The sequence below is a fragment of the Canis aureus genome, chromosome 19 (assembly GCF_053574225.1).
Source record: "Canis aureus isolate CA01 chromosome 19, VMU_Caureus_v.1.0, whole genome shotgun sequence".
NCBI lineage: Eukaryota > Metazoa > Chordata > Mammalia > Carnivora > Canidae > Canis > Canis aureus.
The window spans coordinates 5074204-5216834 of record NC_135629.1 but is presented as its reverse complement, the minus strand read 5'-3'; the positions used below and the strand labels follow the sequence as shown (position 1 = coordinate 5216834).

The following is a 142631-nucleotide window of genomic DNA, read 5'->3' as shown; positions in this document are numbered from 1 at the left end:
TACCTGGCAAGGTTGTCATCCAGAATATAAAGAGAGATAAAGGTTTTCCAGACAAGCAAAAGCTAAAAAAAAAAAAAAAAAAAAGCTGATCACTACTAAACCAGCCTTATAAGAAATGTGTTGAAATGTGTTCAAATTTAAGCTGCTATCAACTTAAAATAGACAGTAATATATATAGGATGATATATGTGAACCTCACAGTAACCACAAAACAAAAACTTATAGCAAATACACAAAAGAAAATGAGAATGTAATCTAAACATAACATTAAAGAAAGTGATCAAAACACAAGAGAGGAGGAACAAAAGCAGAATGGAGAGGAACTGCAAAAACTTTTAGCCAGAAAACAACGAAGTGGCAATAAATACCTCTCAGTAATTACTTTACATATACATGGATTAAATTCTGCAATCAAAGGACAAAGGATGGCAAAATGGATCAGAAAACAAGACATATACATATACTGCCTGTACGAGACTCACTTCAGAAGTAAGGACACAAGACTGAAAGTAAAGGAATGGAAGGCAATATTCCATGCAAACAGAAATGAAAAAAAAAAAAAGTTGGAGTAGCTATACTCATATGAGGCAAAATAGGCTTTAAAACAAAGACATTGGGACACCTGCACCCCAATGTTTATAGCAGCAATGTCCACAGTAGCCAAACTGTGGAAGAAGCCCTGGTGTCCATCGAAAGATGAATGGATAAAGAAGATGTGGTCTATGTATACAATGGCATAGTCTTCAGCCATTAGAAATGACAAATACCTACCATTTGCGTCAATGTGGATGGAACTGGAGGGTATTATGCTGAGTGAAGTAAGTCAATGGAGAAGGACAAACATTATATGGTTTCACTCACAGGGGGATATAAAAAATAGTGAAAGGGAATAAAGGGGAAAGGAGAGAAATTAGTAGGAAATATCAGTGAGGGAGACAGAGCATGAGAGACTCCTGACTCTGGGAAACGAACAAGGGGTGGTGGAAGGGGAGGTGGATGGGGGTTGGGGTGACTGGATGATGGGCACTGAGGGGGGCACTTGACAGGATGAGCACTGGGGGTTATGCCATATGGTGGCAAATTGAACTACAATAAAAAATTAAAAAAAATAAATGAAAAACAAAGAAGAGCACTACATAGTGATAAAGGGGTCAATCCATCAAAAAAAATAGAAGATTTATAAATATACATGAAACCAACATAGGAGCACCAAAATATATAAAGCAGACCTAATATTAACAGGCCAAAATATTATCAGACCTAAAGAGAGAAATGGACAGCAACACAATAGTAGGGGACCTTAGTGTTCCACTTACATCAATGGATAGATCATCCAGACAGAAAATCAGTAGGGAAACATTGGCCTTAAAATACACATTAGATCAGATGAACTTAACATATATATATACAGAACATTCCATCTAAAAACAGCAGGATACTTCTAAAGTGCACATGGAACATTCTCCAGGATAGATCATGCTAGGCTAGAAAACAAGTCTCAATAAATTCAGGAAGATTGAAATTCTATCAAGCATCTTTTCTGATCACAATGGTATGAAACTAGAAATCAATTACAAGAAGAAAACCGGAAAAACTATAAATATGTGAAGATTACACAGCATGTTACTAAACAACTACTAGGTCATAAAAAAAATCAAATCAGAAATAAAAAAACAGAGACAAATGAAAACAGAAATACAACATACCAAAATCTATGGGATATAGTAAAAGCAATTCTAAGAGGGAAATTCATAGCAATCCAGGCTTATTCCAAGAAACAAAATAAATCTCAAACAATTTAACTTACACCTAAAGAAATTAGAAAAATAAGAACAAACAAAAATTACAGGCCAATATTCCTGATAAAAATAGATGCAAAAATCCTCAACAAAATATTGGTAAACAAAATTCAACAATATATTAAAAGGATTATACACAATGATCAAGTGAGATTTATTCCAGGGAGGCAAGGATGGTACAATATCTGCAAATCAATCAATGTGATACACTACATTAACAAAGTGAAAGATAAAAATCAGATGATCATCTCAGTAGATGCAGAAAAGGCATTTGACAAAATTCAGTATCTATTTATGATAAAAACTCTCAGTGAAGTGAGTATAGAAGGAATATATCTCAACATAATAAAGGCCATAAATGACAAGCCCAAAGCTAACATCATATTCAACAGTGAAAAACTGAAAGTTTTCTCTTATGATCAAGGAACAAGAAAAGCATGCCAACACTAATCACTTTTATTCAACATATTACCAGAAGTCCTGGACAACCAATTAAGCAAGAAAAAGAAATAAAGGCATGAAAATTGGAAAGGAAGAAGCAAAATTCTCACCATTTGCACTATACACTAATAATGAAATATTGGAGAAATCAAGAAAAACAATTCTGTTTACAGTTACATCAAAAAGAATAAATGCTGGGGATCCCTGCTCAGTGGTTTAGCGCCTGCCTTTGGCCTAGGGCATGATCCTGGAGTCCCGGGATCGAGTCCCACCTCGGGCTCCTGGCATGGAGCCTGCATCTCCCTCCTCCTGTGTCTCTGCCTCTCTCTCTCTCTGTCTATCATAAATAGATAAATAAATCTTTTTTAAAAAAGAATAAATTCCAACATCTGCTGTTTCTTATAAAGGGGAACCCTTTATAACCCATTCCATCATTCCATTGGGAATGCAAACTGGTAGGCCACTCTGGAAAACAGTATGGAGGCTCCTCAAAAGTTAAATGAACTACCTTATGATCCAGCAATTACACTACTAGGTATTTACCCAAAGAATACAAAAATACCAATTCAAAGGGATATGTGCACTCTGATGTTCACAGCAGCATTATCTACAATAGCCAAGTTATGGAAACAGCCCAAATATCCAGCAAACGATGAATGGATAAGGAATATGTGGTGTGTATATATATATATATATCTATATATACACAATATATGCAATGTAATATTACTCAGCCCTTAAAAAGAATGAAACCTTGCTATTTGCAATGATGTGGATGGAGCTAGAGAGTATTATGTTAAGCAAAATAAGTCCATCAGGGAAAGACAAATACCATATGATTTCACTCACATGTGGAATTTAAGAAACAAAACAAATGAGCAAAGGAGAAAAAAGAGGCAAACTAAGAAACTGCCTCTTAACTATAGAAAACACACTGATAGTTACCAGGGGGAGGTGGGTGGAACAATGTGTTAAATAGGTGATGGGGATTAAGGAGTGTACTGGTTGTGATGAGCACCAGGTGTTATATGAAAGTGCTGAATCACTATATTGTACACCTGAAACTAATATAACACTGTATGTTAACTAAAGGGAATTTAAATAAAAACTTAAGAAAAGGAAAAAGTGCCTGGGAATAAATTTAAGCAAGGAAAACTGAATGAGAAAAGGTATTTGAAGATGATATATATGATAAGGAGTTAATATCTAAAATAAATTAAAAAACTCATACAACTCAACAGCAACAAACAAATAATCCAATTAAAAATGGGCAAAGGACTTGAATGGACATTTTTCCTAAAGTAGACATACAGATGGCCAACAGATGCATGAAAAGATGCTCAAAACCACTAATATAAGGAAAATTCAAATCAAAACCACAATGAAATATTACCTCCACCAGTCAGAATGGCTACCATCTAAAAGACAAGAAATAGAGATGCCTGGGTGGCTCAGTGGTTGAGCATCTGCCTTCAGCTCAGGGCATGATCCTGGAATCCAGGATCGAGTCCCAAGTTGGGCTCCTTGTGGGGAACCTGTTTCTCTCTCTCTCTCTCTCTGTGTCTCTAATAAATAAATAAAATCTTAAAAAAAAAAGAAATTGTGGTGTGTATATATACACAATGGAATATTATTCAGCCATAAAAAGAATGAAACCTTGCCATTTGTGACAGCATGGATGGACCTTGAGGATATTATGGTAAGTGAAAATAAGTTAGAAAGACAAATATCCTATGATCTCACTTATGGAATCTAAGAAACAACACAACAAAACCAAAACAAAAGCCAAGCTCATAGATACAGAAAATATATTGATGGTTGCCACAGGTAGGGTGTGGGGGTGGGAGAAATGGGGGAAGAGAGTCAAAAAGTACAAACCTCCAGTTATAAAACCAGTAGGCCATGGGGATGTAATGTACAGATGGAAACTATAGTTAATAATCCTGTATTACATACTTGAAAATTGCTAAATTACAGAAAGAAATTCTGTAACTATGTATGGTAACAAATGTTAGGTAAACTTATTGTGGTGATAATTTTGCAATATGTACAAGTATCAAATCATTATGTTGTGTATACCTGAAACGAATACAGTGTGTATGTCAATTATGCCTCCGTAGAAAAATATGGCATCATATTGGTTGAAGGTGAACTGTGCTGAGTTAAAGATGTATTTTACTAATCCTGGATCAATCAATAGTGTATAAAACCAAAAAGGACTACCAAAAGCCAATTATGAAGATAAAATTGAGTCATTAGATATATAATCAAAGCCCCCCAAAAAGGCAAAAGAGAGGGCGAACCAAAGAAAATCCGAATATGAAAAACATGTGACATACATAAGACAAATACCAAGATGACAGATTGAAGCCTATATTAATGATCTCACTACATGTAGTGTTGAAACACTCCAATTAAAAGGCAGACGCTGAAAAATTAGATTTACAAAACCAAAGCTAATTCTACACTGTCTGTGAGAAATCCCTTTTGAACAGAAAGGTAAGTTTAAAGTAGAAGGATGAAAATAACACTCAAAAGAAGGCTACAGGGATTATACTGATATGAAACAAATTAGATTTCTGTACAACAGCTATTCTCAGGAGTAAAGCAGGGCATTTCATAATGATAATAGAAATCCTAAATGCTTATGCAGGTATTAACAAATCTTCAAAATACCGAGGCAAAAAATGGTAAGGACAGAAAGAAGAAATAGACAAATTCACAGCTATTATCAAAGATTCAAAACTCTTCTCTCAATGATAGAGAAAGCTAATCCTATGGGAAAAGGAAGTTTTTTCAAAAAATCTTTTTCTTTCTTTCTTTCTTTCTTTCTTTCTTTCTTTCTTTCTTTCTTTCTTTCTTTCTTTCTTCCTTCCTTCCTTCCTTCCTTCCTTCCTTCCTTTCTTTTCTTTCTTTCTTTCTTTCTTTCTTTCTTTCTTTCTTTCTTTCTTTCTTTCTTTCTTTTCTTTTCTTCTCTTTCCTTTTTCAGAGGTAGAATTTAATGATTCATCAGTTGCATATAACATCCAGTGCTCATTACATCAAGTGCCCTCCTTAATGCTCATCACCCAGTTATCCCTACCCCCACCTACCTCCCCTCCAGCAACCGTCAGTTTGTATCCTGGAATTCAGCATCTCTTATGGTTTGTATCCCTCTCTGTGTTTGTCTTATTTTTCCTTCCCTTCACCTATGTTCACCTTTTTTGTTTCTTAAATTCCACATATGAATGGAACCATATGGTATTTGTCTTTCTCTGACTGACTTATTTAGCTTAGCATAATATCCTCTAGTTCCATCCATGTCATTGCAAATGGCAAGATTTCACTCCTTTTGATGGTTGAGTAATATTCCATTGTACATATATACCACATCTTCTTATCCATTCAACTGTTGATGGACATCTGGGCTCTTTCTGTATTTTGGGTATCGTGGACATGGCTGCTACAAACATTGGGGTGCATGTACACCTTAGAATCACTATGCTTGTATCCTTTGGATAACTACCTAGTAGTGCAGTTGCTGGGTTGTAGGGTAGCTCTATTTTTAACTTTTTGAGGGACCTCCACACTGTTTTCCTAAGTGGCTGCACCAGTTTGCATTCTCACCAACAGTGTAAGAGGGTTCCACTTTCTCCAAGTGGATATACATATGAGAAAAATGAACATTGGCTATTACCTTACAGAATAGATGAAAATTAATTCAAGACAGTCTATAGTCTTCATCACTAAAACTAAAAAGACTTTTGGAGAAGACATCAGACACCATATTCATGATGTTGTATAGGCAAAGATTTATGAGGACACAGAAAGCAATTATCATAACAGGAAAAATGATAATTAGGCTTTGTGTTGACTAATTTTATTAATCATAAGTCAAAATTTCAAATATCTTTTTAAAAAATATTTATTTATTCATGAGAGAGAGAGAGAGAGAGAGAGAGGCAGAGACACAGGCAGAGGGAGAAGCAGGCTTCATGCAGGGAGCCCGATGTGGGACTTGATCACGGGACCACAGGATCAGACCCTGGGCCGAAGGCAGGCACTAAACCACTGAGCCACCCAGGATGCCCCAAAATTTCCAATATTAACAAGGAAAGCCATACACTGAGAGAAAATAGGCAAACAGTATTTATCAACCAAATACTTGTATTGAGATTATTAAAAAAAAAAACAACTCAAAAACAAAAAGACAAACAAATCATTAACATTGGCAAAAGATTTTTAAGTCTTTTGTCAATGTTAATTTCACAAAGCAGGATATGCAGACAATACACAGTAAACACATGAACAATTGTTCACTTGCTCTTTAGAGATTGTAGTAAGTACTCCAGTGATATTCCACTACACATTCACTGGAATATTTAAAATCAAGAACCAAAAAACAAAAATGTGACAAGGATATTCATCAACTAGAAATCTCACATATTGCTGAGAAGAACCCAAAATGGTACAATGACATTTGAAAAGTTTTCACAGTTTCTTATTGAGTCAGAACAACACTCTTTTAACTCAGTGATTCCACACATGTATTTATCCAAGAAAATTGAAAACGTGTCCACAAAAAAGCCAAACTTAGCTGGCTGATGTGTTTGCTAGATGGTGCCCAACTGACACGACAGGAGGAGAGAATTTTGTCATTGACATGTGTGATTACCACTCACACACAGTTTCCCACTCTTGCTCAGAATGTCTGATTGGCAGCCACAGATAAAGTTTCCTGGTCAAAACCAGGGGCAGAAAGTGCAGACCTGGGTGGTGGATCCCACATATCATGACCTGGGTTAGCCCTCACCACTGAAAAACACGTTAAAGTTTATGCACTTTTAAAATAAAACCTTGATTTATTAAATATCAGTGGTATGTAGTCTGGGTAGGTATGTTATAATCCCCCCCGCAGAGCATCTTATTTTTCTCTCTTTAAACTTCTTTGAATGTGGGGCCCCTAGGTGGCTCAGTGATTGAGCATCTATCTGCTTTGGCTCAGGTGGGGCCTGGGATCGAGTCCCGCATCAGGAGCCTGCTTCTCTCTCTGCCTATGTCTCTGCCCCTCTCTCCATTTCTCATGAATAAATACATAAAATCTTTAGAAAAAAATTAATTTCTTTGAATGTGCAGAAATTATTGTCTTCTTTCTGGTTCCCCTTTTAATGAATTTAATTAAAAAAGAAAGTTGGGAATCACTCAAGATCCTACTGTGTAAGAACTTTGCTTCTACAGAATGTTCTTATTAAAGCATGTGATACCTCTCCTGCCAGAAAACCCTCTGGTCAGCACCACACTGACCCATCATGATGTGTTTCTCATTGGTTACCTCAGAGGGATCAGAAACTGGATTTCTTAGGGGCACCTGGCTGGATTAGTTGGTAGAGCATGTGACTCTCAGTCTCAGGATCATGAGTTCAAGCCCCACACTGGACATGGAGCCTAGTTGAAAAGAAAAAAGAAAAGAAAGGGAGAGAGGAGGAGAAAAGAAAGAAAAGAAACTTGTATCTCAGTACCTCAGTCAAGGAACACAGAAGGTTGTCAGCTCTTTGCAGATGTTTGTTCCATCACAGAAAGAGCCTGGAGTCACCAGTATGCAGAGGACGCATGTTTATAGCCTATTGTGTGGCCACTGCAGGTGTTCCTGGAAAAATGAAAAGAAATCAGCTCCAAAGGGGTTTTGCTGCCTTCATCTATGGTCACAAGGGATATTTTTATACCTTATTTGAGTTGAGAGCTTGAAATTTGAAACTGATGAAATGGAAATCATGGGACACATGGGCGATAATATCTAGAAACCATGAGTTTCATCTGAGAATCAACCCAGGGAAGAATGGGAGCCCACATCTTGAGACAAGACACTCAGAGCCACACTGCACTCACATGAGGTGCCAGGAACCTCTCACTCCAGTGGAGTGGCTTTACAAAGTCTGAAATGGGATTGTACTCCTCCGATTCTAGGATTGAAATAAGAGAACTTAGTAACTTCTACCATGATTTTCACCCTTCTGATCCCTTTATGCAGATTGTGGCAAGGGAACTCGGAAAGTTTTGAGCTCAGCTCTTCCCAGATTGTTATTTTCCAGGAGAGAATCAATTAAAGTTAAGAGACAAGTAAAATGTTCCCACTGGGAACTCCATGGTTCTGCCCTCCCAGCCTGTCCCTGTTACCTTTCGACAGACACTAAAATTACAGGCCTGCAGAGAGATGAGCTAATGACATCCTTGCCTTTAAACTGTGTGGGTTCTTCTGGCGAGCACGGATCGCCCTACACGTCCATCCACGTAAGTGCCTCTTTGTTACCCAGACTAAGAATCAGTGAGTGGGCAGGGCCCTAGGCAGGTGGTGGAAGCAGGCAAATTGGGTCTAATGGTGAAGTTTTGGGTAGCTTCCGGTGAGCCATCCAGCTCTAACCATCTTCCACAGCTCAGAGGATTGTTTTCTCTGCTATGCAATGGGAAATCTTCTTAATGTATTTATATTTTAATTTGTTGACTCATGAAAATCAGTTGATTTTCACATGATAGTCCACTAATTTTAGATAACCATTCATTTCTCTGAATATAATGGCTTTCACTTATTTATTTTATTTGTTCTGAAGGTATGTATTGTTATATTATCAACTCATATTTTTTACAATTTAAACGGTTAACATATAGTGTATTATTAGTTTCAAGGGTAGAATTTAGTGATTCATCAGTTGCATATAACACCCAGTGCCCATTCCATCAAGTGCCCTCCTTAATGCCCATCACCCAATTACCGCGTCCCTCCACCTGCCTCCCCTCCAGCAACCTTCATTGGTTTCCTATAGTTAAGAGTCTCATGGTTTGCCTCTCTCTGTTTTTATCTTATTTTTCCTTCCCTTCCCTTATTTCATCAGTTTTGTTTCTTAAATTTCACATATGAGTGAAATCATGTGGTATTTGTTTCTCTCATGGACTTATTTTGCTTAGCACAATACCCTCTAGTTTTATCCACTCATTTTAAACCCAAACCTTACTAATTCATATTCATAACTTATTTTGAAAGGGTAAGTTTCAGCTCTGGTTTTTAATTAAGTATACTCAGTTTACTTCTCTCCACGAGTCAACTAGAACTATTATTTAATAAGTGCTGCTGTAATTGTGTAATTAAGAAAAGTCAGATTCCTTATTAGGAAATAAGGTTCTTTGTTCAAAAAATTGCTTTATATAGCAACATTAACCACAGTACTATAAAAAATCTACCAGTATTTTCTCATGAAAGCCTTGCTTGCCCAGTTTTAATTTCACAGATTTCAAATCAATGGCATTAGCACTTAAGCCTGTGCCTTAGCAGGTAGAAATTTCAAATCACAGAATAGAGAAAGTGAGGCTGCAATTAATTAAAAAATAAAGAAAACAAAGTGATGATGACAGAGATTTCTTCTGCTTGTTTAAGGATCTGATCCCCCAGAAACTGGTGAGAAAAGACTATTTGGATCAATTTATCTTTTCTTTGTTAATTAGCTCATATTCATTTAAAAAATTTCCTTCCCCTTCCATTTATGACGTACATGCTGAAACACATTTGACCAGGAAGAAAATTTATGACCCTGATCTCTATGCTTGGGTTTTAAATATTTTTTCCAAACTTCATCTTATCATGCATTCATTATGAACAGGTAAAAGTGAACAGATCTCCTTCCTTGTGACTAAAATACAAACGTTTTGGTGATAAATGAAAGTGAGAGCAGTTCAACAAAAAAGCCATCCTGCTCTGATTTCACCATTGGTTGGTTGATTGAAGAAACCAATTCTTACGCAGGACCATTTGGGTTCCTGATTTTTGACAATTTCATATTTGTGATGTAGTGCCTCTGGGATTTTAATGTTTCTTTAATTTAGAAAAAGAATTCCTCTTCTCATGATTGTTCTCAAAGTAGATGAAAATATATTGATACTTTAAATACTGGAGTTCAAGTGAGCACCCTGAGATGTACCTTACGATCTTTTCAATTTGTAAAAATCAATACATAATTCTCATCCATTATTTTTGAAAAATAGCTGCCATCCATGTACTTATATATTCCTTAAATTTTTCTTCCTCATCCTTCCGGAGTTCATACAGGTCACAAATGCCCTCTACACAGCACTGACACGGAGTTGGTGAAGACTTGACTTTCCTGACTGTGCCAGCTGTTCCTCCCTACAGGTATAGCTTACAGGTATCACTGGTTTGGTGCCAGACCACCACAATAAAGTGAATATCACAGTAGAGTGAGTCAAATGAATTTTTGGCTACTCAGTGCATATAAGAATTATGTTTATACCATACTGTAGATTATTAAGTGTTCAAAAGCATTATGTCTAAAAAAACCAATGTACATACCTTACTTTAAAAATACATTAGTGCTAAAAAAATGCTAATGACTGTCTGAGCAAGTTGTGATCTTTGTGTGGGTGGAGGGTCTTGCCTCGATGTTGATGGCTGCTGACTGATCAAGTTGATGATTGTGGCCATTTCTTAAAATAAGACAAAAGTGAAGTTTGTCATATCAACTGACTCTTAATTTTCACAAACAATTTTTCTGTAGCATGCGATGCTGCTTGATAGCATTTTACCCCCAGTAGAACGTCTTTCAAAATTGGAGTCCATCCTCTCAAACTCCACCACTGCTTTATCAACTAAGTTTATGTCGATTCTAAGTCCTCTGTTATCCTTTCAACAATCTTCACAGCACCTTCACCAGGAGTAGTTTCCATTTCAAGAAGCCACTTTCTTTGCTCATCTATATGAAGCCACTCCTCATCTGTTCAAATTTGATCACGAGATCACAGCAATTCAGTCACGTCTTCATGCTCTACTTCTGATTCTGGTTCTCTCGTTATTTTGGCATCTGTAGTTACTTCCTCCCCTGAAGCCTTGAACCATCAATTTGTAAAAACACAGTATCTGTGAAGCGCAATAAAACAAGGTATGCCAGTAGTTCTCCTCATAGTTCTCCAACTAAAATTGTGCCTCAGGTAGAGAATATTACTTAATATGCCCACAGCCCCAAACGCATAGCGTATGATCAATTGTGCCTTATAAATGTCTTTTGTATGTTCAATTTAATTCATAGATGACAAATGTAATGACAACGGTGGAAAATTTGACACATATAATAGTGATAAACCAAAGTCTGCTCTTTCATATATCTAAGGCACATTCCTAAGTGCTGACACTAATCATGCTACTTCTACATCACCTCTATGTGCATTATTATTTTCACGGTACACATGAGCAAGTGCATGTGCCCTTCTTTCTTTCCCTTCACCATGTAATCTGTTCCACCCAAAAGAACAAGAGACCAAACTTGTATTGGGGTCTAGCAAGGGAATTCTTCTCTCCATTATACCTTCCACGTCCTTTGTGACCACTGGATCCAGTGAAATGACCTTACTATTCTTCACTAGTTGATGACCCTCTTGATTATCCATGATTTGGATAAATGCAGAATGTCTACAGTGATTGCTTTTTTTGATCAGGGTATCACAGGGTCTTAACTGCCATATCTTTCTGATAGCTTCACTATCAGGTCTAAGAGCTCTTGGTGGTAACTTTTCAAAATAAATGTTCAAATCTCTCTCTCTCTTTAAAAGATTTTATTTATTTATTTGAGAGAGAGCGAGAGCACAAGAAGGGGCAGAGGGAGAGAGAATCTGAACAAGACTCCCCACTGAGTGTGAAGCCTGATTGAGGACTCGATCTCATGACCCTGAGATTATGATCTGGGCCAAAACCAAGAGTCAGATCCTTACCTGACTGAGTACATAGGTGCCCCTGAATGCTCAGATTTCTATTTGGCATTTCTTACTCAATTGTGTTTTGTTTTCCCTAATCTGTTATTTGCTTCTCCTTCATCTTTCACAAAGTGACCTCTCCAGATGTGGCCTATTTTAGAATTTTCTTCCATTTTATTTTCTCTGTGGTATTATGTCATTTTAAATATCTCTGAGGGCAGCTATTTTTCTCCACTATATAAAATGAGATTTTTTTGTGTGTGCCTGGTATATAGGTAAGTCAGGGACCATCTCAACATTAACTATTCCTAAGAGCTTTATTTGAGGAAGGTCTCCTAGATCATTCTGCTAACGGGAAATGATTCTTTTCTGGCACCCTAATCTCCTAAAACAGTGGTTTATTCAGGTAATGACTGTGAAAGGACACACTAAATTTCTTTTAGTTTCTTTTAGTTTGTTTTTATGAAATGTTCGTACCTACTACTTTACATAAAAATAATATAGTGACACATCTTTATAATGTTTACAATCTACACATATTTATAATATTTACAAACAAATATAAAATGTGTATTTGTGGAGTGTGTGCTTCATCAATATAATTTTGTGTAATCCACCAAGTTTAGAGACAGCTAGATGAGTGAGATAATATTTTCTGTTGTCTCTCCTCTACTCCATGGAGGAGATATAAGTGGATGCTCATGAATGCATCAAATTGTGTCATGATACTGGGCAAAAGGAGATTAACTTTTCTTGGGCTTCCTATGGGATTTCTCCTATAGAAAAACAAGAATTTCTAGTGGCCTTTTTTTTTTTTTTCTTTTTTAAGAAATCATGTCCTTTACTCATGGGAAAAGGATCTCTTTCAATGTATCAAATAGAGGGATGCCTGGGTGGCTCAGTGGTTGAGCATCTGCCTTTGGCTCAGGTCATGATCCCGGGATCCTGGGATCATATCCCATGTCAGGCTCCCCCCGGAGCCTACTTCTCCCTCTGCCTATATCTCTGCCCCCCCCCCCCCGTCTCTCATTAATAAATGATATCTTTTAAAAATGTATAAAGTAATAAATGAAAAGATATGGGTAAACTGGAGATGTCATTAAGGATGGAGACAAATCTGGAAACCTGTCTTACTATGGAACAGTAGGGAAAACTGGACTCTTTTGCTTGGAAAAAAAAAACTTTAGTAGGCACATTATAGTAATCCTCTGCTAATTTAGGATGTTATAAGAAGAAGGAATAGATTTGCTCTGTTTGGTTTCAATGAGCAGATATTAAGACTAGAGGTTACTAGGAGATCATTGTGTTTCAGAATAAGAAACTTCTAATAGGTGCAACTGCCCACATACAGAATCAGGCTGATTCATGAGGAGGAATGAAAACTAGGAGTTTATCTTTAGAGCCCCTTCTTACAGGTTGGCTTCCTGAGAGGCAGGCTCAGAGAAAGGGATTAGCTGTAGGATCCAGTGGTTCTAAAGCAATGACCACCTAAAGCGTGATTTCCTAAATACCAGGGCAAGTTCAAGGCAACTATACACCCCTGCCTTACCTTAATAATTTCTATTTGTAGGACTGCAGTCCCCTTAGTAATATTGAAAGTAATGGGAGTTCTACACCCTAATATAGAGGATTGAAATATGCTACTTGACCACTTTTACAATGTTACATACTTATAAAACTGTATTTTCAAACTAAATTAAAGCGAAGTTTGTATTCACAGAAATTACACATAAAAATTTTACAATTTTCATTGTAATTTATTTTATACCATTCTTTAAAATGTTGTCCTTTAAGATATTGTTTATTTATGTGAGACACAGAGAGAGAGATAACACGAGCAGGGGGAGAGGAGCAGAGGGAGAGCGAGAAGCAGACTCTCCACTGATCAGGGAGCCTGATGCAGGACTCGATTCCAGGACCCTGAGATGATGACCTGAGTGAAAGGCAGACACTTAACTGACTGAGCCACTCAGGTGACCCAAAATGTTATCCTTTAAATAGTATATCTAATTAGTGTTATTCTTTTAAAATGTTATCAGTATATATTTCAATGCCTATAGGAAATAATTTATAGGAATATATATATATTTCCTAAGCACATAACAGACAACGAATACCACTTAGGACTGTATACGTGATGATATCATCGTGACCCAGAAAACACAGAAAATTAATATTTTTCTGTTATTTCTTCTGGGCATATCACAGGAGTAAACCCTAACTTGCTGAATGTGTGACTAGAAAAAATTATATCACTTTACTTGCTCAATATTTTGGAGAGGGACTGGTATATATACACAATGGAATATTAGCCATCAAAATGATGAAATCTTACCATTTGTAACAACATGGATGGAATTAGAGGGTATTATGCTAAGTGAAATAAGTCAATCAGAGAAAGACAATTATCATATGATTTCACTCATATGTGGAATTTAAGAAACAAAACAGAGGATCATAGAGGAAGATAAAAATAAAATAAGATGAAGTCAGAGAGGGAGACAAACCACAAGAGACTCTTAACTATAGGAAACAAACTGAGAGTGGCTGGAGGGGAGATAGGCAGGGGGATGGGGTACCTTGGTGATGAACATTAAGGAGGGCACATGGTGTAATGAGCAGTGGGTGTTACATATAACTGATGAATCATAAATTCTACTTTTGAAACTAATTATACACTATATATTAATTAATTGAATTTAAAAAGTAGACAGATATGGAGGGGATAGAAGAAAAAAGATATTATTTTTCTAATGCTATTAAGGAATTTCTGTTTAATAAAATAAAAATTCCCCAAAGGCTTTAGAACAAGTGCCCATCTAAATGCTATATTATGTTGATGGTAACTAAACATAATAGAAGTACCTGTTAAATACCTGTGAAAATATTTGAGCCTTACATTCTTGATTTATAGACGACAAATCTGAAAATATGTGTCCGGACCCATTTTACAATGTTATGTACTCCCATATTTTTAAGGCTTGAATTAAAGTAAATACCTGCATTGTATAGGGAAGATATTCCTTGTGTAGGGCCATCACCAAGCTCCCTAGTGTAAATTTTACATTTGGTCCTTATGGGATATCAGTGATTAATTGAAGGAGACTTGGATGCTTGAACTTCCGTGGAGAAACATCTTTCAGGTTGGGGTGATCATCAGTCTTCTGGTTAAAACCTTTCTAGAAAATAACCCAGAATCTATTTAAATTGCTGTTATCTTTACTACCCTGGTACCATTTGCAAAGAATAGAGAGAAAAGAAATTTGGGGAGAAAATTGGGAAATTTGGGAATTTGTTCCTGCTAATGATTAGTTATTTGATTTTGCTCACTTAAAATTGCTTTTTTTTTTTTTGCCCCCTTCTTGCCTGATAATAAAAAATACATAAAATGTGAAATTTCTTGGAGGAATCTGAGAAAAGAGTAAAATTTCACCAGCGTCCTATGAACATAGCTCATTAAAATGTTCTACTATTTTAATAATTGTTTCTCCTCTCTCTCTCAGAAAGGACAGAGCTAGGGAATTATTAGATAATTGCATCAACTCTCTTAAGTCACAGGTATGAGGAACTAAATAATAATAAAAATAATAGCTAACATTTCTGTGGCAATCCCTATGCATCAGGCACTCATCCATGTTCAGTATATTGACTTAATCTGTTTATCCTTATATCTTTAGGATATAGGTACTATAGTTATCCTTTACATGTGAGCTCAGTTTAATGCTAAACTGGTTGCTCAAGTTCATGCTTGTATCAAATGTCAGCTCATATATTTAAATTCCGGCTGCCTGACTTAAGAACCACACATCAATATTTTAGTCTTATTTGGTCTAGAAATAAACCAGAATCAGAATAAAGACTGTAGTGAACTAATACATCTGTATGCATGGCTATCTCATTGACTCCTTTTGCTTGAGAGGGCCTTATTCCCACTTTTAGGCAATTTCCTTCACTGTAATTCAGCAAAAATTATAGAGCTCTTACTATATATCCAGAATTTTATCAGGTTTCTGTAAGTACAAAGGCAAATTGGCTATTTTTACTATATAGGTAAACTTCGGTACTGTATGAGCCCAACAATGGAAACACAATCCAGAGAAGACTGGGAAGTTGCAAAATGAGGGGAATTTGGAGATGGCTTTCAGGAGGGTGGTAGAGTGGTCTTCTGCACTAAAAGGTAAGAAGCAGGACATTGGGATTACTCCACCTATTTTCAGGATGGCAATTGTGATGGTTAAGTTGATAACTTTGTTCATATTTGTGATAAAGAGTTTTTCTTGAGCTTCTCCTTAGGCATTTACTACATGTTTATTTTCCACCATCATAAAGATGAATAAAAATAACAAACCTTCCAGTTTTATTGATGTAAAGAATGCCTCTTTCTCCGAAATTGGAATTGGGATCACAGCCAATGCCATCCTTCTTATCTTCCACTTCAACACCCTATTTCTCAAGCACAGGCCTAAGCCAACTGACCTGATCATTGTTCACTTGGCCCTAATCCACATAGTCATGCTACTAACCATGGGGTTCATGACTGCAGACATCTTTGGGTCCCAGAAACTTTGGGATGACATAAAATGTAAATCAGTTATCTATTTTTACAGATTGATGAGGGGCCTATCTTTTTGTACCACCTGCCTCCTAAGTGTCACCCAGGCCATCACTCTGAGTCCCCGAAGCTCCTACTTGGCAAAGTTCAAACATAAATCATCACACCAAAACATGTATAGCATTTTCTTCCTCTGGGTCTTCAATACGGCCATTAATAGTAATTTCTTAATATCTACTATTGCCACCCCCAATGTGACCTCAGCCTGTCTTCTATTTGTCACTGAATCCTGCTCACTTTGTCCTGTGAGCTACTTCTTTAGGTACATATATTTTGCACTGGTGGCATTCCAGGAAGTCTCCATGATGGGGCTTATGGCCCTCTCAAGTGGGTACATGGTGATTCTTTTGTACCAACATAAGAGGCAGACCCAGCATCTTCACAGCACCAATCTTTCTTCAAAGACATCTCCAGAAAAAAAGGCCACTGCGACCATTCTCTTACTCATGAGTTTCTTTGTGGTCATGTACTTTTTGGACTTCATTGTCTCCTCTTCTTCAAGAATGTTGTGGAACAATGACCCTGTGCGTCTGTGTGTCCAAATGATTGTGGGAAATGGCTACGCCACCATCAGTCCTTTGTTGCTCATCAGCACCAAAAGACAAAAATCAAAGAACGACAATAAATGTGTAATTTTTCTGTGACAGTTTATGCCTTTAAAGGATGATCCAAGGCACTGACTTCAAACCAATTCATCATAGTGTAAAGGGTGTGCTCTCTGGGTTAACTGAAACATAAAGACTTAGGCTTTTTCTGTTAAGCCTGTTTATTTTGGTACACATGGCTCACAACTACATAGTAGATCATTTAAGAGTATACCTATATGAGATAATTCAGGGATTTCATTCAAATCTCATTCATAGGAATTGGACCCCTAACCCAGTAACAAACTTTTAAGTGATAAGGAAATCAGTGACTATCTGCAGGTGGCCAAGGGGAACAAGAAAAGCAGAAGGCAAGATTTACAAAGGGACGCGAGGAAAGTCTGGGGGGGGGTGGTGATGTGATATTTTCATGATGTGTATATATGTTGAAAGAATCCATTTGTATGTTTCAAGTATGTATAGTTTATTACAGATCAGCTAACTCAAGTAAGTTGTTAAATGACAAAGTGAAAAACAAGGAAGACAAAACCTAGATAACCAATTTGAAGACTTTAATCACTTATTAAAATAATACGTACATATGTGTGTGTCTGTATGTGCGCACAGAATATATTTGTAAGACAGAATTTTAAATATTGAGCATGTACAAGGTCAGAGAAAATCTACATAGTCCATAAGTAAGTAATTTATAACATCAGCGAATAACAGCAAAATGTTTACATGTAAGAATTATTTATCCCCTTGCAAAATGTATAAATCTTTGTACATTAGTACATTATGTACTAAATCTTCATATGTTAGTAGAAACTATAGACTATATATATATAGTTTAAATGAAGTTAGATACAAGGAGGCAGAACAGAACATGAATTCAAATCTTTAATTGTATATGTCAGATTCAGAAACCAGAGGTCAATAATTTTAACCACTGTTATATCCCTTTAGTAACATGAAGATTATAATATCAAATTCTGGTGGGTTTTTAAAAAGATTTTTAAATTTAATTTAATTTAAGTTTTATTTATTTTATTTATTTGAGAGGGAGTGAGAACCACAGCAGGAGCAGGGGAAGGGGCAGAGGGAGAAGGAGAAGCAGGCTCCCTGCTGAGCAAGGAGCCTGATGCAGGGCTCCATCCTAAGACCCTGGGATCATGGTCTGAGCCAAAGGCACACACTTAACTGACTGAGCCACTCAGGTGCCCCATGGTGTTATTTCATTTTTTAAAATGCAATCAAAACATTAAAATTATTATTCTTCCTATAACATAATATTAGAAGCAACACAGAATGAATATGTCACAAAGTCAAGATTATTGACAACATACTTTTTTTCCTCCAACACAGTCTGTGTGAAGAGTCTGAAAATCACATTCCTGACACATACAATGTGACTATTGTTCCTGCAGGTGATAAGATAGTCTAGTCAGTATGAACACCTCTTTTTATAAACTGTGGATAAATTACAGTAAACATTCCTTTAAATACCTAAAATAACATAAACATAAAATAAAAATAAACATAAATAAATAAAATAAACATAATGCCAGGGTTCAAATATGAAGAATGATCTAAGACCAGAATATTAAGCAAGCTGAAAGCCTGTGCTGCTCTTGAGACATCGAGTGATAACCTGGATAATGAGTTTTTGCCTGCTGGGCCAGGGCAGGGCCCAGGTCTCCATGCAGGTCACAGCTGCAGAACATTCCAGTTTACAGAAGCGTCTGAATTTATATAATCAGTCCCCACGGGTGGATCTTTTGATTCTCTGAGCCTCTTGATATTTCGATTAATGCCTCTGTGAGGCATTTGGTCACTTGGCACATGTGTGAGCCTCCCGGAGGGTCTGTATGTCTGGTGGTAGACTTGTTGGGTTGAGCCCCAGGATGGTAGTAAAGGTCAGCGGGATAAGGGGCAGGGGGCAGAGCCAAGGGGTGGACAAGGACAGGCGTGGGAGTCCAGGGGAAGGGGCTCCCTCTCAGCTCGCCCCAGAGGGGTGGCGGGCGGCCGCCAGGGTTGCCCTCAGACTAGGAAATTAGGGAGAGTTTAGAGAGGGACTGCTGTCCAGCAACCCGAGGAATGGGACAGAGTGTGGGGTAGCCACACGATGGAATATTATTCAGCTATGAGAAGGAAGGACGCATTGGTTACATGCTACACCATGGAAGGACCTTGCAAACATTATGCTCAGGGAGGGAAACTAGACACACCAAAGGCCGCATGTTGTATGATGCCATTTATGGGAAGTGTCTAGAATGGGCAAATCATGAAGACAGAATATTGTTTATCTTTTTTAAAAAAGATTTTATGTATTTATTCATGAAAGACACACAGAGAGAGGCAGAGACACAGGCAGAGGGAGAAGCAGGCTCCATGCAGGGAGCCTGATGCAGGACTTGATTCCAGGACCCCTGGATCACACCCTGAGCGAAAGGCAGACCCTCAACCATGGAGCCACCCAGGTGCCCCTGGACCAAATATTTTTTTAAAAAACCTGTCAGGACCCCAAAATAACAGAAACAGGTCAATCATAGAGGGAGCCAAAAGCTGGAGATCCATCCTACAAAGAGGATAGTTTCCCATTTCTTTTTTAGAATACCTTTTTTCTTTCTCACGAAGCAGCATGGAAGAGGTAAGAGAAGTCATGTCCTCTGACCAAGAGAAAGAAGGAAAGGAGCCCTTGAGGGATAGACGGTGTGAGAGGGAAAGCCAGAGATGAGACAATCAGAGAAGGGGTTCTCCAACTCTGCACCTGTTCCTGCAAGGGTTTCATCCTACCCCCTGAGCATGTCTGGAGAAGGCCCAAAAAAACAGAGCAGAGATTTAGCCAATGGGGCAAGAAGACAAAGCAACACGTATACACTAAACGGACCGGGTTGGCTGTCTTCTAAACATCAGCATTCTCCACAGCAGGACTGAGAACACAGCAGAGTATTCAGACAGTTCAAGATATAATGCAAAATTACCTGCTGTAGAAAAAATGGGGAATATGTGAGTAACTCTAAGGGATAGATACTTTCAACAGAGGCCAAACCCACGTTCACGTGATGTTGAAATTACCAGAGACTTTTAGGAAGCTTTGATGACTAGGTTCTATAAAGTAAAGGAAAGTAACTAAGAAGGAACAGAAAGATAAGATTTCTCAGTAGAGTAAGCAAAATTACAAAAATAAGCACATGGACATTTTAGAATAGAAAGTACTATATACCTGAAATAAGATCTCCCTCTCTGCTCAATAGCAAAATGGAGATGATAGGAGACAGTAATACAATAAATGAGAATGAGTAACATGGACAGAGTTTCAGTGACCTGTCACACGATATCAAAATATTTAAAATATATGTAATTGGTTATTATGATAAGAAAGGGGAAAGGGATGGGGGAATAATTTTTTAAATAACAGTCATAAAACTACCCAATTGTGATTTAAAAACACAGAATTTCAGCAAACCTAAAGCAGGAATAATTTGAATAAAACCATGCCTAGACAGATCATAATAAAACTGCTGAAACCTGGGGCACCTCGGTGGCTTTTGCCTTAGGCTCAGGTCATTATCCTGGGGTCCTGAAATCGAGCCCCATGTCGGGCTTCCTGTTCAGCAAGGAGCCTGCTTCTCCTTCTCCTTTTGCTGCTCCCCCTGCCTGTGCTCACTCTCTCTCTCTCTCTCGCTCACTTTCTCAAATAAATAAATAAAATCTTAAAAAAAAAATAACTCAAGAGAAAGCAGCAGAAGAGAAGAATAAAAAAAACAAGAGATAAATAGAAAATACATCAGGAAATGATAGATCTCAATCCAACTGTATCAATAATTATATGAGATGTTAATAATCTCAATAATCCGAATAAAGACAAATATTAAGAGTGATTTAAGAAAAACAAGTTCCATACTAGATAAGATATGTTTTCTAAATACGAATACTTTAAACAGGGAGTGAGAGATACACCACATTAAAACGTGAGCAGAGGAAGTCACAGGTGGCTGTTTTAAGGTAAAACAGACATAAAGACAAAGCAATTTTTTCCCTTTTAAAACTTGGTATAAAATACCTCACACATCAAATTTAACATCTTAACTATGTTTAAATATGTAGTTCAGTGGCTTTGGCACATGCACGTTGTTGGGTAACCATCCCTGGCATCCATCTCCAGAACTCTTTTCATCGTGTGTCGTTGAAACTCTGTCCCCATGAAACTTGTCCCTCCCCCAGTCCCTGGCGACCTCCAGCCTACTTTCTGTCCCTGGAGTCATCAGATTCAGATGCAGGCCTACTTTCCATCTCTGAATCTGATGACTCCAGGGACCTCATATAAGTGAAATCATTCCATATTTGTCCTCATTTCACTGAGCACCTCAAGATTCGCCCAAGTTGTAGCATGTCACAGTTTGCTGTGACCCTCAAAGTCCCCTTCCCCTCTTACCTCTGGCTAAAATAATGTGGTAGCTATTATTATTTCATGAGAGAAAAGAAATGGGAACTCACCCACAAGCAGGATGCATCTCCAAATTTTGGCTTGCTCCACCATTGGCCTGCTTTTGTTCACTTTTCAGAGTCCTCAGGTAGCCATTTTTCATGTTCTTCCCAAAGATTATAGCTGTAATTAGCAAGAGCAAGTTTTCACTAGAAAAGAACTGGAGCCCTCCCACCAAATTTCTTTTTTTTTTTCCTCCCACCAAATTTCAATTTAAAATGTTTTCACTTTACTTTTGTAATTTTCAGATGGATCTGATAGTAATGGAGGTCTTCCTTCATATTAGTTTGGACTTCAAATTTTACAAGTGTGTATGATTCAGAATAGACATTCTCTAGTTATTCCTCAAGAACAAGAGGGAAACAAATAGTAATTCATTCATAAAATAGTTCCAAGAGTAAGATCAGCTATATATGAGTGAAAAAAAATCTAAACTTTTAAGACATACATAAGCCTAATTTCTGTTGAAATTAAGAATCTAGATGCTGTAATAACCAAGAGTGCAGATATTGTAATAACCACATATGTAATATAAGCATGAAAATATTAGACATGAATATAAGACTTCAACGTGAGCAAAGATCAAAAATACTTGAAAAATAAACCAGATGTATATGAACGAGGCTGAGCTACCCAATTCTTGGCTTTCATGGATTTTTTTTCTCCTGGATTGGCCTGGCAAGAGTAATAGAAACCATATCCCTCAGGCCAGTGAATACAGGAAAAGAGCCCTTGAGGACCAGAGAGTGTGGGAGGGAATTCCAGAGGACAGAACCAGAAACGGCTCCTAATTCTGTGTGGGTCTCTGCAGGTGTCCCAGCCTAATCCCTGAGCACATATGGCACACATACGAAACAACGGAGCTACGTGGTCTAATACACAATCTCAACCAGACACAAAGGCTGACTGACCCAAACCAGGTCGATTGCTTTCTACAGCAAAGTAACATCTCACGAGGCATATACCAAGACTGAGAACACAACATAATACTCACAATGTCTAAATTTAATTCAAAATGACTCAATATACAAAGTATCAGGAAAATGTGACCAATTCTAAGGGATGAACACAATCAATGGATGCCAAACTTATATTGTACAGATGTTGAAAATATATTGCTGGGTAGTCATTTGGTTTGTGGTCATTTGTTATGGCAACCCTAGAAATCTACTAGGGTTTTCTTCTGATGTGTAATAAAGTATGACTCACTGAAGAAAGCTTTACCACACTCATTGCATTTATAAGGATTATCATCGCTGCAGAATTTTGGTGGCTAAGGAGTTTTAACTCCTGGCATTATAGCTTCTCACTTACAGTAAAATCAGAGGAATTCTTTACAGTATGACTTGTCTGCTCTCTTCCCTAGTGAAAACCCTCCTACATTTATTATACTTATGGGAATCTCTCCACTATTAATCCCTACAGATCTTATGAGGTTTGTTATGACTGAAGTTTTTCCCATACTGATTACATTTTAAAAGTTTTACTCCTGCCTGGGTTGTGCTCTTACAGAATAATTTCCCACATTTGTTATGTACATAAGAATTCATGCTAGCAGCTTCTCTCATCTTTGTCTACACTACAATTGAAATGCCCTCAAGTGATTATGGGATATTTTTCTTCGAGGAATAAGCTCTGAGCTCCAATGAAATTGGTTTTTCACTTTTACCACATTCATGTTCCTCCTCCAGAGTCAATGCTTTATTGAAAATGAATTCATCTGGCTTGAAATCTCCTTTTCCATAAAGTGTATAAATAACTATTCTTTGTGAATATTCTTACAATCTACTTAGGCATATCTTTGGTCAGAAGTGTCCTGTTGTGTGTCTGATATCCTGGTTTCAGGTCTACTCTTCTCAAGTGCGAATAGTCCCTCTCCTGTCTGAAAAAGTACCTGTCATAAACCAATTGGTAGAAAAATGGACAATTTGGGGAAGAGAACATTTGAATTATTTCAGATATGCTCCTATATAATGCAGAAAATCCATAAAGCACACACAAGAAATAAGTAGAGGAGAATTAAAGTACACAGACAGGTGAGTTACCAGAAACTAAAGAGCTCAGAGAGGTGTCAGAGAGAATGACAGAAAAAGGACTTCCAATATTCTGCTTCATAAAAGCAATGAGCACACTGGCAAAACTAGTCAAAATCAACCTTTTCAGACTCTTGAAATTAACCAAAGGCTTGTAATAAGAGAATTCAAGAAAGTGGCTGAATATAGGTAAGCACAGCATGCTCTGTGGCATTGAAATTGCTCTATCTGTACCTTCTTCTCCTTGTCTGTGGGTATCTTTGAAAATCAAGAGCCAGCAGTCAGAGTGAAAATCTACAGCCTAGCTGCCAATGAAGGAGAAAGAACTGGGTTGGAATGCTCCAAGAGAACTGTCACTATTTCACCTGTCTGGAAGCTCCAGAGATAACCTCAAAGCCCTTCTCTTCATTTTTCGTTACTCAGAATTAACCACTGCGAAAAGCCAAGTCAACAGGCCATCTGTCAAAAATAATCAGCAGTTGAGCTCCTTGAGGTGGTGTTAAGAGGTGGGATTTTAAAAAATCAAGCTAACCAAAACCTTTTAGAAAGTAAAATCTGGAGAACAAGCTGTCAATGGGAGGTGGGGGTGGGGGTGGGGCTCTGAATTTCGGGGGAATCTAAAAACCACAAGCACACATAGGGTATTGTGCAGACTCAGGGCTTCAGGTGTGCTGGGAAAGACATGACAAAGCATGATGCTTCGCACAAGTAGGAAGCCAAGGCTAAGACAGTGTTATAAAGTGCCCTGCGGTGTCAAAGTCATGCCCCTTAGTCCCAAGATGAGCAATGTTAACTCCCAGGGCAGGTCTCCTTTTATCTCATTTTCCTTAGTCAGAGAAACATTACCTGTGGTTGTGGTCTCTATTTCATCCACTCCCATTCTCCCATCAACTCACCCAACTGTCTTCTGTCTGTACCACCAAGAGCATCAGTAGTCGCCATGGTACCAAATCTAATCATCCCCTCTTGGTCTCTCTGTTCACTGTCTCACTGGTTTTTCAGCACAAGGTGGCATCACCTTTCTTGAAATCATCTCTTCTTTGAAATCCATGTCATTACATTTACCCAGTCTGCCATCTGCCTGACTGAATGCCCTTTCCTCTGTCTCCTTCATGTGCTTCTCTTCTCTCTCTCTAAACGTCAGCATGCCCAGGACTCAGGGTGAGGTCACTATGTTTCTGTCTGCACCCTCAGTGTCACGGTATTAAATATTATCCAACTCCCATGACTTCTGGCCTCCTTCCTACCTGGAGTGCTCTCCCCAAGGATATCCTTTTTTTTGTTTTCCCCAAGGATATCTAATAGTATCTTACACCGGACAATGCAAACACAGAAGACCCCCACCCCCATGTCCTGCCCTGGGGAAAAATCTGTCCCTTTTTTTCCTGCTCCAAGTCTCTAACTCTCTGTCCAGGATCCAGCGACATGAACCCTCTGTGTTGCTGTCATGAGCATGCTATGAAGGGCCACACACCCCCAATGTCAGCTTTATGCAATCATGAAGCAAGGTGAACATAATTATAAAGCTGGTTCAGGGGGCACCTGGGTGGCTCAGTGTTGAGCGTCTGCCTTTGGCTCAGGGCGTGATCCGGGGTCCTGGGATCGAGTCCCACATTGGGCTCCCAGCAGGGAGCCTGCTTCTCCCTCTGCCTGTGTGTCTGCTTCTCTCTGTGTGTCTCTCATGAATAAATAAAATAAAATAAATAAAGCAGGTTCAGGTTTCTAAACTGAGTGACATTTCACCACGTGATTAACTTGGCTTCTGACACAGCACATGAAGCAGAACACAAGACAAGTCACACAGTGAACAAGATAACATGGAGGGCAGGAAGTGAATGGACCAAACGCCAAGTCCGTGGACGCGCAGTTGAGATAAGGCCTCGGTCCCGTCCAGGTCAGCTCTCAGCACTCGCTGCTGCTTCTGTTCAGTGAAGAATCTCTGTTCTTTGTGGAGATGAGTTGGGCAGAGAGCCTTCGGCATCAGCTGCCTTTCTGGAGGGGTCAGTGTCTGAGGAGAGTGACGGTTTACTGCAAAAATCCTCTCGTTTTAAAGGGATTTCAGTGGTCTTGGGCCCCTGCAGACCTCCTCTGCCCCTGCTCGCCGTCAGTTCCCAGGTTGTCTCCAGCTGATGCTGGTCTCTGCCATATCTGGTAGCTGCCATCCACTTAGCTGCTCGTGTCATTGCTTGACACAGGCCCCTACGTGACATGAGTCGCTCCATCTTGCTCTCTACACTTGCCCAAGCCAAGAGCTCAGGAATCATCTTTAGATTCTTTTCTCCCATATCCATCACACCTATTCCATCAACAAACCCTGCCTTCCCTAGAGCCAAAATAATAGCCCAAATCCCACCACTTTTATTCTATCACCTAGTCACTATAGAATACCTATTATATATTCTATTGCTACCCATCTCCATGGCAGCAGGATTTGCTGGGTGCTCACAAACCCTCTTCATACAAGACTCATTTCCAGGGATGCCTGGGTGGCTCAGTGGTTGAGCATCATCAAGATTTTATTCAGGATCACACCCTGAGCCAAAGGCAGACACTCACTCTCTGAGCCACCCAGCTGTCACTAAATAAAAATAAAAATAAAAATAAAAATAAAATCTTAAAAAAAAAAGACTCATTTCCCAGTCTCTTTGCAGTTACTTCAGACCCTGACTGGGTTCGTGCTGCTAGAATGTGGAAACAAATAGCATATGCTGCCTCCAGCCTAAAATGCCCCCTCAATCTTCCTCTCATAGCTAGAAACAGGGTCAAGGAGTTGGCAGTCACAAGCCATTCCAGCCCAGACTCCAAGACACCTTCTGGGGTTGTTGCTCAGAGTTTCCTTCCAACCACATTATACTATGCAGTGTGAGAAATAAACTTTTCAATGTTAAGCAACTGAGATTTGGGAGCTTTTTCTGGCACCATAGCCAGCATGCCCTCTAATGGACGCATAAAAAGCACACGTAGAGATCAACCCACTTGGACCAGTAGATACCTCTGGTCCAAGTGCTTGAACTGGGTGCATCAGCCTAATTTACAATGTTTTCATTTTCACAAGGGTAATGAGTGTATAGATTTTAGGTGTGGGTAGCACATTTACAAGACAATCCCTGCATTCCCCTCCTCTTGCTCCTGGAAAACCCTATCTATTCCCAAACTGTCCTTCCCTTGCTCACCTCCATGGTTCCCTGGGCTCCATGGCCTTGGCTCAGGGCTAGGGCAGGAAAGGAACCATGAGACATAGTCAGTGAGTGAATCAGTCAACAGACACTGGCACCAATCCCCTGGGCCCTGGGGCTGCTGCAAACTGGGCACCAGGAGATAAATGAGTCATGTTCCTTGGTCCTGGGCAGCTCCCATAGTCTGGCAATTTCTCCTCAGAGTGACCACTCCGTGCAAAGAACTGTGCTGCATTAACAAGCTCACATGCTGAAAGTGGGACTTGTCTAGAATACAAGGGGGGGCTCACTCTCTGGGTCCGTCTCTTTCTCATGGTCCAAAGCTAGGAGAGCAGCAGAACAGAAAAGATAAGTGTGTCAGGGCTAGGATAGTGGTGTGTCCTCAGATCAAGGGGAAGGGCCACAGTAGTAGAAGACATCAAATCAGGAACACATAAAGAAAACTCGCCTAAGGCAGGTCTTCATGGCTGAGCAGGAGCTCAACGAGACAGCACGAGTGAGGCAAGGATCATGCAAGGCAGCGGGACCCACATGTGCAAGGCAGCGAGGGGTGAAATGATCCTTTACTTTCAAGGCACTGATGGCCTCAGTTTGGTAGAAACACAGGGTGTGTACATGGGGGAGGCTCTCTGGGTAGTCCGTCCCATATGAATTTGGACTTCACCTACAGGGCTGCCACAACCATTGTATAGATGGTGTCCTTGAGTACCTGGCCACAAGGGCTAAAGGGGCTGAATTCCAATCACGCTCAACCCACCATGCACCCTGGCACAGGTTTGCATCTACCAGGAGAAAGGGATGCCTTTTTCTCATCTTCCCAAATGTGCTGTGTAGTCTACCAGCAGCCTTGCTTATCCTGCCCCCAACACCATAGCTCTCAAAGTCTGGGAAAAGGCTTATAGGATCTTACTGAATTTTCACAACTCTAGGGAATAGGGATTATGAGCATAATTCTGTAGATGAAGAAATAAGGCTGAGAGGTGGAGAAAGACAAAACTCTCCAAGAGGCACTGCTCAAGTTCCAGGGATCCCACTCAGGTCAAAAGATCTTGGGACAAGCCAGTGAGACTCCTGGCCATGTGCCCTGTGCAAAACACAGGCTTGATAAATACAACTCAGATGTATTGTATAATACATTATACAACATGACCAGAAATACAAATTTGAACAAGGCAAGGCAAAATCATAGCTCTTGTAATTATTCTAATATTTCCCTAGACTCTATTTGGCTGTCTTTGGGGGAAAAACTCATCTATAAAAGGATGGCATGTCCCCTCATGACCTGGCAGCAGAGACCAGGTCATGACTGCTTTTTGACAACAGATTTAAATCCATTTTGTGGACCCTCCTATGATTGGGGGCCGGGCAGCCTCCAATTTCACACATTTGAAATGTTAGAAATTTTGCTGAGAAACCAGTGCAAGTAACACGATCTGATTTTTACCTAATACTACTTGGGAAAATAAATGGGACTTCGGGGGGAAAAAAAATCTTCCTGATTGAATTCTGTTTCCTGGCTTATGAAAAGCAGAGCCTGACGATGAGAAGGGGATGCCCCCCCAACTCTGGCCAAAGTCCTTGAAGCATCCAGGCAACAAAGGTTGTAGGAAGAAGCTGTGAGTGAATTCAAATCCTGAACTAGCTTCCCGAGTACAGCTATGTGGCTTGCTGTCTGAGGATGGATGATGGTTCTGCAACACTGGGTAGATATTACTCCCATTCCTGTTTACATCTGGAACGTTAATTAGATACATAAAAGTCATCAATACTAGTACCAAAAATACATAAGCTGTTTATGAAACAAGTTAAGGGGCTTTTTTGTTAAGGGTCTTTTTTCCCCCCAGTAACCAAGCCAGTTTACAGGTAGCCACTGCTCCGTGGCTTCTAGAGAAAGCTTTGAGTACAGTTTCGGCGCCATCTCGTGTCTAGTATTGAGATCAGCACATCCAAACAAGGAAAAAATACATAAGAGCAGGGAGGTATTAAGGAGTTGATCTATTCTGGCAGGGGTGAGCAGCCAGGCGTTCCTGAAAATTTAGGGAGAGGAGGGAGGTGCAACTGGAGAAGTAGGCTGGGGCCAGCTCCTGAAGGAAGCTCACAGGCACTGAAGGGGTGTGAGCACCTCAGTGCTGTCATCAAATGTGTGTTTCTGAACAATTCAGCTGTAGGCACATAGGCATGGGCTTCAAGGAGGCATCAGGCGCTTATGCGGGTCAGCATGTGCAAGACTATGCTTACCGTCTCAATTCTTGGGCCAGATCATAGGAATAGCTGCTTTCTACCAGAATATAAATAGGGATTATTGGCTGATCTGCTCACATCTCTACCCACACTGCCTACAACTGTGCCTGGGACATAACAGAGCTATGCATGAGTGTATTTAATCATCCCAAAGTAATAATGGCTTCTAATGTCAATACACAAAAGTGTCTTTTTTTCAATATAGAACAGCTCAGAAGCTACTTTTTATAAAGCACCCTTTCCTTTAAAAGATCCTTTTAAAGATGACATGATAATACTGTCCACATGCAGATTCCCCTACCCCACCCCTCATCAAGGCATCTCTTTAGAGGATAAGGGATGTGCTCTGACTTTTCATCAGCCTGTTGGGCAGGCATCATCAGCTTCCCAATCTTGCAAACGAAAACAAGGAGGCTTGGAGAGGTGGCTCTGCCAAGGGCCAAGGCCCCCTTCCCGTCCGTGACTCTCTGGGACCAGCAAGGCTCCACTGTGCCAGCGGTCACACAGTCACACAAGCCCCCTCTGGACCACCAGGTTACAGCATCTCCTGCACCCAGGGAAGTGTCCTCAGCCCAGCCTGAGGGGCCGTTATACCTCCAGAAAAACAGCCTTTCAAGGGACAGTCCCCAGGACAAACCCCAACCAGAGAGGCAACAGTCAATCCCACAAGAAACTATGACAAGTCTCTATCACTCCCCGAGGGGAAGGCCTTAAGAAAGGCTGCACGCCCCAGCGTCTGCTGCCCCCGGCATTGCCCTCATTTTACAAATGGGGAAACCGAGGCCACCAAAGGCAGAGAGTCTCTGTGAGAGTTGCTTCGTGGGCTGAGGAAACCGGAGGCGGCTTTCCCCTGGGCCTAGAGCGGTGGGGTGCAGAGGAGCTGTGCCTGCCACAGTCTCCGGGGGCTGCCTCCGGGCCGCGCTCCCACCGCTTCCGCGAGGCCCACCCACTGGGCCTGGCCCCTGGCCCCCTGCTCGGCTCCGCGGCCCCTGCTTGGCCAGACCCTTGGCCCCCTGGCCCACGGGCTTGGCCCCTTGCAGCCAGGAGGACACCGTATCTTCTCACCGTCGCCCTGTCTCGCCCCAAGGCCGCGTGCCGGGCCGGGCCAGGCCCTATGTGACCCACTTTGGGTTGTGTGGCTCACAGCTGGGCTTTACTGGGCGCCCCTCGTCCCCTTCTTCAGTCACATACGAAGCCCCCCAAACACCTGCCAACTCCTCTCATACCAGGCTGCTCGGGGGGAGTTGGTCCCACCCGACCCCGCAGGGTTTCCATCCTCTCAGAGGCCAGGCGGACTGAGGGACAGTTCTGGGTTCTGACATTTGGTGGACTTGGCATCTTGTCCAGGACCCCCACATCACATGTGGATGACCTTGGGGGCATGTCTCCCCTCTGAGGCTCAGTCTATCTGCAAAATGAAGCTGCTGATAATTCCACTTTCCTGGGGCTCCTGGGAGGACCAGGGAGCCCTTGAGCACGTGTTGAGCACCGTCTGTGTGCTGAGCGAGTGTAGACGCAGAGGAGACCCTGGCCTAGCATCCTCCAGGAGCACACAAGCCTAACCAGGGCATTTTTCAGAAGACCAGGTCCTGTGCTCTGCTGTAGCTGTGTGGCTCTGAGCACGTCACTTAGGTGCCCCAAACCCGAGTTTCTGCTCCCTCAGGCAGGCATAGCTCCTTAGCATGCAAGAGCCATCGGTGCTTGCCCTGCCCTCCAGCCCAGGACGTCTCAGGATGAGGCTGCAAAGGCGTCCGTCCCCTTACCCGTCTTTCAGAAGGTTGACTTGAGGTAAGGATAGCCTCTCACAACAGCCCTCTGTGCAACTAATATTCATTCTAGAAACATTTAGCTTTGAACTCTGCAGAGACAGAGCAACAGTTGGGTACTTGAGTTGCGGGCTGCCGAGACAGAATTTACTAATTTAAATTAAAACAATTGTTACAAGGACGCTGGGAAAGTAGTGGAATAAAGGAAGCCTGAAGACAAGGGTCAGGAGCACCTGGGTGGCTCAGCGGTTGAGCATCTGCCCTCAGCTCAGGTCGTGATCCCAGGGTCTTGGGATCGAGTCCTGCATCAAGTTCCCCATAGGGAGCCTGCTTTTCCTTCTGCCTATGTCTCTGTATTTCATGAGTAAATAAATAAAATCTTTTAAAAAAAAGAAAGAAAAAGAAAAAGATGGGTCAGTAAAGCAGGAGCTGGGCTGTCTCAGGTGGTTTTGTATCTGAAACTTCTGAACTGTCACTCCTGGATGCTACTGCTCTATGAAGGTATTCCAACCCTTTCTACTATCTGACTGGGCTGTCACTGCTAGACTCTATGTGTCTGGAGAAACAATCTCATTAGTGGTGCCTAGGTGTCTGGACATTCTTCACATTGACCTGAGCAAGTTTCAAAGGATGAATAGAAAGTAGCCAAAGGGAAAGGGAAGGGGACCTTCCAGGCAGGAGCTGCATGTACGGGGCTTGTCCAGCATAGGGCAGGAATCTTGGGGCCAACTCAGAATTCTGCTTGCCACACTGTGCCAGGTGCTTTCCTGGTCATCTTATTCAATGCTCACCAAAACTCTACAAAAATAGGTATTATTAATTTTTTGGAAAATGATTTTATTTTCTTATAAAAATGCTAAATACGTTTTACAAAGAATTCAACTATAGGCAGAATGGTGCAAAAATGAAGGGGGTAGGATATCACACATATTTCAGTACTCCAGATATTCAGGATTAATGCTAGGCAATATCATTCCAGATATCTTTGTAGGCATATATATTGCAGGGGGCAAGAAGGAGAGAGAAAGAAGGAGGAAGTTTGGGTGGAAGGAAGGTGGGGAGGGAAGAAGGAAGGAAGGAAAAGAAACTTTAGAGTCGATCACACTCTTCAAGCAAATTTTTCCTTATTTCCACTTGTGATGTTTATTGTAATAATTATACAAATATAAGGTCAGGTCCTGAATTTTCATTTAATACTGTATCATGAAAACCTTCCAAGTCTTTAAATAAGGTTTGGAAGCAGCGTTATAATGGCTGTATAATATTCTATCAAATTCATGAATTATAAATCATAATGTATTTTATTACTTACCTATAGTTGGACATTTTGATTATTGCTAATTTTCACTACTATAAATAACACTGCAATAAAAGACAGTGTTTAGGCATCTGTATAGACATCTTTGTATAGACATCTGTGAACCCATCTCTGATTATTTCTTTAGAAGTAGCACTATTGACTTAAGGACTGTGAATATTTCTGAGATAATTCTCAGTTTGCTTTCCTAAAATAAATATTAATTTATAACCTCACAAATGATGCATGAGTACTTGTTTTAATGAGCAGTGAGAATTAACATTTAAAGTATACTTTGCCGGGGCGCCTAGGTGGCTCAGTCCGTTAAGTGTCTGCTTTTGGGTGAGGTCATGTTCCCGGAGTCCTGGGATTGAGCCTTGTGTCAGACTCCCTGCTCAGTCAGTGGGAAGTCTGCTTCTCCCTCTTCTCCTCACCCAGCTTGTGCTTTCCCTTGCTCTCTCTCTCAAATAAACAAGTAAAATATTTTTTTAAAAAGTATATTTTGTCAATTGTATAGATAATAAATAGTATTTTATTGTGGCTCTAATGCATATTTCTCTAGTAATGAATTTGGTAATTTTTATTATATTTGTTGTAATTACTGTTTTTTCTATCCATAATTGTCTATTCATGTTCTTTATTAGAATAAAAGTGACTTTTTAGAGATTTTTATTATGTATTAAGGATAGCTACCTCTTGTCAAAATTATTTTTACCCAACTATTTACTTTTATATTGTTTGTGTTCTGTTTTATGATGTATTGATGTTTTAACCTTATCACATCATTTTTTCCTTTGTCATCTCTTTCATTGCCTTTTCCTTAGAAAGTTCCCTTTTACCTTTGTACCAGTTAACAAGACACATTCGTTTTTTGTAGTATTTTAGAGTTTCATCATTTACACTGAAATCTTTAATAAACGCATCAGTATGGTATAAGTTGAATGCTTTTATTATTAGATACATTTCCAAAAGTCTTTGCTAAGTAAACCGTCCATCTCTTTGGCATTTGTTTATGATGCTTCTTCACAATACACCTATTTCTTATTCTGTGTGCTAAATTTTAAAAATAAAATATGGAGCTGATTTATCCTCAAATTTAACAAAAGAAAAAGAATTTAACTGAAATCAAAGCAGTTGCTAACTTGACCCACTGCTCCATTGTTTTGTTACTGTATCAGATATTATTTCCTACAAGACCCCCTAAGATTATGAAGAACATTAAGAAGTTGGGGGGGGGTTGTATATTTGTTTAATTTACATGTTTCACTCTCACTTCTATTTTTCCCTACTGTGAAGGGTGAGAAAAGTTAAGTCCCTCGCACTCTCTTCCCTGCACACGCCCAACACTCTGTGGCTGGGTTATTGATTTTATAATGCCCAGGTCTGTGATAATCACATTTGCTCTCTCACCTCCCTTCCCTTAGATGTTCAGACCTAGTTCTGGGTTCATTTGGAAGCATTACTTTGCATTTTCCCTCTCTGAGTTCCCGGACTAAATCTATCTCTTGGTTGGCAGAGGTCCACTTACAAATGTGAAATCAGGCTTGTTCAAAGACACCTTGCCCATGGCAAATCAGTGCAGGAGTTAAGATTCTCATATACTCGCCTGACTCCAGAGACCATGCTCAGGAGAGCAATGGGAGCCAGGAGCTTTCAGTCTTGGGAGGAAGGAGTGAGGCACTTTCCTTTCTGGAACCTTCTAGAGGTCAGATTTGGGGCTGGGCAGGCTTTCCAGGGTACCTAGAGGGCTGACAAGGGAATTAATGACACAGGCTGCTGGTCCTCTCGGCATAGATTTAACTGGAGTCTGACAACTATGAACAGAAAGAACAATGAGTGTGCTTGATTTGGGGGTGCATATAGTAAAATTGGAATGATACAGAAATTAGCATGGCCCCTGTGCAAGGGCGAGACACAAATTTGTGAAGCAAAGATAGTAGAACAACAAGGAAGCCCAAAGCATCGGTTTTCCTTCTATTAGAAACAAAAAAAACCTCCCTAACCAGGAGCCTAAACAACAAGAAGTCTATTTTCCTTTCACTTGGGGGAAAAATGAAAGCCCAGAGGTACAGTCTGGGCTGCAATGGCAGTTCACCCATGCTGGCAAGTCCTTGTTTTCCATGCTGGCAAGTTCTTGTTTTCCATTCTGCCGTTCCTCAGGATGGCAGCCAGAGGTCCACAAAGAAGGGCAAATTCAAGGGACTAAGAATCTGGGACTTCCACCTACATCTCAGTGGTCACAACAGAGTCCTGGCCACTCCTAGCAGATCCAGGTGCTGGGATATATCCTTTTTTTTTTTTTTTTTTTTTTAAGATTTTATTTATCCATCCATGAGAGACACAGAGAGGGGCAGAGACACAGGCAGAGGGAGAAGCAGGCTCCCTGTGGGGAGCCCGACGTGGACCAGGACCCCGGGATCACACCCTGAGCCAAAGGCAGATGCCCAACCCCTGAGCCACCCAGGTGCCCCAAGCAAGGGATGTGTCATTTTTAAAGTCTGTCCAAAGACAGGAGCTTTGTCTTGTGATAACAGATGTTTCACTTTATAACCTATGGTAAGCCGCACTTACTCATTTGCAGATATTTGTTGGAAGTGCCACGTGTGGGTTGGGCACAGCGCTCACTGTTGTGTGCACTGTGGTGAAGTGACAAAGGTCTGCTCACATGTGTCACTTGGGGTGCTCATTATGTGCAAAAGACATACTACGTATTATTCCTTTTATTTCTTGTAACAGCACTGGAATGTTAAGTACTAATTCCCAACAGCACTGGAATGTTCAGCACTATTATTCCCATCTATGCACAAGTAAACCGAGGCTTTGGGAGGCTAGTGATCTATTTGATGGTCGATAATTATATAAAAGAGCCAGAATCCAAACCCGTGTTGATCTCCTCCAAAGCTTTGGCTCTTAATATTATTTTTCTACACCAGTGATTTCCATGCCTGGCTGCATCCAATGCCTGGGACCTATCCCTCAGATTTGGATTTAATTGGTTGGAGGTGAAGCCTGGGTATCAGTCAACTTGTATTATCTTATTTAATCCTCACAACAATGGGAGATGGAAGTATTTTTTTCTCTCTATTTAAAATTAGGTAAACTAAGATCCAGAGAGGTAGACTCGCTTGCCCAAAGTCACACAGCAAGTCCACAGTGGAGCTGGGATGTGTGTCTATAACTCTTTACCTTCTCCAAAGAGCTGTCCTTGGTTCCAGAAAAAGGTGACTTCCACAAAGTTGTGGGGTACACTGGTCAACCCCTCTGCTCCAGCCAGCCCAGAAGCTTCCCTGGGAATGCGTGTGCCCGAGGGGCAGGGCACCACACGGAAGCTGGGTGATAAACGGGTCAGGTTATGCCAGGATGTGCGGCGGAAGCCCAGCCTGCCGAAGGCAGAGGTGTGGCTGGGCCAGGGTGGGAGCCGGACATGGGGATGCACTTTTTCCCCAGCACAACAAGCTGTGGGCTTCCTCCTCTCTAGCTGAGCCCTGCCTGATATGTCAGGCCCAGAATGGGTCACTGGCCAGGGACTGGAGGGCTGGCAGGCGGGCAGGGGCCCAGGGCCAGTCCCCAGAGGAAGTCACATGGTGGGGGTCACAGGCCTGACCCAGGAATGGTGAAGGGAGGGAGATATTTCAGGCCTGAGAGGAAGGGCCCGGCCCACGAGATGAATCACCCGGGACAGATTATCCTGAGGAAGACCTTGGGGGTGGAATTGTGATAAGCAGCGTCCTCCCAAGGTGACCAGGAGCCCGCGGTCAGCTGGCCGGTGATCAACGAGGCCACATGAGACTGTAGTACTCAGATGTATCTAAGAAGACCCACTGGCTCCAAACGCATTGCCAGAGTGACTTCTCAGAGACCTTCTACCATGAGGATGAGCATCTCCACTTTCAGGATGAGAAAACAGAGCTTTGGAGCTAAGTCACTCACCCAAGGTCACATGGCTGAGATGGGATTTGAAATGGGAGCCTGCCTTTCTCTTGCTGCCAGCTGGCTTCCTCAAAGCAGGAAGCCAAGACAGGGACTGTGCTCCCTCCCCGCTTGCTCCTGTGAGGACCTGGGAGTCGCACAGACAAAACGACCCACCTCTACTCAGGTCTCAGGCAAACCAGGCCTCAGGTCTCATTCTTGCTTCTGGATGACTTGTCCAAACTCCTCAAGGTATGAGTGGGAAGGATGGATCACAGAGAGGGCAAAGAAAGGGCTTGCCCAGGATTCCAGAGTAAGTCTGTTGGAGGCCGACTCTCTCTGCCTCCTCACCTCCCAGCTCACAGGTCTGGATTTAGATCCTCAACAGCCTTTGCTCCGGCAAAGCCACACATGGCTGGCCCCTGGGGGGCTGCTTAGAAGCAGAAAAGCCACTCCCACCTCTCCCAGGCAGCCCTGCTTGATCTGGAAGGGACCTGGGCATCTGTATTCGTTACCAAGTCATTGTGACAGACAAAGAAGTTTGAGAAACACGAGCATAGGTGACCTTTAAGATTCCTTCTGGTCCTAAAGGCTGGGTTCCAATATATGTCATTACTGTCATCATCATCAAATATCAATGTATGTTGAGCGCATGATATATGCCAGAGGCTCTGCTAGATGCTTTACATACGTGATCACATGTAACTCAGAGGTAGCATTATTATCATCCCCATTTTACAGAGGAGGAAACTGCGGCTGAGGGGGTGCTAATCATTTTCCTAAGATAGCATAGCAAGTGGCTAAGCTGGGACTCCAGGCTGCGTCTGCTGCCCCACGGCCTCAGCAGCCTTTCATGTGTGACTCTTCCCGAAGCTGGCCAAGTCTCAGGATCTTCTAGTATCTGCTTTGGGATTCAGTCTCCTCATCTATGGGATGGGCTGCCTCCTTGCACCCTTCATGCTCTGCCCCAAGTTTGCAAACAGGCCTTTGGGTTTGCTGCCCAGCCGAGCAGTTAATAGGACTTTGGCAGCAGGAGGAGTGAGACGCTGCTTTTCCAGCCCTGATCCCCATGTTCCAACTCCTCCCAGTCAGGATGCTTTGGCCCTACTCATCCTGGCCCCACTGTGTTAGGCACTGAATCACTGACCTCATGCACAGCAGTGGGAGGGCTGGAATGGAGACGAAACCAGGATAGAGGGCCCCGTTGTTAGCAGGGGTGGGAAGACGTGGGGCAAGACAGAAAAGGAATCGATAGTTAACTTTTATTAAGCACTGACTGTGTGCCAGACACTCCGCTAGCTGCCGGACAAGCCACTTAACCTCTCAACATCTCAGTCTTCTCTTCTGGAAAACGAGGTGGTTATGAGGAGTAAATGAGACCCACTCAATTACTCATTTATCCAACAATCGTTCACCAAGGGCTGATTAAGTGCCAGCCGTCATTCTAGGAATGCAGCAGCGAAGCGATGAGTATCTATCTCTTGTAGGGCTAACAGTACAGCTGGGAAACAGATTAAAATAAGCCAATGAAGAAACCCATTGTGTAAAGTTGGAGAGAGTGTCAACAAACGCCTAGAAGCTAAATAAAGCCAGGGTAAGATGTGTGTAGGTGCCGTGTAGGGACAGGATGGATGATCAGGGACTGCTTGAATGAAGTAAGGAACCACTGGTAAAACTACCTGGGAGAAGAGTGTTTCCAGGGAGCAAAAAACTCAGAGTCCATCAGGGGGCCTGGCACATAGTAGGTGCTCAATAAATGGTGAATGCTATCACAGTTCCGAGGGAGACACCATTTCCTTACTCTACCAAGTGGGTGGGCTCTGTGTTGTTGCTCTTTCCTAGCTGTGGGAATGTGGTCCCCCTTCTTGTCCCACTTGCCCCCATCGTGGGAGAGAGGGCCTGGAGGTCGACAGCCCCAAGCAGGAGGAGGAGGCAAAGCTTCTGTGGGAGAGGCTGCGCAATGCCCACTGCCTGACACACAGTGGGAGCCTTCCAAGTGGAGACTGACGTGCCAGTCACCCAGGGCCTGGACGCCGGACAGCCACAAGATCATAGCGGCTCACCTCACTCATGGTAACCTGCACAGGACTGGGTCACTGCCCTCCTCAGACGCAGATGACACTGTGGCTTCCCACATCCACAGATTGAAGTCTATAGGCCTTTTTATTGTCAACTCTGAGCAGCTTCTGCAACTCTCTTAAAAAAAAAAAAAAAAAGGATTTTATTTTTTTATTCATGACAGACACAGGCAGAGGGAGAAGCAGGCTCCCTATGGGGAGCCCCATGTGGGACTCGATCTCAGGACCCGGGATCACGCTCTGAGCCGAAGGCGGACGCTCAACCACTGAGCCACCCAGGCTCCCTGCAACCTTCTTTCCAGCTCCTCCCAGTCGCCTCCCAACTTCTGGCGCTCCACGGACTGGTTACCCTGGGTCCTGTGAGCATCACCAGAGCATGGCATCTGTGAGCCCTCTTCTGGAAGTGCTCACGTGAGGTGAGGGGGACAGACCAGCCCGCAAGTCAAGGTGATACAGCTGGCTGGCTGCTGTGACAGGGGCCAGGGCGGGGGCCTATGGAGATGAACATGCCTGGGGGAGGAGTCTGCTGGGGACGATGTCTGGAGGAGGGGAACTGCATCTCAGAGTGTGTTTTCCATCATATGGTTGTCAGCAGAGAGGTCTCCTCTGGCCACACTGGCGAGAGGCCCCACTAAGCCCTACTCTCTTGCATGCTCCTTATTAAGACTCCTTATGAACAGGACCCTCCACTGACCTCATGGGGGATCTCCGCTCCCACCTGCCCTTCTAGAGTAGGGAGACAGACAAGAAAGAGACAGGATGCAGGAGGAAAAGTGGGGTCCCTGCTGTGGCCAGTGCTGTGAAGGGAGTAGATCGGTGAAGGGAGGGAAGGTGGCTGGAGGTGAGGCTCTTTTAGACTGAGTGGCCTGGGAAGTGTCTCTGAGGAGTGACAATTCAGGGACTTTCTCAAAGCCACACAGAGTAGTGACAGAGCTGAGGGGAGAAGCTCATTCTCTGGCTTCCATAGAACAGCTTCCTCCCTAGGCCCCACGTTCCCAGAGTTCCCTCATGCTGAAAAACCCACACTTTTCCAACAGCCTTCCCCAGACACCCATCCCTGGGGGCCTGGTTCACGGGAATCTCTGCTCCTCCCAGTTGCTCCCAGCAGCTCCAAATACTTTAGCTATAGAAGCTTTTTCCCTGGTTTGCATTGCTGAAGTTTTCCCATAAGCATACATGAAGAAGCAAAAGAAGCAAAGACAAAAGGGAAGACTCTACAACCTGAACCCTAGGAATCCAACGACGGAGGTAGTCTTAAACACGGACATCCTGTCCTGATTGGTGGTGGTGCCAAGTGGCGGCTGTGGCCTTTCCATTAGTTTTATGGTTCAGTTGCGTGCGTGGCACATGGCAAGCACTTTACGGGGCGGGGTGTGCACCTCACTCCTGGCAACAACCCTAGGAGGTAGAAACTCTTATAATCCCCAGTTTACAGATGACGGAACTGAAGCAAGCAGCATTTAAGTATGTTTCCCAAGGTCACGGAGATAACAGAAGGAAGCCAGAACTTGAAACTTCAAGAGCTGCTTCATTTACAGCAGGGAATGGGCACTAGCGGAGCTCAGGGCCTGTGCTGTGATGCGGGCCTCGGGACCCACGCAGCCTCTCCTTCTGTATCCAGCAGGGGGAGCCAAAGGCCAGGGTCCTCTGTGCCCCTGCCCCGGGCAGGCTCCGCGAGTCAAAGTGGAGGCGCACCTGCTAAAGAGACACCCTTCTGCCTTGATACAGGCAGAAAGAGCCACATGGGGAGAAAGCCTCTTGCTTAGCATGACTCTGCCAAAGAAGAACTTTCTGCAATAGGTCCCACTGAGTCATGAAGCAGTTAGTCACAGCCGGTTCGGGGTCTTGTAATGAATCAGCTATAGTTCCCTCTGGGGGAGTTCTCATTCAAGTGAAAGATTTTTACTCCCAGAGAAAGCCAAACAACTCTTTAAAAAACTGGCCTGGATTTTGCAGCTATTAAGTGGCAGAGCTGGTATTTTCAGACTCAAGCCTCTGACTCCCAAGTCTATGGGTTGTGTTTTGTTTTGTTTTGATCAAGCCATGGTGGTCCTCAGTCGAGGCGGGGTGCTGGGGATACAGAGATGCAGGAGCGAGGGTCCTGTCTGCAAGGACCTCATGTTCTAATGGAAAAGTGAGGCACCTGAACCGACATCCCTCCGGTGGGAAGGACTCCACCAGGAACAGCTAACGGGCCATGGAGCACAAAGGACAAAACTGTCTTCCGTGAATGTTGGATGGATGGATGAAAGAGGAAGAGACCAAGTGCCTAGGACAGAGGCAAGGCTAATCAGGGAAGGCTTGTGATAACCCTCACACTTGGGAAGGTCCTGAAGGATGAGAGGAGCTAGCCAGGTGGAAAAGAAGAGAAAGGCATCCCAGACATATGAAAAGGAATAACAGGATGGAGGAACGGTCTCAAGTTTGTTTTTATTACAACCCACAGTATATACCACACAATTAGACCCTTATTATGTACAATGTCTGCTGTTATTTTCTGGTCTAATTCCATTTTGTAAATATTGATGGCAACCCATTAATTTTTTGTGATATGGGCACAGGGGATTTGGGAAACGTGGAGGCTGGAAAGGTGATCTGGAGCCATGCTGTGAAGATCTTTGGATGCTTGGGTTGATGACTTTGGATCTTTTTTAGTCCTTGCTTCCCCTGCAAGCTCTGACCCTGCAAACCCTTGCTCCTTCTTTTTTATTTATTTTTAAAGATTTTATTTATTTATTCATGAGAGACACAGAGAGAGAGAGAGAGGCAGAGACATAGGCAGAGGGAGAAGCAGGCTCCCTGCAGCAAGCCTGATGTGAGACTCAATCCCAGGACCCGGGGATCACAACCTGAGCCAAAGGCAGATGCTCAACCACTGAGCCACCAAGGGTTTCCTCTTTGCACCTTCTCTAGCTCTTTGAGAAACCTCCTCTCCACCCCAGCTAGTCTTTTACAGTTGCCTCTGGCTGCTTCTTCCTCTCTGGTTGGTTCCTCCAACGGTGCTGAGTTGGGGCTCTGTGCTAGGCTGTCCCCACTCAGCCTTCTCAGCCTCCCTAACATCTCAGCCGTGCCCTGGTTTGGAGGACTGCCTGCCTGTAGCTGTGGAGACCTTCACCCTCCAAAGCCCACACTCTCCCTCCTGAGTGCCCGGCACACTCATTCAACTGGCCCTTCAGTGAGCTACAGACACAGCACCCTCAAACCTGCTTCTCCCTGTCCTGTCTCTGTGTTGTCCTCACCAGTCACAGTGTCTCCAGGACAGAATCTTGTCCATGGGGATGCATCGTGCTGTCTATGCTGCTTTCAAACCAGCTCTCAAATCTGTCCACTTTTCTGCTTGCTGTCTGTTAGCACCGTGGCGTGGGCTGGGCCTTCCTGCCCTGCCTATCTGTTGACACCTTCTGCCTCCGTGTGCTGTCCCCTTCCCTCAATTCCCTGTCACTGCTGCCATCAGCCTTCTGTAACATAAACCTGATCGTGTGACACCCTGCTTCCCTTTATGATAAAGCCCAAACTTATTCATATGCCCTGTGTCCCCAGATGACCTGTTGGGTCTCATCTCTGCAGCCCTCCCTACTTCCATTCCCTCTGATGCTCCATTCATCAGGGCCTTCAGACTTCCACAGGCTTTGCTCCCTCTGGCTTTGAAAACTCTGCCTGGTGAACCCCAACTTATTCCTCTGGATCCTGCTTTAGGAACACCTTCTCCAGGAAGCCTTCCATGACCCACTCATTCGCAGCCCTCTTCTCTGCGTCCCCACAGTCCTCCGTGCATCTCCCACCTTGATGCCTAAAACCTTCTTTTCCATAGCAGTAGCCTCCACCTCTCTTTTCCATTAGACAGGAGGCATAACTGAAGGATTAGAGCAGATGCTCTAAGTCAAAATTCTGCAGGTTCCAATCCCATTTCTGCCATGTGACAGCTGGGGGAGTTTGGGATTTTATTTAATCCCTCCCTAATTCATCTTCTCCAAACGATAAAATGATGATAATTATGATAATCATAAAAATATTAACAAAAGAATGGTGCCTGCCTCACGGTATTGTTAGAGGACTGAGTCCCTGTGCTGATGACAGTGCCTGGCACATGGTAAGTGCCACCTGTGTGCCTGGTAATCAAATCAGCCCTCAGAATAGTTGCTCCAGGAGGGCAGACACTGGGTTTATTTGATCCACTGCTACATTTCCAGCACTTGCCCCAACATCCTGAGTGTCGCCCAACACTTGTGAATAAATCTTTTGTCCAAGAGAATGACAATGCATCCAGGAAAGAGAGGACCCATTTGAATGATGCTTTGGAGGACGACTGCTCAGAACCCAGCGCTGACTGCATCTGGGGGTGGGAGAGAACAAGGAGGAATACGGGAGGGAGAGCAAGGCTAGGACAGACTTGAGGACTGTTCCTCCCAAGCCCTTGGCTCTTCTAACCTCCCTCTCCCACTCTCCCTCATTGCTACCTTCATCCATGTGAGGGCTCCTGCCGGCCTAGGGCTCACTGTCCATCTCTCTCTCTGTCTTTCCAACCCCTCACTCCACTGGGTCCTTTTATGTCCTGGCAGGGCTGCTTGTGACCCATGCCCAGCATCCTCCCTTCTCCCTGCACCCTACTTCCACCTTAGCTGTTCAAGTTACAATCGCTGTGTAACAAGCATCCCCCCCCCACAAAAAATAGTGGCATAAAGCAGTCATTTCATTATACTTGCAAGTTATGGGTCTTGGGAACTTAGAGCACCCTGGGGATGACCGCAGAAGCCCCTGTCCACAGTGTCTCAGCTGGGAAGACTCAAAGGCAGGGATGACTTGGCGGCTGGGAGTTGGAATCATCTGGAAGCTCCTTCAGCCACATGTCTGGCACCTGGGCCAGGATAACTCCAATGCTGAACTGGGACTGTGGATTGAACACCTACCTACCTGGGCTTCCTCACATCATGGCAGCCACCAGACTCCTTCCACGGTGGCTCAGGGCTCCAGCAGGAGTGTTCCAGCCAATGAGGCGGAAGCTGCCTTTGCCTCCTTTGACCTCGCCTGGAAGTTTCACAGCGTTGCTTCTACCACACATAAGCCCACTCGGATTCAAGCAGGGAGAGCACAGACAGCGCACCTCTCAGTGGGAGGCACGTGGAATAATTACTTGTGTGGCCGGGGTTTAAAACCACCAATGTTTGTACCTGGACCCCTGGGGTAGTCTCCTCTCTGGTCTGCCTGGCTCCACTTTGCCCAGCCCTACCCTTCACCCCACGCCTCCCCGGATTCTCTAGGGAGCAGCCAAGGGGAGCTTTCGAACACACACATCGGATGAGTCACCCTTCTTCATATCCCTCCAATGTCTTCCTGCTGAACTTCCCCCCCCCCCCCGAAATCTAAGCTCCCTGACATGCCCACACAGCTCTGTGGGATCTGTGTGCCCCCATCACCTCCCTTCTACCCCACTGGCTTTCTTTCTCTTCCTTGAGCACAGCCCCACATCCCCTCCTGGTGCTCCTGCCCAGCTCCAAGCTTCTGCACTGCTATCCTCCCTCTCGAAATGCTGGGACCCCAGACCCGGGGTCCTTCATGCCTCGACTCCAGTGCGACGTCTCTGACCTCAAATAATCCCCTGGCACCCAGTATTGTCTCTCTCATCACTCCGTTTTATTTTTTCGCTTCTCGCTGTGATGTCTGAAATTATGTATTTGTTTACCTCTGGTCAGTCTCCCTCACTAGCTCCAAGACAGAAGGTCCCATGTGCCTCTTGCCTTTATCCTAGGTGTCTGCCGTGATGTCTGGCACGGACATTCGTGTGATGTGAGCGAAGGTATGAACAGCGGCCCTCAGGGAAGATCTAGGAGAGTAATTCTGAAGGACTGGCAGTTAATGTGTGTGGGTGGGGGGTGGGTGCTGCTTCCAAGCTGGCTCCCACCCACTAGCTGGTGACTTTAGGAAAACGCCTTCGCGTCTCCGCGCCTCAGTTTCTTCGGCTGGAACGCGAGTCCAACAGCCGGCAGCTCGCCGGACTGGGGTGTACGTCACGGGGAGGGGTCTGCACCTCGGGGCCCCCCGGCCCCCACCAGGTGTCGCCACGAGCGCGCGCTGAGCGGAGGCGGCTCGGGAGGCCCGCGTCTGGGTCCCGCGCGGGGCGTCCCGGCTCAGCCCGCCCCCGGCCGGCCGCCAGGAGCGCAGTCCCGAGGAGGCCGCCCCACCTGGGCGCCCACCTGCCGCAGCCCCCGCCCGCGAACCAGGGGGGAGGGAGTTTGCTGAGCCGGTTGTCCCCGCTCGCGGAAGGGGGCGCCCTCCCCCGGGGCTGGCCTCGGAACCCGGGGCGTGGGGGCCCCCGACGCCGCCTGGCCGGCACCCCCGCCAGCCCTGAGCGCGCGGCCCCGCGGGGAGCACCGGGAGGCACGGCACGCTCGGGTTCCGCCGAGCCTGGATTCCCTCAGCCCGCCGGCGGTCGCAGGCGCCAGCTCGGCCCGCAACCTGCGCGGGAGCCACCCGGGGCCCAGAGGGCCCCACAGCCCCCTGCCCGCTCGGCGCCCGGGAGCCGGGAGGGGGCGCCGCGGGAGCGCGTGGGGCAAGGCGTGCGCGCGCGCTCGGAGCTGGCGGCCGGGTCCCGCGGGCGCGGGGTGCGGGGCGGGCGCTCCGGGGAGGCGGGCGGGGGAGGGGGCGGGAGAGAGGAGGAGGGCCGGGGGCGGGGGCGGGGGCGGGCGGCAGCGGCGCCCCCGCACTCCCCGCGCCCCACACACTTGCACCGGCCGCTCGCGCGCAGCCCGGCGTCGCCCCGCGCCGCGCCGCGCTCGCTCCTCCCTCCCTCCTCCCGCTCCGTGGCTCCCGCGCTCCCGGCGAGGCTCGGGCGCCGAGCGCGCGGACGGGCGCACGGACAGACGGCCCCCGGGACGCTTCGGCCCGCGCCAACCGGGCGGGCTATGTTGATAGCCCCGCCGGGGCCGGCCCGCGGGATCAGCACAGCCCGGCCCGCGGCCCCGGCGCACAGCGGGGACTATGAACCGGAAAGCGCGGCGCTGCCTGGGCCACCTCTTTCTCAGCCTGGGCATGGTCTACCTCCGGATCGGGTAAGGGCCGCTCGCATCCCCCGCACGCTGTCCCGGCAAAGTTGGCTTGGCCCGGGGAGGGGGGCGGCCGGCGGCCACCAACTTGTTGGGCCCCTCGGAGAGGCGGGGTGGGCGAGGTGCGCGAGTGGTGGGCGCACAAAGGCCCCCCGCGGACGGGCGCCCCAGGGCGCGCACAGCTCTGGACGCTGGGCAGAGGTCGGGCCATCCTAAGGTTGTCTGAGTCTGGAACCCCCAGAACCAGAGACAACCAGTGGGGACGGTCCGGCTTGGGGGACTCTGAGGAGAGCCAGCTCCTGCAGAGGGTCAGCCTCTGCTGGGGACACTTCTGCCGGTCCCACGGGAGCACCGGAGCCGAGAGTCAGGACGACAGCAGCCCCCAAGGAGCTCAGCCCCCAGAGCCGGAGAGAACTCTGCACAGAGGCGCGGGCACAGCCGCTCCTGGGGACTGGGCAGTCCCCGGGTGGCAGGTGGGGCCGGGCCGTGCCACGGGAAGCAGGTACCAGAGGGAGGGACCTTCGCTGGCAAAAACAAGAACCGCTGCTCACATCCCTGACACCACCCGATTTCCAAGAACCCTCAGTACCCCAGAGCCCTTTCCCGGGCCACGGGGACAGTGCCTCCCAGGCCCGACGAACACACACACAAAGGTAGCACGAGAGGCGCCCCCAAACACCCAGGGAGACAAGCTCGCAGAACCAGCGCCGGAGAGAGGCGGGCCACCCCGCCCCCTAAGACTGCACGGAGTCGGCGGGCGCGCCTGCGGAGCGGCCCTCCCTGCTGCTCCCCGGCATTTCTACGGAGGTGGGGCCGGGGCGGCGCTCCGGCTGGAGAGTGGGAGGGGGCGGCTCGGGACGCGTCTTGGAGCTGCGTTTGCAGGGCCAGTCACCCTTTGTACTTAGGAGATAATGCGTGTGAAGCACGGAGGGGTGGGGGTGGGGGGGGGCTTTAGGGATGGATAGAGGTTCTGGCGCTAAATTAGGGCCACCTTGGCGGGTTTCGCACAACCTGCTTTCCCACCTCCCCGCCGCCCGGCTTCGGGGAGGGGGCGGCCTGCGGGGGCTGCGGCGCGGGGGTGTGTGCGCCCGAGCCTTTGTGTTTCGCCACTACCACTCCTCCCCTTTCCCCGCCCCGCGTTCTCGGTAGCGGGCGTTTCGCAAGTTGAACCGCCGCGGCTCTAAGCAGGTGCGCGCGGAGCGGACCAGGCTGCCGCCCGCCGCGACCGCGGACCGAGAGGCGACCGCAGGCGGAGAGGCGGCTGCGGGGCCCGCGCGCTGTCTGCCTGCGGGTGTGTTTTAAGTGTTATTGATTCGTCCGCGTCTGGGTGGCTTTTCTTTTCCTCCCTGCTTTAATCTTCATCTTGGCCCGCGCCCCGCCGCCCCGCGCGCATCCAGCATCCAGGAAGCTGGTCGGGCTGATTGGCGCTGGCCGCGCGAGGCTTTATCTTCTTTTTAATTAGAATCGGGGCGGAGGGACCGGGGAAGGGAGAGGGAGAGGGAGAGGGAAAACAACAGAAAAATAACCTCCCCTGGCCGTCCCGCCCGCCAGACCTCCCGCCGGCGCGCGGAGACCTCATTGGCCCCGCGGGGGCCCAGCTGCCCCGGACGGAGGGAGGGAGCTACCGAGGGCGCTGGCCTTCAGCACCGCAGTCGCCCTTTTGGGCGGGGAGGGGTCCAGGTCAGGAAAAGGGGTTGCAAGGTGAATTTGGCCCCGGGCCCTGCTCCTCCCTGAGCCTCGGGTTATCCATCTGTAAAATGGGCATGAGGGGTAGAGTCCCAGGGCCCTTAAGAAGCCTTCCAGCTCCCCAAATGTTCCTGGTTCCTCCCTGCTCAGGGCTGAGGGCAAGGCGTCTGCAGTAATCTGTTAACGTGGATAGTTCCAGTGAATCAAGTACTATCCCCTTCCAACAATCGAATCCAGCAACAATAAAAACCACCAGAGCAGCACATTTATTGACTACCTATTAGGTGCCTGGCACCTTTTGAACACTTTCCGTGTTTTAACACGTTTAATTTTCACAGCAGCCCTGTGAAATGAAGACTAATGATCTATATCCTCATTTTTGTGATAGAAAAGCTGAAGTACACAGACAGGGGATGTAACTTGCCCAAGGCCACACAGCTAGTAGGTGAAAAAGAAGCTTGGATGGCACCCTAGGCCTGACCTTTTAGCTGCTACATTAATTGTTCCTGTGAATTTTTGACTCTAATATATTATTTTACGCTGCTGGGGTAGGAATTCCTTGGTGGTCAGCTGGATAGTCACAGGTTCCCCCTGACTTGTGGCAAAACATCTCCACTTGACCATCTTTCCATCCTGCCTCTTCTTCAAACATTCCAGCTCTAGCTGTATCAGGCTGTCTCTTGGTGGCTGAAATGAATGAATGAGCGCTCTAACAAGGCTTCTGTTTCGGATGGGTGACCCACTAGCCTCTAGATCTCAATCTCTGTGAGCCTCAATTTTCAGATATGTGAAAGGGGTATGGTAATTCCTGCCCACCGGGACTGTTTAGAAAGGCTACATATATCTCATGTTTTCAGCAACACCTGCCATCCTGCCTTGGCGTGGTAGGGATGCTGCAAAAGTTCACTGATGCATTCAGTGCCTATGGGGGAGGGGGGTCATAGGTACTTAACCTGAGTGAAATTTTGAGAGCTCCATAATTCATTCATTCATTCATTTAGTAGCCATTTAGTGACCAGGCTAATAGCACTCCTGTCCCCAAAGAGCTCATAGTCTAATGAGAAGGATAAGTGATAAACAAAGTGGGCACACAGAACCAAACATGTACATCAAAGCGTTTCAGGAGACCATAAGTAATCAAGAGAATTAAGTAAACAAAACAGAGACTGTCATGCAAAGTTATGAGGGGTGGGGTGAGGAAGCAGGTTCCCTTAGCTGGGATGGTCAAGGAAGGTGTCCCTTGAAGTCACAGGAATGATGGCAAGAAGCCAAGCCTGTGAAGCTCAGGGGATGAAAGAGATTCCAGGGAAGGAGACCAGTAAGGACAAAGGGCCGGAGGCAGGAAGAGGGCTGATTTGAGGCAGAAGTAAAGGAAAAGAGGGTAGGAATGATCAATTGTGTGCTTGGAGAGGAGTGGGGTCACCCATCTCCTGCGCTGTTGATGCACAGAGCCTCGCTTTAAGAAATTCCAATTCCAGAACAACTTCCTGTAGCTGAGTCCCAGGATGGAAAGTGTGAGGCACTTTGCCCAGGGCTGGCCGTGACCTTCAATAAATGGAAGCTCTTATTATTATAACCAGAGTGAGGCATCAGGGGTGAAGTCAAAAGCTCCGGACGTGTGGACCATCTTTGTGTAAAGGGAGGGCTACCTGGTCCATCAGGGTTGCCACTGGAGCCTGTCTGGGGTTATCTTGATATTAGGAAACGGCCCCACCCTCGGCCAGATACCTAGGAGTCACGCTGACGCCTGCCTTTCCCTCGGACTCTCCCCCATCCCTCCCCCTCGACTCCACCCTTCCATCAGTCCACCCGCATGCACGTTTGGTCGCTCCATCTACAGCCACTGCCTGCTGCTGCCAAGGCCAAGCCCGCACCCCCTCTTGCCCATACCATTCTCTCTGCTCCTGCTCTGGCACCCCGCATGCCTCTCTCCCTCCCAGGGGGGCTGGACGGATGGGATCCTGTCACTTTCCTGCTCACAGTGCTTCCCGATGCACCTGAGAACATTCTAGCCCTCTACCAGATTCTCTCCTCAGACCCCTTCCCCGAGCTCTGCACCAGCTTCTGTGGGTTCTTTCTGTTCCTCGGTGATCCTGAGCTTGTTCCCCTCCCAGAACTTTGCATTTGCAGTTCCCTCTGCCTGGATTACTCTTCCCCAGACCTTCCCTTGGCTGGTTCCTGGCCATTCAGGCCCTGCTGCACTGCGCCTCCCCAGGGAGGCCGTCCTTGACCACCCGGCTAAAGAGGCCCCTCTCTCGGCCCTCCAAGCCCACCCTCTTCATTTACTTCCCTCACAGTGCCGAAGGCTGTCCGAAACAGTCTGTTTGATTCATTTGTGAAATGGGGGTAGTCTCCCTCCACATAGATCCAGGAGAGCAGGCCCTTGACTCTCTCCCGGCATGGTGCCTGGCACGTGATAGGTGTCCAACATGTATCTGCGCAGAGAATAAGTTAGGAAGATAGAAACCATATGAATAGGGACACCTGGGCGGCTCAGCTGGCTGAGCGTCTGACCTCAGCTCAGGTCATGATCCCAGAGCCCCGCTTTGTGTGTTGTGTGTTGGCCTCTCTGCTCACGAGGGAGACTGCTTCTCTCTCTCCCTCTGCCACTTCCCTGCTTGTGCTTGGGCACTCTCTCTCTCTCTGTCAAATAAATAAACAACAACAAAAAAGAAACCGTATGAATAGTCATAGGCATTTTCTAGACGGGTCATGCCTGGAGTGGGGTACACATGCTCCATTGGCATGCAGAAAGAAAATACTAAACCTTCTATTTACAATTACTTTTGAAAGATTTTGTTTGTAATACAACATATACGTACATACCAGGAAGTATATAGGACGTGTACAAGCAATTGCATTTTTTAAAAGATTTTATTTATTTATTCATGAGAGACACAGAGAGAGAGAGAGAGTCAGAGACATGCAGAGGGAAAAGCAGGCACCATGCAGGGAGCCTGACGTGGGACTTGATCCTGGGACCCCAGGATCATGTCCTGGGCCGAAGGCAGGTGCTAAACCACTGAGCCACCCAGGGATCCCCAGCAGTTTTTGTTTTTTTTTTAAATGTGTACCCACAACCTCTCAGGGCAACTGCTGAATGAAACTTTGTACTTCTCATCCCCTTGCTTGCCTTTGCAGTTTTACCACATTGGCACAATTCCTAAACAATATTGGCTGTTATTTTGCATTATCTTATCTTATTTTATTTTATTTATTTATTCATATGACAGAGTGAGAGAGAGCACAAGCAGGGAGCGTGGCAGGCAGAGGGAGAGGGAGAAGCAGGATCCTCACTGAGCAGGGAGTCTGCTGCAGGGCTGGGGGCTACATCCCAGGATCCTGCGATCGTGACCTGAGCCAAAGGCGAACTCTTAACCTAACCTGCTGAGCCACCCAGTTGAGCCTAGTTTGCATGATTTTAAATTCCACCTCAATTGAACCCTAACCATAAGTAGGAGGGCAACTTGCTTTGTGTACAACATTGTATTTGTGACATTTGTCATCTTTGTGTGGGTGTGTGTTTGTATCTTAAAGGGAAATCAAGCCTCACTGGTATTGAATATGCATGCTACACAAGTACCGATATGGAATAAAAAAATGAATAAATGTGGGTTTGGGGTGCAGTATCAAAAAAGTTGGGAGACCTCTGCTGGGAGCAGTGGGTGAGGGGTGGGAGGAGTGGAAGCAGCAACACCTGGCGCTCTGGGAGGGCCTGGAGGCCATGCCCCCACCTCGCTGGCCTAACGCTCCGTTTCTCTGTGTCCCCTGCTCCAGTGGCTTCTCCTCCGTGGTAGCTCTGGGCGCGAGCATCATCTGTAACAAGATCCCGGGCCTGGCTCCCAGACAGCGGGCGATATGCCAGAGCCGCCCCGACGCCATCATCGTCATAGGAGAAGGCTCGCAAATGGGCCTCGACGAGTGTCAGTTTCAGTTCCGCAACGGCCGCTGGAACTGCTCAGCCCTGGGGGAGCGCACCGTCTTCGGGAAGGAGCTCAAAGTGGGTATGTGCTCACCCAGATGACCTACGCAAGGGCTTCGCGGCCATGGGCCACCCGAGTACCCTCGGGAGCCCCCCGGGAGCCTGTCACCTGCCCCAGCAGCCGTGCTCCCGAGGATGGGATCTGCAGGTGCCACGACTTGAGTCGGGTCTCCCGGTGGGTGAGGGTCAGCTCTCAAATTCAAATCCAGATCACTCCAACCACGTATGGCAAAGTTGAAAACCAGCAACCAGTGGCCTAAGTGCTAACCGGCCGGGACGGCGCTGATGTTTCTTAAATCGAAGCCCAATTTAAAAAAAAAAAAGAAAAAAAAGCATAAGTTTTTCAGCTAAAAGAATGAATTTCTGTCTTATTTTAAAAAAATCTGGCAGATCTACTGATAACTTACCATGGGCATACATGGTCATGATGGGGTCAAGCTGAGACTGCAGCTTCCTTTAAATGGAGCCATTGCCACAGCCCACCACTCCCTATGACCACCATGTCCCCTTATGTGACTCCCCAGGCCACTGTGGGCATTTGAATTTGCAACCCCTGTTTGGTGGGAATGTGTACTGCTCAGCCATGCGTACATGGGCATGCGAGTGTGTGTGCACACACACAGATACACATATACACAGACTTGCACAAAGTGTCAGGTCACACTTTTGGTTTTTCAAAGCAATTGTGAGGAAAACCTGGTAGAAGGGGGGGTTGTTGGTCATTGGGATATTTGTGGAGAAGGCCACGCTGTGTGTCTTGCTTGTGTGTGTCTGGACTAGGGGCCCAGGATCTCTGCAGGCTTGCTGCCAAGCTGTGAACTTCCCTGAAAGTAAGTCCACCTCAGGCCTCTTTGAGCTAGAGTGGTTCTTAAAAGCACCCCAAGTTCTCTCTCTCCCTCGGCCCCAACATCAGTAAATTCAGTGGATATTGAAAATATTCTCCCCAAATCCAGCCATTTCTCCATGACCTTCCTTCCTCCTCGTCGGGTCCCACAGCTGGCACCTCTGGGGTCCCTGGCACCCGCATCAATCCTGCTGCCCTCTGGCTATTCTGCAGACCTTCCTGTAGGCAGTGTCCTCCTTTGTAAGTGAAAATCAGATTGTGTCATTTCCCTGCTTTAAATTCCATGAGGCTCCCTCTCATTTTAATTTTTTTAAAAGATTTATTTAGTCATGAAAGTCACACACACAGACACACACACACACACACACACACAGAGAGAGAGAGAGAGAGAATGGCACAGGCAGAGGGAGAAGCAGGCTCCATGCAGGGAGCCCGACGTGGGACTCGATCCCGGGTCTCCAGGATCACACCCTGGGCTGAAGGCAGCGCTAAACCGCTGAGCCACAGGGCTGCCCTCCCTCTCATTTTAAAACACTGATGACCTCTGCCCATGTCTGTTTCCATCTTCCCCCTCCCCCTTGCCCACCCAGGCTGGTCCTTTTTCCCAAACACATCACTCCTGCTCTGGGGCCCCCGCACCGCACATTCCTTCTGCCTCACATCCTTAATCAGAGCCAGCACCCCAGAGCCCGTTCTCTGAGTGCATCTCTCCCTCCTAGCCTCTGGGCCTCCCAGGGCCTCCCTTGATCACTGATGTCTAAAGACCCCTCTCCTGGTACACCTGTGTAGCTCAGTGGTTGAGCGTCTGCCTTCAGCTCAGGGTGTGATCCGGGGTCTGGGGATTTAGTCCACATCGGGCTCCCCACAGGGACCCTGCTTCTCCCTCTGCCTGTATCTCTGCCTCTCTCTGTGTCTCTCATGGATAAATAAATAAAGCTTAAAAGAAGTCCCCTCTCCCCACGAAGCTCCAGCCCATCAGCCAAGCACTTGGCACTGTGATTCATTCCTCACCCCTTGGGAATGCCAGCTCCATGGGGGCCAGGGCTCCCTTGTCACATTCACCACTGGGTTTCCTTCCTCCTTCTTGGAAGGAAGAACAGTGTCATGTCAGTCCTGAGCAGGTCTTGTTTTGTCCCCATCTTCTGTAGGCACCTGCTTACTCATGCCCAAGGGAGCCAGATGCCAGCTTCATGGTCAGGTTGGCAGGGGGGTGTGGCAGCCTCCTCTTACAGAGCCTCTCTTTCCACGCGTGCCCTTTCTGACATCTTCGTGGTTAGAATTTTGCCCTGCGCCACCTGCCCTTCCTTCTCCCTCTTACCAACCTCAAGCTGACTTTGCAGGTGGAAAACAGGGGTCCAGAGAGGGGGCGGGGCTGCCCTGGCTCACACCAGGAGGTGGTGTCACACTGGGAGTCCAGTGTAGGTCCCTGAAATCTCTGTCTGGGGGGGCCTTTGTTGGCACCTATAGTTTTTCTGCCTTCTCCTGCTCACATCCCCAGTACCCTGTTCCTGGAACGCAGGCCTGGGCTCTGGCACTATTTTAAACTTGTGTTTTGCTGATGTATGAGATGTTACAGATGAGGAAACAATCTCCGAAGGGACTAGTCCTAGGTCAATGAAGAGTGAGTGACAGAGTCTTCCAGGACTCGGTTCATGCCACCGCAGGCTGCAGCCTTGGAAGAAGCAGCCCATAGCCTGGCATTGTAATAGAGCATGCTGGGGTACAGCAGAGGGCTGTGTTTACGGGAGCTCCTGCTATCCAGCAGCCCTCCCAGCTGACCAGAGTTGTAGAATTGAGGGAATCCAATGCACGTTGAGTGGCCTCAGGGAATCCAAGCAAAAAGAGGAGCTCAAGAAAACCCAGGGCATGGCAGTGCTAGGGCAACAAGTCCAAGGGCCTGGAAGTGAGTGGGAGCCAGGGCTGGGAGGCATGTGGCGTAAGTCTGAACAGTTTGAATTTCTGGGTGGTGGGAGCAGTTAGAAAATTTTGAGCACGGGCATAGCTGCCAAAGTAAGGTCATACTGTATGAAATAGCCACTATTCAATGATTTTTGGCCTCCAAAAATGGCAACAGCGCATATGATTCAGCCTAATAGCAATTCTGGAAGATTCATTAAAGGGTGGCTATAACACTCATTCATTTATTATGTCATTTATTAACTCATATATTCACCAAATATTTATTGAGTGCCCAGCATGGCTGGAGGCTGCCGTTCCAGCCTGTTTGGTCAAGGAAGGCCTCTGGATTCATGAGGGAATAAGCCATGGGCATGTTTGGGGAATGGTGTGCGGGGCAAAGAGGATGGATGTACAAAGGCCCCCAGGCAGGAACGTGTTTGAGGTCCAGTGAGGGGGCTAGTGTAGCTGGAGTATATCAAGCAGGTGGAGGAGGAAGTCTCAGAGGCCAGAGAAGGAGCCAGGAGGGGGACAGCATGACATCTTCTGGCAAAGTCAAGGGTTGGGGTTTTCCTCCAGAGAATGGACAGCAAGGGAATGGCAGATCTGGCTTTGGATTTAGCAGCATTGCTCTAGGTGCTGGGAATGGAATGAACTGTGGAGGGGCCAGGATAGGAATTAGAGTCTGGTCCAGTCTTCCAGGCAGGAGGTGATCCTGGCTACGGCCTAAGTGATGGCAGTGGAGTTCTGCTTTGGAAATGAGTTGTAAAGGATGGAGGGAGCTGATGACCCGAAGGCCACTTAGGAAGAAGTTACCCTGGGCCTGGAACCTGAAAGGTGGTGGCAATAGAGAGAGGAAGAGTGGCCCAGATGAGACCCCCAGGGGCTAAGAAGTTACTTCCCCTCTGAGCCTTGCTTTCCTCATGTATAAACATATCCTGCTTGAGGACACCAAGAAGCAAGCCTCAGATTTTGGCTTTCTGGCCTCTTCCCCAGTGCTCTTGCCCTTAAGGGATTGCCTCTTCCTGGGTGAGGCTCAGGCTGCCTTGTGGGTGAGGCATCAAGAGTGTAGTCTTTGACTTTGGGAGTTTTGGCCACCAAGGCCACACTCTGGATGGCGGGGAAACATCACCTCCCCCCACTACCTTCCTACTTCTACTTACATCATTGGCCAGAACTCAGTCACATAACCACATCTAGCTGCAAGGGAGTCTGGGAAACATAGTCTTTTCTTCTCAGAGTAGCTCTGAGATACGCTCAGGGTCTGTGACAAGAGGAAGGGGAAAGTTGACATTGGGGGCAACTACCCCTGGCATAGTATTCATCTTATGCTGAGACCTAAAGGCTCACCTTCCTCCGTCTCCTCTGCCTCTGCTCTGGTCTCCAGCTCTGTGTTTTACGGCTCTGTTTCCCCTCCTGAATAGCTCTCAGGAGCTGTTTTACTGTATAGCTCTCAGGAGAAGGCCATGGGCATGTACCAGACAAAGCCCTCTTGGATGCTAGAAACTACAACCCAGTTGAAGCCCCCTCAGGCAAAAAGGTGAATTTGTGTCTGTTTGAGTCACTGCTAAGTCAGGGATGGTGCTGACTTTTGGAATGGTTTGGATCAGAGGTGGTGTTGGCTTCTGCCAACCCCAGAATGCCTCTTGGGGTAGCAAGATGGCTCTTACAGTGCCAGAACCACAACTTCCAGGTTCTAGATTTGCAAGAGAGAGCATTAGCCTTTCTCTGGTGACACCTACAGAAGTCCTACAGTTCACCCTGGGTGGATTAGCCAACAGGGCTTGACTTTGGGTCATGTGTCCATCCCAAACCAATCACAGTGGCCAAGGGCAGTGCTTTTGTTGGCCAGGCCTAGGAGCCCCACCTAGACCATCTCTCAGGGGACAGGGACTGTTCATGAGTCTATAAGCCAGCCCGGGGCTTCTGTAACAAACAACCACAGGCTGGGCAGCTTAGACAAAGATGCTTCTTTTCTCACTGCTCTGGAGGCCGGAAGCCCAAGATCAAGGTGTTAGCAGGTTTGATTTCTTCTGAGGCCCTCTCCTTGCCCTACAGATGGCCACTTTCTTACTGTGTCCTCACATGATCTTTCCCCTGTGGACATGCTCTTCATGTCTCTGTGTGCTCATCTCCTCTGCTTATAAGGACACCGGTCTGACTGGGTTAGGACCCACCATAATGGCCTCATTTCAACTCAACCCCTGCTTTGAAGGTCATACCTCTGAATACATATTGTCCTTTGTCATATTCTGTAACACTGGGGGTTAGAGCTGCAACATATGAAGGGGATGGGAGACACAAGTCAGCCCATAACAATGAGCAACCAGAAAGTGGAATGGTCTGTGCTTTAGGGATAGGCCAATAGGATGTAGTGGGTGCTCAGAGGTGAGACTCCAAGGTGGGAGAAGTGGACTGGACAGTGAAGATAGCCCTTGATCTGGGTTTTAAGGGGTAGGAAGAATTTCACCAGTGAATGGGATCCCTGGCAGAGGGAATCATGGGGCAAAGACATGGATGTTGGATTGCTAAGAGGATCTTGAACAGGAGTCTGCAGCCTCAGGAGGCAGGGGGTCAGTAGCCTCAGATGATATTGCAGGCCAGCTCTCCAGGGCTCTTAAATGCCAGGGGTTATCGGAATGAGGTATGTGGCTCCATATCAAATTTATCAGGTGCTACCCAGTGTGGCCCTTGGGGGCTTAAGAAGGCATTCACCTCCCCTTCAGCCTTTTCCTTTCCTTAAATAACTCCGTGAACTCCCCTTGAATCTGCCACCCAACACAACTAGAACTGAGAATGGGTAATTTATACTTGCTGTAGCCATCCCTTGTGCACCCCCTGCCTCTCCCTCCCAAGCCACACTGTCTCTATCCTGAGTCTTGGGTTTCCCATTCCTTGCTTGTTTATGTTTGTTTTATCATAGCGATATAGTCCCCAGAAGTAAATTATTTGGTTTTAGTTGTATTTAATTTTATAAAGAAAAGACATCATGCTATATGCAATCTTTTGGATTTACTATTGTCACTTACTAGTAAAAAAAAAAAAAAAAACCATCTACAGTATTCCTTCAGCTGTTGTTGATTCCTTTTGGCTGTGGTAATAGACTCCAGTCTATACTTCTGTGCTTTTAGTTAGGGGGCATCTGGGTCACTTTTAAGCATTTGGTGTCACATTGCCACCATCGGCCTCTTTGAGCATGTCTCCTGGCACCCATGTGCGTGTGTTTCTCTTGAGTGTATACAGAGGAGTGAATTGATGGCCACAGGGTATGAATGTCAACCTGATTTCTGCAGTGATTGTGCCAAGTGCCCGCCAGCAGAATTGATTGACAGCTTCTCCAATACTTGGGATTATCCAGATTTCATACCTAGGGAACAGGTATAAAATGCCTTCTTACTGTTGTCTTGATTTCCCCTGAGAAATAATTTGGGGGAACCCTCTTCCTTTATGTATTGGCTGTGCATGTTTACTCTTTTGTGAGTTGCCTGTTCATGCTTTTTGCCCATTTTTCCATCCAGTTGTATGTTCTTCCCTCAGGATTGGCCATCGTGATTATAGTACTGAGTCATGGTGCAGGGGAGCAAGGCTGGACCAGGCAGGCCACAGGGATGGTGGCCCAAGTGGGGCTTCACTCTCCTGTCCTTTGTCTTTTCACTGAGGATCCATAGCAGCCAGGCACTGCGACAGCCCTTCCTCCTGTATGGCTTCATCCATCCCTGCAAAAGGTGGTCTGTCTACCTCCATCTCAGGCTCTGAGTGAGGCAGAGGCTGACCAAAGTCAACTAGCTGTTTTGTGGTAGAGCTGAGATGGGCAGTGCCAAGTTCCCTGCTGCTGGGAGATTCTTCTGTTTTGTGAGCCTGCCAGATTTCAGATTCTCTAAGCTGACATGTATTTGAGAACCTTATCTTGTTGTTAGACCATGTGGCAGCCAAGTGAGAATTCATAGGAAAGTCACACAGCTAGGTTTCCATCCCAGTCCCATCACTAGGACTCTGAGAGAGTACCTCACCTTTCCTATCTCAGTCTGCTCATCTGCAGAATGGGGGAGTCCCATGATCCACCTTGCCAGGTGACAACATTGTGAGGGATATAAGACCCTGGCACCTGTAGATTAAGTCCATCAGAAATCATCCCTTTACCCCTCCCAGGAGGCTCACATGCCCATCTCAGATGAAGATGAGCTCAAGGAATTGAGGATGCATGCACTAGATTTTATTCTCGGAGCAGTAGAGTGGGCAGATGTAGAGAAGAATGGGGAGAAGCTATTGATGCAATTGCTAATCTAAGCTCACCATTTGGACTCTACCTATGAAATGAATCTGCCTGTCAGTCTACTTCTCACACCTCTGTCACCACCTTCTGGTTCAAAACCTCCATCTTTAGAGAGTTGTTGCCCAGACAGCTCCATCAGCCCCTCATGTACCCCCGCCTCCAACCACACAGCCATCCAGCATAGCACCTTCTCAGCATTGCTCTGATCATGGCATCCCCCTGTGTAAAACCCTGTAGTGGTTTCTTGTTCCTCTGGGAATCAAATATGGACAGGGCCCCTGGTCCTTTACAGACCTTGGTGACCTGCACCCAGACTCCATCTCCACTCCATCTTCGTCTCATTTCCACCACAGCCCCTTGCCTTTCTTTTGACCCTCAAGCATGCTCTCTCCCCGGACGCTCTTCTGTCCTTCCATTCCTGGCTTACATGTCACCTTCCTAGAGAAGCCTTCATGACACCCCTGTGTAGCATAGACCACCTGTCCCTGTCTGCTCTTTACCTTGCTGGATTTTTCATATCACGTCACTACCTGGGGACAGATTCTCTATTTGCTCATTTGTGCAGCACTGTATGAGAGTTCAGCCCTGAGGCCACCTGCTTGGTTCTTTTCCTGTCTTCCCCACTTACTAGCTATGGACCTTGACCAAACAGCAATGATAATAGCATCTGTTCCATAGGTTGTGTCCCATAGGTTGAGATCATTTATTCCCCATCAAGCATTCAGAACTGTCTGGCACAGTTCTCCAGAAATCATAGTTGTGGTGTTGCTATCATCTATCTCTTGGGCCAGAAGACAGCTCTGTGAGGAAGCAGAAGCCTCTGACACAGCACCTGGCATGTGGAAGACATGGTGGCCACAGATGGGCACTGAGGATGTGGGGACCTCCCTGGGTACTGGTACCTGCACTTAACTCCCTCTGGAGGCAGGAAATGGAAGAGAAGGGTGAGAGGGAGAAGGTGGCAATAGATAGGAGGTATCCCAGCAGGTTTCCACTCAAATGCCATCTCCTCCAGGAAGCCTTCCTTGATCATCAAGGTTGGTCAACTTGTACTGATGTTTCTACAGCGCTTAGCACTCTCAGAAGTAACATTGCTTACTTTTGTAAGGATATGTCCAATATCAGTCTTTTCCCTGACCGTGGGGGTGTCCATGGAACCCAGGCCTGTCAATCATCTTCTCCTGGGACACCCCCCAGAGCCTGGCACACAGCAGGTGCTCAGGAAACACATGAAGACATGCACGACCCTGAAGCTCCTCTCTACCCTGTACCAGCTGTTGCTCTGAGCCCCTGAGGACAAGACCTGGCTCTTGTTTCTCTTCTGACTCCCAGGTCTGGGTTATACCTCATGCACAGGAAGCACTCTGTTCCCTCCGTTGTGTGAGCAAATGCTTTTTATTGTGGCCCCAATACAAGACTGCACATTTTCATTTTAACCCATTTTAGCCTGGCCTTCTGTTGGTTCTCCCTTCCACCTTTGCACTGGCTTCAAATGGGATAGAAACTCTGATTAGGTCAAGGCCTAGGGAAGACCCTTTCCCCATAGCATGATTTGAGAAGACTTGGTCCCAGGGTCTGTTCAGCAGAACAGCAGGGCCCACCCCCTCTCTTCCTCCCTCCACTACCACCAAACCCTCTGAAGAAACATAGGAGGGTTTTTTGGATGATAAATTGGGGAACTTAGAATGCTATGCTCCCTGCTCAAGGGAGCCAGAATGCCCACCAGCATATTAAAGGCTCTGAAAAGTCTTACAGGCAGGAGAACATCTTGAACAGTGTTCCCCTGGAAGGTCCATTCATTTCTGACCTGGGACTCACTGACCATCTGGTGGAACTCCTCTTCAGAGGCCCCCCACACTAAGAAACACCACTCCGGAGATTCTCACAGCTTGATCATGCTCATAATGTGGTTTGGGACTAACCAGGAATTGACCTAGGTGTATTCAGTCACCAAGTCCTACGTCTTTCCGCAGTGGCACAGTAGAGGCACGCCCTAGCCTCTGACATTGGCATGCACAGTGAAATGTATTCAAGTCCCCCCCCTTTCAAAGGGACTTGAAAGTCCCTTCAATCAGCCACAAAATTCAGAATACCCGGTTTTCTACAGTAAAACATTTGTATGAATATATAATGTATATGTAGTAATGTACAGTATAGAAGGAAGAGTATGTGTCTAAAGTATAAGTATACATGTTAGTGTTCTTTTGTTTTTTTTGATCCCACATGTACGTGGATTTCTCTGTATTTGACTTTCTGCGTCTGATTTGGTTCACTTTGTGTAATGTTCTCCAAGTCCATCCATGTTGTCACAAATGGCAGGAGTTCCTTCTTCATTAGGGCTGGATAATATCCAACTATATGTATCAATCATATTTTCCTTATCCATTCATCCATTGATGTTCACATAAGTTGTTTGCACATCTTGGCTTTTGTAGATAATGCTGCAGTGAACACAAAGGTGCAGGTATCTTTCCAAGAGAATGATTGCGTTTTCTTTGGGTATGTTATCCAGGAGTGGGATTGCTGGATCATATATGGTCACTCCATTTTTAACTTTATGAGGAACCTCCATACTCTCTTCTATAGTGGCTACACAAATTTACATTCCCTCCCCCCCCCCCAACAATATTGTCATTTATCTTTCCCTAGGTGCTTTTGGTTGAATTCATCTAGTTTAAATCCTCGTGGGATCACACACCACAAGCTCCCCCTGCCCCACCGTTGTGTCCACCCATTCAGTCATTTATCCGCCCCAAACATATTTACTAGAATCTTCTGTGTGTAGACTGATGAATAGGCCATGGGCTCTGCCCTCAAGATGCTCATGGTTTGGTGGGGAGAAGCAGCAAAGCCAGGGCTGAAATGTGCTCTGGGATCTCATAGAAGAGGAGAGGGCACTGGGCAGGGGAGCAGGTGGATTGTAGCACAGCAATGGGCTGGTCCACCACCGTGGGAGGGAGAGAGGGAGGGAGGGAGGGAGGGAGGGAAGGCCATGGTGGCAGAGAAGCAGTGAAGAGAGGGACTTGCAGGTGTGACCCAGGCACCCCAGACTCTAGGGTGTGGGGTAGGGAGCACAGAAAGGGGCTGGAGAGAGAGGTGGACATGAATCAGTCCAGCACGGCTCTGCCTGGGAGGGGATCTGTCAGAAGAATTTCTTTCCCCTGTGTCAGGGGAGAGACAGGATGTGGGAAGACAATCACATTCTTAGCACATATAGAAATTTGCAATGTCCCCAGCATTACTGTCAACAAAGAAATGGTGATTTCCCGATGTGTGCTCCTGGGGACTGCTGCATTCTTTTCCAGATACTCACGACCTCCTGTTTGGTACTCCCCCGCCAGAATTTTTCCAGGGATGGGCACAGATGACCCAGGATTCAGGCCCTGGGAGGGCACTACGCCCTCCTGCGTCTGCAAACCCGGTGATTTTGAAGCATTTCTGGACTTCTGCTCCTGTGACATTTGTCACCAGTTCTCTAGAGCCGCTCCCCCTCCCTCCCTGGGGGGACCTGCTGGGCCTAGGGTCCCTCCCCTGGGAATCTGCACCCCCACAAATGGCTCTGTCTTTTTGCCCATTTCGGGCTGTGAAAGAGACTAGAGCACATGTCTGGTGAGCTAATGACTGCTTAGAGGGATGGATTCGAGGCCTTTCCAGGGAGTGAGAGAAACAGAAGCAAGGGGCGGGCCAGCTCCACTTTCTCTCTGCCATTTCTTAACAATACGCCATCTTGCCCCAGCGAAAGACCTATTCTTTCCCCATTCTTGCTTAGAACGCAGCTAACAAAGGACTTTTTGTCTCGTTTGCATTTTTTTTTGCAAGCTTCAGTTCATCCTGGGTTTTAGCTCTCCTGACGCTATTCTTTGAGATGAGTCTTTTGTTATAATGTTCCCGTTCCAGCTTTCCTATGGTGGACAGACAGACAGACAGACAGACACACACACACTCACACGCTTACACCCTTACACACGCTCTGTCTTTCATTCATCAACTGTGGGAGACTTCGCAGATAAACAATCCAGCTCCCACAGCCTCGTGGGAAGAGACAAGAGTTCAGTTCAACACACAGGCTAAGGTGCAGGACCACAAGCAGAGGGAGGGGATGTCAGGAAGGTCCCTCAGAGAGGGGACACTGGAGTGGCGTCCCCAGCATGCATCTTGTAGGAGCTCCTGCTTATTGATCTTTTCCCCGGTGTGGACCGAGTCTGTTTTGTGCTTTGTGTTTTTTTTGCCATCCAAACAAGGAGGTTAACTTAGGCCTTCAGAGGTCCATTAACTCATCCAAGGTCCTGCCATGGGCAAGCAGAGCCAGGATGCGAACCCAGATTTATTGACCTCCAGGGCCCTACTTCTAACCACCTGGCTACATTGCCCCTCATCAGGCAGACAGGAGGGAGGGCAGGTCCAGGCTGAGGGAACAGCATGTGCAAAGGCACGCTGGCAGGAAGGGGCAGACGTTGACCTTTCGTGGATGGTCAGCGGTGTGCGCTGGCTTTGGGCGAGAAGGGCACATGCCCCTCCCCCAGTTTCCGGTGCTGTGGGCCCATTATCTGAGCCAGGCGCAGCCCAGACAGGTACTACCTACACACACACACCCCCCCCCCCCTTCTTCCAGTTGCTCATCGAGAGGCTCTCTAGTTCCTCTGGATGGAGACAGCCAGCTGTGGCATTCTGAGCCCAGAAGGGCTGTGAGCCGCCATGCCACAGGACTGGCAAAGGCAACCTTTTTCCATCTGTATATTTTCCAAATCATCATATATTTCAGCTTGTGTCACTGCAGATTGCTCACTCTCTGACCCACTGGCTTTAAATAGCAAAAGAAAAAAAATACAATGCACTTTGTGGTTTCCAGTAAGATACCGTAAATACACCCAGATAATATTCCAGGGCAAGCCATTTACAGCGATTGCACAGGGCGGTGGAATGGAATCTTTCGGGCAGGCTTGCTCATCAGTTTATTTCCTCTGTACCCGCCGGAATCGTTATGGAGCTGGGCTGTGTGGAGGGCATCAACCAGGCTACCCATTTTCACCTCAGTGATAACCCGGTTCTTTGCTGAGCACCTTCTCGGGGTCTGGGCAATTCACCTCGAGGTTGCACTGACTCTTCCTGGCAACTTGGCAGCATCCTCCTGGTGGTTCCCATTTCACAGATGTGCAAGCTGAGACTCAGGGAGGCAGTGTCCTTGCTCAGGGTCACCCGGCTGAATAAGGAGTAGAGAGGAAAGACAGACAAGCCCTATCTTACCCAAGTTCTGAGTGGAAGCCAGCCACTTCTGGGTGGAAAATGTACCTGCACTGAGAATTAAGGAGGATGGGGTGGAGGTGAGAGTGGGGGCCTCATGTCGGGAGTGAGGAGAGCCTGGGTCTAGTCCCCCTGGTCTTGCTGAGTCGCTGGTGACTTTGGGCAAGTCTCCTGGCCTCCATGAACCTGTCATTCCAGGAGGGACCCATGGGCTTTCTGTCTGTGGCTCTGGCGGTCTATTCTCTGATTCTGGAGACATGTGGGGCCTCTGTGCAGGGCAGGATGGTGGAGCCAGCCGAACCTGTCACTGCTGCCCTGTGCCCCTGGCTCACCTGCCTCTGCCACTGGCTAGACCACTTCGGGGTCCTCATCAGGGCCACCCCTGGGCCTGGAGCCCTCTCTCCCCACAGACAGAGGTGCATGGCTGGCTCCTCGGAGCTCTAAAGTTGCCACCCCTACTCTTTCCCTGCTCCCAGCACTGCTCTGTTCTATGTTCTTCAGAGTCCTCAGCTGCCACCAAGTGGTGTGATCTTACTGTCTGTCCCCCTGTGAAGGCAAGACCATGCCTGAATCTGTCCTTGTGGTATCTCCAGCACCCAGCACAGTGCCTGGCACCTAGTAGGCATTCAAGAAATATGTGTGGAGTGCAGGAACAGGGCACATGGCTTGGTCAAGGAAGTTTGATGGAGGTTCTTCCTCTGCTCGTGGGTGGGAGGGACAGGTTGACAGTCCAGACAGAGAGGACATGGGTCTTTTCTTGGAGGGCATGTGGTCAGCACTGGCCCAGCCCAGTGTGTGTTGCTCTCTGGCTTCATGTGGAAGACCTGGGGAGGAGCCTGGGCTGAGGCCAGGAGGACTGAGTGGGCATCCTGGTGTTGAGGCAGGAGAGTAGGTTGGACTCTGGAGCAGAGCTAGTTGGGTTTAATCTCAGCAGGTTGCATCACCTCTCTGAACCTTAGTTTTCCCATATGTAAAATGGAGACAGTAATGGTCCCCACCTCATAGGGTAGTTGCCAGGATTGAGTTGATCTATATTGAGTGCTTAGGGAAGAGCCTCGCAAATAGTGTTTTATGACTTTGCTATGCTTATAAAGACCTGTGCCATTGGGCAGAGTTTCTGCAGCAGTAAAACAGATGTCCTACACACACTCTTGCAGATGTCTCAAGAGAGACTGACAAGGTGCCATTTGGGAAATCACCCAGCTAGAGGGGCTCCCTCAGGTGCTGAGACAGGGGCTGTGCTGGGAGCCCTGAGCATGGTCAGGGTCTAGGGCAGTCCGTGGAGTGGTTAGAGACAGCAGGTGACCTCCAAGTTTTCATACTGGCTCTGCCTGAGTAAGTCACTTTTCTGAGTCTCAGTATCCCCACTGATAAAATGCAGTATCCCCATGCAGGAGGCATGGATGGATGGAGTGTAACATGGTCTCTCACCCTGAGAGGCTGAAATTTTAAGATCTGGAGATCCTTGGAGTGCCTGGGAGGCTCAGTTGGTTGAGCGTCTGCCTTCGGCTCAGGTCATGATCCTGGGGTTCTGGGATCGAGCCCCACATCAGGCTCCCTGCTCCCCAAGGAATTTGCTTCTGTCTCTCCCTCTGATGCTTGTTCTCTCTCTCTATCTCTCAATTTTTTTTTAAATCTTAAAAAAAAAGATTTTGGGATTCTTCTCTACCTTCTTTTTGCCATCAAAACCTGTCCTTAGCTTAGCAAGTCATTTGCTTAGAATGAGCCTTATAAATTATTTGTTGATATGTTTTGACTGATAACCGAATGGCATTTCTTGGCAGAAATAAAGGCATTTTGATAAGCATCCATGCCTTAAGCCAAAGGAATCTCTCTTACCGTGGGCTTTCAGGTGCAGCAAGGAGCCAGGAAAGGAGGTGGGTAGGACCGAGAAGGGACACTTGGGCCTACAGTCCCAGTTCTGGCCGTGGGTGAGTGGCCTCAGTAAATCACGTCTACCTCTCTGAGTCTTGGTCTCCTCACCTGTAACATTGTGGAGAATGGTGTCTTGGGAGATACCACACAGAGCCAAGTGTAGGTCTGGCACATAGGAGGTGCTCAGCAAATGCTACTTTCTGCCTTTCTCACCCCAACCCCAACTCTCCACAAAGCCACCCAGCCTCTGGCTAACTCTCTGCTGATACCCTGGGGGCAGTAGGTTGAATGGACCAAGTTCACCACTGCTCCCCACCTGCCTAATCAGACCCTCCCTGTACCTCATTTGGGGTGGTTTTCCTAAGGAGTAGGTAAGCATACTTTTCCAAAGTGCCTAGCAGGGAGCCTGGCAAATAAGCCCTAAATAAAGGTCATATGGTTGTTGGCCACTGACCAAGTTTGGAGCTTTCATTCTTTCATTCATTCATGCATGCATGCAACAGAATTTACCAAGTACCTACTGTGTGTCAGGCTCTGGGGACCCAGTGGGGAACATGACAGAGTGATTGCCTTCAAGGAAATTATATTCCAGCGGAGCAGTGGGAGCGGTTGGTGTGTGAGGAACAGACGATAAATCTAAAATGGCAGGAGGGCTATGGAGAAAATTAGATCAGGGGCGGAGGGAGTTTCTTTACGTCCCAAGGGTGTGCCTGTAAATTCATCAATTATAATCGCTGTAATACTCACTAGCATTTGTTTAAGCACCAGCTATGTGCCAGGTGGTACATATTTCTTCCTGCAGAGTAGGTGATACTAGCAGACATGGAAATGGAGGCACAGAGAGGTTAAGTGACTTGCCCAAGGTCATCCAGCTTCTGGCAGGGGTGCAGCTGGAATGCAGCCCTGCTCATTCATTCATGCCTCACACATTGTGGTGAGAGTTGTAAACAGTGGAAGTGAGACAGACACGATCCCCATCCTCCTATGAACCTGAAGGGTGGCTGAGTACACAGACAGCAAAATGGGACTTGGAAGTAATAATTACAAAAACGACCATGATGGTTGGCATTTACGGAACACTTAGTACATGCCAGGCTCTGTGCTCAGCACCTTCCCCTCATTCTGTGATTCAGTCGTGGTTGATGTCATTGTGCCCATTTCACAGAGGAAGCAACAGAGGTGTAAAGGGGTTAACAGCCTGATGCCCAGGCCAGTTTCCTCAGTGGCCAGGTGGGCGGTGGGGGAGAAAGGGAGGTGGGACTGAGCAGTGCCAGTCTAATGTTGGTGGGCAAGGCCACCATCCAGGTCAATAGCAGAGGTTCATGGTGACCCTTAGCATCCAGAGGCACTGGACTTGAGCAGCCAGTCCCTGGGTTCCTGGGGACTCTCACAGCCATAGCCTTCACGTCCCTGGGGCAGGGGTGCTGAGGTGAAGGCCAGATTGGCAGAGAGGGGAAGGCCATGGCGCATGGTGGCACTTCACTCTGGTGTGGGGAGTCCACCTTGAACTCAGGGGAGTTAAATGTGTCAGGATGCAGCTGCCCTCCCCCAGCCTTAAGGGGGTGTGCCTGGAAACAGAAGCTGTGTTTGACTGTCCGTCACCATCTCCATCACTGTACGCTACTCAAGGGGCTCAGGGACACCAGGGGACCATCCTGCCGGGCGGGTACAGCAGCTGCATACAAAATTACCACAAAGGTCCTGCCACTCCCCACCCTGCCCCTGCCCCCGCACCCCCCCACCGCCCCAGGGAGGAGTCTGGGAGAAGAGCAAAGCTCTGATGACCAGCCTGCCCCCGCCCCGCTCAATTTGTATACTCCATTCTTGGTCTGGTCAAGGGGACAGGTCTCCCTTCAGCTGGAGAGCCTGCCAATGGTGCCCGCTGTACCTCGGGTCATTAAATCCCTGGGGACCGGTCTTGATCTGTATGGGGTGTCTGGAGGCTCAGTCTGCGGCTCAGCTCTGCTGCTCCCTATCTGGGTGGCTTGCGCAAGCTGGACCTTTCTCCTGGCTTCAATTCTTTCAAACATAAATGAAGATCAATGTAGCCTCCCAGCCTTTACCTTTCCCAGCAGTAAAGAACTGTTACTACCGACATCAGGAGACATTGTAATAAATCTAACCTTTGGCGCCCCTTTTTCATACTGGGCCCTGTGCTAAATGCTTCATCTTTGTTAGTTTTTTTAATTCTCTACCCTAAGAAAGTGAGTGGTTGTTATCCCGATTTTATAGTGGAAGGACTGAAGCCCAGAGTTTGGGTGAGAGTTTACCTGAGGTCACACAGCTGGAAAGCGAAATGGGGATGACCTCCTGCCCCTCGTCTTGCTCTCTTTATGCCCTTCATCTGATGATTCTCTTCTTTGATGTTGTTGAGGGTCTAATCTCGCTGTTGGCTGTCTCCAGCATATTATTTTCTTGTGTGTTTGATGGTCTGTGCTGTGAACTGATGCCTGGGGGCTTTGTCTTTGCTTCTCCAGGGGTCTTAGGGAATCACCAGCCTGGGGCTGGTCTTCCCGCCTGACTTGGGAGCCCCTGAGCATGCAGAGGGACAAGTTGGAGCCAAATCTCAAAGGCAGGGACAAGACTCCCAGTTCCCAGGAGATTCTGGTTTCCTCACCCTCGTACCTCCTGTTCTGGCCACGTCACACCTGCTTTCCTGGGGGCGGGGCTGATTTTTCCCAATCTACCCTCTTCTGTGGAGTCTATCCATCAAGTACTAGCTCCTTTCCAATGTTCTGCCCCGGTGGGACTCAAGTCCTGATCACTGGTCCTGAGGCCTTAAATCGTCCTTGAGGCCTTAATTCGCTAGCTCCCTTTTCTGCAAGAGCCCAGCAACACGAGATGGCCACTTTCCGTTCCTACTTGTCCTGCTGCTGATCAGTTCTGTCTCCAACACATGGCCCCCCACGGATTCCCTGGCCTTCCTGTGAGCCCAGCCATGCACTAGAAGAGGTTATGCAGCATTTCTTAACTTCACAGCATTGTCAGGTGTCCAGCCTGCCCAGAGGTCGAGCCTATGCATATATCCACCCGGGGCTGCCTCCTGTTGATGTTACTTTGTGCTCAGCCCTCTGCAAGGCGCATGTGACACATGTATGGTTTCTCATACCAGTGTGATCAATAAGGTGTGCAGAATCAGGAACCTGGTAGGTGCTCAAATAATGCCCTTCTTCACATCCCAGGGGTTGAGATACTGTCAAAAGGAGAAGTGCCCGGTGTAGGGGTGTTTGTTGAGCTGGGTGCTGGGCTAAGCGTGTCATACACACTCCTGTAACTTCTCAGCTGCTCCTATCAGGCAGGCATTGGCATCGTCCGCATTTCCCAAATAGGGAGACTGAGGCTCAGAGAGGAGGAGGAACTTGCCTAAGTCATGGGCAGGAGGTGGTGGAGCTGGGATTGGAAGCCCTGTGAGAACAGGAGCCCCACGGATGGGCTGGCATGGAGCATCAGGGCAGAGGGCCCTGATATAGCAAAGCCATCTGACAGGTGGAGAGGCCTGCATGTCTGCAGAGCGAGAAAGCCATAGTCGGGGATGGGGTGGGGGCAGATTGTTTGTGCCTCAGCAACCTGGGTGAGGGAGGCCTGGAGGTGGATGGGGAAATCATGACCTGAGGCCTGAAGCAGCTTGGAGGCTGCCTCACCCAGTCCTCCCCCACTGCTGAGGGCATGGCGCCACAACACCCTGGAACCCTTCTCCCTGCCCCTTGGTGCTGGCTCAGCCCTGCCTCACTCACCTGCTCTGGGCGCGGGGCCTATTCTTCCGGGGAGCCCTCCCTGAACCCCCACTGTGAGAGAAAATTTGCTGAGGGCTCACTTGGGGCTTCCCATAGAGTGCGTGGGTTCATCTTCATCCTGTACAGTAGACTCTGCTCTTGAACCCTTTTTGTGGATGGAGAGACTGAGGCTCAGAAAGGCTAAGAGGCAGAGTGGCAGTGCTGCTGTGCCCAGCTACTCGGGATCCTTCCACTCCCACTTAAAGCCCTAGCACCGTCCTGCAGGGCCTTTAGACATCCTTATAGGTAGTTTCCAGCCTCCTGGCAGGGCCGTCTCCAAAAAGCCGGGAAGACCTGTGGGAAGGCACTGCCTCAGTGCTCCCCCAGTGCCCTACCCTCCATTGGACCTACTTGTCCAGGGTTCCTCCTGCCCCTTTCCACCCTGACTGTGGGCAGTCCCTCTCCCCTCCGCTAGCCCTTGCCTTCTGTATCAGACTGATGCCCGAGGATGCAGACGTGAAGGGGGCCAGGTCCCAGCCTTCTCTGGAGAGGCTCACAGTCTAGTGCGAGGGCCATGGAGAAGAGGAAGGGATGGCCCTATAAAGGACGGGTGACACACAACAATAATGATAGGGATCAGGAGCACAAGACCTGCTGTCAGGCAGGAGCATGAGCCAGGCACGGAGCTGAGAGACTCTTAACGTTCTCTGTCGTTGCTCTGAGAAAGGCACGATTGCCATGTCCCCACCTTATAGCTGAGGAGACTGAGGCATGGGGAGGGGTCGTGGTTGGCTGAAAGTCGTTGCTCTGGCTTCGGGGCCTGTAGGGGTTTAAGAACTGCTGTGGTCTGTCGCCAGGTGCCCGTGCCGTGAGTGCGCGTGCCCCGCTTCAGGGCGGCCCCAGGTGTGGCGGGCAGCGGTGGTTCTCACCAGGGCGCCACACGGGCCTCGCGGCGGGCTGGACAGCGGCCCTGCGCCTTCGAGTTGCTCCGTCCAGCGCTCGCCCGGGCGTCGGGCGTCGGATGGCTCTGGACGGGCGCTGCGAGCGCCCACGGTGGAGCTTCCCGGGAGGGAGGGAGCGGCGGGTGCGCCCGGCCTGACGCCGTCCCCTCCTCCTCTCCTCGCAGGGAGCCGGGAGGCTGCCTTCACCTACGCCATCATCGCTGCCGGCGTGGCCCACGCCATCACGGCCGCCTGCACCCAAGGCAACCTGAGTGACTGTGGCTGCGACAAGGAGAAGCAAGGCCAGTACCACCGGGACGAGGGCTGGAAGTGGGGTGGCTGCTCTGCCGACATCCGCTACGGCATCGGCTTCGCCAAGGTCTTTGTGGATGCCCGGGAGATCAAGCAGAATGCCCGCACTCTCATGAACTTGCACAATAACGAGGCGGGCCGAAAGGTAGGCAGCCCGGGGCGGGCGCCCGGCAGCCCGGCAGGCCGCAGACAGCGCCGCGCCACGGGGTCGGGCACCGGACACACTGAACGACCGGGTCCCTCTTAGCACCGAGGGCTGTGACTCGGGGCATGGCAGGAGGGAGGGAGGGGGGCGACGCCCTGTCCTTGAGTCCACGGAGTCGGCTAGGGCGAGGGGGACGGGTGGAGGTGAGCTCGGTAGGAATCACCCCTGAGGAGCAGTTGCCGGGGCCGCTGAAGTGTCCTCGGTCGCCTCCACCAAGATCTGGAGCTCAGAATAAGGGAGGTGACTGTTCCATCTCGATTGCCTCTTCAGATCCTCCTGCATTCTGGGCTTAGCTTACAAGAGAGTCAGGGATGCTTCGGGATGTTCCCAGTGGAGGCGGCTGGGATGGAAAGGGGGCTGGACACTCTGTCCCATGAGCAGCTGGCTGTCCCAAGGCAGGGGAGCACATGGGTCTGCAGGCCCAGAGTATAAAGGAAGAGCCTGTGGGGAGTGAGTGTCACACAGAGGCAGGTCCTGCCACTGTGAGGACAAGCCGCAGCCACTGAGAAACAGATTGAGTTGCCGAGGAAGTGAGCTCTCCATCCCAGGAAGTATTCAAGCGCCAGCAGCTTGAACAGGTGTCTCGGGGCACCCAAGATAGGCTGCCTGGTGTGGGCGGTGTCTGGGGCAGAGGCCTGAGGTTGGGGGTGGGTTCTGGAAGTGCCTGTGAAGGCCAAGGTGCTCAGAGCCCACTCGGGAGAGGAAAATCTCCAGGGACTAGTTGGAGCTCCATAGAGGAGCGTCTGTGAGCCAGGGCAGATAGGGAGGGAGGGCTCCATGCTACCTGGACATGTGTGAGCCACAGGAGCCGGGCTGGAGCAGGAGTGACAAGCGTGAGGGAGACCGTGCATAGGGCGATGGTGAACCAGGGAACCCGGGCCCCATTTATGAGACTCCCCTGGGTTCCTGCCTGCTGTGGCTACGTGGGGAGGCCGGCCCATGGCTGCCAGACTCAGACTTCTACGTGTAATCGCTTCATTTTTAAGTGTTGGACTTTAAAACTGGTAGTCACTGGCAGACTTAAAAAATACAGAGAAGGTCGGGACACCTGGGTGGCTCAGCGGTTGAGCACCTGCCTTCGGCTCAGGGCATGATCCCAGAGTCCTGGGATTGAGTCCCTCCTCGAGCTCCCACAGGGAGCCTGCTTCTCCCTCTGCCTGTGTCTCTGCCTCTCTCTTTGTGTCTCTCAGGAATAAATAAATGAAATCTTAAAAAAAGAAAAATCAAGAAAAGGTGAAAAGAAAGATCACCAGAGGCTCAGTTGCATACATCTCCTGGCAACATGTAGGCCTTGAGCTGCTCATTCGGGTGATGGAGGATTCTGTGGCATGGTCTTGTTCTGCGAGAGCGCATCCATGGAACAGGTGTCTTCTGGCTCCGGATGTATCAGCTCACTTAATCCTCTAGGCGTCCCTGTGAATGGTCTTGTCATTATCCCTGTTTCACAGGTGAAGACGTTGAGGCACAGAAATGAAGGAGGTTCCCACAGCTAATGAGCAAAGTCAGAATTCGAACCCAGCACATCTGGTTCCCGAGCTGGGCAGTCTTTGCTTGCCAAGGTGTGGTGGTCGGAGCATGGGCCGGCAGTAGGCTGCCTGGGTTCACACTCTGGCTCTGACACTCCTTCCTTCCTGGGAAGGAAGCAGAGCTGGCAGGAGTGTCCTTAGGGCTACGGTGGAGAGCGAAGGAGACAAGGCAGGAGGGCACTTACCCCGGGGCCTGGCACAGAGTTAGTCCTCGGCAAGGTTGGGTGTGATTACAAGTTGTGCAAACATGTGTCATGTTCGAGGCAGTCTGTCTGGCAAGTGGTGTCAGGAGTAGCCCGCACACCTGCAGGGGAGCCAGCCCCCCCTGGTGTGCAAAGGAATGAGACAGGCCAGCTGGCCCTTCCTGCTGCCTTCGGGTCCCCTGCCCTCCTCCTCCTCCTCTCCAGCCTCCCACCGCATCCTGTGTGTCAGAGCCTCCCCAGCTGCCCTGCCACGGTGAGTCACACAGGCAGAGCGGCTCACCTGGCCCTCCCAGGACGATGTCCTGGGGCGAAGCGTAAGGCCCTGCCTGTTCAGTCCCCCAGCTGGGAGCTCCTGCCTGGGGCCAGGGCCCCCCCTCCAGGGTTCTCCGCTACTCATTCCTTCCTGTTTCTGTGGTCAGATCACTCCTTAGGGTTGAGGTCACAGCTCTTAGGCTCCCTCCTGCCCTGGAAGCTCCTGCTCCCTGGGGGTGGACGGAAGGAAGGCAAGTGGCTTCCCTCTTCCGGCCTGTTTCTTCACCTGTGCCTACCTGGTTGGACCCCTAGGAGACCTAAAGGAGGGACTCCCTAGCCTGGGGTAAGAAGGACTCTGGGTATATCACATGCAAGAGGGCTTGGGAAGCCACGCAGCTGCAGCAGGTGTGAGGCCCGTGGTGCTGTGCCAGGCAGCTTTGGGGCAATGCAGATGATGGGAGCTGTCAGAGGTCATAAAACCAACTTCAGTGGGCTTCCTGGAGGAAGTAAGTGCGGTCTGGCTAGGCAGAGAAGAGAGGTGAAGAGAACCCAGGTCTGGGTGGGGACTTAGGGCCAGTTTAGGGGCCAGAGCAGCTGGTCTGTGGGTCCCTGAAGGGGTAACAGCACCTGAGGAGCCGGCAAGGTTACATGCCAGGTTAAGGAATGAGGGCCTTGCGTTCTCCCCTCAGATTTTCCTGTGGCTGCCTTCTTACTGTTTAGGTTTCAGCTCAGCTGTCTTCTCCTCAGAAAAGCTTTCCTTTCACTTCCTTCCCAGCCCCTTCTCAGGTGTTGCCTCGTTCTGGAGCTTTCTGCTCTCCCTAGACCATAAGCTTGATGAGGACAGAGACCCCGTGTGTCTCACTCACGGCCACACGCCAGAGCCTGGCAGGCAGAGGCATTCTACATAGGTACGGAGTGAATGGTTGAGTGCCTGGTGGTCACTGGGGAGCCACTGATGGTTCTGGAGCAGAGGTGGTGCAGAAGTCCTAGGAGCTGACTCTGGGGAGGCAGAGTGAGGCCTCCGGCAGGGTTGGAAATGGGTCTGGGAAGAGAGCGGGCTGTGTCCAAGTTGATATTTTGGAGAAGGAACAACTCTCCTAGCTCAGGGAAATGCAGCTGAAGGAAGCTCCGCACCCCTCCCAGCTCCAGTCTGGTTTGGGAGGACCCTTGCGGGTGCCTTCCTAAAACAGCCATTCATTCACCCAGGCACTGTGTATTTTCCAGAGCTCACAGGTGGAATTCGAGACTTTCCAGTGTACACAGGAAGAGACCTGAGCAACCACCAGTCTGGCTCCTTGTGGGGTGCAATCAGAGGCCACCCAGGGCAGTGGCCACACTACTCAGGCAGAGCACAGGGGGAAGGCAGCGTCCCAGCCTAGCCCTGCGGTGGCCAGACTCTCACACCCTGCTATAGGGTACCCCAAGGGTCCAGGCACACATCCAAGTGGTGAGGAGCAAGGGTAGCCACTTAGCCTGGGGTTGGTAAGGCTCAGTGTATATCAGCTCTGGGCCTCATCTCCATCTGAGGCCTCCATTCCACCATGTGATCCCCAGGTGCTGGTCAGGGCCAGGTGAAGGCATGGTGTAGGGGGCAGGGGGAGATGCCCGCAGGGTCCTGCCGTGTGTGCTGTTTGTTATTCAGAGGCACAGCGGCCCACCACAGGACCTCCCCCACAATAGGCTTCCACGGCCCCACGCACAGGAGAAAGGAGGCCAGCCCACAGCCGCCCCTGGCTGAGCATCTTGGAAGGGATTGCAGATGTGTTTATCGCTGGCTCCCTTGCTCCTGCCGTGAGAAGACAAGACTCAACCCGACCGCAGGCTCTGGGCTTGTTGGCAGTGGTAAGAGAGCAAAGGAGGAGGAAGTTGGGGAAGGGTTAGGCGTCCCGAGGGGCAGAGGTGGTGGCAGGCCCCGTGAGGGGAGACCCAGGGCAGCCCACCGCCTCACCTGGCAGGTGCGGGCGGGTAAAGGCCGTGGGGCACTATGCCCTTATAGGTCTCTAGCTTGGGTGTGAGCCGGGGCAGAGCCAGGTGATCACCTGCAGATGCGGGCCTCAGGGTGGGGGGGCACTGCTGCAGGCCGCGGGGGCTCTCCCCTCTCTGTCTCATGTAGCTGTGTGGTCCGCGGGGTCAAGTTAGCATGGTCAGGTGAGAAGAAAGAAGTGGGGGTGCTGACAGCTCTTTTGGGAAGGTGATCTTAGAGTCTCTGCCTACAGGCATTTTAGGGCCATAATATTTTTGTATTGACATCCCAGGCTATTCAGTTTGGGATTAGAATATTAGGTTCCCATCCTCACATGTGGAGCCTGGAGTCACAGGATCTTTTTGGTGGAAAAGATCCTCCCTTTTTGGGTGGGAGGGACAGACGTGTCAGAGCGCTGGGCTGAAATCTTTGGATGGTGGAATCCATGGCTTTGCATGGTTTCTTTCCAGCCTTTTGGGGGAGATGAACTAACCCTGATTCTTGCCCTTAAGAGAGTCTAGTGAGAGAGTTGAGAAGAATAAAAATTTGATTGAGGATGACCCTCCATAGGAGAAATGCAACACAGAGAGAAGAGGCAGTGGTTTCCTCTCAGAGAAGTCTGGAGACCTCTAGGAAGAAGGGACTCCTTAGCTGGGCTTTGAAGGATCAATAGGAGTCCTACTTGCAAGGCAGGTGGAGGCAGGGGGAGGGCAGTGCAGGCAGTGTGGGGCCGGCAGAGTGCTCTGTGGGTCTGGGGAGAGAGGGGGAATAGGTGAGGAGGCTGGAGCGGGGAGCCAGGGCCAGATGTGAGGTCTTGAATGCCAGTTCAAGGAGTGAGACTTTCCCCTTCTGCAGGAGGTTCCTGAAAGGCTTTGGCAGGGGAGTGCATGGGCAGGTTTCTGGCCCCTCTGGGATAAAGTACAGAACAGTGTAAAGGGGGCAGGGCAGCAGCATGTGGGGAGGGACAAGCCATTAGGGAGCAGAATAGCCAAGACCCATCTTGAATTGCTTTTGGGATGGATGGGTGGGTGCCGCTTCTCGCTGGGGTCAGGGCCTGAGGCAGGGGGAGGAAACCAGTCTCGGAGGAAATGATAGGGATGCCTTTGGGACTGGGAGATCCTGGGGGCTGCAAGTTGGGGTGCCCAGGGGCATCCTGGATGCCTGGGTCTTAATTCAGGAGTGAGGTCTTGGCTGCAGCCACTTCCTGGCAGCCACCAGCAGGAGGCAGTAACAGAAGCCCCGGTGTGTGATAGGCTTGCCCAGAGGAACCAGAAGACGTGGGAAAGCAGGAGAGCCAGGCACAGCCCTGGGGAGGGGAGCACTGGGCAGGAAGGCTGTGGGGAGCAAAAGAGTAGTCATGGAGGTGGAAGGAGAGACAGGTGTGGGGCCTTCCAGATGCATTCCCCTGCTGGGCAGGATGCCCCCAATCCTACCTCAGCAGATACCCCCTGCCAGGTCCCAGCTCTGGAACCCCAGCCAGGGGGCTAGGGGACCCGCCTCTCAGAGCCTCCGCACAGATACTGCACCTGGCAGGGCAGGCTGTCTGTCAGAGGCCTTGCTGTGCAAAGGGGAGTGTGCTGCAGCTCTGCGGGCCTTGAGGGAGGGAGGGGGCCCCCAGCATCCGTACCTGGGATTGTGGTGACTGAGTCCCAGAGAGGCAGCCCTGGGGACGGGGCCCAGCTGGGACTGGGCTGGCCCTGCTGGAATGTGCGCTTGCTCCAGGGAGGTGAGCTCAGGGGGATGGAATTCCACCGGAGTGAGAAGTCACCTTCCAGTCCCTGCCCAGCCTCTTGCTCACCGGAGGGAGGGGGGGGTCGGTCTTGTCCCTTCCTGCCCTGCCCCGTCTGGTCTGGGTGCTCCTGGGAGCTGGATTCCCACTGTGCCCTGGCAGCAGGCAGGCCTGTGCATCAGGGGACACCAGGGACTTGGCCCCTGGCAGCTGGGGCGGGGCCCAGATAAGACTTACTGAGCTATGCTCCGCTCCACTTTCCCAAGGGCCACTTGCATATTTGACCAGATGGAGTGGTCAGCGGTGGCACGTAGAGGGCCAGAGGAGCCAAGCCCTGCCTGGTCTGAAGCCAGCTGACCAGGCAAGGCTGTGAGGAGTCCACCCCTCCGCCTGCCATGCCCTCAATTTCTGCCCCAGATCCAAGCGCAGCTGTGTGTTCTCACCTTTCCCCATGGAGAGGCTTCTAGCCAAAGTTGAGGGATATGGGCTAGTGGCGGCCTTGGACAAAAGTTGACCTCCAGGGCTTCAGTTTCTTCCATGATCTCAGAAGCGTCTTCCAGATCCGACATGTGGGGAAGGGGAAGACACTCCTGGATTTGGCCGATCTTGTTCCCACCTCAGGACCTTTGCACATGTTCTTTCTTCTGTCTGGAATGCTCTTCCCTCAATCTTTGTATAACCAGCTCCTTCTTTTCCTTCAGCTCTCTGCCCAGATATCCCCTTCTCAGGGAGCCCCTCCCTGACTTTCCTCTCCTACGTCCACCTCAGCTCTCTCTACACTACCCTGCTTTATTTTCTATGTGACTTTACCACCATATGAAGTTACCTTATTTACACAGATCATTATGCGTTTATTGCCTGTCTTCTTCCTCTGCAATGTCAGCACCGCAGGGTAGGGATGATGTAAGTTCAAGGCGTGTTGCCTGGCCTTAGAACAGTGCCTGGCATATAGTAAGAACTCAAGAAATATTTGTTGAGTAAATGAATGAAATGAAAAGTATCTGCTCTTACCTTGGGGAATTTCCCAGGAGTAAGATTGCCAGATAAAATACAGTTAACTCCCAGTTAAATTTGAATTTGGGATGACAAATTATTTTGTAGTATGAGTATGACCCAAGTATTATGTGGGGCATACTTATACTAAAAAAAACTGTTTGTTGTTTAACTCAAATTCAGATTTTACTGGGTTTCTTGTATTTTTAAATTAAATTTCATAGATCGACATATTATAAATATACACGCAATGGTCAGAACCCAGAAACTTCCTATGTACCTTGGCCCAATTTTCTTCAACAGTTTGCAAAACTATAGTATAATATCACACCCAGGATACTGATATTGGTACAGGCATGACACGCAACATTTGCTTGCCGCAGGGATTCTTGAGCTATATCTACTTTCTTCCTTCCCGTAACCCTGTCCTAATCCCTGGCAACTGCTCATCTGTCCTGTGTTCCTACAATTTTTATCATTTCAAGAATGTCGTATAAATGGAATCATGCAGTATCTAACCTATCGAGATTGGTTTTTCTCACTCAGCCTTATTCCCTCCAGATCTCTCCAAGTTGCTGTGTTTATCCATAGTCCATTCCTTTCTGTTACCATGTGTGCATGTGCCACAGTCTCTTCATAACCACTCACCTATTGAAAGACAGTTTGGGTCTGTTACACACAAAACTGAGTTGAACATTTGCGCACAGGTTTGGGGGTGAACATAAGGTTCCATTTCTCTGAGATAAAATGCCCCAGAGTGCAATGGCTGGGATATATGGTCATTGTGTGTTGAGCTTTGTAAGAAAGTGCATTCCCACCACCAACATATGAGGGATCCAGTTTTCCCCGCATACTCACCAGCGTTGGGTGTTCTCACTGGGTTTTACTTGTGCTGTTCTCATAGGTGTGTGCAGTATTGCACTGTGGACTTTTCTTTTTTTAAGATTTTATTTATTTATTCATGAAAGACGTACACAGAGAGAGAGAGAGAGAGAGAGGCAGAGACACAGACAGAGGGAGAAGCAGGCTCCATGCGGGGATCCCGATGGGGAACTCGATCCTGGGACACCAGGATCACGCCCTGAGCCAGAGGCAGATGCTCAGCCCCTGAGCCACCCGGGTGCCCCTCGCACTGTGGTCTTAATGAGCATTTCCCTGATGGCTGATGATGTTGGACAGCTTTCCACGCACTTATTTGCTATCTGTAGATCCTCTTCAGTGAGTTGTCTAGTCATGTCTCGTGCCCATTTTCTTTTTTTTTTTTTTTTTTTTTTCGTGCCCATTTTCTAATTGCATTGTTTATGTTTCAGCTGTTGGGTTTTGAGATCTCTTTCTATATTCTAGATGCTGGTCTTTTGTCAGACCCATGGTTGGCCAATCTTTTTTTTTCTCAGCAGATAGCTTGTCTATTCATCCTTGTCACGGGGTCTTTTCCAGAGCAGTACATTTTTAAGTTTGATCAGACCCAGTTGATCAATTTTCCTATTTGTGGACAGCGTTTTTGGTCTTGGCCAAAAACTTGCTGACTCCTGGCCCCACAGATTTTCCCTTTTTTTTCCAAAAGCTTTTGTAGTTTTACATTTTACATTTGAGCCCGTGATTCTTTTTTTTTTTTTAATTAACTAGTTCTTTTTTAAAGCAACAAAGGCCGATTTTTTCAATTTATTAAAAAAAATTTTTTTTAATTTGCTTACTTAGTTTTAAAGATTGATTGATTTGAGAGAACACAAACAGGGGTTGGGGCAGAGAGAGAGGGAGAGAAGGAGACTCTGCAGTGCAGAGCCCAACGTGGAGCTCAATCTCATGACCCTGAGGTCATGACCTGAGCTGAGACTCAGACGATCAACTGACAGAGCCACCCAGGCACCCCATAAAATTTATTTTTAATTGCAGTAAAATATACATAACACTTACCATCATAATCATTTTAAGATGTACAGTTTGGTGGTATAGGTACATTTATCTTGTTGTGCAACCATCAACACCACCTGTCTCCAGAACTTTCTTATCTTCCCATCCTGAAACTCTGTCCCCATTAAACACTAACTCCTCGTTCCCCCCTCTCCTGCAACCACCCTCCTATATTCTGTCTCTATGAATTTGCCTGCACGAGTGGAATCATGCACTGTTTGTCCTTTTTTGACTGGCTTATTTCACTGAGCACAGTGTCCTCAATGTTCTGTGATCTATTTTGAGTTAACTCTCACTTGAGGTGTGTGTTTTAGATCACGGTTCTTTTTTTTCTTTTCATTTTTTTTTTTTTTTTTTTGGCATATCGATGTGCTCGACCTGCAAGCTGGGGACCCCACCCAGCCCCTACCGCTCCATAGAGGAGAGTGGCCTCAGGACAGGGGAGCCGAACTGTAGAATTATTTTAGAACTGACACCCTCCCTTCCTTGGGCCCATTTAATAGAAGAGAGACCGACACCAGATGCAGAGAGCCCTTGCCAAGACCACACACGCCAGGAGAGTGGAGGCGTAGGATTCGTACCTGAGGCCTGGCTCCCAGCCCTGCCTCCCTCCTGCCTTCCTCCTGTCCCTGTGGCTGGCCCAGGTGGGAGCTGGGCTAGATGAGGTGCTGATGTGGGGGCCCAGAGGTCCATCGGGGACTACTTCCTGGGATGACCAGGCTGGGGTGTGTGGGCCCAGGGGAAGGAGCCAGAATGGGTCTGGAGTAGAAGCTGCTGAGGAGGGGTCAGAAGAAAACCAGCCCAGGCCCAGGTGGATGATGCTCCTGAGGCCTGAGGTTTTCTAGTTTTCTCTGATGACACAGCAAAGGCAGAGCCCAGCCAGGTCTAGACCCTGATGCCTTGGTGATAGCAGCGGATGGTGCTGGGGCAGGGAGGGGATGAGATAGGGAGCCACAGAGGTGGGGAGCAGAGGCAGAGCCCACAGAAGACAAATGTCTCTGGGTCCCCAGCTCCCTGGAGCCTGGTGCTCAGCAGCCCACTTTGCTCTGGGTGAGCTGCTAAGACCACCTCCCCACCCTGACCTGGGAATAGACACAGGCAGCCCAGCGCAGGCCCACAGGAGGTGGCTCCACACTCTGGCCTGGGAGGAGCTTAGGTTCAGCTTGGAATGGGCAGCCTCATCGACCCCCAGCGGCTGAAGGATGGGTTAGGAGTGATGGTGGTAAGGTAGCAGGTAGGCCCAGGACTCGTGAACTAGAGGAATATGGGAAGATGGAAATTGCAGTTCCAGTGAGGAAGAACTTGCTACCAGAAAGTGAGATCGGCTGGTGGGCAGGTATATGTTTACTGGGAGAATAAAGACACGATTCTAATATTAGCTCGACATTCATGTACTAATTTAATCCCACCAAGTTTTATGAGGTTAGCATTTTCTGCTGTCTACATTTTACAAATGGAAAAACTGAGAAACAGAGAGGTTAAGAAACTTGCCCAAGGTCACACAGCTGGCAGGTGCCACCCTTGGATCTGAACCCAAGCAGTGTGGCTCCAGACTCAGTTCCTAACCCCTGAACTGTCTTACCAGCCTCAGGGGTTCTTGGGCTTGGATGCGTTTATCCTCAGCCCCGGTTCTGACACACTGCGATTCTAAGATGTTTTCCTAAGATTCTCAGATCCTCTGGTTTGGGGGACTTGAAGACTCTACAGTCCTTGACCCCCAGAAGACTCCAGTGTCTGGTATTTAGGGGGCTGTGGATCACTCAGACACTGAATTTTCTCCCACTCCGGGTGCTGTGGCCCTGGGCCAGTCCTGGGCCACCGTCCCCTGCCTGGGAGAGGACACTTCAGGCCAGGAGGGAAGTTGGCTGTATGAGGACAATTCTGCACATTGCCCCTTCCCAGTGGGGAGGGGTTCTGGCTGTCATGGGGGGTTCAGGAGGAGATGCCCACACCTGGCAGTGCCCAGGAATGCCCTCACCTGTGCAGAGACCTGGGGCACCTTCTGTTTTTGTTTTTTTGTTTTTTGTTTTTTTTTTTTTGCACCTTCTGTTTTAACAGGCTTTCTGGGCTTGCTCAGCCTGTGAGGGCAGCCTGGGAGCCACCTCCTCTCCCCCTGCCAAATCCTCCTCATCCTTCCAGACAGCTGTGAGGGTCGCCTGGGCATCTCTCAGAGCCCAGCATGGGGCCTGGCACACAGCAGGTGTTCTCAGGGAGATGGGGTGCTTAGAACTGTGCTGTCCCATACAGTTGCCACAGGCCATATGTGGGTATTTACATTTAAATTAGTTGCAAACAAATGAAAATAAATTCAGTTCTGTAGTCCACAGTTCAAGTGCTGGGGAGCCACGTGTGGCTCGTGGCTACCGCCCAGACGGTTTCATCATTGGACAGCATCCATCCTCCTAGGGTGGCGGTGGGCACAGACATTGGTGTTGTTATTAAGGGGACTCGGGAAGATCTTGGCAGGCGTGGTGGCAGCGAATCCTTTCACCTCCTGGCCCCTGGCCAGCCCAAGGGGTTCTCCAATAGTGGCCATCTGATTTCCCTTGGAAGGAATTTCCAGTGTGGCTGCTGGCCCTTCGGCCAGGGGGCTCATTCGAAACCGACCTGAGGGGAAGAGGGGGCCCTGAGAGGCCTCCCAAGTGAGGTGAGGCCACGGGGGCTCGGTTTCACCATGGTGAGACCTAGTCAAAAGGCGCCCACCAGGGACAATCGCTGCCTTTGTCCTCAGGAGGGGGACTGGGACTCCTGGGTGTTATCAAATCTGCTGGGACGAGAGGAGGGGGAGCCAAGTGGTGGTGGGGAAAGCAGGGAGGGGAGAGGAGCAGGAGTGATCCTGGAGGGAAGGGGGGGGCACCCAGTGAGGTGTGGGAGCACAGGTCACTTTCCCTAATCCCGAACACTTGCATATCCTTTGAGGGGAGATCTAGGTGCTAGCGTGTCCTGAAAAGGGGGCTCCTTGCCTGATGGTGGGGCTTCTTTAAATCTTGACTTTGAGATGCAGATGATAGCCACTGCTCACCCTGGTGAGTGCTAGTTCAGTCCAGCACTCTGTCTGTAGGAGCTAATCCTGTTTGCTGGCCTGATGAACTTAGGGGTGGTAGGGGGCTCCTTGTGAACTCCGCTCTACCCATGGACAGCTGAGGTCCAGGCAGCGTCTCAGGCTCCTGGGATGTCCCAGCGGTAGCAGAACGAGTGACCTCATCTCAGAGGTCACTTGCATGTCCCAGGCCTTCCCAGGACATGGGGGGTGCAGCCAGGCCCTGGGCCAGGAGGGTGCCGGCAGTGGGAGACCAGCCCCCAGGGGCTCTGTGCGCCTCTCTCAAGGCCTGACCCAACATGTGCCCACCAGTTCCAAGTGCTCTCCACAAACCACCTCACAGGGGAGGGCCTATGTTTTCACTCCCATTTTCCAGATGAGGAAAGCTGAGGCACAGAACGGTTATGTGGTACACTGAGGTTGCTCAGGGGGAAAGCATCTGAGTCAGGGGTCCCTCGCAGCCATCTGCCCTTGTAGCCTGTGCTCTATGAAGCCTCTTCCCAGCCCGAATAGTGTATGCTGTGTGTGTGTGTGTGTGTGTATGTGTGTTACATCTATGTATGTATGGTGATATGTATATATATGTGTGTGCACATATATACTTTTTGGCAGGGGCAGGGACCTGAAAGGATTGATTATATTGTGAAATAATAATTCTAACAACATTTGGGGAGTTTTTTTCTTGTTCTTTAAAGATTTTATTTATTTATTTGAGAGAGAGAGAGAGAGTGTGTGTGTGAGTGGGGGGCAGGGGGCCGAGGCAGAGGGAGAAGCAGGATCCCCACTGAGCAGGGAGCCCCACATGGGACTTGATCCCAGGACCCTGGGATCATGGCCTAAGCCAAAGGCCAATGCTTAATAGACTGAGCCACCCAGGCGCCCCTAACAATAACATTTATAAAATACTTTATAATTTGCAAAACTTTTCTTTAACACTTTGATGGCGAGGCTCAGAACTTACTTACCTCCAGGGGAGGGGAGACATTGTGCTCATTTTGTAGACAAGGCAACTCAGGGTCTGGCTGGATGTCACTCAGTCTGCTGGGAGGGTGGCCATGTGGGGAGTTGTGCTCCTCTGGGCCTTGAGGGTCCTGGGAAGGGGCCTCCTAGCCACACTGTGCTCTTGACTCATGAAAGGATATTGGGTTTTTGCTCCGTGCTGCGAGATGGGAGTGACATGGCTGTGGAAAGAGCTGCGATAAAAACCCCAACTTTGCAGCTTGTTTGTGATGTGACCTTGAGCACCCCTCCCATTCTGAGCCTCAGTTTCCTCGCTGGGAGAAAGGCAATGATTGGTACTTCCCGGAGCCGTTGTGCAGACTGAACGCCCTAGTGCTGAGTCCTGTGCTCTCGTGCAGGATGAGCGCTCGGAGAACAGTAGCTGCTATTGTGAATATTATTATGAGTAGTAGCAATAGTAGTCATTTTATTTTTTTTAAGATTTTATTTATTTATTCATGAGAGACACAGAGAGAGAGAGGCAGAGACACAGGCAGAGGGAGAAGCAGGCTCCCTGTGGGGAGCCCAATGTGGGACTAGATCCCAGGACCCCGGGATCACGCCCTGGGCCGAAGACAGACGCTCAACCACTGAGCCACCCAGGCGTCCCAATAGTAGTCATCTTAAAGCTACAATTAGGTCTCATGCCTATATTCTATTCCTATGGATCTTTCTAGCTCTAAAGCTCCGTTTCCCCCACGTACCAGACAAGCAGCATGCTAGAAGGACTGGGGAGGAGATGTCTGGGAGGTCACTGGGAGTTGTCACTTTAACGGAACAGGAAGGGTTGCCAGGGGACAGAGCTGTAGCGACACCACACTGCTCCTGCCCTCTCAGAGGTGGGGGCGGTCCATCTGGGTCTGCTAGTCGTGTCTGACCCTGCACCAGAGAGGCCCTGTCTCTGTCCTTTCTGGCCTCACGCCATAGGGACCCAAGGATGCAGGGCCAGAGTGCGTGCCACGTTCCGGGCCCTGCAGAGAAGTCGGGGCCCGTCCCCCGCCCAGGCTCCCCAGCCACACTGCAGCCTCATACGTCCAGCTGCCTCCCACTCCCACTCCGGGATGCCTGCTGGAAGGCCCTTCCATCCCAAACCTCACTGTTCATCTTGCCCCCAGAAACGGGCTCCTGCTTCATGAGCCCTCAGCTCAGGAAATGGCAGCACCATCCTTCCAGTCATCCAGGCCAAAATGCTTGGTTTTGTCCTTGGCTTTCTTTCACACCCCACATCCAATATGTTGGTTCTACCTATGACATCTATCCAGGATTTTCCCCCTTCTAGCAAACCTGTATCCCTGATCCTCTGGTCCAAGTTACTATCATCTTTTCCCTGAAGTAGTGCAACAGCCTCCTAACTTGTCCCCCTGCTCCCGCCTTGCCCCCCTGCAGTCTTCTCAAGTGTAAGTGAAATTGTCCTTCCTCTGCTCATAACTTCACAGTGGCTCCCAACTCACTCAGAGTAGACATCAAGTCTTCACAATGACCGACAAGGCCCTTCATGACCTGGGCCCCTGTGACCCTCTGACCTCATCTCCTTCTACTTCCTCTTCGCTCAGTCTATTCCACCTACACTGTGCCTTAAATACACTGGGTATATCCCTACCTCAGGGCCTTTGCATTTGCTGTTTCCTCTGCCTGGAATGCTCCACCCTCCAGACATTCACCCCTTCACCTTCTCTAGTCTTTGCTCGAATATTACCTTCCTAAGGAGGTCTCTCCTGACCACCCTATTTGAGACTGCTGTCCCATCTGCCTCACCACTTCCTGTCCCCTTCCATGTTTTCTTTTTCTACATAGCGCTTGTGACCACCTGACATAATATTGGTAGTTTGCAAAATGATCCCAGTGTGGCTGGAAAAAGTTAAAGTGTTTGCTGTAGCGGGCCTCCTGTGGGAACAGTGCAGGCTCAGAGAGACGCTTCCCTCCTACCCTTTAAGCTCAAGACTCTGTGCCATTAATATTTGTTCCTATGGGCCAGCTTTAAATGGAGATTTCATTTTTTTTTTTTTTTTTTTTTTTTTTTTTTTTTTTTGGAGATTTCATTTTTAAACAGCTATGTAGCCTTTGTCTTACTCTGGGCACTATCTGAAGTACCTCATATCTATCAACTCAAAAAAATCTCATAAGAACCCTGAGGTTAAGTACTATTGTTATCTGCCTCTTATGAATGAGGACACTGAGGCACAGAGAAGTTCTTTGACTCACCTGAGGTCACACAGCTAATAAATAGAGAGCCAGGATCTGAATCCAGGCAGTCTAGCTCCAGAGTCTATACTCTTGCTATATTCCTCTCTTCTGCACATTCACTCACTCACTCACTCATTCATGAAATATTTATAGCATGTCTTTTTTATGTCAAACGTAAGATTTTAGAGACACCCCCCCCGCCCCCAGGGACACCTGGGTGACTCAGTATTTGAGCATCTGCCTTCAGCTCAGAGCATGATCCTGGAGTCTCAGGATCTCAGGTTTCCCACAAGGAGCCTGCTTCTCCCTCTGGCTGTATCTCTGCCTCTGTGTGTGTGTGTGTGTGTGTCCCTCATGAATAGATAAATAAAATCTTAAAAAAAGAGATTTTAGAGACACACTCCCCCTCCCCCGCCCCCCAGATGACTAAAAAATGGTGCTTGCCATCAGGGAGCTCACAGGCTGCTAGGGAATGCAGAACAAGTAAATAACGGGAAAGGAAAAAATACTCATTTAGGAAACCTTAACTAACACCTACTAAGTGTTAGGCCCTGGAAATCAAAAACAAACAAAACACATAATTTTTGCTTTTGTGGTTGTTATATTGTAATAACAGAGGGAAATGGCAAATTACTGCATGTATTCATGATGACAGGAACTGGACTTGGTAAAGGGGAGCCTAGGGGATTGTGGGACCCCAGCATAGGAGGTCTAACCATCTGGGGGTTGATTTGGATGGGTGGGTGGGTGGTTATGTGGATGGACAGAGAGATGATTAGATGGGTAGATATTAGAAGGTGATTGGATGAGTGAATAGGTATTTGGAAGGATAGATAGATGGATGGATGGATGGATGGATGGATGGATAGTATTTGGAAGGATCATTGGATGAATAGTTATACGGATGGACAGGTGGATGAATGGAGGGATGGATGAATGGATAGTTATTTGGAAGGATGGCTGGTTGAATGGATGGGTGAAAAGCTGAGCTCATTGCTGGCAAGTTGGACATTTTCCCAGTGAGATCACCAGACCAACTGAAAGAAAGGGATGGAAATCCATGCATTCATTAATTCAACAAATGTTTATTAAGCACCTATTTATGTGTCTGGTACTGTTTTAGGCTCTGGGATTAGATGGTACTTGCCTTTATGGAGCTGACATTCCAGAGGGAAAGCAGAGGACAAACAATCAAATATAGAGAGAATCTACTTGTCAGAGAATAATAAATGCTATAATGAACAAATAGAGCACAGTGAGAAGATAGGGAGGGCGGAGGGGGGAGCATTTTATATAGGTCCTCAGGGTAGCCTGAGAAGGTGAGTTCTGGGCAGCAAGTGAGGAAGTGAGCCATGTGGGGAATAGCATTTGAGACACAGGGAACAACAGGTGCACGAGCCTGAGGCCGAGGCTTGAGGGTCTCTCCCTGAGCCAGAGAGGGGAGGGGAGGACATGAAGTCATTTGGCTGTTTGGGAGTGGGGCTGTAGGAGGGGGGCACATCACCTCCTGGACCTGGGGAAGTGAGGAGCATGGGTTTGTTGTGTCCCGGGAAGCCAGTGGCGGACTTTGAACCTGGGCTGATGTGCATTTGGAAAAGGCACCACCCTCCCTGCTCCCTGCTACGGGTCCCCAGCCTGCTCCCTCCCGGCCTGTTCCCAGTAGGGAGGCTGTCAGCATTTTAATTACAGCTCTCAGCTCTCAATGGTTTACAACTCAACCGTAAAACAGGCCCTGGGCAACCTGTGGCACCTCTGAGTGATTTACTTGCTTACCATTTCTATATTTAGTGCCATCTAATGCCTGTGGGCCAGGGTTTCAGAGAGAAAAAGAGGGAGGAATTTAGGGGGAGTTGATTGCGGTTTTTTTTTTTTTTTTTTTTAACACTTAACATTTCACTTATTTTCTGAGATTATTTCCCAGCCTTTAAAAAGTTAGGATGCCAAACAATGGCGTATTCCCTGATACTGTTCACTTCTAAGAGAGACTAGTCTCTTGCAAAAGGAGGTTTGGTTCCTGGCTCTAGAGAGCGGGTTTAAAGGACACTGTGGACATTATATTTCACATAGTGGGGGCTGGACTGCAGGTCACTAGCTCCGACTCCCTACCTGAAGGGGGGATCCCCCAGACCACCAGCCAAGGCATCTGCAAGGCATCTCAAATTTAAACATGCACACGGATCACCTAGGGAGCATGTGGAAATGCAGACTCCTGTTCTTTGGTCTGGGGTAGGGCCTGAGAATCTGTATTTCCAACAAGCTCCCGCGAGACTGTGCTGATGGTACCTGGGGCCACCCTTGGAGCAGCAAGGATTTTGACTAGCTGTCCAAAAGAAACTAATAGGAGCCATGTATGTAATTTAAATTTTCTCATGGCCACACCAAAAGGTTTAAAAAGGTGACATTAAATTTGCTAATATCTTGTATTTAATCTAAGACACCCAAAATATTGTGATTTCAACATATAATCAATCTGAAAATGCTGAGATACTTTATGATATTCTTTTTCCCCATAATAAGTCTTTGAGATCTTGGCATTTGCTTCATACTTACAGCACCTCTCCATTCAGACTAACCCCGGTTCATGTGCTCATGTGGCCAGTGGCTGCTGTTCTGGATGGTGCAGATCTAAATCTGGCTTGCTTACCTCTGGCGACAGGGAGCCCACTCCTTCTCAGTCGGTTGTCATCCTGCAGGCTCTCAGTTGGGAGTTGCCCCCAAAACAACTAGGAAGAGCCAGCTTTGCTCCCCAGATCCACAAACTCACTGGCATCCTCTGCAGAAAACAGTCCTGCAAAAATTTAGAGGCACTGACCAGGTTCCTCCAGCTCCCTCCTATGAGGCAGACATGTCACATCCTCTGCCTCAGTTAGCAGCCCTGAGATGGTTTCTGTTGTTGTTCTAAGGTTTAGTTGTTGAAGAACCAGGCTCAGAGAGGCTGAGTCATATTCCTGTGGTTGCCCAGCCAGGTGGCAGCAGTCAGGACTCCCAGTCAGGATATTGAAAACTCCTCTCTCAGCTGTAAGGTGCTCCAGTTCTTTTGGTGTGATGTGGTTTCAGAGGCTCTTCCAGGCCCACTCACATGCCTCCAGACACACAGGGCTGGCCCAGTGGCAGAGCCTCAGAGATGGCTGGAAGGAGGGGGCACAGAAGCTATACAGCTCTTGGTGGCTAGGCTGAGACAAAACCCCAGGTCCCTCTGGGCCCTTGGGTCTCAGCTCCTGTGACAGCTCCTTGTAGCTTCAGGGTGGTTCACTGCTCAATAAGGGCCCCCCTCCGCCTGAGAGGTCTCACCCCACCTCTCTGGGAACTGCCCTGGCATAGAGATAACCCAGGGTGTTTTTCCTTGTCGTTTGGCTGGAAAAAAACCTGACACCATCAGTGGGGCAGGAAAAAGCCTATCTCAGGGGAGGTGTCCCTGTGCCCATGTCCTCTGGGGCATGTGAGGGAACATGAAACCTCGGGGCTCCTAGATACCAGCTCCCCTGCCCGGATGCCTGTTCTGGGATAAGGGTTTAGAGGGCTCCGTTGGTACCTGGTCACCCAGGCAGAGCCTTGTTGGGGTCAGGGCAATTCATCTGGAGGTGGCCAGGGGCACAGAGGGCATTCAGGCAGCATGACCTCATTCCTGGGTCTTTCCTCCATGCTCTGGAGCACCCCTACCTTATGTCCCCCATCATAAACCCCTCCCTGGGGTGTCAGCCTTCATCCCCTTGTGGACTAAGTCAGGGTCTCTCTACAAGATCCCACCAGGAAGGAAAGGGCCAGCTAGGCTCCCGATCCAGGGTGAACTCATTCATTTGCTCATCAGTCACTTCGTCATTGCATTCATTTTTTAAAAAGATATTATGTATTAATTCATGATATATACAGAAAGAGGCAGAGACACAGGCAGAGGGAGAAGCAGGCTCCCTGCAGGGAGCCTGGCATGGGACTCAATCCCAGGACCCCGGGATCACGACCTGAGCCAAAGGCAGGCTCTCAACCACTGAGCCACCCAGGTGGCCTCCTTCATTGCATTCAAATGCCGGTTGCATCTCCTGTGAAGTAAGCCTCTTCTAGACGCCTCCTGACCAAGACAGATGAGGGTAATGCTTTTCTGGAGCTGACATTTAGGCAGGGAGGGAAGAGGCAAACAAGTGACCTTCAGGTGCCCCCAGGGCTTGGGGAGGTTGTAAACAGGGTGATAGGACAGGGGGTTACCCTGGGGGGGAAGTGCATAGGGCACTGTGGAGAGGCTAACCAGTGAGGGTTACTTTGTGGAACTGAGCTGGAGCTAAGGAACCGGATGGAGGGTGTCACAGGCAGAGGGAACAGTAGCTGCAAAGGCCCTGGGGTGGCATGCGCTTTGTGGGGTTCAGAAAGACCTGCCAGTAAGTGCTCACAGAGGGATTCACAGAGTTGCACAACTATTACCATAACAATTTTTAAAAGAGCTTATTTATATATTTGAGAGAGAGAGTGGAGCAAGAGAGAGAGAGAGCAGAAGCAGGGGAAGGGGGCAGAGAGAGAGGGAGAAGCAGACTCCCCACTGAGCAGAGAGCCTGACTTGGGGCCCCATCCCAGGACCCTGAGATCATGACCTGAGTTGAAGGCAGAAGCTCAGCTGACTGAGCCTCCCAGGCGCCCCTGTTATAACAATTTTAGAACGTTTTCATCACTCCCCAAAGAAACCACGTACCTATTAGCAATTCACAGTTACTCCCCACTCCTTAACCTTCCCGCCGCAGGCAGCTATTAGTCGCTGTCTCTATGAATTTGCCAGTTCATATAAGGGAATCCAACAGTACGTGACCATTTGTCCGGCTCCTTTCACTTAGCATCGTGCCATCCAGGACCATCCACGTTGTGCCTGTATCAGTACTTCATTCCTTTTTATGGCTGAATAATATTTCATTGTGTGGATATGCCACACTTTGTGTCTCTGCGCAGCAGTCGAGGGACACTTGGGGTGTCTCGCCTTTGGGCTCCTGCGAATGGTGCTGCTCTGAACGTTCACATCCAGGTTTTGCATCTGGTCTGGTCTGTTAAACGATCCTGGTGGTCATAGATACCAGGGGTCCTTGAAGTTCACCACTGTCAGGGCTGTCCCTGAAGGAGCCCAGTCCCCAGGTCTAGAGAGGAGGGTCTAGACAGACACAGGCCGAGGGCCATGCCCTGGGTGCCCAGGCTCTGTAGCCGCGGATGGCTGGCCAGGACCATGAAAGGCAGCAGGTGCTGTGACCGTTTGTAGCTGATTTCACCACCAAAGCAGGTTTACAGGGGCCTTTTTCTGGAAAATGGCCAAGTGGTCCTCTAGCTTCTGTGAGCTTTCTTGCCCTTCATCTGCTGTTCCACCTGGCTGAGCCTCCATCTTCCTGCTTCCTGCACCTGCTCAGGCCTCTGCTCTGTCATCCGAGGACCACCTGAGGGGGCTTCTCAAATACCAAGCCCACCCCCAGCTCCAGTCTCCCATCAGGAGGCCAGGCTGGCCCTCTCCCCGGGTCTTGACTTCTTGCTCCATTCTGCCCCAGGGCCTTTGCCTGTGCTATTCTCTCTGCCCGGCCTGTCCTTGCCTCCTTCATGTCCAGCCTCGTCCTCCTCAATGTCAGTTCTCAGTGCCGGAGGATATTTCCTCACCTCACTCCAGGTGTGCTCCATAGTTAACTGCCCTCAGCCATTCATTCAACAAGTGTTTCCCGAGCACTGGCTTATGGTCCTGGCACCAGTCTAGGTGCCAGGGACACACCCAGGAGCAGACAGACCAAGTCCCTGTCCTTGAGCAGTTTGTGTTCCAGTGGGAGACGAGAGAAACCAAAGGAAGAAAATATGTGCTTGGTCAGTTACTAACTCAAGGGAACCAGATGAACCAGGGCAGGGGTCAGGGAAAATGTTCTTGGAAAGAAGAGACTTAAGCAAAGGTCACGGGAGAGACAGAGCCATATATAGAGAGGGTGGGGATGAGTGTTCCAGGCAGAGGGACAGCAAGTGCAAAGGCCCTGAGGCAAGAGCATCCCTCGTGTGTTGGAGAAACAGCTAGGAACATATTGTAACAGGAGTGCAGTGGACAAAAGCATAGGAGCTGAGGTCAGAGGTAATGGGGTGGGGGTCGATGGAGAGAGGACAGTATAATGAACCCCGCACACCCAACCCCCAGCTATGACAACCCCAACATTTGGCCAGCAGCCAGCCATCAATATTATTGTAGTGTCCACCCCAACTCCCCTAAACTGGAACAATTGAGGGCAAATCCCAGACATCATGTTATTTCACTAATCAATAAGGATTTTTTAAAAAATGTAACAACGGTACTGTTATTACCCAGAATAACATGAACAGTTCTCCAATGCTGTATGATAGCCCCCATTATCTCAAAAACGTTTTCCAGTAGGGTAATGGAAAGGGAGAGGGCTAGGGTCTGTGACCACAGGAGGGGCAGGTGTGTGCTTTCCTTCAGAGCCTCCGTTGGTGGGGGCTGACCTCGGCCTACGCACAGTCAGATGCATGGTCACCTTCCCCCCAGAGTCTAAGCTCCCAGAGAACAGAGGGCTTGCCTCTTAGGGGACTTGCCTCTTTCTGCCCACCTGGCCGTCAACCTCAGGGCACAGCCCAGGGCAGGGGTTAAGTGAACACGTGGTGGAAGGATGAATTAGTAAAAGAATCCATGCATGCCAAGGCCAGTTCACTGAAGCTCTGGAAGTGGGGAGGAACAGGTGGGTTCAGTGGCTCCAGCGCCCTCCTGCTGGCTTCCCTACCCCTTGTGCAACCGTTGGGGTCACCTGACAGCCTCACTCCCAGCCACAGTCCACGTTCCCCACCCAGACCCCATCTCTCGGATCGACCCTGTTGGAGGCAGCCCCTGCCCCTTGGTCAACCCAGGTGCCTCCAGGTGAGTCAGCTTGTGAGAATCAAGCGGAGTGTGTTCGGGAGAGACAGGCTGGGGTTAGGAGGCAGCACTAGAGCAGCCATTGCCCCGCTTGGGGCTTGTCTGTTCCACCTCTCAGATGAGGTTTCTACCTTAAATGCCCACAACAGCCCTTTGAAGGGGTTGTGCTAGTCTCCATTTATAGGTAAGCAAAGCTAAGGCCTGGCCCAGGGCCTGGCTAGGAAGCACAGCGGAGCCCATTTGCTGGCCTCCACCATCTGGGTTCCCTCACGTCTGAGGATGTGTGTATAATGTGTGTGAGTGTATATGTGTACAATGTATGTGAATGTAGGAGGGGAGATGTATGTGGTTAGGTACACGAGTGAGCATATAAGGGGTGTATATGTGTATGATGTGTGTGAGTGTGTGTGAGAGGAGGTGTATGTGTGTATATACATGTGTGAGTGTATGTGTGGATGTATGGGTATACATGTGTGTGAGCATGTGATAGGTGTATATGTATGACGTGTGCAAGAGTATGGGGTCGTATGTGTATGACATGTGTGAGTGTGTATGGGGAGATGGATGTGCATGTGTCCATGTATGAGGATGTGGGGGCTCTTTATATGTATGTACATGTGTGAGCACAGGAGGGTGTTGGTGTGTCTGGGTGGGTGAGGGATTAGATGGGCATGAGCTGTGCAGGGGTGAGTGGTGTGTGGTGGTATGTGTGAGTGTGCACACATGTATGTGTGACTGGGTGTGAGGGAGCAGATGAATGTGAGCACATGGGTGACGGGGTGTGTGGTGATGATTGGGAGGGTGTGAACAGTGTGGGGGTCACTGGGGGCCATGCATGTGGAGAGGGCGTGTGTGATTGTGAGCAGGGGCATGCAGGTGTACTGGGGGGAGTGGGAGCCGGGAAGGAGACAAGTGTAGGGTTGAGGGGGTTTGTCTCCAAGACGTGGCTTCCTTCAAGTCCCCAAAGTTGGGCAGAGGCCAAGTTCGTGGAGGCCTGGAGAGCCTGGGCTTCAACCCCAACAACGGGGAGCCATAGATGGTGTTAGAGCAGTTGTTACGTGGCCAGCACTGAATTTGAGAAGGTCCCAGTCCAGACCAGGAATTTCTCGCTCCAGTTTGGGTTGACACTCCTTTTCCTGAGGCCCAGGCCAGACGCTGTGCCCGCCTTGCACTCAGAGCCAACCTGGTTGCATTCCAGTGGCGCCGTTCTCTGGAACGCAGCTTTCCCCTGCCGTCCCCACCTGAGGCAGACAGGAATATTTGCTTGAAGTCAGTGCATCCAAGATGACTTAAAGAATGTGACTGAGAAGAAAATACTCCGAGTGTTTACCAAAAAAGCTGCCTTTTCCTCTCTCTCTCTTTCATCTGAGTTGCCCAGAGGAATACAGCTGCGGCTGAATGACATGCAGCTTTCTGCTCATGATGGATTGACATGCAAGAGGAGGGGAGCTAGGGGAGGAGGAGCAGAGAGAGCAGGAGGGGGAGGAAGGAGAGCAAGAGACAGAGGAGAGGGAGGAGCAAGAGAAGGAGCAAGAGGGGAAGGAGGAGCAGGAGGAGGAGCAAGAGGGGAAGGAGGAGGAGGGGAAGGAGAAGGAGCAGGAGGAGGAGGAGGAGCAGGAGGGGAAGGAGAAAGAGGAGGGGAAGGAGGAGGAGCAAAAGGGGAAGGAAGAGGAACAGGAGGGGAAGGAGGAAGAGGAGGAGGAGGAGCAGGATGGAAAGGAGGAGAGGAAGGAAGAGGAGCAAGAGGGGAAGGAAGAGGACCAGGAGGAGGAGGGAAAGGAGGAGGAGGAGCAGGAGGGGAAGGAGGAGGAGCAGAAGGGAAAGGAGCAGGAGGGGAAGGGGGAGGAGGAGCAAGAGGAGGAGGAAGAACAGGCGGAGGAGGGACAGGAGAGGACAGGGAGGAGGAGGACAGCAGGAGGAGGGGAGGCGGTGTTGCCTCTGGGCTGGCAGCCGCGCCTCTCCTCCCAGGGCAGGGCGCACTCCTGTGGTGTCCGGGAACACGGTCCGCGGCCAGCTGCCACCACCCCCCCCCCCCCCCCCCCCCCCCCCGATGCTCGATGCTCGCTGGCCTAGACCAGGGCCCCTGACGAGGAGACTGGCCTACGGGCCGGGCCGTGGCGCGCCTTCCAGGAGGGGCTGCGGGCTGCCTGGGAGCCCCGGGCCTGTGACGGAGCCAGAGCGGGGCTTCCGCGGCTCCCACGGCGCGCTCCGGGGCTGCACCGGCCCTTTCGAGCTGTCCTCACGGAGCGGGGCCGGCCTGTGGGCAGCACCCACCAGTCACGGGCTGGTGCCCTGAGGAGGTTTGGGTGAGCCGGTTCCCAGGACGGAGGGCAGCTCCCAGAGGGCCTCGCCTCCAGCATCCGGGCGGCCAGTGGGAGTCGGGGTCCTGGGAGCACCACCCGGAGCAGCCCTGGGCCCGCAGGCAGGCGAGGGAAGAGGCCGCGGCCCCGCCGCAGGTGGCTCCAGAGGCCCAGGGCCTGCGCGCTGTGCCAGTCCCCACGCTGGGCTGGGCCTTGGCCTTCTCACCTGCGGAATGGGGGTGAGGACGGCAGATCTGCCTCGGGGGGCTGCTGTGCCGAGTCAGTGAGCTGCTTTATGCGAACTATTCAGAACAGCAGCTGGACGAAGCGAGTGGCTTTGACTGGGGGTGCACGTGGTTTCCTGCCCTCACGGGGCTCATGATCTGCAGGGAGGCATAGGTGAAGCTTGGGCGGGCAGCCAGCCTGGAGCTCTTTCCTGAGAAATCGTCCCTACTCTTACCCCAGACCAACACAAAAATGTCACGCAGCCCTGTAAATAATTTAATGGTCAGAACAACAGCAGCTATGTCTCTAGAGAGCCTCCTTTGGCCTGGCACTATGCCTTTGGTCATTCAACCCTGGCGCCCACCATCAATGGGTGAATTCCATTAAATGAGGAGGTGGTATAACTTACTCATCAGTGTCCTAGCCCCTTTCTTTCCTTCTTTCTTTCTTTCTTTCTTTCTTTCTTTCTTTCTTTCTTTCTTTCCTTCTTTCTTTTTCTTTCTAGATTTTATTTATTTATTCATGAAACACAGAGAGAGAGGCAGAGACATAGGCAGAGGGAGAAGCAGGCTCCTTGCAGGGAGCCCGATGTGGGACTCGATCCCAGGACCCTGGGATCACAACCTGAGCCAAAGGCAGATGCTCAACCGCTGAGCCACCCAGGCATCCCCAGCCTCCCTTTCTTCCTGCCCTCCAGTCTTCTGTGGGGTCTCCCGCTGGCTGGACCTGACCAGAGGCTGGGGGACACAGGGGGCCTGTGGGTGCAGTGTGCACAGGTGAGCCTCCGGGCCAGAGAAGGAGGCAAACAGACTGCCCACACATCTGGGTTCTCACAGGAAATGAGCACGGGAGCCGGCCTTGACGCCAGCAGGGCCCCCATCTTGTCTGGCTCCTCAGGAATGTACCCGTGAGCTAGTGGCACCAGCGCAGTTAAGGGGCACCCCTTCTCACACCCAGAGGATGACAGACAAGTGTTCAGCTCCGTCGGTGCAAGTGGTTTGGGTCACAAGCTGCTTGGGGTGGGGAGGGCGTGGAGACCTGGGAGAGGAAGCCAGCAGGACTTGGTGACCATCCCACCTCAGGTCACCTCCCTTCTGCGGCACCCACACATCAGCCCCAGGGAGGTGAGGCCTCCGTGCCCAGCAGACCTGCCGTCCACTTTCTGTGCCTCTCCTTGACCAACGGCCGGCCTTCCCAGGTGATCCAGCTCATGTGGAGAAGGTTCTGGAACCAGGTATCCTGCTGGGGAGAGGATGGTTAGGATCTGAGAGTGGGAGCAAGCACCAGTGGTAACACGTCGTGATGGGAGACATTGCAGGCACGGGACTGGGTGGTGTGTGGGGAGAAGAAGTGGCCATGTTGGGGCTTCATGAAGATGCCCTGGGCTCCCATACCAGGTGGCAGTAGCACAGACGAGCTTCAGGAGCTGGGCTGGGGGTGTTTCCAACAGGATGGGTTTTTGGGGTGAGTCGGCCTGGGTGTGGGAGGAGGTGGGAGGGAGGATGGAGGCCCAGAGCCTCTTCAGCAGAGGTCACTCAGTACTCACAATGACCCCCGTGTCTGCATGGCTACTCTACCACCCTGAGATTGACACATATCCTGGGGACATCTGGGAGAGTGTGGCAAGCCTCAGCCCATGGCTCCTTGCCCCACCCTTGTCCTCCTTGCCCCTCTGGGTCCCTGGCGTCTCTCTTCGAGATCCCTCTCTAGCCCCTTCGTTGCACAGGTGGCGACCCTGAGGCCCAGAGAAAGGGACTCGCCTAGAGCCACACAGCAGTGTAGAGGCAGCAGCAGGCCCTCCAGCTGATCTCTCCTCCACCCCACAACGCCGCTCCCCTGCCCCTGCCCCTGCCCCTGCCCCTCCAGGGCCATGCCCGGGCATCTCAGCATTCCCGAACAAAACAAGAAAACACACAGGCTGGGCTGTTATATGAGAAGCCCAGGACCAGGCCCCGATAGCCCATCTCCCATTGAATCCCCACTGTTCTCTCTGAAGAAAGACTTGCTCCTACTTGACAAGAGGGGGTGAATGACTGAGGCTGCATTTGGTTACAAGTAATAAGACATCTCACTCAATAAGAAGTGGTTTGCATGATAGGAGTTGGCTTTTTCTTGCAAAATAAAGTCTGGATGTAGGTGTTGTTGTAGTTGCTTGTTTTTTGTTTTTCCAGAGGTTCAACAATCTCTTTGAGGGCCCAGGTTGTTTCCATCCTTCCGGTCAGCCTTTTGGTTCTCTTGCCTTTTGGTCACAAGATGGCTGCCTAAGCACCACAGCGTCCAAAGGCAGGAAATGAGAAGTCAGTCTCTCGGGCTTTCTTCTTATCAAGTGGAGTCTTGGGTTTTCAGCCTCTGTGGTGGGAGGCAGGCTGGTTGTGATGGGGGGTGGACGGCCAGACAGGGAGTGTGCCCTGCTCCTTCAGTCACTTCTGTCATCACTGGCATGTGGTGACCAGAGGTAGGACTTGAACCGGGGTTCTTGGGCTACCTAGGTAGCTGCAGGCTGCTTTTCATCATAACATGTTGTCATGTAGGGACCAGTTCTGATTGCCCGAGTCACTGCTCATTACCTGGGGTGCAAATGGTCCAGAACTGAGCCCTCCTGCAGAGGAGCCAGGGTGGCCAGCAGTGGAGGGGATCAAAGGGCAGGAAGGAAGCAGCAGATACCCAGCTAACTTCAGTCTTCAGCCCTCAAGGTCCTGGCCTTTTCAAGCAAACCAGTCTTTGGCCCCCCAGGTCTGCTCCATGCTGTGACTTAAAACCCATGGACTGCCTATCAGCTTTATAACAGGCATCTCTCCTACACAGATAAAGGGAGCTGTGTATCAGTTAGAATATTTTAAGACATAGGAGACAGAAATCTAGTTTCAGCCAGCTTAAAAACAAAGGAATTTCAGCAGTTCATGGAACTGAATGGATTCAGGTCCAGCTTGATCCAGGATGCAGGTGCTATTCCTAGGAACCAGTTGCATATACCCATAACCCTCTCTTTTTTCTCAGCTCTGCTTTCCTAGTTAACTGCATCCTCATACCCAGATGATCCCAAGATGCCTAGCCATAACTCTGGCCCCTGCATTCCTTCTTCACATCTGGTGGGAAATAACCAACAGTTCTTGGCTTTTCTTCACATTGAATCCCCAAGACTTGTTCTGACTGGCCTGAGTCATGAGCCTATCCTTGGCAATGACCAGTGGGATCTGGGAGGGGTGAGCAGTGGGACCTGGGAGGGGTGAGCAATGGGATCTGGGAGGGGTGAGCAGTGGGACCTGGGAAGGGTGAGCAGTGGGATCTGAAAATGAAGAGCAGTGGGATCTGGGAGGGTTGAGCAGTGGGATCTGGGAGTAACAACTGGTGGAAGCTGGGAGTGATGAGTAGTGGGAAGGGGGAGTGATGGCTGGCAGGAACTGGGAGCGGACGCTGACAGGATGACTGTAGTGGCTGGCAAGCCTCCCTGAGGACTCAGTGTTTGTAGAGCTCCGAGGCCACCCCAGGCTCGCTGTGGAACAGGCACAAGGAAGAGTGCGCTGGGAGCAGGAGAAATCGGTGTTGGCTGAGTCCTGCTGGCATTCGGGGGGCAGGCCAGGGGTGCTCTGAAGAGGGCCAGTTTTGGAGGCTGTCGAAGGGTTGGGTGGCTCAGACCAAGGCGGGGGTCAAAGGAGCTGCACACCTGGAGGCGGGCGTGGGAGGAGGGACGGGCCGCCCTGAGGTGGGCTGTCCTCCTGGACTTGTCGGGCCCTCATGTCCTTCCCAGTGGCCTCGGTGTGGGCGGGTCTGTGAAAAGGAGCAGTGGGACTCAATGCTGGGAAATTAGATGCCCCTCAGAATGCTTCAGACGGTGACTGGAGTGCCGTGCGGCATAGGCCATGTGGGAGCCAGAGGTCACTGACCTCCCTCCCCTCAGAACCCCTTCCACCCCCAGATCCTCTGGGCAGCCCCAAGAGTCTGCAGTGGCCCAGAAGGCCAACTCTGATGGTGTCTCTTTGGCGTTATGAATCAAGGCGTTTTCTGGAGCTGGGTTTCTCCCAAGGCTCCTCCTGGGCCGAAGAATCCTGCCCTGGGTAATTCTGGGCTCCGGGCAGCACCTGGTACATTGTTGGCACTTCCTGGGGGACCTGTCAGAGAGAGATTGATTTTTCTCCCTCCAGCGGTGCGGAAAATCCTTCCTGCTCTCCAGACAGGTTTGGGGCCAGGTTGGGGAGCAGAGAAGCAGATTGAGGGTGGCCCCACCCTGCCCTGTGCAGGAATCCCCACTGCGGACCCCACTGCTGCTGCTGCACACTCTCAGGACAGGGAGCTCATCCCCTCCCCAGCAGCCCCCATCCAGCTCTGGTCAGCTCGGTAGCGGAGGGCGGGCGTCTCCCTGAGCAGGGATCCACTATCCTGTCACTCCTCTCCACCTGGAGTCCCAGTGCTGCCCCCTGGGTGGACACACAGTACCTCCCATTCACCCTGCCCCAGGATGGGCCTGCAGAGCAGGGAGGGCAGGGACCAGGGACACCCAGAAACTGCCTTCTCTAGGCTGAGCAGCTCCAGCTCCTCTGGTATGGAGGAGCAGCTCCAGCTCTTTCCCCTACACGTGCTCTGTGTCTGTCCATCTGCTGGGGTGTAGCTGAGTTCTGAAAATCACATGGCAATTGCCTCCCTTACTGTGGGCACCAGACCTCAGTTAATATGACCTCAGGCTATTGGCTTTTTAGCAGTTTATTAGTTCCTGTTGAACTTGTGGTTATCTAAAGGTTTCCAGTCTTTCTCAGATTTGTGCTTTTGTAATCTTTTTTCTTTTCTTTTTTTAAAGATTTTATTTATTTTTTCATGAGAGACACAGAGAGAGAGGCAGAGACACAGGCAGAGGGAGAAGCAGGCTCCATGCAGGAAGCCCAATCTGGGACTCGATCCCGGGGTCACGCCCTGGGCCGAAGGGAGGCACTCAACTGCTGAGCCACCCAGGTGTCCCTTTTTCTTTTTTTAATGCCAAAAATTATAAGTTTTTACCTCACTTCTGATCGCTTTCAAGCACTTGAGTCTGTGGAAGTGACTGAATCCTGCCTGGGACTCTAGTCATATTATCTCCTGTGGGCACCCAGGCTGACCCGGCCAGATTTCAGTGGCACCAGAAGGCTCCCCAGATGCCCCGGGCTTCTCACTGTGCCTGGAATTTCCTCATTATGCCCTCCATGCATGCTCTTCCTCTGGCCTGGTCCTTCTTTGGGTTCCTAGTTTCAGTGCATAGTCTCCGTGTCCATACGAGAGGCCCGTGCCCGGGCCCCCAGTAAACTCCCCAAGGGGCATTCACGAAGTATTGCCGATTTTCCCCTCCCGACCCCTCCCACCGTCTTTGTTAGAGCCACTGTCGTCTCTGGCTTGGGTTATAGGGCTGGTTTCTTTCCCCGTCTCTATCCTGCCACTCTGAACTTCTCTAACCTAATTTTTGCTCTGTCTGGAATGATCTTTACAGGTGTCATTTGGCCCTTGCCACTTCCTATGTGAAAGGCCCTTGTGGCACCCCTTGGCTTTCCTGCCTTCTGGATGGACACACAGTCCCTCCCATGGGGCATCCATCCAGAGGGCATCGAGTGTCCACCTTGAGTGGCCAGCCCCCCGTCCCTTCCCATTTCTCTCGTGGGCAGGCCACATCCCTCCTACCTCCAGGCCTTGGCATGTGCTATTTCCTGGTCTGAAATGCCCTTTTCCCATCCTGCTGTGTTGGGCTGATTCTATTTGATCCTTCCTGTTATCTGGCTGCCGGCTCAGCCTTTGCCTTCTTGGGGGGGACTTCCTGGAGCTGCACTCAAGAGCAGCTATCCTTAGGACAAAAGTTTTCTTTGCATTCTGTTCCACTTCTTCGTAGAACGCACTGCTTTGCCATTAGATTCAGGAGGATCAGTGTGGCTGCTCCCGGCTTGGATCTGCAGGCCCAGAGAACGCAAGGATAGCATCTCCCTGCATCAAGGCTTTTCAGCAGCAGGTGCTCGATGCAAAATGAGCAAGCGAATGAACATGAGTAGACATGTGCTAAGGCCTTCTTTCTGCGTCCTACTGGTCAGTACCTTCTCCATGCCAGACTTTCTCTGCCAGAGGCTGGGGAGGTGAAGGTGAATGTCTGGCCTCAGTCTCCGAGGAATGTCACAGGGGGGTTCCTCCAGAAGCAGAGGCCAGGATGGAATTGCAGGTCAGAGCTGTTCATTAGGGCTCAGCTGAGGGAAAGGGGAGGAGCAGGACTGGGCTGGGGGTTGCTGCGATGTTGGCTGGACAAAGCCTTGGGAGGAACTCTGGAGCAGGTACTGCCCATCAGAGTGGCCAGACCTGCTGTTCCATCTGTCCCCACAGCCTCGGGCTGCAGCCCACCCGGGAAGGCTGTCGTTCTGCGGCTGGGACAGGCCCTGGAGTATCTGATAGCAGGCGGGCTGTATGCTGATTCCACTCCCGGTCCCATGATCTGCTGGAGCGTCCTCTGGGCTCACAAGACCCAGTGGTAAAGATTCAGGGATTTGGGAGCCAATTGTTAAATCATGTGTAGCTTAAAATCAGCCATGGTAGGAACATTTATCCCAAAGAGATTAGCAAACACTACAAAACAGGGCTCCCCCGACCCTGCCCCCCCAAGCCAATTTCCTAGCACGACACTAACTGTAGCTTTGATGCAAGACTTCCCTAGAAGAGGCATCCGAACGGTACATGTTCATGTGCACCACAAAGACCTGCTGACAGGTGGACAGTCACCGGGCCGAGGTGACAGGTACTCCACAGCCCGGGACAGCCAGGAAGACCATAAGGAAGTCACTGACTGCCTTGACAATCAAGGAAGGCTTTGTGGACAGGGTGGCTTTTTCCTGACATGATAGCATATTCAAAAGGTACGAAAGGGAGGCTCCCCCCTCCCCAGGCCCCTGGCGCTGGGTGTCCCCCCCAGAAGTGGCCGCTCTTACCAATCTCTCATGTATAATTCCAGATATATTATTCTGTGCTCTTAGTAACACCCATGCACGCATCTTTTCTTTCTCACACAAATGAGCTCGCGGTCTGCGTACTCATTCTCTTTCACTGCCTCATTCTCTTTCACAGCTGCAGAACATTCCAGTTTACAGAAGCGTCAACTTTATATAATCAGTCCCCACGGGTGGATCTTTTGATTCTCTGGGCCTCTCGCTATTTCGGTTAATGCCTCTGTGAGGCATTTGGCCACTTGGCACATGCATGAGCCTCCCAGAGGGTCCATATGTCCAGTGGTAGACTTGCTGGGTTGAGCCCCAGGATGGCAGTAAAGGTCAGCGTGATAAGGGGCAGGGGGCAGAGCCAAAGGGTGGACAAGGACAGACGTGGGAGTCCAGGGGAAGGGGCTCCCTCTCAGCTCGCCCCAGAGGGGTGGCGGGCAGCCACCAGGGTTGCCTCAGACTAGGAAATTAGGGAGAGTTTAGAGAGGGACTGCTGTCCAGCAACCCGAGGAACAGGACAGAGTGTGGGGTAGCCACATGACGGAGTATTATTCAGCCATGAGAAGGAAGGACACAAAAATAAATAAATAAATAAATAAATAAATAAATAAATAAATAAATAAATAAAAGAAGGAAGGACGCATTGGTTACATGCTACACCACGGAAGGACCTTGCAAACATTATGCTCAGGGAGGGAAACTAGACACACCAAAGGCCACGTGTTGTATGATGCCATTTATGGGAAGTGTCTAGAATGGACAAATCGTGAAGACAGAGCAGTGTTTATCTTTTTAAAAAAGATTTTACTTATTTATTCATGACAGACACGCAGAGAGAGAGGCAGAGATGCAGGCAGAGGGAGAAGCAGGCTCCATGCAGGGAGTCCGATGTGGGACTTAATCCCAGGACCCCTGTATCACACCTGGCCACCCAGGTGTCCTTACAGAACACTATTTAGTAGCTGCCTGGGACTGAGGGGAAGGGAGAAATAGGGAGTGACTACTAACAGGAGTGGAGCATCTTTCTAGGGAGATGGAAAATGTGGGGCCCAGGGGGCAGCGAGCAGGAGGTATACCTGGCAGGACTTGCCTCCTGCCATCTCATCTCACACCAGTGCTTCCACTGGTCAGGCCCACCTGGAAGTGACAGTGGCATTCAAACTACCCCATGACTGATATGCACCAGGCCCAACCTAGCAATCACCAATAGCAATGGTCAGGGGCCACGTGGTCTCCCCCGCACACGGCAAGAGGCAAAAGTATGGGGAGTGGTCTGGAGAGACATACGGACACACACTCTGACCTTGCCTAAGTCCCTCCCTTTCTCTGAGCCTCACTTTCTTCACCTGTGAAATGGGATGATAATATCCATCTCTCAGGGAGTGTCAGGAAAATCAGGTGCCGTCAGGGCTCTGAAAACACTCTATAGGTTATGGACCAGTATGGATACAAAGCTAAGACAGAGAGATGGCATCAGAAGCAGCCTTGGGAATCATCTAGTTCAGACCCTTGAGTTCAAAATGGGGAAACTGAGGGCCAGCAAGGGTACTCGGCCAAAGAGCAGTGGAGACAAACCCAATCTCAGCACTGGAGACTGTCCCTGCATACAGCTTTCTCTCCTGAGATCTTTTTTTCTTAAAAATAGACTTTATTTCTCAGACCGGTTTTAGGTTTGCAGCAAAACTGAGCAGAAGGGACAGAGATCGGCCCTGCGCCCACCTGCACAGTTTCTGCACCAGAGTGGCACGTTTGTTACAACCAGTACAAGATCTCTGTGAATCCAGAATTGTGTTCCTGGCCTCCCCATCCACTCACGATAAAATTGCATCTCCTAGCTGACCAGCAGCGACAGGTAGAGAAGAGAAGGAATCAGGTAAAATGTGAACCCTGGAGCAGCCACTTCTTTCCCCCCAGAGTGCCCCCCAGCCCATTAATCTGAGGCCCTCACTGTGTTCGGAACCCAGGCCACCGTTTGGAGAGACCGGAGAACTCCATGTTCTCCAGAGACACTGAGACACCAGGCCCTGGGCCTCCCAGATGGATTTCCCCCTTCACTTGCCTTTTGCATCGAGGCATCTCTGCATCCCAGGATGGCAAAGTGGCAGATCCCGAGCAGTCTTAGGTGGCTGCTCTGTAAGCTGGGACCCAGCACCTCAACCAGGGACATAAAATATTAACATAGGTCCATAGCAGCTGCTCCAAGCCCTCTGATCACCCCTCCACACATCACGCCTGCTCCCGGGGTCCTCCGGACTCCTCCATCCAGCCAGGCAGGGCCTCCCAGACCCTGAACATTCAGGGTGGTAGCTCAGGCTTGCTGCATGCTGGTCGTGAAATAGTTTGAATGCAATCCCAGGACCCCGGTATCAATCCCCGGTATCAATTCCTGTTGGCGAATTTACCTTTGGCCATTTCCTGGGAACCTGCTATGTGCCAAGCACTGGGAAGGTGCATGGGGTTGTGTCATCTTGGAGCCTGCAGACCCTCCAACCACGTGTCACTTAACCACAATCCAGACTCTTCAAGTGTAGAGGGAGCCCTGGAAGTCCCTCTGGATAGCTGAGAAGCTGGTAGCCAGCCTGGCCTCGAGGGGTGGGGGCAGGGAGTGCAAAGAATGTGGCTTTGTCCCACACTTGTTTCCTCTGCTGTTGTCCCCTGCCTCGGGGAGAGGGCTGGGTGCCCATCCGGATGCCCGTCTGGGTGGCCAGTTCTGGCCAGGGCGGCTGATTATGCCCAGCTTAGTGTGGATATAATGCGATCACTGAGGCTCTGAAAATGCAGAGTTTGCAGGGTTAACAGGCTGGCCATCATCTGATTAGGGGCCCACACAAATACTACCATGGCCTCGGGCCAGCTGTGGCCTCACAGGAAGAGGGAGGCAATGTAGGGGAGGCTGCATGCAGCGGGAGTGGCAGCTGCACCCAACCTGACCCTGGAGCCTGACCTCTGGCACTGGGGCTCCTGGCCCAGCATCCGCCACAACAAAAACAGTTGGTGTCACAGCCTCAAAAATACAACCTATTGCTTTTTTCACTAAAACCTTCCAGTGACTTTTTAAAAAACCAGCTCTACTGAGGTATAATTCACATACCATACAGTACACTCATTTAAAGTATTTAGCTCAACACTTTTAAACATATTCTCAGATATGTTAGACCATCATAATATTCTAATATTTTCATTACTTCAGAAAGAAACCTGTACTCTCTAGCAGTCACTCATTTCCCCCAGCCTCTTCCCAAACCACTAATCTACCTCCTGTCTCTATAAATTTGTGTATTCTGGACATAGCATATAAACACAATCATACAATTTGTGTCTTTTGTGTCTGGCTTGTATCACTGAGCATAATGCTTTCAAGGTCCATCCATGCTATAGGGTGTGTCAGCACTTCATTCCTTTTTATGGCTGAATAATGTTCCATTGTGTGGATATGCCACATTTTGTTTATCCATTCATCAATTGACAGACAGTTGGGTGGTTTCCACTTTTGGCGATTATGAAGAATGCTGCTGTTCACATTGGTTTACAAGTTTTTTGTATGGGCGTATGTTTTCATTTCTCCTGAGTGTATACCTAGGAGCAGAACTGCAGGGTGTCATAATCTGTTGAGGCGGCTATAACCATGTACCACAGATTGGGTGACTTACAAACAATAGACATTTATTTCTCACAGTTCTGGAGGAGGCATACCAGCATGGTCGCCAGCCCGCTTTCTGGTTCAAAGCCAGCTTTGGGGCACCTGGGTGGCTTAGTCAGTTGAGTGTCTGCCTTCGGCTCTAGTCATGATCCTGGGGTTCTGGAATCGAACCCTGCATTGGGCTTCCTGACCAGTGGGGAGTCTGCTTCTACTTCTCCCTCCCTGGCTTGTGCTCTCTCTCTCTCTCTCAAATAAATAAAATCTTAAAAAACAAAAAACAAAGCCAGTGCCTTCTTGTTGTATTTTCACATGGTGGAAGGGGCCAGGGGTCTCTCTGGAGCCTCTTTTGTCAGGCATTCATCCCATTCATGACAGCTCCACCCTCATGACTTAAAAACTTCCCAAAGGCCCTACTTACTGTCTTCCTTGGGGGTTAGGATTTCAACACACAGATTTGAGAAGGGGGACTCAAATATTCTGGTCATAGCACTGGGCCATATGATAACCCTAAGCTTCACATTTTGAAGAACTACCATATGGTTTTCCACAGGGCTGCTCCATTTCTCCACACCCTTGCCATTACTTGCTAGGCCAGTGTTTCTTCTATCGGCCATCCTAGAGGGAGGGTGTGAACTGGTATCTCATTGCAATTTTGATTTGCATTAGCCTGGTGCCTAGTGATATTGAGCATCCTTTCATGTGCTCTGTGGCTCTTGTACCCATTGCATTTTTATAAATTGTGAGATATAGCTTATGTGCAAAAAAGCACACAGGACATCTGTGTTGATTTAAAAGAATAATTATAAAGCATATACTCATTATATTATACTATTATTATACTATTATAATACTATATATTATACTATTATAATACTATATATTATTATATGAGTATATAGCATATACTCATTATAAAGCATATACCCTCATTTCTTTACTTCTCATTATACTTTCTACCTCTGTAAGTGCCCCTGAACAATACAATCCAGTTGTATTATATTAAAGGGACATGTGTGTTTTTTGGGGGGGCTGCCTACCTTTGAACTTTATATAGATGAACTCATTCTGTAGAAGTCTTTTACAATTGCTTTGTTCCCACTATATTTATTTTCCTTTTCTCCTAAGATTGATCGATTTATTTATTTATTTATTTATTTATTTATTTATTTGAGAGAAAGACAGAGATAGCATGCATGGGAGGAGAGGGAAAAGCAGGCTCCCCACAGGGTACCCAATGCGGGGCTCAATCCCAGGACCCAGAATCATGACTTGAGCTAAAGGCAGACGCTTAACCAACTGAGCCACCCAGGCGCCCCTCCCCACTGTGTTTCTGAGTTTGACCTCTGTGATGTGCTTTGCTGTATCTGTTCATTGTCACTGTCTTATAGTGTCTCACTGAGTGCACCCCTCAGTTTATCCATCCCACCACGGATGGACATATGGAGAGTGCCCAGTGTGAAGATACCGTGCATCCACCCCCCTGGGCACTCTCCATATGTCCATCAATACTGCTGCTATGAATGTCTTTGAACCTGTTTGCTGCGCACACAAGCATTCCAGTCTCTCAGGTGTATACCTTGGAAGTGAAATCTCTGAGTTGTAGGTCAGCACATCTTATTAGAGCCGTGCAGTGTGTGTACACCTGCCAACTGTGATGAGGGTTCCAGGTGCCCCACATCCTCAGTATTGTCAGAATCCATTCTGAGTGTCCCCAGCATGTCTTGTTGAGATCTCCAACTGCACTAAAGCCTCAGTCAGCCGGAACCTGCTGCCTAACCCTGCCCCCAAAGCACGTTGCCACACCCCTCTCTGAGCCCTGCTCTTTCCCACGCTTCTCAGGCCAAGGCAGGAAGGAGAGCTGGACACTTTGGAGCTATCTCCCCACAGACAACCGAAAGGGACATGTGTGTTTTTTTGGGAGGGCTGCTCATTCAGTAGCAGCTGCATGTGTGTGCGGGTCCTGTGAGGACACTGTGCACAGTAGGTGCTCTCACACTAGGTGTCCTGGAGTCAGAGCATTAGCCACTGGAATCTCTGTCCCTGGACATTCTGGATACTTGTGGTGTTGCTGGCTCATTGAATTGCAGATACCATGGTTGAAACAGGGTGTGCTCCCTTCCTGTTGAGTCCATTGATCCATGCACTGGTCACCTCCTCCTAGAGGCAGAGCTCTTAGGACTGAGAGGACCCTGAACACGAGCCCATCCTTGGAGACCGGGACCTTATCTTGTTACTACCTCTGTGTCCCCAGGACCCGCACTGGCCCAGGCCCAGAGACAGAACTAATGATTATTTTTTGGATGTCTGATTCTGGTCCAGTGCCCTGACTTTGGCCTGAAAAGATGGAATTGCCTTCATTCCATGTCACAGTGAAGGCAACTGAGGCCCAGAGAGGGTGTGACAATTTCAAAGTCATGAAGCAAGTAAGCAGCCACCAAGCAGTTGATTCACAACTCCCAGCAATAAGACCCTTGTCTCTGAATGCCCTCCAGACCAGCTCTAGGACTTCGGCGAGCCTAGCTTCTACCTCATAAGATGGTATCATACCTACCTCGTGGAATTAAGTAATGCCACATACAAAAGCATGACCAGTGCCTGGACAGGTGATTAATAAATGTTCAGTCATCAGTCCATTTCTTCCCACTAGATAACAGGCAAAGTTAATTTAACAGTCCAGATGAAGGCCATGAAAATGCTCATATGTTATGACCCAGAAACTATGCCCACTAGTACATCCCCATCCCCATGCCTGGTACACAGTAGGAGCTTCATAAATGTCTTTTGGGATGAAATCAGGCTGAAGAGGATGAGGAAGGAAGAGAAGCTTTAGTTCCACTGCCTTCTATAATAGAGTTATAAAAAGAAAGAAAGAAGAGAGGGAGGGAGAGAAAAAACTTAAAAAACCCCATAGAACCCAAAAGCTTGAAAACAACCTAAATATCCAGTACCATGGGGGGTTTGGTAAATGTTGCCTTCTTTGCTCGCAGGGGTATTCCAAGGCAGGAGTCAGCAAAATACGGTTCACAGGCCGTCTGTGGCCCACTGCCCTTGTATGTAAAGATTAACGAAACCCAGCCAATAGTATCGCCTCTCCTTGAACTTCCTATCAGTGGAATCGCATAGTATGTTCTTTTTGGCATCTGACTTCTTTCACTCAACATTACATCTTAGAGATCTGTTCTTGTGTGTATTAGTTCACTCTTTTCTGTTGCTGCCAAGTATTTCATTGTATGATCACTACTAATTACAATTATCATCTCCATTTTGCGTACGAGCAAACCCAGCACAGAGGACTCAAGTAAGTTGCCCAAGGACACACAGCTGGTTCAGGTTAGATCTGGGGTTTAAATCCAAGGTCAGGTATCTTGTGCTTTTTGTTCCTCATACAGGGTGGCCTCTCAGTGCCATGGTGATGGGAGCTGGAGGGGAATTGGGATCTCAGAAGAGGCATTCCTTTGAGCCTTTAGGTTACAGAAAGCTGCCAGGGAAGGTTAAATCAGAGCCAGGTGTTCCTGGCCCCAGGGGTTCACTGTGCCTGGCAGATTTCATAAGTGGTCAAAGCAGATGACCTTTTAAATATATACTCGAGGTCAGGGATACAATATGGAGTGGTGGGGACTGCGGCAAATTGAGGAATGCCAGCCTGTGAAGGAGATGGTTGCTGGTTCAGCTCCAGGGCTTGCTGCCAGAGATTGTGGTGAGCAGGACAGCCATGCTAGCATTTGTGGCCAGCTTCCATGCCAGTCGGTCAGCGCTCAGCTGGACCCGAGTACCTTAAATGATTTGAATCTTGCCCTGGAGTTGCCAGGTGCCTTTTCTGTTTGCTGGAACCAACCAACCAACCAACCAACCCTGGAAGTCTCTATCTGCTGGTTTTTCTTTTTTCTTTCTTTCTTTTTCTTTTTAAAGATTTTATTTATTTATTCATGAGAGACACACAGAGAGAGGCAGAGACATAGGCAGAGGGAGAAGCAGGCTTCCTGTGGGGATCCTGATGTGGGACTCGATCCCAGGACCCCAGGATCACAACCTGAGCCCAAGACTACGCTGAACCCGCTGAGCCACCCAGGTGCTCCTCTACTGGTTTTTCAATGTTGGTTCAAAAATGCTTTTAAGCCTGTGCAGGCCAAAGGGAACCCCTGTGTGCCCTGGACTGGCCTGACTGATCTCAGCATCTATCTCAGGACCAGATAGGAGCGGGACCGGGGGCCAGGAGAGCAAGTGGGTTCCAGGTAGAAGCATGGCACAAAGGCTAGAGGTGAGAGGGATTTGTGGCCTGACCACAAAGAATCACAAAAAGTCCTAGCTGGCTAGGTGGAGGTGGTGGGGGGTGGGGGGCGTGGGCAGGGCGTGGGCTGCCGCAGGCCGCCACATGCAGTGACTTGCGCTGTGCTCTTCCCCGCTCACCCCTGCAGATCCTGGAGGAAAACATGAAGCTGGAGTGCAAGTGCCACGGTGTGTCCGGCTCGTGCACCACCAAGACGTGCTGGACCACACTGCCACAGTTCCGCGAGCTGGGCTACGTGCTCAAGGACAAGTACAACGAGGCCGTCCACGTGGAGCCGGTGCGCGCCAGCCGCAACAAACGGCCCACCTTCCTGAAGATCAAGAAGCCGCTGTCCTACCGCAAGCCCATGGACACAGACCTGGTGTACATCGAGAAGTCGCCCAACTACTGCGAGGAGGACCCGGTGACGGGCAGCGTGGGCACGCAGGGCCGCGCCTGCAACAAGACGGCCCCGCAGGCCAGCGGCTGTGACCTCATGTGCTGCGGTCGCGGCTACAACACCCACCAGTACGCCCGCGTGTGGCAGTGCAACTGCAAGTTTCACTGGTGCTGTTATGTCAAGTGCAACACCTGCAGCGAGCGTACCGAGGTGTACACGTGCAAGTGAGCCTGAGACGACGGCGCCGCCCTAGGGCCAGGTGGGCGCCTCCAGCTGCGAGGCAGACTGCAGGAGGGACCGGACAGCTCCCGGGCTGCAGTCACCCTGGCAGGTCTCTTCAGGGGCCTCCACGGGGGGAATGCTGAGCTTGAGCTTGTCTTTTCTGCTATGGGGACACTTCTCCTGGGTTTTCTGCAGGCGCCCAAATGAAAGATCTCCCCAGAGCCCGGGACTATTCTCGTCCGTAGCCACTGCTGCTCCACCCCGACCCCAGACAGCGCCCACCCAGGGCCCTCCTCGGCTGGAGCAGAGCCTTTCGCACCAGGAGCTCTGGACCCTGGGGCCTCAACATAGCAATATTTAACAATTTATTCTGATAAAAAATAATATTAATTTATTTAATTAAAAAGAATCCTTCCACCTCGTCGGGATCCGTTTTCTGCAATCAACGTGGACCGCTTGCTTTCCTTGCGGGATAATTTTGTCACTAGGACAAGGAGCCAAGTAGAACTGTACATAATTATCCTTGATGCAGATATTTCTACTAGTTGATTTTGCAGGTACTCCCCACCCTTGCAGCACTAGATGTTTAAGAGCAGACGTCCTTTATACATATATAGATATATATACACACACGTTTATATTTTTTTGCTGTTTGCTGCTACTTATCCAGAAATTTAAGATGATCCAGATTTGGAGACATCTCCCCAGTTATGATTCCCATCCTTTAGTCCTCCCCAGATCAAACTTAACACCAGTAGAGGAATCCAGTTTGGAATACAGAGAGAGAGGAAGGGTAATAATAAAACTCCCAGCAGTTTCCATCTTTTGGAAAGTGAGCCACTGGATAAGAGAGAATATTTTGTAAGAGACTATTTTTATATGAATATTTTATTTATATTGAGTCTGCCTGTATCATTCCGTGGCCTGTGCTTCTTCTTAATTCTGGTACTTGCTTTGGGGTAAGGAGGAGTGAGGCGTGGTCCCCATGGGGACCCTCACATAGCTGGGTTCTCGAGTTCTGTTAGCCAGGTGGGCAGAAGTGGCCCCTGGATGCCTGGGCTGGGGTGTCATCAATATTACCTGGGAAAGGAATCAGATCCCCAGCCAAGGCCTTTTGAGTAGGGTCACTGAGCTGTGACCTCGAGATGAGCCATGTGGTGGGCAGGCCCGTACCCTTGGCATTGGGTGACCATCACAGAGCTTGATGGTTCGCCACTCGGCAGAAACCAGCTCAGGGAGCCCGCTCCTCATTGGCACACCCCTGCCATTGCTGTGTGTCCCGAGAGGTGAGGCATAGTCTTCAGTTATGGGGCAGAAAAGTTGGGGTGAGGGGGTCCCGTGAGCAGCAGGGCTCAGCATGGCTTCCTGGATGTCGTGGTCTTAGGGCAGACAGGCAGAGAGGTGTGGACAAGGCCTCTCTGCTCTGGGTCCACCTGTATCCAGTGCCTGTCAACCTGGAAGGCTCTCCTCCAAGAGGCTGTGGGTGTTCTAATATGTGTCCGTTTGCATTTCTGTGTGCACGTGTGTGTATGTATGTGTGTATGACCTTGGGGAGTCTTGGGGTAGTCATGTGACTTTGCACCATCAAGTACCCTTGGGGGGCTGATGTGCCCACATTGTGTGTGCTCGTGCATATACTCATCTATGTGTGTGTCTCTCTCCATGTGCCTGAGAGATGCAGGGTGGTGTGTGTACATGTGGGTGTGTGCCTATGCATCTGCTGGTCCCCAGGTGTCTCTGCTTGCGGGTGAGGTGTGGTGTGAGGCAGACTATAGGGACCTTTGGCGATTGTGTTGAGCCACCAAGAGATGGCACCTCTGAACTCTGTGCCCACAGACACTGGTGAAACTCAGATACCTCTGAGACCACAGCCTGATGGCCCCATGCACTGGGCACTCCTCCGTGTCTAGGCTGTGTTGGACTCCCCAATGTCAGCACTGGGCCTAGATCACAGCATGGACAAATAAAATGGCTGGATGGTTGGCTGATTTCTTCCCTTGGACCATTTATTTCTTCTTTACTTGGGTGTCGGGATGGGTAGGGATGTGAAGGGCTGAGTGGATGGATGGGTAGCTGGTTGGATGGGTGAGTGGGTGGGTGGATAGGGGAGTAGATGGGTAGATGGGTGGATGGGTGAGTAGATGGGTGGATGGATGGATGGGGGGTGGGGGGTGGGCAGTTAGGTAGGAGAAAATATACAGAAGCTTCTTACAGATCCCATGTCACAGTTTATCTCTGCCTGAGAAAACCAGAGTCTACCATGAGCGAAGAGAGTTTCCAAGCCTATAGTCCCTCTGTTCCTGGCCTCATGGTGTCTAAGAATCAAGAAGGTTCTGACTAAGCCTCCCTAGATACCCTAGAAATCACCTCCATGTCCTTCCCTACTATACAGATGGAGAGTATGTCTGACATGAGGGCAGCCAGGCCTTCGAGAAGAATATCTAGGTTGGCTGCCAGTGTGTCACCTGACCCCTTAGCACAGTTAGTTTCCAACCCTGGGGCTGCTCCCTCTCTGAGGTCCCCAGCTCAGTTGGGCTCTGAATCTCAATTTCTCCATCTATAAAAGTAGGATAATAATTATGTCGCGAGGTCTTCCTCACACTGATGACTGTATGGCACTTTGAGTTGCAGAGCAATGGTTGAACAATAAATATTATTATTATCATGTATTACTATTCTTTCCATAATGATAAGATTCTTCAAACACAGCTTATGCTAAAAAATATTAGGCTCTGTGTTAGCAAAAAATATTAGCAAAATATTTCCCCCTCTTTGGTTTATTCCTAAAATGGCTTTTCAACAAAATGGACTTAAAAAGACCTAAATCTTAAGAGACTGAATCAAAATTTTACATAAAAATCTCCCACCTTTTTGGTATTTTCACAAATACCATGAGGATGGTGTAGGCTATAAGCTGAACTTGGCTTTTGGGCCACCAGCATGCAGCCTCTAATTTGAACCAAAGCTCCTGTTTTATCTTATTTTATTTTATTGTTTTTAGATTTTATTTATTTATTTGACAGAGAGGGGGACAGAGAGAGAGAGAGAGAGAGAGCATTTGTGCACACAAGCAGGAGTGGCAGACGAAGAGGGAGAAGCAGGCTCTCCTCTAAGCAGGGAGCCTGATGTGATCTTGATACCAGGACCCTGGGATCATGACCCGAGCCAAAGGCAGATCCTTAACTGACTGAGCCACCCAGGTGCCCCTGAACCTCTCATTTTAGAGATGGAGAAACTGAAGCCCAGAGAGGGGTAGGGCTTTATGCAAGGCCACACAGCAAGTCTAGCAGAAAGAAGACCAAGCTGGGCCTTGTGCCTCCTGGGAAAGTCCTTTCACCAACAGTGGTGCACTCTAGCAGCAGTAAAGTAGTTTGGAGGCTGGTTTGGGAGGGATAAAGTTCCTGTTTGTTTTCAGACGTACATATGTGTGCATACATGTGTGGGCATGCACTCACACATCCTCTGGACTTAAGTTTAAGCCCAGTTCAAGGCTCCACAGGGCAGGGGCAGGGCCTTCCCAAGGACCCCAAGGGGATAGGCCTGCAGGGGGTGCCCTGGCAGCTGGCTAAGGGAAACCCAAGTCCTCCCATTCTCCCCTCCCCAGAGTCTCACCCTCCCCACCCCTGTCAGCTGCCCTGTCGTCAGTCTTGAGTCTTGTTTTCCTCCACTCCTCCATCCATCATCATATCCCGTTGGTCTATGCCACAATATACCCAAACCTGACCACTCTCCGTGGGCACAACCAGCAGCCATTTGGTGGCAGAGTCTGGCTACGTTTGCGCCATGGCAGGGTCTTCTTCTCCCAGGTCATGTTGCTTGGGCATGTTTCAGCCTCTTTTGCAGTTGAGAGTGGCCAGGGGACTGGGCTCAGACCACGAAGTGGGGGTGACATGCTCCCTCCCAGCCCCTCAGCACCTCTCACGCTCTTTCCCTTCCAGTGTGTGACACAGCCACTCCGGGGCCCTAGGGTATGGGCAGTGGAACCACAAAAGGAAGGGCTCTCAATGGTCCCTGAATGGCCACTTGGAGGAGAGCGGCCTCCTGATCAGGAACACCGACAGCAAGATAAACACCTCTTGCCGTGGAAGCCACTGAGATTTTGAAGGTCATCTGTTAGGACACAGAGCCCCTCCCTCCCTAAGCTGTGGCTGGTGGCCTTCCTTCTGTGCCAGTTCCTGTCCTGCCTCCAGGCCTTTGCATATGCGGTTCCCTCTGACCTTTGCATGGCTGGATCTCTTTGGTTACTAAGACAACTCCAATGCCAATTCTTCAATGCCAACAACCCTGGCTTCCAGCACCCTTCATCCGCCCTTTTTGTTTCTTTGTGGCATTTGCCATGATATTAAACGGTCTTTCTCACTTACTGGAGGCTGTGCGGTATAGTGGTTAAGAGTCTAGAGCCAGATGCCCAGTGCTCAACCTGCCTCTATTGCTTACTGCTGTGTGGTTTAGAGCAAGTAATATAACCCGTGCCTGTCTTTCCCCATTTGTAGAACAGGGGCAGTCGTAGAATCAGTGAGGTGTTGAACCAACACATGTAAACTGCAAAACACAACGCCTGGCATAGTGTAAGGGCTGAGGAGGTGTGAGGCTTGGGTATTAATATGTTTATTGAGTTTCGTGAGGGTAGGACTTCATGCGTCTTGGCTACCGCTAGGTCTCTGGTGCCCAGCACACAGTTGGGTTAATAAATCTTTGTTGAATAAGAATGACCAAAGACCTGGAGCCTGTTCCCAGATTCGCTGGGCCCCCACTTGGGCCCAGGCAGGGGGTGGGGGTGGTGGGCGCAGGCAGGCTTCTGGAGTTAAGGAGCCACGGGACAGGAATTGGCACGTCCTGAGTGCCGCCTGCCTACTCGGGGCCAGATGGGAGTGCAGAGACAGATCAAGCTCTCTTGATGTGATCGCAGACACATCTGCTCCCTTGACAAGGTGGCCACTGGTTGCCGCAACGACACTCCTGGCCCCAGAAGAATGTGTTGGAGACAACGGGAGAACTCTGTAGCCATCTTTCAGCTTAGCCTCCAAGATGGTCAGCCACCCCCGACCCAGAGAAAGCGTCATGCCACATGCTCGTGTGCGTGCGCACGGACACACAGTCTCACACAGACACTGAGCGAGAGACCCAAGGGCCTGGCACGTGGCCAATGGAGGGACCAGGCACTCACAAAGGGGAAGTGCAGGCGCACATCTGCCATGACTGGAGCCCAGACGGACCTCATTGACAGGCTCTGTCACCCCCAGGGGTACAGGGTCACACTCACAAGATGTACACCCAGAGGCTGCTCACAGATTGAGCAACCTGTCTTACCTGGAAGCTGGCTTGACCTTCACCATTCACCTTTAATCCTGGGCATCTGCTTGGCAGCAGGCCCTGTGTGTGTGTGTGTGTGTGTGTGTGTGTGTGTGTGTGTGTGTGTTGGGTGCAGGGGCAGGCCAGGAAGCAGGGGCATGCGAGCTGGAGGGCACTCAGGGCCATCTCCCTCAAGAGAACATACCCAGATGGGAGATCATGGAGTATGAAGAGAGAAATGACCCCTGAGGGCCAAGAGAGCACCCTCTGAGCTCTGGTCTGACCTCACAGAGAGGAGTGTGCCCGGGTGCAAAGCCCCTTTCTCCGTCCAGGACCCTGGACTCCAGTCTCAGCCCTGTCCCTCTTCCTGTGGACAGATTGGGCCAGGGAGGCCCTTCCACCGGCTGAGCTTCAGCGACTCCGCTGTAAAGTGCACGCTAATCCCAGGCAGGCCTCTTGCGGCTCTCAGAGCCCACGGTAGCTGTGACTAGCCACGGTGGCTGAGACCCCACCAGCACTGCCTCACAGCTGGCCTGCATTCTGTCCCCATCAGCAGGTGGCTCTGGGGCGGTGAGGGGCCTCTGCCGGAGATGGGTCCCAGAGGGGGATTCTCAACGTGTGGCCCGTGGACCTCTCCCAGGATTAGGAGATTAGAAGGTCACGACTATTTTTATGGCAATACTAACACACTTGCCTTTTTCACACTCGTGCACTCATAGGTATACAGTGGGCTTTTCTAAAGGCCAGATGACGGGTGCTAGCACAGGAGGCTGGATGCAGTGGCGGATGTGAGCCTCCAGCCGACTTCAATGAAGCCAAGCATGGAAGAAATGGGCAAAAATGTAAAACAAATGCCACTTTTCCCCACTGTTTTATTTTATTGGTTTTAAAACATAGAGCTATTTTCATTTAAAATATGTTATTTATGTAAACACAGTGGGCTCATTCTCATTTAAAATGAATACATGAATATTTACATTTTTTTCTCAGCTTCAATTTCTATTATTGTAACAATTAATAGATAACCTCCCCCATCTCCAGACACACAAGAACAGCTCTGGATCTGCAATAATTTCTTTAAATGTTAAGGAGTCCTGACACCCCGACATTTGAGACCTGCTACCTTATATGCACGGCTAACAATCGATTATAGTTCCTCTGCTCACCCAATTTCAGTACATAATACAAATAGGGAGCATATATTGAGTCTGGACTGTGTGCCAGGCTGTATTCTAAGGGCTTTAGAAGGATCTCATGGAGTCCTCACGCCAGTCTCATGAGGTTGGTGCGATGAAGGTAGGAGAAAACACAGGCTGAGTTTCCAGCAATCTGATGGGTTATGGGGTTAGTTACATGGTGGGGTCGGGACCAAAACTCAGACAATCTGACTTGGGAGCTCCCTGCTACCTTCCGGACCCAGTCATTTCCTGCCCCTCCCTGTGCCTACCGTTGTCAGAGGACACACGAGATGCCCAGCTAACTCTGAATTTCAGATAAGCAACAATGGCAAGTTTAGTACAAGTATGTACCAAATATTACACGAGGCATACTTATCTAAGAAGAATTCATTGTTTATTTGAAATTCAAATTTAACTAGCATCCTATATTTTTATTTGCAAAATCTGATGACCCAAAGTTTACCCGAGGCCTCTGGGTACCAAGGGACCCCGCCTCCCAGACATCTGCCCCCACCCCCATCCCCACCCCCCGGGCAGCATGGCCCAGCCACTTTCTGGCTGTACACCCTGAGATAATGCCTTCCCTCTCTGGTCTGCATTATGATCCCTCTCCCCAGGGCAGAGATGAGGGGTGGGGGGAGCTGAGTTGTGATGATCTTGGGCACTTTTCATTCTGGTAACATTTGCTCTCAAATTCAGAGCCTGGGAAAGTCTTCTCAATAGCCACCTAACTGCTCTCTTCACCACCCCCATACACACCACCGCTCCCCCCGCATAGGGGAACATAGTCCATCAGGACTACTTTGAGAGGTGGTCCTAGAGCTGCTGCAGTCTGCTCACCCCACCTTCTGCTACCCCCCAAAGGCAGCCTATCTGCCTGTCTACCCCACTGCCCTGCACCCCTCCCCCATGGTGGCTGACCGGAGAGGACTATGTTCTGTGCAGCTTCCCCCTGACCCTCTCTGGTCTCCAACAAGGCATAGCTCGGATTTGCCACTCAGTAACAGGCTTTTGAACACCCCCAGGTCCTGGGGCTCCTGCATCCCAGTGACACCCATACTGCAGACAAGCAAACTGAGGCTCGGCTCCCAGGGCCTGTCATTTGGCACTTAGTTAGGCGCCAGGCTGCCCTCCTCTCCACAGGAATATCTTCTTTTGCCCTGCACAGCCTCCAGCCCACCTGCCAGCGCCCACCTGCTAGCCAGCACACCTGGACGGTGGCAGAGACGTGACTTGCAGCAGATACTCTGACACAGCTCTTGCTACTGGAAGGCAGCCAGGGCTGCAGATCCCTCAGAGACGTGGTGGTGCTAAATCAGAGAGCATGCCGGTGGACTTTTTCACTTAATATATAATTACTTCCTTGAGTTAGATCCTTTCTCTGCCAGCCTGGCCCTCTTCTCTGCTGTTTCACTTTCTTCCCCTTTGACCTCTGAGAGGATGATCGATTAATGTGGTTAAGCACCAACTATGGGCAAAGAAGGCATGGGGTGGCAGGAACTCCGGCGAAGTGCACTTAGGAGAGAGCCTGGCTTGCAGTTCAGGCAGGTGAGTCGTCAAAAGCGTAGGGCTGGGGTTCAGACACCGTGAACTGTGTGATCCTGGGCAAGGTGCTCAGCCCCTCAGGGCCTCAGCTTCCTCACCAGTTACTGAGTGTCAGTGTGTGGCAGGCCCTTTCCCAAACGCCTTACACACACTCTCTCGTGTAATCCCCACGATATGAATAGGCGGCTATTGGCCTTGGTATGAGTTGGCTAGGGCTGCCGGAACACAGCCTCCCAGGCTCAAGGCGCTTGAACAAGAGAAGCCGACTTCCTAACAGTTGTGGAGGCTGGAAGTCCACAAAGCATGGGCTGGGCTGGTTCCTACTCAGGGCTGCGGGGCAGAGTCTGTTCCCAGCCTCTCTCTGCGCCTCATAGATGGCTGCTTTCTCCCTGAGCCTCTCCACATTGACTTCCCTCTATGTTCTCTGGGTCCAAGTGTCCCCTTTTGTAAGAACACCAGTCGTACTGGATTAGGGCCATCCACATGGCCTCCTTTCCATTTGATCACCCCTTTAAAGAACCTATCTCCAAATAAGGTCATGTTCTGAGGCCCTGGGTATTAGGACTCCAACACCTGAATTTGGGTGGGGGGAGACACAATTTGACCTATAACATCTGGTTCTAGGTAAGGACACTGAGGCAAGGAGTTTAAGTAACAGGTTCAAGATCACACATGCTTCAAAAGCTAGAAGTGGGATGCAAACCTCCGTTCCAGAGCCCACTACTCTGAAACCCTCGACAGCCTGTTGGAAACTGAGCCAGGCATTCCTGCCTGATGGGGCTGTGCCAGGGATTACACAGCAGAGCCATGGAAAGTGTTTAGAACAGTGCCCTGCACAGAAAAAGTACCCAACAAATGTTAGCTGTTAATATCACGGTCTGCTGGGCCTGGATTCAAATCCTGCTCTGACCTCTTGTGTGTGTGACCTTGGGAGGGGCTTCACCTCTCTGGGCCTCCGTTTTGTCATCTGTGGAAGGTGTGGAGGATGACAATCCTTCCCTAGACATCCCAGCTAGCTTCCTGTGGGCTCCCAGATATCTTCTGAGTACATGCTGCCGGGCCCCTGGACAGCACTGCAACATAAACCTCTCCTCCTTCTGTGGGGGTTCTGGGTCCCCTCCAGGTCCGAGGCTCTCTGACCTCCATGTGGCCTCCCTTGGGGGCACGGTGAAGGGTCTGAGCTGGCAGGAGGGGAGGAGAACAGGGAGAGAAGAATCTAATTCAGGTGAGGAGGGTACGGAATTATTGGGGCTGTCCTCTTCTGGCCAGGATGGAGTTGCGGCGACCCATTTATCCTCCTGCCCAAAACCAACCAGACAGACAGAATACATGAAACAGTCGTTGTCAAGGCCCTGGATTTCAGGCCACAGAGGACAACGATCCCTACAAAACAGGGAACAAATGAAGTACGCTCTGTGGTTGCTCAGCTTGCTGCCTTGAGGGTTTCCAGGCTGGAGCCTCGGGAGGGGAGCTGCAGTGCTTAGAATTTGCTGGAGTCCACGGAGACGGAGGCAGCCGTGGCTGACCGCGCAGAGCAACAGGGGAGACAGTTGCCCAGATCTGCGGAGGGGCCTGAGGACCCCGCAGAGCAATCTGTTCCTGCACACAAGGACACTACTTGAGGCCAGGGGAGGACCCATCTGGAAGGGTTCAAGGTAAGGTCACCTGGTGTCACACAAGACTGGGAATAGGACCTCCTCCCACTAACAGGGTGGCGGGTGGGGCGTTCCAGAAGGCCTTGCCTCAGCAGTAGGGAATCATCAGCTGTACACCAATCACAGCTCCACACTCACCTACTAGATCATAAAAGCAAGACCTCAAAGGAAGCAAACTCTTTACAAGTGACATGACTGCATCTCTGAATAAAGCTTGAGAAGATTGACAGGAACACAAAAAGTATCCAGCACCCAAGAAGGTAAAACTCAACGTCTGCCCTATAATCAAAGATGACCCCAACGGTTGCTCCCTTCTCAGGTCTCACCACTGTGGTCTGGCCTCCCGGCTGTCTGGACTACGGGCCCCTCCTGGGCTCCTCTGGCCACCGTGCTTCTCTCTTACACACTAGAGAGTAGTTGCCTGTTTGCACCTGCCTCCCTCACCAGACGGGGAGAAACTCAAGGACAGAGACTGTCTGATCCTGCACCGAGGCTCCGGCAGGGCAGGCACTCTGTGGGCACTAAATAAATGCTTAGTGGATGGATGGATGGATGGATGGATGGATGGATGGATGGATGGTTAATTCCTTAATGATCAGGCCTTTCCTTTCTCCCCTGTTGGGTTCTGAAGCCTTCACAGTTAGGGATTATTTCATTCTGCTCTGTATGCCAAGAATTCAGCAGCACCTGCCCAGCCTGAGTAGGCCCCAATAAATAAATGTTTGTTGATTGAATAACAAAACAAGCCTTTGTGCATGCTGCTGCTTCTGTCTGGAATGCTCTTTCCCAAACATCCCCACGGCTCACCCCTGCACCTCCTACAAGTCCTCGCTCGAGAAGGCCTGACAACATAATTTAAGAGTGAAAGGGCCTTCTTCCTCCCAGTACTCCAGCCTTCTTACTTCTTACCCTTGCTCTTGTTTCTACCTTTTCACTCATGCCCTCATTCACTTATTTATTATGTTGACTGTTTATTGTCGGGCTCCTGCTACCACCAGGAAAAGAAAAAGCTTTAAACACAGAGCATTTTGACATTCTTATTTTGCCTTATTTCCCCAGTACCTAAGGTGGTATCTGGAACATAGTAGCTGCTTGATAAATGCTTGTTGAATAAGGGGATGGCTTTTGTTGTGCCAGTGACTGCTCTGTGGTCTGGGACTGGCTTCTGGATCCTTCCAAGCCCCATATTTAAAAGAATAACAGCAACAATCATAGTAATGAAGAAGGAAAGATGGCAGGGCAGTCATTGGCACCTGCTCGCAAAGATTCTGTCTCTCCATCCTCCAGGCACGTGGGTGTGGTGCCCACCCCTTAGGGTCAGCCTATGACTTATGTTGGCCAATTTGAACAGAAAGGGCAGTGATGGGTCTCACTTCCAGGTGGACACTTTAAGAGCCAGTGGCACCTCCCAGCTCCTTTCTCCCCTCTGCCAGAGTGATGGCCAGTGTCCCCCACAGTGGTTGCTGCTCTGTTATGCCGCAGAACAAAGCCACAGCTGACCCAATTGGGACATTTTGCATGAGTGAGAAATAAACTTTTGTTGTATTAAGCCAGTGGGATTTGGGGCTTTTGTTACAGCAGCATAACTTACCATCTCCTGACTGAGGGTCCTGACAAATGGGATTTTGTTACCCGAGGGTTACCCCGAGGGCTCAGGCCCTTTTGCTCTGGGAGGGGTAGGACTTGCCAGGATAACAATGACTGTGGCTTATCGGGGTTGTGTGCCTAATGCCCCTCGGTTGCCCCATGGTAAAGGCACAACAAGCCAGTGAGAAGGCAGTTGTCCCCATGGAGACACTAGAGGTACAAAGAGGTGAGATGGTGCGCCCAGGTTGCTGAGGGGGGTGGCGCCTGGGACATGAAGGACATGAAGCCTCAGATGGTTCTGGTTCTTTCCCCTGTCAGTGTTCAGATATTAGCTACTGCCACCCTGGATGCCAGTTTGCTCCATGAGGAGGGTTGCAGCTGCACGTCTGGCCTCTCTGGTATATGTGGGTCGAGGCTAACGGTAGGGGAGGCTGGACTCCCCAGTATGTTTGCCAAGGCAGTTTCATGAAAGAGGGTCTACTGGTCAGAGAAAGGGTGGGGGTCCAGCAGGGACCAGCACACCGCCTCCAGCCTGTGAAGCTCCCCTCCGACATGACCCCATGTCAGTGTGTAGATTCATCCATTCCTTGGGGGCTCTCCCTCTCCCCCACACCAGGCTCTTTCACTAAGAGCCCCCAGAGCTCCTGGCCCTGACCAAGTAGCAGTGCTTTGGTCAGAGTGTCTGCTCACCTGGACCAGCTGGTTCAACAATGGGAGAGGAATGGACACCCCTCAAAAGCCACACAGCTGGAATGAGAGGTCATTCAGTTTGCCTGGATCTAACATCTGCAAAGCCAGTTTCCCTGAGTAGATACGCCTGCTCTGAGAAGCTTTCCTTATTTAAAATTGGCACAGAGATGAGAGACTTCCCCTATGCCTCGGGGCAATAGGGAGAAGGGAAGCAAACATTTATTATGCCCAGAGCTTGACCTGAGAAGCCTCCCTGAGGTCTCTGATGTGAGTTTCATTGTGCCCCTTTCACAAGTGTGAAGCCTGAGGTACCAAGCAAAGGGACGACTTGTCTGAAGTCATGGGGCTGCTAAGCAGCAGAGCCAAGGCTCATAGTGGGCTTCTGACTGCAGCCAGGTGTGTCCTGCAAAACCAGGTCCTGCCCAGCCTCCCAGCCACCATCTCTGCAGGAGCCACCTCTTTCACTGGGAGCTGAGTGAAATCACTCAGGACAGCTGACTTGGGGGAGGCAAAGCCACACAGACCTTAGCTCCTGACTCTGTGACTTTGGCCAGGGCTTCCACTTGCTGAGCCTCAGCCTCCTCAGCAGTAAACACTGATGAGGGACTCTGTGCAATGAAATAATGAGGTCAAGAGCACTGCACCATGTCTAGCAAATGCTAGGTGCTCAGAATATGGCCATCTACTCTTGAGTGGTGGGAATCCATGCCTGCAGTGCCCACTGCCCCAAATAGCACTGCAGCGAGCCTCCTTACACATCAAATGTCGCCTAAGGGACCTGTGTGAGAGTGTCTCAGGTAAGTATCCAGGAGCGGAATTGCTGTGTCTTGGCTAGGGTAGGTGCGACTTCATTTGCATGAGCCCCAGGACGCGGCTCCCTTGATTGGCTCCACCAGTTACTGTTCCCACACAGGGCACTAGGGATCCTCTCTGTGCCCGCACCAGCACTTGGCAGCGCCCAGTTTTTTGTTTTTTTTTTTTTCCAGAAGGATTCACATTTATTGGTTCAAATGCAATAGCACTCGGCTTTTTAATTCTTGCCAGTCTAATTGTCGTCAAGTGATACCTTGTGCTTCTCTGGTCACTGCTAATGAGTTTGCTCATCTCTTCATGGGCTTCTTGGCCTTTTCTGTCTTCTCTCCTGTAAGTGGCCAGGTTACATCTTTGGCCCATTATCTGGGAAAACTTTTCTGTGCTTGCTACCTGGCCAATCTCTCCTGCTCCACAGGCATCTTGTTCTGTCCAAGTCTGCGCTGGCTATACATCCACAGGTCTCCCGGGATGCCTGTACTTCCCTGCACTTGGCCTCTCTGTGCTGCCTTCTTACCCCTGTTACTTTCTCATTTCATTCATTCATGCATTGGTTTCCCAGCACAACTTAATAAGATTCAAACACCATGGCCAGCCCAGGAGTCCACATGATGTGGCAAGCAAGGACATCAACTTGCTCACTGGCATAAGCTTCCTGGCTAGGTCTGAAGTGCCATGCTCATCACCAACCTTGAGGATGCAGGCAGGGCCTTGTTCAGAAGTCACTTCCTCAAAGAGGCTACTCCTGATGGCCCTGCCTAAAATACCAGAGCATCATTACCTACTGCCCTGTAATTATTTTTCTTCTCGGCACTTACCCATGCCAGTCACTATGCCATGCATGTTTTTGTTTAGTGGTATTTAGAGGTGAGGAAGCTGATGCATGCCAAGTCCATAGTAAGCACAGAGCAGTCCCCGGCAGGAGCCTCAAAACAGAGCCGGTGTGACTTCCTTGGCACTGCTCAGACTTAGCTCCTAGGGCAGCTTTAACTCAGATCTATCTGGATATTCAGGTGAGCCCACTTAATTTTTCTCCTGAGTCCCACTACTCACTTAATCTGCACAAGAGAAGTTGTTGGTAGTGGAGGCAAAAAGGTCCAGAACATTTGTGCTCACTGCCTCAGAGCAGAGCCACTTCCTGGGGGTCCTAGTCCTATGTCTAGGGGCCGGTTCTGCAGGACTGCTTCCCGCTCCACCCCCAGTGAACCAGGAGCAACAGTGGATATGCATCATATCCAGCAGTCGGTGGGTTCTTGACAGAGGAGCTACAAGGTGGCAGGAGCCTGGGCCTGCCTCCTGCCACACACCCACTGCAGACTGCTGAAACTCAAGGGGTCACCTCGATTGCATTAAGCCACCAAGATGCCCAGGTTTTCTAGTAGAGCAACTAGAATTACCCTCTAAAACAGTAGGATAGGAGCCATGTCCATCTGTAGCTAGAGGCAGGTGCCCAGCCAAAGTCTCAGCAAATGAGCTGATAGATGGGAGTGAGTCCACCTTTCCTACTTGAGGCTCTCTCTAGGCACACTGCCTCAGCATAAGGAAGGACATCTTCCTTTATATTTTTTATTAACAAAAGTAATGTTTGCTCCCTGGTTTAAAAATATACAGAAGTATCGATAGCAAAAGATGAAAAAATATCCCCCAATCCTGCTCCCCAGAGGGAGCCACTAGGACCGCAGTTGGTATGTATGAATACGAACACATACGTGTATGTCCCTGCCATGTGCCTCTGCCCCAAGGTATTCTCTCAACTCCACATCACACATAAGTAGACCTGCTTCATCCTTTTCAACAGTCATGGAGGATTTCATAGCACAGAAGTACCCAAATTTATTTCCTCATCCTCCTGTAGGTGCACCTGGGCAAGGCCTCCATTGGTTTTTCCACCATCACTAACAACATGGTAGCAGAGGTACTTGAACATCCATCTCTTAGTTCTGCTGTGAGTCTTGCTGCAAAGTCTTCCTGTCTCCTAGAAGTGGGGGTTCTTGGCCACACAGTGGTGGCTTTTACATTTTGAGGGATTCCCCCAAGAAGGGGTTTAATCATCCCACAGGATGACCCTGGATAAACCGTGGAAAGCCTGTGAGGTAGTGAGCTTTCTTTTGCTGGAAGAATTCCAGGGGCTTTAGACAAGCACCCACCAGGGTGCTGCAGAGGGGGCTTCTCCGTCAAGTTCTGGATTGTCCTGGACAACCTTTACTTGTTCCCACTAGCATGTTTTATTTCCATACAAATGTTCTGGGGCTGATCTTGGCTAGGAATCTCATGAGGTTCCTTCATGACCACAATCAGAAGTTCCCTGCTGGGGGAGCTAGAGCAGCCTCTCACCAACACCCAGCTGGAGGATGCAACTCCCTGTCCTCCCCCTGGGACGGCTCTGTGAAATTCGCACAAAAAACACGCGGCCTTATAATCTGTGCCACTGTTTGTCACCAGATGTTCAGAGGCAGGGGTGCTAATTGATGCAGGCAAGGAGGAGGGAGCGGAGGGGGGATGGAAGCTGCTGGGAGGTTGGGCGGGCTAGGTGAGGAAGGAGAGCCCCATACTGGGGGTGTGCAAGAAAATGCAAATCTTAGGAGGGACTAAGCCAAAGGAGGGGCATAGAATATTTAGGGTCTCCTGGCAACGAGATGTAATGAGCCTGAGAATAAGGATCTCTGTTTTTTTTTTTTTTACAAGATCCTATAATAGTGATGAGAATTTCTATTGTCTGGTTCCTGCATTCTACAACTCTGTTTTGAAATGTTCTGATTTGGTGATTCTGAGCCTCTGATTCTGTGTTAAAGCTCCAAGGGGTGCACAGGGCAGGTGGTTTTGGAATGGGGCTCCTGGAGACCCAGTGCAACTCTTAGGATTGTTGAGAACTTGGGTGCACTGCCTGCCGGTTCCAGGCCTCAGTCCCGGCTGGCAGATGGAGATGGCAAAGTAGTGGCTCATAGTGTCTCAGTGAGGGTTCAAGGAGCTGAACCAGGTGGATGCTCAGGCTGCGAAGGGAGCCTGCACACAGTGGGTGCTCAGCAAATGCTGGGTTTGGTTGCTCTTTCTTTCATTCCAAGGGCAGGCAGTCCGAGAGTTGATTCTGGGAGTTGAGGCCAGGGAATTGAGCTATTGTTCTAAGCTGCCTCTCTGGGTCTGGAAGTGTCTGGGGCTCCAGGACCTGGGTCCACTGGGCAGCCAGCCCTCCACAGCAGGCAGCTGCTGGAAAGCAAAGCAAACACGCAGAGGGAAGGAAGCTCCTAGGGCTGCAGGAAAGCAAACAAGGGCCATTTCCTCCAGCCGCATGCTGTGGACGGCCAACCTTTCCCAGAGCTGTTCCTTGGGAGTCCTCCTCGGGCGCCTGGCCAGTGTTTGGACAGCTTGAGGGGCGCAGGGGGCAAAGAAAGTGGAGCAACAGAGAGCCCGGCCTGGCCAGGGCAGTCACAGGCACATTCCTCCTGGCCCCTCGGTAGGGCACTGCCACGCAGCCCACCTGACCGCATCCTCAGCCCTGGCCGACGGGCCTGGCTGTTGAGGGGTCGCACCTGGGCGGGGGGAGGTCCCCAGGATGGAGCACTAATGCTGCAAATACAATAACATCAATAATAATAGTGTTGATTAAATGCTTACCGGGAGCCAGCTCTATTCTCAGGGCTGTATGCAGAGTATTTCATGTAATCCTCATCATGCTCCCACTATTACTGTAATTTCACAGGAAATTTGTAATTTTCAACAGGAGCTGAGGCAGGAATGAGTAATTTTAGTCCAGATGGTCTGCCGCTGGTTACTACATTCCTGGTAAACCCCATACTGCCTTTTGTGAGGTCGTGGTAATGATGCCAACAGGGAGCGCTTTCTGAATAATCTGCTTTCATGTTTTCCCTCAAATCCCTTAATGATCTTATGGGCTGGGTATCATTATGAGCCCCATTTTTTAGCTAAGGTAAACTGAGGCATTGTGAAATGGAGCCACTTCTCCAAGATTATTCATTTAGAGAAGGTAGTAGCTGGGATATAAACCTATTTCAGTCCAGTGCTAAAACCCATGATGTTAACCACTATGCCAGTGTATTGGTTTCCTGTGGCTGCTGGAACAAATCACCACAAACTTGGTGGCTTAAAACCAATGCAGATTTATCCCCTTACCATTCTGGGATTCAGAAGTCTGAAATCAGTTTCACGGGGCTAACATTGAGGTGTTGGCAGGGATGGATCTTTCTGGAACCTCTAAGAGGTGAGCCTCTTTCCTTGACTTCTCGGTTTCTGGTGCCACTCGTATTTCTTGGCTCAGGGTCCCTTCCTCTGTCTTCAGAGCACATCACATGACACCAATCTCTGCTTCTGTCATCACACATACACACACACACCCTACCCGCTTCCTCATATAAGACCTAGGATTACATTAGGTCCTTCTGCATAATCCAGGATAATCTCTCCATTTCAAGATCCTTCATTTATTCACACGTTCAAAGTCCTTTTTGCCATATAAGGTTACATATTGACAGGTTCCAGGGTTTAGGACATGACCATATTTGGGGGGCCATTATCCTGCCTACCACAACTAGGTTAGGCTAAATCTTGCTGAAGTGGAGATAAGGAGCTCTCCATCCCTGGATGTATGGAAGCACATCCTAGGCCCACTCAAAACCTTGGCAGTGGGAGTCACGGATGCTTAACTCAGAATATGAAGACCTAGGAGCTCATTCTCAGACCATCTGGCATGTTTCCAGATGGAAGCACAGAAGCATCCTTTGCTCTAGCGGGTGCAACTTCATCACCGGGGCCCTCAGCACTGCTCTCGGGGGACTTATCACGCCCAGGTTTGGGTTACTGTGCTGTGCATCCAAGCTCTCACTCCACTGCCCGCTGCAAGCTGGCCAAGGGCAGAGCTTGGATGCCCCACCCTCTAGTGCCAGCATGTGGCCCATGCCCAATAAATGTGTGTGGGAAGAGCAAGCAACGGAAGCTCAGAAGGCTTATGTGACTGGTAGGTTCTAGAAGGTCCAGGTGGGGCCCAGCATACTATAGGGCCTCGACTAGCATGCGCTGAGTTAAGTCACTCATCAGGCTCTACAGGAACACCATCCAAAGAAAATTCGGCAGTGCTAGAAATGTTAGAAATGTTCTAAAGTCATACTGCCCAGTATGGGAACCATTGGCCACACGTGGCTACTAAGTCCTTCAAATCTGGCTAGTGTGACTTCACTTAGGCTGAATTCTCTCTCAAGGACCCCAAAACCCGGCCTGAAACTGGGCGTCTCTAGCCTCCCCTGTTCACTGCTCTGCATGGGTTCCCTTGTAAAGGTCTCTGACCCAATGCCGGCCGCTGAGCCTGGTCCTTGTCCGTGTCCCCTCGGCCTTGTGGCAGTTCGCACAGATCCGCCACCACCAGGTCCAGCATTCCTGAAGGCACCGTTGTGCTGTGAACCTCTGGTCCCCGCAACAACACAGGGAGGCGGGTCTCATTATTCCAACCTTGGAAATGAGGAAGAGAGGGCTCAGGGCGGGCCAGTGGCTCATCCAGGGAAGCAGGGCGGAGCTAGAGCACCAGACCGGGCCTCCGCTGGCGCTGGCGCAGAGAAACCAGGAGAGCAAAAGAGCCTGGCATCTCGAGGCAAGAAAGAGACAAAACCGAGGCTACTGAGGCCAAAGCAGCCCCCTCACCCCCCGACCATCCCAACCTGCTTCCCGAGCCTGCAGCTCCCCGAGAGCCAGCTGGGCAGGGGCCCGGGGGCTGCCCGCGGCCCGGCGCTGCTTTGGCAGAGGCAGGGCGGCCCCTCGCCGTGCCAGACCCAGTTTCGACCAGGGCAGCAGAACAAAGGGCTTTCACGGGGTGTAATCCAGGCCGAGGGGAGAAGAATGGTCAGGTGTGTGGGGAGGCAGGCTCACGGGGAGGGAGAGGGCGAGCCGCGGCCCGGCTGGCACGGGGGTTCCGGCGCTCCCAGGGCGGCAGACGGTCGCTGGCAGCGAGTGAAGGCCCCGTTTGTGCGACAGGTCGGCGGGGAGGGCAGGCCTTTGAAGGGGTGAGATCGCGAGGCCGATAGCACGGCGGGGCCTCTCCCTGGGGGGCCCGGGCCCCTGTGAGGACTGTCGGCCGTTGTTACGGCGCCGGAGTGGAGGTAAAACGGGCCACGGCCGTCAGCCGATACCTGTGCGATCTGGCCGCGGCGACCAGTCCCCGGGCTGCGGCTCCGGTTACACGGCCAGGACAGCGGAGGGGGCGAGGGGCGCGCGTCCCCACAGGTGGATGGCAGACGGGTGGAGCGGCCGCGGCGGTGAGAGGAGCACCCCGGCCCCCGCCCACCACCCCGATCCCCCGATCGAGCCCGGGATGCTTGGCCACATCGCTCCGACGGCCAACAAGGAAGAGGTCAGGAGAATGTGGGACAGTCAAACAGCGTGTGTGCCAAGCACCCTGGCGTAAACGCTAGCAGGTGCCCGCCGAGGCCTGCCGCCGCCGCGTGACTTCTGGCCAGCCCATGCGGGGGCTCTGTGGCCGCTCGGTAGTGGCAGTCACAGCCCTGCCGTTAGGGTAGTTCGTGCTGTTGATGTGTTTAGCCCTTGTGTGGTAGATGTTATCGGAACTACCGCTCATTTTACGCTGACCAGTTTTACGCTGCCAGTCATTTTACAGAGAAGGCACAGAGAGGCCGAATGATTTGCCCAAGGTCACACAGCTGTGTGGGTAGCGCCGGGATTTGAACCCAGACCATCTGACTGCAGGCTCTGTGATACTAACCACCATCCTAGCCCGCTCCCACTCCTACGCCCCACTTCCCCACCCTGTAGCATGGTTAAATAACAGCCATGTCCTGTGCCCCGGCGATAAGCTGGCATGCTCCAGGTTAATTCTCTCATTTAACCTGTTCAGCCCCCCTATTATGGTGGCTGCTCCCATTTTACAGAAGCCAAGACTCAATTCTGGCAAGTGGCCTGCCTGGAGAAGGAGGCAGGGTCATAGCAAGGAACAGACAGCATGCACAGCCGAATGGGTAGTTGATGAAGGGCTGGTTACAGAGACGTGAGCAGGGTCAGAGAAACCAGCAAGGGACAGCGACGTACATGGGCACTGCCAGCAGTGCCCAGCTGCTCCCTCCTGAGGCCTGGGGCACAGAGCAGCCCTCCCTGGAACCTGTGCAGGCAGCGGCCGCTGGGGAGGTGGCTGCCCCAAGGAGCCATAGGCATGGGGGGATGCAGTCACAGCTCCCCCAGCAGGAGGGGCCAGGGAGCCCCACTCACCCTCTGATCCCCTTTCAGGCCGGGTGAAGCCAGTGGGCTGGGAGGCCACGGACGCAGACCCAAAGTCAGCCCCCAGGGCACCGAGCAGGGCTGAGTGGATCTGGAGGGGCTTACGGAGAGGAGCCAGCCTGCCTTCTCCACAAAGCCGTGAGCCCAGAACCTGGGCTCCTGCAGAGTGCACACACCTACCCATGCTTCCCATCCGCCCACTAGCTCGCCATGCTGCCTGAGGACCGGGCCCAGCGCTCAGGCCTGACACTGGCCACAGAAATGACACAAAGTCCCAGGGACATCGTGCCTCCATCAAGCGAGTGCCTGTTCATCCATTTACTGAACACTCCTTCACGCCGAGTGTGCTGGAGGCCCTGTGCTAGATGCTTCGCTGGACAGAGTAAACTACAGAAGCTGTGGAGGCTGCTGAAAGGGTTCTATCCCCCAGGTTGGCATCCTCAGGGCACGGAGTTCCCAGGGCGTCTGACACTTACGTGGCATTTTTATTTTATTTTATTTTTATTTATTTATTTATTTTTTGCATGGCATTTTTAAATGGTTTTGCACATTAAAGATGTCCTTGACGACATTCTATGCACATACATACATATGAATATGTGTGTGTATGTGTATGTGTCTGTGTGTATATGCACACGTGTGTATGCATGTACATATGTATATGCACTGGATATGTGTGTCTATACATATATACACTTATGTCCACACACATACATACTCACATACACATGCATATATCTGGCTTTGTTTCCAGACTTCGTGGATATTCTGTATTGCTTCATTTACTCAGTCATTGAACAAAATGCGCTGGGGTCACCTGTGCGCCAGGCCCTGGGATAGAGGAGATGGGGAAAGAACTGGATGCAGAGCTGTGTCTCTAGGAGCCCCTGAGCGATAATGAGCTATAGGCCCTGAGTGAGGCCAGGACCCAGTGAGGAGGCCAAGCCTCACCGGAACTGATGACCGCAAGAGGAAGCAGAACACACAGGAAACCAGATGTAAAGGGGTGGCTGCAGGGCCAGGGAGAGCAAGCTGGGGCTGCTATGGCTGGACTGCACCAGAAGTCAGAGCCAGGTGGCTGGCTGAGCTCTGGGGTGTGGATGAGCCTCATGCAGGTCCAGGCAGGACACCAATGTCCCTTCAGCAGGGTACCCGAAGAGCTCCGGATGGAGGCACTATTGACAGCCCCCAGGGTCAGAGCAGCGCCCAGAGCTGGGCACAGGGGAGTGCCATCACCACCCTGGACCTGGGGGCAAGGCAGGGAGTGGTCCCTGGAGAGGCCTGGAGCCACCGGAGGGGGCCTCATGTCGGAGCTGCAACTCTAGGTGGAGGAAGGCAGCCACGGGGGACTCTGGACAGAGAAAGGTGGGGACTGAGTGCCCCTGCGCCCCTCCTCTGCCTTTCCATTGGCTAAGCCCGTCTGGATGCAGGCAGGCATCAGATCCTGGATGGTGGGGTCCTCAGGGGTCAGCCTCTGGGTGCTGAGCAGGGTAGAGAAGGGCAGGGAATGTATGGGGTAGGGTGAGAAGAACGGCCAGCCTTGGGCAGCAGTCAGGAGGGTTAAGAGCAAGATCTCTAGAGCCACTGAGACTGAGTCTGGGTGGCAGCCCCACCCTGGGGTGTCCTGTGGGCCTCCTGCTCCCTCCCTATCCTGCAGATGTGTGGCTTCAGAGACTTCCGACCAAGCATGCTCACCGACCAGGCTGTTGCATGAGCTGCTACGGGGCCCGGGGCGGCGGGGTGTGGGGGGGCAGGTGGCCTCTGTAGCCTGTGGACAGAATGGCAGCTGGCTCCTGATTGTCAGAACCACCTAAATGCAGTGGTGAGGCCGGAGCTTCAGGGTGACGTGCTGAGAAGGGGCTAAAAGCTTGGTGATGAACCCCCCAGATTACCTCACACCCTGGACAGCATCTGGCCATTGCCCGCCCTGAGAAGCTGCACCACCTGCCCCTCCCAGCTGTGAAATCTCCAGCCTCGGCCTCTGTGTCTGTCAGCTGGATTTCCTCGAGCCACTCATGGGGACTGGGGGTCTCCACCCGCCCCTACCATCCAAGCTGTGTGCCCTTGGACAAGGGGCTCCCTCTCCAAGCCTCTTGTTTCTCCCCCTTGAAATAAGAATACTAACTAGGAAAACTAACAGAATGTCCGGGGTTTTGTCAGGATGACTTGAGTCACCGAGCTCTGTCTTACAGCAGCTGATACTGTCATTGCTACTCCGTATTCATGAAAGTCCGTTTAATGTCGTTTCCAGCAGAACTAGAATGCGAGCCACGTAGGTCACTTAGATCTTTCTTAAAAAGTAAAAATAAACTAGTGCAAGTGATTTTAATGTCACTTAACCTGATACATCTCAAATGTTTCAACGTGTGGCACTGGCCACATTTCAAGGGCTCAGTGGTCACTTGTGGCCCGTGGCGACTGTATTGGACGGTGCAGGCAGAGGAATACATGCAAACATGCTTCAGGCTGGAGAAATCAAGAGACTTCCCACCGGAGGGAGTATCAGCACTGGACACCGAAAGGTGAGCTGGGTGAGCTGGGTCCAGTATTGGGTATGTGGGGATGGGTTGGGTCTTCCAGGCACCTGTCCATCCTGTTCTGCAGATGAGCCAAGGCCCAGAGAAGTTGTGAGCAAGCAGCCTGCACACGAGCTATAAAAAGAAGTACTTAGAAGGTGAGTAGGGAACAGGAATGATCCCCAATGCCAAGTACAGGGTGAGTGAGAGGGAGGGAGGGAACAGGGTGAAGAAGACGGGAGGGCAAGGGCAAGGGGAGGATGAGGAGGTGGAGGAGGTGAATCCTATATGGAGATCATCTGCAGCTTTAAAAGAGCTGCATCCTGCTGCTGCTTAAGATGCTCAGCCTGCTGTCGCCCTGGTAACGAGAGAAAAATCACAGAGCAATTTGTAATCAGTGGTGGTTCCTGCTGCTCCCTGGGAACATTGTTCCCCTTTGGAGGCTGCATCACTGAGCAGGAGGGGCCCTGCGGATCCCAGAGTCCGGCCCCCAGGAGAAGGAGACCAGGCGGGGCTGCGTCCCCAGTGACATAGCTCCCTGCGTGCAGAGCTCCCCTGTGGTTGCTCAGCCTGCCCCATGCCTATGGAGCCGGCTGGGAGGAAACTCTCCCTCACACCACACTGGAGCCTCCTCTCTGCTCTGGCCACTGGAGCCGTAAGCCCCACCTCCTCCCTTTGCCAGCAGAGACTCAAGATGGAGTGCGGCATCTTCCCAGCCCCACTTACCAAATGGTGGCTACAGACTCTTCCCAATCCTGGCTGCTTCCTCTCAACCAGGCCCAGGCACAGGATCCAGGGAGAGTCCAAGGAGCATAAGGCACAAACGTCACCTCCCTCATTCTAGGTATAGACCTTGATTAATGGGACCTAAGCTTAAATTGGCCTGGCCAGGGGCCCACCCTCCTTACTCTCTTTGTGTCTGTCTCCAGATGACCATCCATTGGTATGAAACATCCACCCCAGTGAAATCAGGCATCCCACTACCCGTGTCCTATCCATTCTAAGGTCTCACGGGCAATTCCATGAGGCCAGTGTGGAACTCCTACTTATCCCCTCAGATCCTCCTGCTCAGACCATAAGCTTCAGCATCATTCCTCACCTGTCTTTCTTCTTCGCCTCCCATGTCTGATCCTTGAGCCTACTTACTGTCTCCCACTCCTTAATAGCTCTGGCATCCATCTACTGTCCTCCCCCGCCTCCACTGCCCCCCTGGACCTGCCACCATGAGTTCTCGTCCAGGTGAGTCCAGGTGAGACTCCTCCTGGCGAGTCTCCTGGCTTCCCTTCCCACCGAGCGATCAGAGATGTCGTTACCTTGCTCAGAACAGCCCGGCATTCCCAGCCCGACTCCTCATCTGGGCCACATGGAGTCTTCAGAGCCACACCTGCCCTTCCTCTCACCCCTGCACTGCAACCACACAGGTCCTTTCTGTTCCCAGGCCCCCAGAAGCTTCTTCCCGCTTCAGGACCCTGGCACTTGCTGTTCCCCTGCCCGGGACACATGTCTCCCAACTATGCTATCGTGAGTCAGCTCTGGTCTCCTTAGAGGGGTCTCCTTAAGTCCCTCTGGGTGGGTCCCCTGCTCCTCACTGTTCCCCCCACCCCGGCCCAAACTCAGTGACTTTCTACCCCTGCATGATTTTCAATTCCTCTGTCACTAATGCAGGTTTTCCCTGGCCTTTGTTCCTTTGTCCCTACTTGGTTGATGTGGTCCCCCGTGGGTGGGAGTTCCTGGGAGCAGGACTGGGACTGCTCGGCTGGGCCTACCCTAACTCCTGGTGCTCAGTACACAGCAAGCACTCAGTAAATGAGGATGCATGTGGCTCCCACATGCTCCCTGTGTGCTGCGGGCAGGTATGAGGCCATCAGCGTCAGGACCAGGGGATGCACTCACCCCCTGCCTGGGCAGGCCCTTCTGCCCCTCTTGGGGTCAGCTCCCCACCCCGTGGCTCCCTTCACAATCTGCTGATGAAAAGGAACAGAGCAATTCCTGGAGCCCTGATGGTGGCTGCTCAGGTGGAGGGTGCCTGGCAGGGCCTCCTGTAGGACCCCTGGCTAACTGTGCAGCCCTCACCAGGGGCTTCTCTCCTGGGGCAGCTTTTCCTCCCTTCAGGCATGAAGAGCCCACAAAGTTTCTGTGGTCAGAGACAACTCCACGATCTGGGCCCCGGAAGCTCTGGAGTTTGGGGGGGATGCAGGTTCATCCTACTTTGGGCTAGCCTAGGGCTCATCGGGGCTCCTGGTTTCAATCGGGACTCCAGGATACAGAAGGCCCCAGGGTCAAGGCTCAGACGGGCACGTCCTGAAGGGCCAAGGCCCTAATAATTATTCTCACATTGTTCCCAACTGCTCTGTGAGCAGGTGCAAAGGTCCTGCTCCCCCATTTGTGGATGAGGCAATTGAGACTCCATGAGAAGTGGTTTGGCCAAAGTCACACAGCACATAAGGTGGGAAGCAACCAGCACCCTGCATCCGGCAGATGCCCAGTCCAAGGCCAGAGAGAGAGTAGACTTGGAGCCTCAGGGCTGGACCTCGAAGCACCAGAGCAGATGGGGAGGACTCCCGGCTGCTGGGAGAGTCCCCAGGCACCTCTGGACCAGGAGAAGCAGGGCCTGGGACTCTAGAGTTCACTTACTGTGTCACCTCAGGCAAGCCTCTTCTCTTCCCCGGGCCTCAGTCTCCAGTTCTAGAAGATGGGGCTGCTGTGCCCACCAGGGAAGGCTGGAGGGAGGCTGGAGGAGGAGACAGGGTCAGGAGGAGGGGAAGACAGGAGGCACAGCACTCCTGAGCTGCATGGAGCCCCAACGGCCTTGTCCTCTGCCACCCCAACCCCCATTTCCTCCCAGTCTGCTCCCAGGGCTCCATCACTCACTCTGTGGTCCATTACTGCCTGTCCCAACTCCGGCCCTGGAAGTTGTCCAGTTGCAAATGGAAAGGAGCCGGGGGTTGGCAGAGCTGGTGGGGCTGCGGTTCTGAGGACAGGAGCCTCCTCTGATCAATGGGGTCTGGGGAGGATGGTGGATGGGAGAGAAAGAAGCCGCATCGATGCCCTTCCACCCCTGACCTGGAACTGCTCACACGTGCCCACCTTCCTGCACTCGATGCAGAGAGACACCCTGGACTTGCCGGCGAGCAAACCCGGGGACAGGGTGATATTTACCTCGAGTGGCTCATCGCACAGAGCCAGCCAGGACTAAGTTTGGGCAAACCCAGTTCCTGACCACAGGCTCTTCCAGCTGCCTCTCTGTGGGCTGCGCGCTGGCCGGGGAGTAGCATTTTCATTTATAAGTGGAGGGGATCTCTGAAGAGAAAATCCATAGATCTCTGAAGAGATTGGAGTAGGGAGGACCCTCCTAGCTAAACTTCTACAGGAGGCAGGTGAACATGCAGCTCAGCCACTGCTTCCCTGTGTCCTTGGGTAAATGGGCCTTTGTCTCCACTTCTGCAAAATGGGTTCAGCGTAGGGAGGTTTAGTAAAGGAAACCAGTCTTGGGACTCCCCTTAACGACTTAGATCACCCGCCCCCTGCCATACCCACTGCCCGCATCCCAGTACTCCAGAGGGGTGATGGCCAGAAGCTGGGAGGGCTCTGCTGGGCCTGAAAGGAGGGGTCGCTGCCCCACCAGGCTTGGGGAGAAAGGCCCTGCAGCGGAGCTGCCGAAGGATCCAGGGGCTCAAAGAGGCCGTGCCAGAGTGCCAACACCCGAGTAGCCGTGAGCACGGAGACCTGGGCCTCACTCTGTTCCTCTCCATCACCAAGGCTGTGAAGGGAGCTTTAGAGAAGGAGACTGATCCCCAGAGAGGTGAAGCACCCTGGCTGGGTCTCAGAGCAGGTGAGCAGCCCAGGCTGAGCTTGAGCATGTGCGCTGGTCCCCTGAAGAGCTGCTCTGTCCAGCACGACGGCCACCAGCCATAGGTTGCTGCTGAGCACTTGAGATATGGGCAGCCCGGGTGGCTCAGCGGTTTAGCGCTGCCTTCAGCCCAGGGTGTGACCCTGGAGACCCGGGTTCAAGTCCTATATCGGGCTTCCTGCATGGAGCCTGCTTCTCCCTATGCCTGTGTCTCTGCCTCTCTCTCTCTCTCTCTGTGTGTGTCTCTCATGAATAAATAAATTAATTAATTAATTAAAATCTAAAAAAAAAAGAGAGATATGACAAGTCTGGATTGAGGTGTGCTGTGAGTGTCCCCTATCCGCCCGATTCCAAAGGTTTAGTTTGAAGAAAATAATAGGAAATGTCTGATTATTGTATTTTAGATATAGATCTCATGCTGAAATGATAATATTTTGGGTAGAGTTATATCAATTATATTATTAAAAGTCATTTCACTTGTTTCTTTTTTACATTTTTTTTTTTTAACACGGCTACCAGAATGCTTGAGATCCTCACACGTGTGGCTGTGTTTCTACTAGGCGATGTAAAGTCGCGCTTGCATTCCGCGGTCCTGTGGCCCACCTGCCGAACCATGCTGCGCCGCTCCAGACCTGGGTACCCCTCTCGGGGTGCCTCGCTGTACACTGAGGGTGCTCGTGGCTCCACCCCAAGGTTACTGTGAGAATTAGTAGAGAGAATGCATGTCAAGTGCTCACAGTGAACACGCAGAAATATCTGCCGTTGTGCGATGGTCGTGGCTGTGGTCACTGCTATTGTTACCCGCTGAGGCCCAGAGAGGGAAGCACCTGTCCTGGGGTCACGCAGCAGGGCAGTGGGACTAGCAGCCTCCCCAAGGCAGGGTGTGGGAGCCCCTCCACCCATACCCCAGACATCCAGGCCTCCGGGGCGGGAGGTTGAGGGAGGGAGGCAGCTGGGGGGATGCTTTGAATCGCTCAGGTCCGAGCCCCTGACACAATGGAATTACTGACCAGGCCAAGGCCGGGTGGCCCAAGGCGGGCCTGGCCTCTGCCTGCTTAGCATACTAGGCGGGGGCCCCTGCCCCTTCCCAGAGAGGGTTCCAGGAGCAACCAGAATGTCCTGACTGTCAGACAATGCCATGATGGAGGGCCCTGTCACATTTTTGTCCCCGTTACTGGGGTCCCCATTCACGGCCACTGTCACCACACTCAGAACAAGCCAGGCCTGGCAGCCTCCTTTGCATTAAAATGGGATGAGAAATAAGCCTTCTCCACTGTTCAGCAGGGCAGAAAACGGGATTAGGCCAAGGGACAGGGCTGAAGGCCCCTGATGGGGGTCGCCCGGGGAAGGCGGGTGTCGGCTGCCTGTCCCAGCCGGGCAGGGCCTCACACACACAAAGCACCTCTCCCGGGCCTCAGTTTCCCTGGATCTAACACATGGAGGGGGAAGGAGGTTCCTGACTGACTAAATGCCTTTGCGCATGGCTGAGAAACTCCACATTCACAATGAAAAATCCATAGCGAACTGGGCAAAGCGGCGTTGTCACTGTTGGTTGGTGGCAAAGAGGGGCAGAGAGTGGCCAGAGAGATGTGCCAGTCTACCTGGCTTCTTGCTCTCGATGGTGTTACCCATCCAAACCTGGGAGCTCTTGACCTGTGGCAGGAAGCCATCACAATGAGGCTATTTGTAAAGCAGACTAGAATTAGCACTCAGCACCCAAAAGACAAGTCAAATGCCAAAGGGCTGAAGCAACTCAAAGGCCCCGTCGTGGGGGTCCCACCACCAGTTCCAGGGAGCTCGCCACCCCTGAACACGTCACCACTCACAGATGCGTATGCCAAGGTGTATGCGCTAAGATGTTTGTGCAGGAACCAAAAATCAGAAACAGCCCAGATGTTTCTTAATAGGGGACAGCTACATAAATCATAAGGCTTGGATCTCCAAGTCACAGCTTGGAGCATCAGGTGCCACTACAACGGTGGGGGAAGCTCTATGAAATTTGAAATAGAAGGATGTTCAAGAAATATTAGCAAGTGAAAACAGAGATGCAAACCAACGGGTCTATTTGGAGAGAAATATATACTATGTGTAGATGCATAGAACACACCCACAGTGCAATACAAGAAGCTAGTCACATTGGCTAGGTCTAGAAAATTCAAGAGGTTGAAAAAAGAAAGTTTTACCTTTATAGTAAGTACTTTTTTATTGTTATATATTTATTCTCCTCATTTTCCTTTTTCAAAAAAGTTAGTTAAAAGTTATCTACCCTGGCACAGAGGTCCTCTGAAGATCCTCTTTGCTTGCTGATTCAGTATGATCAGTTCAACCAACATTTAGCAAATTCTTCTGAGTGTCATGCCCAGTGCAGCTATGATGCCAGCCGTCCAAACACCCCCAAACACTCCCAGAGACAGAGTCAAGCCAATGGCCTCTTAAGCTGGATGCCACAAGAGCAACTAGCATCCAATGGATATTGCCCTAGAGATGAAGAAGCCATCTGGGTTTTGAAGGGTGCATAGGAGTTCTCCAGACTCTCTCTCAGCAAGGGAGCGTTTTTGAGGAGATGGAGAGGAGAACGAGTAGGGCATGCATTGTGTACATGTGTGTACTTGTGCAGGGACTTGGGCTATATTGTCCTCCACTCCATCCACAGTTCCTCAGCAAGCAGTATGTACTCATGGCTAACATTTCATGAGTGCTTACTGTGTGCTAGGCACTATTTTCAGCACTTCATATTAGAAAAACTCATTGCATAAACTCTAGGAGGTAGGGGTGCTCTTTATGATTACCCCCATCCCACACATAGAGAAGCAGGGATGTTAGGTGGTAAAGTAGTACATGCAAGTCCAGGAAGCTCATAAGTACCAGGGCTGGGTTGAGAACCTGGGCAGTCAGCCCCAGAGCCCACTCTCTTAACCAGTACACTATGCTGCCTTCTGCAGCTAGAAAATGTGTGGGCCAAACCCTGCAAGCCGGGCATTTTACATATGTGTGTGGTCTCTCTGGCACATGGAGAGGCTCAAAGGGATCCTTTTGCCTGCCCAGGGCCACTCAGCTGAGTGGAGATTTCAACCATTGGGTGTCCAGCTCCAAAGCCCACGTTGCTCTTACCATGGGCACCTGCTTCTGGAAAGGGGCAGACAACTTGGGGCCAGCAGCACACACGTGACAAAGGTTCAAGGGACAGTGAAAGAAAGAGGGCTTAGGGAGGATGATAGGGAGCGGTGGGGAGTGTGGTTACAGGGGAGCATGAGCCTGGTCCAAGGATCTCAGACGCATTCTTTTTTCTTTTTTTTTTTTTTTAAGATTTTATTTATTTATTCATGAGAGACACAGAGAGAGAGACAGAGACACAGGCAGAGGAAGGAGAAGGCTCCCTGCCGGGAGTTCAATGTGGGACTCGATCCTGGGACTCCAGGATGGCACCATGAGCCAAAGGCAGATGCTCAACCGTTGAGCCACCCGGTGTCCCTCTCAGATGCATTCTTCCAGAGGTCTGTGAGGCCCAGAGAAGACACAGCACGGGCCATCCGTGTCTGACCTCTAATCTGGTCTCGTCCCTGCCAACGGAGAGGAAGCCAAACCAGCCACACCCCGTCTCTGGGCTCCCCGCCCACCCCAAGCCCACCCGGAGGTCGACCTTCCCCTTCCAGATTCAGGAACCTAAATTTCTATTTGCTGCAGTTCAAACTGGGGCTTATGAGGAAGCCTGTGCTCATGGGCGGGGTGCAGGGTGGGTAGAAACTCAAGCCAGCTGGCATCTGCAGCCCAGCTTCACGCGATTCACCCCGCTGCGGCGTTTCGAGCCAAACGGAGGACGTCCCCAGGACGCTGCCCTTGTCTGAGTGCCGGAGACGCTGGCTGGGGAGCTCCACGTTAGATTAAATGGCATTTACAGCAGCTGCAAGCACGTTTGAGTTGATTACCCTATAATTTGTACGCAGTTGCAGGTCATTACCTAAATGACAATTAAACGCTGGCACCCTGTAATTAGATGTTTTTATGAATTAGGTCCTGAGGTATTAATGTCAAATTTCTGAGTTCTGCTCATCCTCCGGCTCGGATGCCCTTCTCCTGCCAGCCGAGGGCCCAAGGCCCACGGAGGCTTCTCTGAGGCCCTGGGCTGGCTGTAGACACCTCCCAGATGGTGGTCACCCACAAGAACATTGGGTCCTTTGAGGTTACAGTGTGAGCGTATCAAAGATCCCCATTCTGGCCAATCTGGTAGTCAAATAACAATAACCACCCAGAGTACAGTAAAGATGAAAGAGAGATCATGGAGCTGGGACGGGAGAATGACACACTGCGTGGAAGAGGGTGTTGGGATGTCAGACGTGGTAGTCAAAGAAGGTCCCCCTGAGAAATGACAAGTCTTTGGAAACGAAGCAGTGGGCCAAGGGGACATCTGGGGGAAGAGCTGTCCAGGAGTGAGAGCCACCGGTGCAATGCCCCGGGGCATGTGGGTGGCAGGTAAGGCCGAGGAGCAGCCTGGCAGACTGGTGGCCTGAGGGCAGGGGATGAGGGGAGAAAAGTCACAGTTTCCAGACCCACAGGGCCTCCTAGGCCCCAGGGAGACTTTGACAGGCATTTGACGAAGATCGGTTGAAGGAATAAACTGGAAGGAGACTGGAAGGCAACCTGACTCCAAAAAGGCTTTCGAACATTTCTCTTTTCTTTGTCTTTCATTGTAAACTCTCTTTCCCTGGGTTCTCGGCTCTGCACCTGCTCTGAGAGGTCGGCCCGGCACAGTGGGTGGGGGTGCTGCCCCACGCCGCATGGGGAAGACACTGTTATGCCCAACTCACAAGAGAGAATGCATCCTTGGAGGGGACCAGCCTGGCCCAGCATCGTTACTGGAGCTGAAACCTGTACCTTCCAGCTTTAGGAGCTGTGAAGAGCATGCACCCGAACCAGCCCGCTCGGGTTCAAGTCCCAGCTTAGCCACACACTGGCTGTGGGCCTTGGGCAGGTTACTTTGCCTCTGTTTTCCCACCTGTAGAAAGGGGGAAAACCAGCACTTACCCTAGAGGATTGCTGTAAGAGGCTCAGCCCTGGGGCGCCTGGGGGGCTCAGTGGCTTCAGCAGCTGTCTTTGGTACAGGTCATGGTCTTGGGGCCCTGGGGTGGGGGCCCACCATCCGTTGGGCTCCCTGCTCAGGGGGCAGTTTGCTTCTCTCTCTCCCTCTGCCCCTCCATACCCTCTGGTCTCCCCCAGCCCCCACTCTCCTCCCACTCCCCTGTGCACTCTCTCTTCTCAATTAAGAAATAAAATCTTTAGAGAGAGAGAGAGAGAGAGAGAGACATAGCCCAATGCGTGTCACATAGTAAATGGTTAAAAAGTATCAGTCAGGGCAGCCCCGGTGGCTCAGTGGTTTAGCCTTGCCTTCAGCCCAGGGTGTGATCCTGGAGTCCCGGGATCAAGTCCCACGTCGGGCTCCCTGCATGGAGCCTGCTTCTCCCTCTGCCTGTGTCTCTGCTTCTGTGTGTGTGTGTGTGTGTGTGTGTGTGTGTGTGTGCCTCTCTCTCTCTCTGTGCCTTTCATGAATAAATAAGTAAAATCTTTTAAAAAAATAATAAAGTATCAGTCAGCTTTACCATTCGCTCTGTCCCTCTCTTGTGCTGGCTTCAGCAGCACCATAGCTCTGCCCGCCTCTGGCCACGTGACCTTGGGGAGTCCCTCCATATCTCTGAGTCTCAGTTTCCCAATGTAGTAATTGTGGTGTGTTCATGAGATACCAATGGGAAAAGCAGGTGTTGATGCTGGTTATCACTGTGGTGAGGGCATTAGAGCCAGCCTACCCTGCCCCACCCCACCCCCACCAAGATGCCCTCTTGATGCCCTTGAGCATAACAGGGTTGAAAAGAGGCAAAAACAAAATTCTCAAATCTTAGAAGTCATAGTTATGTCAAGTGAAAAGTATTTTAGGGCCTCTTTCATTGAACTAATGGAAATTGAGATCTAATTAAAATCACCAATGGGACTGTGCCTGTAAATAAGGAAGTGCCTAGTTCTGGTCGTATTAACCAAGATCCATACCTAGCATAAGGGAGCTGATTATTCAATTCCGCTCTGTACTATGCAGAGTCTCCCCAGAAGGAACTGAGTCCTACCATGAAGGTGAAGCAGGAATATCCTAGAGCATGTTCAGAAAAGGAGAGGAGATGGGCTGGAGCTCCCTGCCTGGGAGGAGCCAGAACTTTCCTGGGAAGTCGCATGGAGCCAGGCTCCGGCACCCTGCAAGACGGCACATCCTCAGTGTTAGAGCTACGTAGGGATTAAATGGGCTGCCTAAGCTCTGTGTCAGGGGTGGAGGGGAATGCAAGCAGGAGTAGAGGGAAGCCTGAAGGGGTGCCCGGGATCGGCACTCGAATTCCAGCCCAGGATTCGAGTTTAGGCCCTCGATCTGCAATCCACGAGGAGTCACCTCTTCATGAGATCCAGGTTTATGGAGGCAGCACAGCAATTTGGTCA

At 49.9% G+C, this 142631-nt stretch overlaps 2 protein-coding genes, 2 long non-coding RNA genes and 1 other non-coding gene across 6 annotated transcripts; 4 read left to right on the top strand and 1 right to left on the bottom strand.

Annotated features, from left to right (window-relative positions):
- Positions 1-16298: 16298 nt before the first annotated feature.
- On the top strand, positions 16299-17225 carry LOC144291077 (vomeronasal type-1 receptor 90-like). Its single transcript, XM_077860834.1, has one exon. It carries the CDS (start codon positions 16299-16301, stop codon positions 17223-17225), a length of 927 nt encoding a protein of 308 aa, XP_077716960.1.
- Positions 17226-34005: 16780 nt separating this feature from the next.
- LOC144291308 (U6 spliceosomal RNA) lies at positions 34006-34109 on the top strand. The gene has a single exon (XR_013358614.1). It is a non-coding gene; the product is annotated as a U6 spliceosomal RNA (small nuclear RNA).
- Positions 34110-40490: 6381 nt separating this feature from the next.
- LOC144291157 (uncharacterized) lies at positions 40491-44179 on the bottom strand. Its single transcript, XR_013358496.1, has 3 exons — positions 43835-44179; positions 43066-43255; positions 40491-42487 (listed from the first exon to the last, which is right to left on the bottom strand). It is a non-coding gene; the product is annotated as an uncharacterized LOC144291157 (long non-coding RNA).
- Positions 44180-44933: 754 nt separating this feature from the next.
- Positions 44934-111795, top strand: WNT7A (Wnt family member 7A). Of its 2 annotated transcripts, none has more exons than XM_077857686.1 (4): positions 44934-45200; positions 50658-50884; positions 69831-70102; positions 109334-111795. In XM_077857686.1, exons 1-4 carry the CDS (start codon positions 45130-45132, stop codon positions 109811-109813), a joined length of 1050 nt encoding a protein of 349 aa, XP_077713812.1. In that variant the 5' UTR covers positions 44934-45129; the 3' UTR covers positions 109814-111795. The 2 variants fall into 2 exon arrangements, with proteins under 2 accessions (XP_077713812.1, XP_077713813.1); XM_077857687.1 differs by lacking the exon at positions 44934-45200 and adding an exon at positions 46353-46485.
- Positions 111796-126454: 14659 nt separating this feature from the next.
- Positions 126455-137423, top strand: LOC144289496 (uncharacterized). Its single transcript, XR_013357366.1, has 4 exons — positions 126455-126780; positions 132183-132316; positions 132399-132468; positions 136680-137423. It is a non-coding gene; the product is annotated as an uncharacterized LOC144289496 (long non-coding RNA).
- The last annotated feature ends 5208 nt before the right edge of the window (positions 137424-142631 follow it).

Excerpts from the sequence above, each read along its gene's own strand:
- WNT7A (XM_077857686.1), top strand. The coding sequence starts at position 45,130 with ATGAACCGGAAAGCGCGGCGCTGCCTGGGCCACCTCTTTCTCAGCCTG. Across the intron at positions 45,201-50,657 it reads ATGGTCTACCTCCGGATCGG|TGGCTTCTCCTCCGTGGTAG; the intron begins GTAAGGGCCGCT and ends CCCCTGCTCCAG. Across the intron at positions 70,103-109,333 it reads ATAACGAGGCGGGCCGAAAG|ATCCTGGAGGAAAACATGAA; the intron begins GTAGGCAGCCCG and ends TCACCCCTGCAG.
- LOC144291077 (XM_077860834.1), top strand. The coding sequence starts at position 16,299 with ATGAATAAAAATAACAAACCTTCCAGTTTTATTGATGTAAAGAATGCC.